Source organism: Microtus oregoni, unplaced genomic scaffold, assembly GCF_018167655.1.
Source record: "Microtus oregoni isolate MIOR12 unplaced genomic scaffold, Mior012 000001F_ref0000356, whole genome shotgun sequence".
Taxonomy (NCBI): Eukaryota; Metazoa; Chordata; class Mammalia; order Rodentia; family Cricetidae; genus Microtus; species Microtus oregoni.
Genome location: NW_024543060.1, coordinates 59,599,902 through 59,744,080, shown reverse-complemented (window position 1 = coordinate 59,744,080; position 144,179 = coordinate 59,599,902). Strand labels below are relative to the sequence as shown.

At 38.0% G+C, this 144,179-nt stretch overlaps 1 protein-coding gene and 1 long non-coding RNA gene across 5 annotated transcripts; one reads left to right on the top strand and one right to left on the bottom strand.

Annotated features, from left to right (window-relative positions):
* Positions 1 to 23,020: 23,020 nt before the first annotated feature.
* On the bottom strand, positions 23,021 to 26,173 carry LOC121464520. Its single transcript, XR_005976522.1, has 4 exons — positions 26,054 to 26,173; positions 25,627 to 25,679; positions 24,229 to 24,459; positions 23,021 to 23,277 (listed from the first exon to the last, which is right to left on the bottom strand). It is a non-coding gene; the product is annotated as an uncharacterized LOC121464520 (long non-coding RNA).
* Usp15 (ubiquitin specific peptidase 15) lies at positions 26,095 to 128,440 on the top strand. Of its 4 annotated transcripts, XM_041677531.1 has the most exons (22): positions 26,095 to 26,237; positions 41,104 to 41,231; positions 47,519 to 47,649; positions 53,576 to 53,702; positions 57,710 to 57,855; positions 63,000 to 63,061; positions 74,323 to 74,409; positions 80,904 to 81,048; positions 100,692 to 100,865; positions 104,240 to 104,398; positions 104,533 to 104,757; positions 107,054 to 107,137; positions 107,228 to 107,322; positions 107,416 to 107,607; positions 109,524 to 109,639; positions 109,811 to 110,083; positions 110,470 to 110,540; positions 110,844 to 110,959; positions 111,404 to 111,553; positions 112,279 to 112,382; positions 114,425 to 114,513; positions 119,649 to 128,440. In XM_041677531.1, exons 1-22 carry the CDS (start codon positions 26,149 to 26,151, stop codon positions 119,829 to 119,831), a joined length of 2,946 nt encoding a protein of 981 aa, XP_041533465.1. In that variant the 5' UTR covers positions 26,095 to 26,148; the 3' UTR covers positions 119,832 to 128,440. The 4 variants fall into 4 exon arrangements, 3 of the variants coding, with proteins under 3 accessions (XP_041533465.1, XP_041533472.1, XP_041533477.1); XM_041677538.1 differs by lacking the exon at positions 74,323 to 74,409; XM_041677543.1 differs by lacking the exons at positions 26,095 to 26,237; positions 41,104 to 41,231; positions 47,519 to 47,649; positions 63,000 to 63,061; positions 74,323 to 74,409 and having other exon boundaries at positions 53,577 to 53,702.
* The last annotated feature ends 15,739 nt before the right edge of the window (positions 128,441 to 144,179 follow it).

Here is a 144,179-nt window from a genome sequence, read left to right as displayed (position 1 = left end):
GCTAGAGCTAATGGGCCAAGCAGTGATTTAATTGATATAGTATCTGTGTGATTATTTTGGGAGGTTGGGTGGCCAGGAAACAAACAAGCAGCCTCCTTACAACAGGTCAGGAAGTAGAATATTAGGGTTTGAATGAGAATTACCCCCCATAGACTTATATATTTGCATGTTTAGTCCCCAATTGATAGAACTCTTGAAAAGATTTAGGTGTGGCCTTGTTAAAGGAGGTGTGTCCTTAGGGATTGATGGGCTTTTAGATTTCAAAAGCCCACACCGTTACCGGTGTTCTGCCTTGTGATTGTTGTCTTTATATGTAAGCACTCCAGCAGCATGCCTGCTTCCATGCTTTTCACCATGGCTGTCATGGGCACTGATCCTCCAAAACTGTAAGCAAGTCCCAAACTAAATACTTCTATGAGTTGCCTTGGTCATGGCGTTTCTTCATAGAAACAGAAGAGTAACTGAGATATAGTATCAGTATTTCCATGAGTAAAAAAACAAAAAACAGAACAAATTATCTTAGGGTTTAGTCCTAAAAATGAATTGTATTAAGTTGTATTTAATGAAAGTTTGGGAAACAGGATATAATTTTAACCAATGTTTAAAATAGCATAATGAATAAAAATTTAAGACTAAACAATTATTGACTTAAAATTAATAAGTAAGAAATAAAATCATCTATATACTGTGTAACTCATTATTTCCACTTCTAGATACAAACTAGAGGAACTACCATAATATATGAGACAGGTGGGTTGCTAGATTCAGTATTGTTTGTAGACGCAAAATATTTGCCAAAACAGAAGTGTCCATTAAAATGAGAGTAAATAAATACATTTTGATACATTTAAGTGTTAAAATATTATGTAGCAGGTAAAGATAATGCACTAGTAATATATCCATATTACTCTATTTATATACATAAATGTAAAAGCAATTGTTGTAGGCCAAAGGGGCAGATATGGGATTACTTGGGCAGACTGAATGAACATAGTGAGTCATAGTAATGAAACAATTCATTCTTTTCTTATTTCTTACTCAGTGTTTTTAATTTTACTCAATGGCCAATGAGTGTTGAAAGGGAGCACATGCTCTAAAGGCCAAACAAGCCTAGGGTCTGGGCTGAGTTATGAGGACTCATAGTGTACAGATTGATACCAAGCTCATCGTGGGAAGGAGAGGAGATTTCTAGGGATCCAGATGTCAGCTCCCTTCTTCCATACTCTGGGCATGTTTAGATCTGCTTTGATACAGGTGCTGGGGTGAGTTTGTGTCTTTTTATCCTCTTAATAAGATTACAGTGAGTCTAAGACTGTCTAGAATGTGGACATGATGTCCAGACCAGATGAACCCAGTCTGGTGCTCCACCCCCTTTTTCCTCCTACAAATGGAGTTGTGATAACATGATAACCCGAGGGTAGCAGCAGTGAGCACATGCTTATCAGCACCCAACCTTCTGCAAGTAATCAGCAGAGCTGCCAGGACAAGAAGCTATCAGCAATTCGGGGTTTCAGTCTGGTGACAATGATACTATTAGGTTCTTTGGATATGTTTATGTATACAAAAAAATAAATTTTGAATGGAAGCTGGAAGGAAACACATTAAATTTATAAGGGGGAATGGAAGGAAATGGGAAAATGGGTTTGAGTAAATCCTTATGATTTTATCTTCCATATTACAAAAAGATAAATATAAGCAAGTTGTAACTGTCAAGGATTCTGATGGTTATTTTATAGGTGTGTTTTATAACTCCATACAATTTCTTGTTCTTAAAATATATTTTCAGAGTTTGCTTTAATTGCACCCAATTTTGCACATCTAGTCTTTGACTATACCCATGATGTATTTGGGGAAGTGAAGCTTCCTAGACTGCGAATATTTTGGATTTTGTAGTACAATTATTATAGATTAAGCTGTATGTACTGATGCAAATATAGTCTATAATTAACAGGAACTAGTCAATTTATAAGACTGTCATTCGAAACTCTTTTAAGGATCTGGGTAGATGGCTCAGCAGTTAAGCCCCCGTTGCACAAGCAAAAGTATTGGAGTTCAGATCCCTGTGACCAATGTAAATGCCAGGTGGGTGTAAACAGAGACTGCTCGTTTGTTTCCCAACTGCTCAGACCCAAATAATCACACAGAAACTATATTAATTACAACACTCTTTGGCCAACAACTTAGGCATCTTTCTAGTAAGTTCATATCTTAAATCAACCCATTTCTATTCATCTATTTATCATCATAAAGACTGTGGCCTAAGCCGGGCGGTGGTGGCGCACGCCTTTAATCCCAGCACTCGGGAGGCAGAGGCAGGCGGATCTCTGTGAGTTCGAGACCAGCCTGGTCTACAAGAGCTAGTTCCAGGAGAGGCTCCAAAACCACAGAGAAACCCTGTCTCGAAAAACCAAAAAAAAAAAAAAAAAAAAAAAAAAAAAAAAAAAAAAAAAAAAAAGACTGTGGCCTACAGGTTCCTGTCTTCTCCAAAAGCTACATGGCATCTCTCTGACTCCGCCTTCTTTGTCCCTGCATTTGGTTTAGTTTTCCCACCTAGCTCTATTCTGCCTTGCCATAGGCCCAAAGCAGGTTCTTTATGAACCAATGGTAATAAAGCATATTCACAGCATAGAGGAATCCCACATCAGGTGGGCATGGTGGCCCACCAATAATTCCAGCCTCAGAAAGTGGAGGAAGAGGATCCTTACAAGTAGATGACTAGTGAGACTTGGTTTGACTGCGAGACTTTGCCTCAAAAGAGAAACTGAGGAAGATTTCCAACATCACCTGAGGCTCTGCACACATGCTTTTACACACTCGTGAACACACATGCACACCACATGCATACACATGAAAAGAAGAATAAGAACTGTAACAAAACATCACTTTTGTCCTCAAAATCCATATCCATGTAAGTCCTATAAATGAGAAGTAAATAACAGTGCCTGATGCAGTCATGTTGAAATTGTAGGATAAATAGGACAGACTTAAGCTCTGTGTGAGGCCTTTTAAGTTCTAGCAAATGAAAGATAGTGATGAAACTTCCTTTAATTCTGGATATAAGATTTTCATAGTGCCAGGCAGGCGTGGTGCATGCCATTAGTACAGGAGGCAGAGACAGGCGGATCTCTGTGAGTTTGAGGCCAACCTGGTCTACAGAGTGAGTTCAAGGACAGGATCCAAAGCTACAGAGAAACCCTGTATTAAAAAACAAAAAAAAAAAAGAAAAATATTTTCATAGCAATGAAAGCATCAGGATTTCAGTTTTCTTCTGTGTGTTTTCATATACGGTCCATGTTTGAATGTCAAGATGAACCATTTAGTGACCTCCTCACTGCTAGAAAAATATGGCAAAAAAATGCTGTCATGTGATGTTGGATCCAAAATATAGCATTTTCTGACTTTAAAAGTTTACTAAGTACATATTTATAAATACACACTGTGTATCTTGTAGGCTGGAATGAAGCCCTATAGCCATTTTAGTTTATTAGATAAATGAACTAATTTTAAAAAAACATTATGAAGTTAATTAAACCAAGCAGCAATATATACTCACGGTTATTGTAAAGGGTACCTACTTACAGGCTAATTTTTGTTTTATTGTGTGCTTAAATGCTAGGGACTTAAACCAGAAAAAAAAACAAACCACATTGCATAAACATAGAATTCTAAGATGATAGCCCTGAAGAAACCATCTCTAATTATTACAGCTATTATTTAGCAATCATTACACAGAGGCAGCTTTTTAATCCCTTCCCAGTGGATTTACACAGTTAGCATGAAAAGTAAGATATTAACACCACTGAACCATTAGAATATCTGCTTTTTATTACCCTCTCAATTTCACCAACATTCTTTTTGTTGGCATTTCCCTCCTGGTAGGAATGTTCTTTAGGAAAACTAACAAAAGCTAAGGAAACCCTAGAAAGAAAAAAATTATCAATGTATATTACTCAAACTCAACTCCTCTAAAATTCTCCCAACCCCATGATTAAGTTATATTTGGGAATGGAGATAAAGATACAGACAAATGTGTAACCGTGATCTATAATCTCTACATACCTATGTATACACACATATATTGATCATGATTACACATCTATCTGTATGTGTATGTATATTTACGTGTATAGTGTGTGTGTGTGTGTGTGTGTGTGTGTGTGTGTGTGTGTGTGTGTATTCTGAGTATTTTCTATTCAAATTGTTTGTTACTGGAACAAAGCCAAAGGTTTAGCTCTGGAGGTGCCCACAGACTAGGTCAGGTCATCTGTCCCAAATGTCTGTGTTAGTGAAGGTAGGAAAAGAAGTTTAAAGGGCACAGGCAGATTGCTTATAGTAATAGAGAACTTTTACCATACTGATTCTGTGATTCTAAGAACGTGGAGTCTCTTTATCTTCTAGAGTACCCTTCAATAACAATATATAATTTTAGGTCTAGGTTCCATAGATGAGCAGACACAGTATTTATCTTTGGAATCTGACTGTTTGTTTAACATAATGGCATTCCAGTTCTACCCATTTACCTGCAAATGTCATTATTTATTTTTCTTTATGTCTGCACAAAATTCCACTGTGTGTATGACGTTTTCTTTATTTATTTACCTACTGATGGATGGGATGGTTCTGTTTCCTAGCTATTGTGAATAGTGCAGCAAAAACCACTGATGTACAAGTATCTCTGGGGTTTCTTGACTCAGAATCTTTTAGGTAAATACCCAAAAGGGATAGAGCTATGTCTGTTTCCATCTTTTGAGGTCCCCTGTCCTGATTTCCACAGTGACTACACAAGTTTACCTTCTGATCAGCAGTGAATAAGTGTTCCCCATTCCACATATCCTCCCAAATTCATTAACAGCTGTCTTTGTGTTCTTTGTTTTAGTTTAATGACAGCCATGCTGACTGGGGTGAGAGAGAATCTCAAAGCAGTTGTATTTTGCGTCCCCTTGATGACTAAAACTGTAAATACTCTTTAAAGTATTTACTAGTATTTGTACTTCTTCTTTTGAGAACTGTTATTCGGTTCGTTGACCCATTTATTGAGTGAACACTTTGGAGGAGTTTGTATTCAATCTCTCTGAAGTGTTAATCTTCTGTCAGATGAGTAGTTGGCAAAGATGGTTTTCTAATGGTGTAAGCTGTCTCTCCACTAATGTAATGATTTCTGTCGCCTTGTCAAAGCTTAACTTCACATCGTCTCCATAGTCGATTCTTGCAATTATTTGCTGTACTATTGGAATGCATTCAAAAATCTTTGCCTATATGTATACATTAAAGCCTTTTATATTTCCTTTCACAATTTAAAAGTTTGGGGTTTTACCTTAAGGTATTTTGATATGTTCTGAGTTTTTTTTCAGGGTCAGATATATGGATCTAGTTTCATCTCTCTAAATGTAGAAATCCAACTTTTTCAGTAACATTTGTTAAAGATGCTATTGTTTCTCAAATTGTGCATGATTTTCACAACTTTGTCAAAAATTAAGCTACAGTAACTGTGTGGGTTTTTTTTCTGGGTCTCTATTATTCTCCATTGGTCTATGTTTCTGTTTTTGTGCCAATAACATGCTTTTTGTTGTTGCTAAAGCACTGTAAACTCTAAGAACAGATATTATGATAAATTCAGGATTTTTCTTTTTGTTCATGATTGATTACCTGGCTACTGGGTGTCTTTTCTGCTTCCATATGAAATGTAGGATCATTTTTTTTTCTTTCTATTTCCAAAGACTGTCACTGGATTTTGAAGGGGACTGCATTGCATAGGTAGATTACTTTTGGTAATGCAGTCATTTTTACCATATCGATTCTGCCAGTCTATGAGCATGGAGTCTTTCTATTGTCTATTGTCCTTCAATATCTTTCTTTAATGTCTTAAATATAATTGTATAGGCCTTCCAACTCCTTGGTTAGGCTTATTTCTAGGTTAATCTGTTGGTCCATCTTTATGGTAGATGTTGCTTATATTTTACGAAGAATTTTGATATAGTCATGTCATAGGCATAGAGGGTTAAGTTAATTATCACCGGCAACTTTTCTCCAAATTGTGCTGTGCTTGTATAGGCCTAAAAGAAACTACTCAAGGTCAGTTCTCAAAGTGTGAACCAACACCAGCCACTAAGCCCTATTAAACTGAACTGCCTTCTTATCTGTTCTGGAGCTACCTTCTTATCCCTTGTGGTACCACCTTCTTATCTCTGGATTCTGCTGACAGTGGTGGTCTCAGAAACACCTGCTCTCCAGTGCATGAATCCTACATCCATGACACACACCTGGCTTTCTAACATGAATAATACGGATCAAAATCAGGTCCCCATCACTATACAGCATGAATTTGACCAAATGAGCCATCTTTCCAGCCTCTCCCTTTCTATTTTATGAACACTTGGATGCAAATTTATGTTGGCCCTTTTTCAAAGTTTTGGTAGAATGTGGTCCTTAATTTTTTTTTTAAACCTTAGTTGTTTTGGAAGCTGTAAAGCTCACAGATGTGCTTTTATACAATTTAGAATTAGTTTTCTCAACCATTGTTTCTCTCACAACAGAAGCCTTTTTGTGTGGTGCTGTAAAGACATAATATCCAAATCAAACTGAGTAAACACTATAATCCAGTGACAGCACTGTGCATAACCCAGCTTCTCTTCAATTCCACCCAAGAGCTATGATTGTAGAAGAAAATTCCAAACTACAGAGATCAACATTTGCCTCTGTTATGTCTCATAGAAAATCTCATTGATTCTCCTACATTATTTTGCAATGTATCATGTCTAAAATACAAAGTCACAATTTTTTTACTTTGGAGATAAAATAAACAGGAGATTTTCAATAGTACCTTTGACTATATAATTTTAAAGATATTTATAACATAATCTTTATGTGGGGTGTGACTCCACACTAACATTATCAAATCAATATACAATTAGACTTATGGAAGAATACATAAAACCTATGACTTCTAAGAACCAACGTAACATTTTGGATGTATTCCCAAAGACTCTGATCAAGCACAGGACATATTCATTTCTAAGTCTGACACTCAACAATGTACCATGTTGGCATGTCTCTTTCATGACTTTTTTGTAAGCTAAATTTTGAGTGCTAAGGATGACAACAGCATCTTACAAAATAAAATGATTGCCTTTTCAGTGTTTTCCAAATTGTAACCAACTTTCAGCAGTGGTGTTTCCTATCATTGTAGTCCTGAAGTGCAAAATGATCATTAATACTGATTGTCAAGGTGACACAGTCTAGAATCAGCTTTGAAAGAAACTGCTAGAAACAGTTGTGAGGAGTTGTCTAGACTGAGGTTGATTACGGTGATAAGAGCCACTTTAAATGTGAACAACATCATTCCATAAAAGGGAGAAAACTAGCGAAGCATCAGGATTCCTTCTTCTACTTCCTGACTGTGGAAACCATGTGACCAGCTGTTTCCTGCTCCTGCCACCCTGAACTCCCTGCCATGATGGTCTGTACCCCTGCACTGTGACACGAAATGAAGCCTAGCTCCCTTCCTACAGTTGCTTTTATACAGTATTTTCCGTGACCTAAGTGTAAAGTAGCTCGATCGAGGTTGTTTTTTATTGAAAATTTGACACAATGTAGAGCTGCTTGGGAAGAGTAACTGCCTAGATCAAATTGGCCTGTGGTCTTGTCTATGATGGGTTTTCTTGATTTATGATTGATGTGAGAGGGTCCGGCCCACTGTGGACAGTATCATCCCTGGACAATTGGGCATGGGGTGGATAAAGAAACTAGTTAGATGAGCCTGAGGGAGATCCAGCAAACAGTATTCCTCCATGGGTTCTGTATTGAGTTCCTGCCTTGGCTTCTTTTGGTGATGAATTGTGACCAGAAAGTAAAAGTAAAATAAATCCTTTATTTCTCATCTTGCTTTAGGTCAGGATGCTTTATCATAGCAACAGAAAGGAACTAGAATAGTAAAAAAGACCACAATGCTAAAAACTTTAGTACTAAGAAGATTTTGCTATAGAAAACACAATCTATGACTTATTCACATTATAAAGAAATGAATGTAGATGCTATGTAAGTATTTTGTTCTTTTTATTAAAATATTCTTTTTTCAAGATTTATTTATTTTTATTGGTGTTTTGACTGTATGTATATCTACATGAAGGTATTGGGTCCTGGAGTTACAGACACTTGTGAGTGGCCATGTGGATGCTGAGAATCGAACATGAGTCCTCTGGCTCTTAACTGCCAAGCCATCTCTCCAGCCCTTAAGTATTTTATTCTTTCCATTTAAAAATTGTCCATCTTTATAAATGCCTATGCATTTCATCTTGCATGATTACAGGGACTGATCTAATTGGAACAATTAGGGCATGAAGAAAGGACAGACACATCGACACAGAAACCCTGGGTTTTGGTGAATTGTGTTCTCTCAAAAGCAAGCTGCACATCCAGGGAGATCAGTATGTTTACTGTTGAACAGGTTACTGCACACAGCTGAACAAGGAGACAGAGTTGTTGTGTACAGCTGAACAAGGAGGTAGGCTTAGCCAATCACGGTGGAGCAATCTCTGTGGAGGGCCAGTCTTCAGGCTGTAAACATCTGGAGGGAGAAAATGATAATGGACATTTTCTGCACACACTGCCAATACTCATGCTCAGATCAGACGTTTTGCCATCTCAGAGACTTACCTGAGAAAGGCTTTGCCACTTTCATGGGGCCGTGGTGTCAGGGTCCTTGACATTGCTGTGTCCACACAAGACACATTCACTCGGGATGTCACTTGCTCCCTATACTTGTGTGCTGTACATAATTTATTGCACATTTCTGTGTTATTTGTATTTGATCTTTGTTATTAGTAGCAAGCTTTAAATTAGATCTCTTTATATAAGAAACACATTCCTTTCAACAAATATTGCTTTTCCTGGGAATACCATCACACGATTCTTAGCGATTTTTTGTGTCTAACTCAAATAAGATTTAGCCACTGGTGCTGATGAGGTGAGGTGGCTCATTGGTAAAGTGGCTGCTGGGGAAAGATGAAGACCTGGGTTTGGAGCCCGAGGACTCACATAAAGGCCAAGTGTGGCAATGGGTAGCTGTAACCCTAGCACTGGAAGCAGACAAAGACTGATCCCCAGAGCTTCATGACAAAGCAGTCCAGCCAATCAGAATTCCAGTTTCAGTGAGAGATTCAGTCTCACAAAACAAGATTGGTGAGCAATAAAGACACTCAACATCTGGCCTCTTCACCTAAGCATACATGCCACACACACACACATAAACACACACACACACACACACACATGAGAGAGAGAATTACTAAAAAAAAAAAAAGGTAGTCTAAAGGGCTGTTTAACATGAATTTGTTATTCCTCCAGACATAACTATCCAATTGCCTTCTTGGATTAGATACAACCGTAGCCTGATCATAATGATAGTTAGGTATATAAAAATGTAATGCAACATGGGGTAGAGAGAGTTCAGTGATTAATAGTGCGTGCAGCTCTTGCAGAGGACCCAAGTTCAGTTCTCAAAACCCATGTAGGATATCACACAGACACCTGTAATTCCAGCTTCCGGGGATCCCAGTTTCTTCTGACCTCTATGGACTTCTAAACTTATGTGTGCACACACATACACGCATGTGCGCATGCATAATTAAAATAAAATAAATCACGTTTAAGGTAATGGAGATGTTAACACTCCCTAGAGACAGGGTTGACCTAGGAGGAGAGTCACTGGACCATCACTTGGAATTCCAGCTCTTACTTCATCCTTCCATACCTAGCTGCCAGCTGCAAACGATTTGGGGCTATGTTGAGCAGACAGGAAATGGAAGGTTATCTGCAAGCTGGACTCTGTGATTGTAGCTTCTATGATGTCATCATCCATCATGGGACAGGACTTTGTAATCATGCAGCTGTTTCTGAGGGATTACATAATACGGACTGAGCAGGTTGTATTTATATATTTAGAAATATAAAATTTAGCCATGAATTTGAGAAAGAGCAAGGGAGTATACATGAGAGAGGCTGAAGGGAAGAAAGGAGGGATGTGTAATTATTTTATAAACTAAAAAATTAAAAATATAAGAAGAATAATTGTTTCACTTCAGAGGTGCCTTCCTTTCTGACCAAAGAGTTTTTGTTTTTCTTTTAAGGGGCTCCTTAGTTTGTATATTCTTAAATAGAGAACACCATTTCTATAACCTTTAAAGGAAACATCTGCAGTCACTTGCTTGACTTCATATAAATTTCCTTCTTTTTTAATTCATTTTTATTGAGCTCTACATTTTTCTCTGTTCCCCTTCCTGCCTCTCTCCTCCCCTTCAGTACTCTCCCATAGTCCCCAAGCTCCCAGTTTACTCAGGAGATCTTGATTTTTTTCTACTTCCCATGTAGATTAGATCCATGTACCTCTCTCTTGGTGTCCTCGTTGTTTTCTAGGTTCTCTGGGATTGTGATTTGTAGGCTAGTTTTCTTTGTATTATGTTTAAAAACACGTATGAGTGAGTACATATGATAATTGTCTTTCTGGGTCTGGGTTACCTCTCTCAAAATGATGTTTTCTAGCTCCATCCATTTGCCTGCAAATTTCAAGATGTTATTTTTTTTTCTGCTGTGTAGTACTCTATTGTGTGAATGTACCACATTTTCCTTATCCATTCTTCAGCTGAGGGACATTTAGGTTGTTTCCAAGTTCTGGCTATGACAAACAATGCTGCTATGATCATAGTTGAGCACATGTCCTTGTGGCAAGGTTGAACATCCTTTGGATATATACCCAAAAGTGGTATTGCTGAGTCTTGAGGAAGGTTGTTTCCTAATTTTCTGAGAAATCGCCATACTGACATCCAAAGAGGCTATACCAGCTTGTACTCCCGCCAGCAATGCAGGAGTGTTCCCTTCACCCCACAACCTCTCCAGCATAAGTTGTTATCAGTGTTTTGATCTTGGCCATTCTTACGGGTGTTGGATGGAATCTCAGAGTTGTTTTGATTTGCATTTCTCCAATGACTAAGGATGTTGAGCATTTCCTTAAGTGTCTTTCAGCTGTTTTAGATTCCTCTGTTGAAAGTTCTCTGTTTAGATCTGTACTCCATTTTTTTATTGGATTATCTGTTCTTTGGAGGACCAATTTCTTGAGTTCTTTGTATATTTTGGGGATCAGACCTCTGTCTGATGTGGGGTTAGTGAAGATCTTTTCCCATTCTGTAGGCTGTCATTTTGTCTTGGTGACCATGTTGTTTGCTTTACAGAAGCTTTTCAGTTTCAGGAGGTCCGATTTATTGTTTCTCTCAGTGTCTGTGCTACTGGGGTTCTATTTAGGAAGTGGTCTCCTGTGCCAATGTGTTCAAGTGTACTTCCCACTTTCTCTTCTAAGAGGTTCAGTGTGACTGGCTTTATGTTGAGGTCTTTGACCCTTTTGGACTTGAGTTTTGTGCATGGTGATAGATATGGATCTATTTTCACTCTTCTACATATTGATATCCAGTTATGCCAGCATAATTTGTTAAATATGCTTTCTTCTTTCCATTTGCTACTTTTTGCTTCTTTGCCAAAAATCAGTTGTTTGAAGGTGTGCGGATTAATGTCCCGGTCTTCGATTTGATTCCATTGGTCCTCCTGTCCGTTCTTATGCCAGTACCAGGCTGTTTTCAGTACTGTAGCTCTGTAGTAGAGTTTGAAGTCAGGGATTGTGATGCCTCCAGAAGTTCTTTTATTGTACAAGATTGTTTTGGCTATCCTGGGTTTTTTTTCTTCTCCATGTGAAGCTGAGTACCATTCTTTCAAGATCTGTGAAGAATTGTGCTGGGATTTTGATGGGCATTGTATTGAATTTGTAGATTGCTTTTGATAAGATTTCCATTTTTACTATGTTAATTCCACCTACCCAAGAATGTGAGAGATTTTTCTACTTTCTGGTGTCCTCTTCAATTTCTTTCTTCAAAGATTTAAAGTTTTTGTCATACAAGTCTTCACTTGTTTGGTTAGAATTACTCTGAGATATTTTATGCTATTTGTGGCTATTATGAAGGGTGATGTTTCTCTGATTTCTTTCTCAGCCCATTTATCATCTGTGTACAGGAGTGCTACTGATTTTTTGAGTTAATCTTGTATCCTGCTACATTACTGAAAGTGTTTATAAGTTGTAGAAGTTCCTTGGTAGAATTTTTGGGGTTGCTTATGTAAACTATCATATCATCAACAAACAGTGAGAGTTTGAATTCTCCTTTTCTGATTTGTATCCCCTTGATCTCCTTTTGTTGTCTTATTGCTCTAGCTAGAACCTCAAGAACTATATTGAATAGATATGGAGAGAGTGGAAAACCTTATCTTGTTCCTGATTTCAGTGGAATCGCTGGGAGTTTCTTCTCTTCATTTAGTTTGATACTGGCTGTTGGCTTGCTGTATATTGCCTTTATTATGTTTAGGTATGTTCCTTGTATCCCTGCTCTCTCCAAGACCTTCATCATGAAGGGATGTTGTATTTTGTTGAAAGCTTCTTCAGTATCTAATGAGATGATCATGTGGGGTTTTTTTTATCAGTTTGTTTATATGGTATGTTACATTAACAGATTTTCGTATGTTGAACCATCCCTGTATTTCTGGAATGAAGCTCACTTGATCATGGTGGATGATGGTTCTGATGTGTTCTTGGATTTGTTTTGCCAGTATTTTATTTAGTATTTTTGCATTAATGTTCATGAGTGAGATTGGTCTGTTATTCTCTTTCTTAGTAATGTCTGTATGTGGTTTGGGTATCAGGGTAATTGTAGCCTCATAAAAAGAGTTTGTCAATGTTCCTTCTGTTTCTATTATGTGAAACAATTTGAGTAGTATTGGTATTAGTTCTTCTTTGAAAATCTTGTAGATTTCTGAACTGAAACCATCTGGTCCTGGGCTTTTTTTTTGGTTGGGAGACTTTTGATGACTGTTTCTATTTCTTCAGCAGACTGTTTAATTTGCTTATCTGGTCTTGTTTTAATTTTGGTAAGTGATATTTATCCAGAAAGTTGTCCATTTCCTTTAGTTTTCCAATTTTGTGGAGTATAAGTTTTTGAAATATGACCTGATGATTCTCTGGATAAATTCCCTTCTATAACACAATAATAAGTACATAATAAAATCATGTTAATGAAGGTTTCCTTTCTTTAAAACTGACCCTTAAATAAACCTTTCTGTACTTTAAGCTTATATACTTTAACAGAATGTTGCTGCTCTGTACATAATAGCCAGAAATTGAAAACAACCTTGATTCCCTCAATAGAAGAATGGATAAAGAAAAAGAAAACATGGTACATTTGCACAATGGAGTATTACTCAGCCATTAAAAGATTACATCTTGAAATCCACAACTAAATGAATGGAACAAGAAAAAAAAAGTCATCCTGAATGAGGTACCCTAAAAAGATAATTATGGTATGTATTTGCTTATATATAAACATTAGCTGTTAACTCAATGATAAGCAAGCTACAATCCATAGAACCATAGATATTAAGTATAGAGTAAGGAGCTGAGGTGGGGAAAATAGATTTCATTAGGAAAGTGAAATAGAAAAGATAGTTATGGATGGATGGGGTGGAACAGAGGGTCAAATAGAGAGGTGGAGGGGGAAGGGGGACAAGAGAGGGAATATAGGGAGAGACAGCTAAAATTAAGGGCCATTTGAGGGGCAATATGGAAACCTAATGTAATAAAAATTTCCTAAAATATATACACATAAAGGTAATCTAATTTAAATTGTCAAATAATGAGAGAAACAGAGCCTCAACTGGCCATCTCCTGTCACCAAATGACGCATCCAGTTTTGACAGGGGGTTATAGCCAATTGAGTTGTTAGCAATTGGGTTCCAATGGGAATACCCAAACAAACCTGGCTGTTGTCCAGACTATAGGTTGCTCTCCACAAACTGAAAGTAAGACTCAATTACTTAAAACAATATCCACACAACTCATTGGACACGGAGTCAAGCTGGTACTTACATAGCGCCTTCTGCCATACGTTCCAGTGTCTTTGGTAAGGAAGGTAATTAGGCAAACTACCAAAAGAGAAACACACCCAGCCAGCCCCAAACCTTTGGATCAACAATGGTGTCCTGCCTGAAAGGTATGCTTGTGCAGTGGTGGTCCAAAGCTTGTGGGAGTAGCCAGTTGGTGTCTGAGTTGACTTTGGGCCCACTCCATGAGATGGGACCCATACCTGAAGCTGCTTGAGAGACCAAGAGCCTGAAACAAGATAGCCCAGGGACCAAGGCAGACCAGGGTAAATCCAAACTTTTTTAAAAATAAAAACAAACAAAAAAAAGAGCAATAAAATGACTCTTAATGACTTTCTGCATACTTATACATCAGTACCTAGTTCATCAGTGAAGCTTCCTCCTGCATCAAATGGTAGCAAAAATAAGACTCACAGCCAGAAAATATGCAGAGAATGAGAGGCTCTGGAACACTCAGCCAGAAACCAATTTCTTATCAAATCCCTTCCCTCAGGGCACAGGGAAGGTTGTGGAAAGACTGCAAGAGCCTGAGGGGATGGAGGCCACCAAGAAAACAAGGCCCTCTCAATCAACAGGCTCAAAGCTGAAGTGAAGTCACAGAGCCTGAGGCAGCATTGCTCAGGGCCTGCTCACGGCCTGCTCAGGTCTGCACCAGGTCCTTTTTGTGTAAAGATTATGGCTTCCATTTAGTATTTTTTTGAGGGATTCCTGAGTGTGAGAATGAGTGGGTCTGTTTCTTATGCCTTCTCTTAGGCTCTTTTCCTTCTGTTTCCTTGTCTTGCTGAATTCCAATGTGTTGATTTTTCTTGTAATATAATCAATTATATTATATTGTTATAGTCCCCAAGAAGCTTATCTGTTTTCTAAAGGGACACAGAGAATGGATGTGGATAGGAAGTTAGGTGGGGGAGGATCTGGGAGAAGAGGAAAGGGAAACCATAATCAGGATATATGATGTCAGAAAAAAAAACTATTTTCAATAAAAAAGAGTGTTAAACTTCTTTCAAAACCTGAAAGAAACTGTACTCCTATGTATTTAACTTCTGTCTGTGTCTGCACCCTGCCCATAGGAGCCCTGCCCCACACTTTTCTGAAAAGGAAGACACAACAGAGAACTCATGCAGACTCCCATCCTCACCTCCACCCCCACCCCGGGACTCTCCCAAGGGTGCAGGCAGGGGAAAATTCTTCACACCACAGCCTCCAAACAGCAGTGCAAACAAGCAAGACTGTTCAGCAACTACATCTAGCCTCTGAGACTTGCTGCTTCAGAGACCTTTCAGAAAAGGGAAACCTGAGCCGGGCTGTGGTGGCGCACGCCTTTAATCCCAGCACTCGGGAGGCAGAGGCAGGCGGATCTCTGTGAGTTCGAGACCAGCCTGGTCTACAAGAGCTAGTTCCAGGACAGGCTCCAAAGCTACAGAGAAACCCTGTCTCGAAAAACTACAAAAAAAAAAAAGAAAAAGAAAAGGGAAACCTGCTGCTCCTGCACTCTTTTCAGAAGCCTGCCTTCTGCAAACTTCCTCTGCAAGCAAGGGCTCTCAGTTGGCACCCAAGGCCCTGCCTGGAGAGCCTTCAAACTGTAACCCCTACTACTGACCTCTTCGCTGGCACCCCAAAGCCTGCCGAGAACACAGAGCTGTGATGCTCACAGCCTCTGTAGGTTGGCATGGTACTACCACATTTTTTTACTCTCTTGAAGCACTGTTGGCCCATTGTGTTTCTGTTTCTGAAAGAAGAGCGAGAGAACCCCTAGGTGGGAACAAGGCATTTCAAAACAGCCCCTTGCTGGCTGGCCTGGAATTCACTCTGAAGCCTAAACTGGCTTCACACTTGCGGTCGTCCAGCATAGCCTCCTCTGTGCTGGGATTGCAAACCACCAAGTTCAGTTCCTATTTCTTCTCAAAATTATTTATACAGCGTGAAATTAGTGTTTGCAAACACAAAGCATATTAACAGTAGAAAATTAGGGGAGGTATTTATTTATTTTGAGAGCCTGACAGTTCTTAACTGTCTTAATTTTGCAGCTAGACTGTCTTCTCATGAATAAGTTTGACATTCTATTTTTCTCTGCAAAAAATTTCGAGAAATTCGTTGTACAGCATCATTTAGATGAGACAGTCAAAAGCAGTGTTGGCACTGTAGTCTAAAGTAGTGGTTCTCAACCCTCCTAACCTTTAATACAGTTCCTCATGCTGTGGTGACCCCACCATAAAATTATTCTTATTTTTACTTCATAACTGTACTTTTGGTACTGTTATGAATTGCAGTGTAAATGTCTGTGTTTTCTGATGGTCATAGAGAAGCCCCGTGAAAGCATAATTCTAACCCCAAAGGGTCAGCGCCCCGCGGGTTGAGAACCACTGATCTAGAGGGCATTTATTACTCAACCTTTGCTCCGGTAAAAGCACAGGGATTTGGGTGTGACTTTTTTTTTACTTGGTGTAGCAACTTCCTCCAAACTGAAACACTGCATCCTAGAGGAAGCTCATTAAAACTCAGGAAGTTCTTTAAGATTCAGGAAGTAAACAAGTCTCAAGAAGTCTGAAAACTGAATTTAGCACATGTGCCAAAGTTTTATAAAGAGTAAGGGCTGCTGAGGAGAGCACACTGCCCAGCTTGGAGAGCTACCTGCAAGACGGTAGAAGCTCTAGGCTTTCGTCTGTGACTGGGCCTTTGCTGATGCAACTGCCTTTGTATCATCCGTGTTCCTGGAAGCAACCCCTCACCTCTACTCCTGTAAGTACTCCAATAGGTCATTTCTTCACACAGTTGGTCTCTGGTGGTACTGTAACTTCAGTTTGTGTCAGTGTCCTGTCTAGAGACGACATTTGCTCATGCCTCTGCGCCAGTGTCAGAAACACTTGGATCCACTTCCACCTTCCACTAACTGCAGTAGACGTAGTTTCCTTTTGCTTTGAATTTCCCTGAAAAACCATTCACTCAATAAGTACTTTCCAAGGGACCACGGTCCATATAAAATTGTATCAAATGCTTTTGGAGATAGGATTAAAGGGAGGCAAGGAGGAACAGAGGAGAGAGGAAGGAAAGAGAAAATGAGACTGAAGTATGTTCTTCGCTTTCTAGCCGCGTTTTGCTGAGAGTGGTATAACATCCTGGTCTGTGTGTATTTATGGATCTGCCTCTCGTAAGTCACCGGACTCAGTTTTCCCTGACTGTAATACATGACCGTGATCATCAGTTTAAGCGGTATTTGACTGCGCTGTGGATGCCTGTGTGGTTACCAGAATCTTGTTTCTGTGTCTGTGAAGATGCTACCAGAATAGATTAGCATTTGAATCTATAGACTGAGTTAAAATTACATTCACCAATGAAGGTGGACGTCATCCAAAACTTTAATGGACAGACAAGAACAAGAAGTGGAAGAGGTGCTAAGTCTCTGCCTGAGATAGGCTGTCCATCTTCTGTTGTCTCCAAGTCTTTAAGCAAAAACTTCAGGGCTGCAAGTCTGAATAGAACTATACCACATTTTCCAGTTTAGAGACAGTAGAAATGGGTATCTTAGTCCCCAGTCCTTCATAATAAACATCTTTCTCTATATCCAAATAGGCCATGTCTATAACCTATTGATTCTTTTGACCGGGTGAACCCTGCTATAATGAGATTCACTGGGTAACTATCCTAACTCCCTTCAGCTGCTTCCGAGATTCTACCGCAGGTCCTTAGACTTTCTTCTGCATGGTGGATCCGTTTCTGCTGAAACCTGTCTAGAAATGGCATAGTTACCAACGGTCACTTCTCCTCAGCTTCTGTGGGCATGGCTGAAATACATGACTTATAAACTCTAGGTGTCACTGTGAATGGGCATTTAGTAAAATTTGATGTTAGGAATTGGATGATATTGCCTCTGAAAATTAAAATAATCTCAATCACCAAAGACTTCCATGTACCTGTAACTTTTCACATTGTTGTTTCCGGAGCTCAATGCTAAAGAGATAAACCTTTTGTATTTTTCCAACTTGTGAGCCCAGAGAACATCAATCAGATTTCTTATTATTACCATCACAGATAATAATAAGATATCGGTGTGTGTTCTGTACCATGGAAGGGGGTACAATGACTAATCTCCAGCCTGAATAGACTTTGTTTTGACCCGTTCCGTAGTCTGTCCTACTGTTTGTCTTAGTTTTCTACTGCTGCCATGATAAATTACCAGGCACCTGTGACCAGAGCCAGCAAAGTGTTTGTCACATGGGTTAGGCTTCTGACATGACTCCTGTGAAGCTAAAATCACGGTGAAGCTGCGTCCCTCGCTGGTGGCTTCAGAAGGGAATTCATATTTCATTGCCCTTTCCAGCTTCTCAAAGGCACCCACATAACTCACCCGTAGCTCTGTATCCCTTCTTCTAGGCAATTTCCCCATGGTCCTCTCACCCTGTGATTAGCCTGGACTCGCTTAGATGGTTAGATAATGCAGGATAACTGCAATTCAAGGTCTTTAACCCTAACCACACCTACAAAGTCCCTTTAGCCATGAAGACAGAATAATCACTGCTTCTGAGATTAGAACATGGAGAGTCAGTGTTCTGTCCTCCCCGTCATAAATTCATAGGCAAAACAACTCCAAATCATAACTTTCAGCTGTCATTCTTATGGCTTCAAGATTATTCATAAACGTATAAAGCATGCTTTATCATTTATTCTAGTACAGCTTCTAAGTACACTGTTTCATCCCTAAGCATTTTTCGTTCAGAGCTGGTGTTGTAACACAGGTTTACAATCCCAGCTCTCAAGAAGTGGAGGCACAGGGATCATAGGGTCTTGGCTATCTGGTGCATTCCAGCCACGCTAACTTTATAGCTAGAATCTTTCTCCAAAAAAAAAAACAAAAACAAAGGCAAACAAAAAGAAGTCTTCATGGAAAACACTATGAGTAAAGTCAGACTTACTACCCTTCTTAACCCTTCAGGAGCTGGGTACCTTTGATCGGTAACCCAGTTTTAACTAAACTGCTTGCTGTTACGTAACAGTTTTGTCATCTTAATGAATATGAATTTAACATTCACATTTAGTAGCAGTCCAAAACAGTGTATATTGACACTTCAAATAGCTTCACATTTATTGAATTCACGGTTTGAAGAAACATGAAATTATCTTTATTTCAAAAGCAGTTAAACTAAATCTTCCAGTATTACAGAACTCGTACTTACACATGTTCCCCTCTTGCATGATTAAGGAAGTTGGATTACCTATAGAAGCATACAATGATGTCTTGCCCTTCCCATGAATCCCTTCTGTTGTAGAAATGCTGTCCGGTATTTATGTAGCAGTCTTGGACCATTACAAAATTATAAAACATAATTAACATAATCCAAAAGGGCCTAAACAGCAGCATACTGGCTACCAAAACAAAGTGATGAGGAGTATTTTTATGATATCATCAAGCATGCCTTTCTCCATCAGTGTTTTCTGACTTTCCCCAAGCCTACTACATAGTCAGTAGTGTTTTGCTGTGGAGCCACGACAGGAAGGCAGCATTCTGAAGAGTGCCTTGTCACTGTTCCACCAGGACTGGAGCACAGATAGGCTTTAATAATTACTGTTAGAGTCTTCTAAAGCTCTTTGTAAGCAGTTTAGATCTTTTTTGCTCCTCCGGCCAAATGAAGAGGAGCACAGTCCAAAGAGAAAACCTGAATAATTCACTTCTCTCCTGGGAAGAGCCAATGTTAATCTCTCTGGACAAAACCTGGGCGTCACGACTTTCTCTACTTCACTTTGGTTGCACAGGTTTCGCAGTTTCACCAGCATAAAAATGGTTTCAGACCTTTGAGTGACACGAGAAAAAGTACAAATGATGAAATACATAATGCCAAGATCATTGTTTTGTTCAAGACCTGCATCTTCTAAATCACTTAGCTCTCTGCGCCCTGTCTGCTGGGAGGCTCGGGAAGGGAGAAAGGACCCAGAGGCTGCTACTTAAACATTTCTAGTTTGGTTTTTTTTTTTTTTATTCCATGGTTCTGTAACAACCTTCAAGTCTGTCCATAAAGATAAATAACAAATAAAACATATATAAAACAGGGTTTGGAACGAAGGTGCAGTGGTTAAGAGCCTTTGTTGCACTTACAGAGGGCCCAAGTCCAGTCAGGCACTCATATGGTAACTCACACATCCATTTGTTGTTCCAGTTCCGAAGGATACAACATTCTCTTTTGACCCTCCCAGGCACAGGCGTGCATATAGAGAACAAACATACATACATGCAGACCAAACACTCACACATAAATGAAAATAAATGCATTTTAAAAAACATAAAAATTATTTTTCCTTAATACTAGCTTTGGTTTGGTTTATATCACTCTTGGTTGGGTAGTGTAAGTTATTTCTCTTTGGGAAATGTTTCCTGCCATACACAAATACTTCACTGAAGAAAGATCAAGAACCCAGAGACTATACTTACTCTTTATCAAAGGTCTTTTGTGATGGATTCTAGACCTATTAGACTATGTCTAACTTGTCGATTGAAATCAGGCTAATTTTCTCATTATATAGCGAGATGTACAGGGGAGTCTATTCCATGCTTCTGGTACAGTACAACCTTTCAAAGCATCCTGTCTGTGTGTGCTTCTGAGGAGAAGGGTACAAATAGCAGCCTACATTAATCCACAGCCCTCATGCTCATGTCCAAGTTAAACTCTCCTGATCCTAGAGAGCAGGAGATAAAATTTCATTTGCTCTGGTTCCTTTCATTTTAATGCCTTTAGCTGGGGTGTACAGAGCTCAGTGGAGCCCCCCAAATTCCATATTATCCCAATGCAGATTTGCTTCGCCCTTTTACTTTAGGCATATCGGAGCGCTGCAAACACTTGTGTTTTAGCCAATACTGTTTAATCACCTTATGATACTACGAGAAGGCGATTGCTCACGGAGATTAAACAACTTGGCAAAAGTATTTTGTTAGTTAGTGGCACCAAGCCAGACTCAAAATCCAAGTAGTCTGGCTTCCTGGAAGACGTACTGTATTCATTTCACTACGTTTTCATTCTTTTTATCAGAAGCTAACATTTGTCTGGGGCGCTGGTGTGTTTCTTAAGCTTTAAAAGCTGCATCACGGGGCTTAAAACTTTTCTCCACGCTCCAAGTTTCAAAACACCATTAAGAGATTCAGCGTTTTACTACGTGCTATTTTGGTGTTTGGGCTACTCCTCCGCCTTCTCGCTGCCTTCGAGCTGTTCAGGGAGCTGATGGGGAGAGGGGAAATAACAATATTACATAACAGGAAAAAGAACCTGAAAGATGAATAAGAATGGGTGGGTGATGGGGTTACAAGAGGGGACAACTCATAGAGGAACAGAGAAGGGACACCTGGGACATTAGGTGGATTCTCCCTGAGGTTCATCCCGCCAATGCTACAGAACCATAAAGTTGCCAAAAGTAATCTTAGAGCTGGCTCCTGCTTCCATTCAATCTTATTAATAAACACAGCATTTATATTCTCTCTGTGTTCACCCCAGACTGAAAATAACTCACCAGACACCATAGGTTTGGATTTTTTTTTCCTTTTTAAACTCTGACAATTTCACAGGGGTACAAAAACCCAAATGAGTGGATAACACTTCTACTAGAAGCCAACGATTATGAAATAAAAATTCCAGGACCATGTATAGGATACCTCCTTATAAGTCTTGGTCAGGTAACCCCAGAGGCCACCATTATAGGCTAATGCTAGGGCCCTTGGTTTGCAAAGTTCTGTTGCTTCAAAACAACACATACTTGGGTTGCAGGATACTGAGAAGTGATACCGATCAGGGCTGGGAGTTTCTCAGTGCCTGCAGGCTAGCTATCACAGTGCTGGGGAAAGCAATACAGGCAACTGGGGGGTAGGGGTAGTCATCACTGTTCCTATCCAGCTAGAGACCCCAGGAGCCACAATAGTTACTTATCTGACAAGATATACCCATTGGTGCAACAGTAGCATGCTAATTATGGGAGTAAGGAAGCACTCTCTGATTAGATTTAATAGGTCAAAAAGTCCTCCCTAGAATAGCTCCAATTTCAAAACCGGCACATTTTACGTACGATCTGCTTCACTTATACTAAGTCTTATTTCTAAAGTGCCCTTTCCCTACTCGTACCTGTAGGTTTCTTAATGATCAAGAACAGTACAACAAGTCTAAGAAAGGAACAAGATGGTGTTCTTGCTGTTCAATGATGAGGGCCAGAGTGCAATCAACAGGCACACACCTGTAATGCCAGCATGCCTGCTCCAAGAGGGGCAAAACAGGATTACTGTGACTCCAGTCTACCCAAGTACATTCGAGTTTCAAATTCAGGGAGAGACCCTGCCTCAAACAAATGGGTGGGGAGTGATAGAAGACACTGACACCCTCTTCTTTCTGTTTACACACACACACACACACACACACACACACACACTAGCAATGCACACTAAAGAAATAAAAAATATCAATCACCAACCAAAGATTACAATTGGAGGAAGTCAACTCAAAGAAGCAACAGTGAAGACAATAATTCTATATAAACAGTGGCAATCCCTCATTTATAGTAAAAATTTCTGTGACTTAACACAATGCAGTTGTTCCTTTATCTACTATACAGGAAGGATGTTAATAGAAGCCATTTTAATTCCTAGAAACTGATCTCTGGCACTTGCTGGCTGCTAATCCAGTTGAAATAAGGCAAACCCTAGATTCAAAGAGACACCCCATCTCAGAGGAATACGCGTGTTTATTAAATAAACATTATAACCGCTTTATTGACTGGTGCCAACTTGTTAGGTCTCTGAGATGATCTCCTAAGCCTGGTGTATAGTGTGAATGGGCGCATCTTTATCAAGGGCCCACTCCCTTGGGCACAGTGTAGGTGAAGGTTGTTGGAGATTTTGTTTGATTTTTGTTTTTTTTTTTTCTGCATGACTATAGGTCTCAACAGTTCTGTTTGAAGGGAAACTAGAAGAAAGGGTGTAAATAATGCATTACGTATTGTTTCTAATATGCTTATAAAATAGCAGACACACAGCTCTGTCCTTAAAGTCCCGAACACTTTATTGAGATATGATACACAAGCTATACAGTTCATCCTGCCATCAGTACAATTCTTTCCACTAACATTTATTGATTTGCTATTAACTTCCAAGCAACAAACACACATTGTTTCATTTAACCTTCACTTAAAAAAAAAATCCTTAACAGGGGCCAGAGGTGGAACTCAGCTGGTAGAGTGCTTATATGGCAAGCATGAAGTCCTGGGCTTGGACCTCAGCACAGATAAACATCCCAGCACTGGGGAGATGGAAGCTGGAGGTCAGTCATCCTCCGGTACACGGCTAACCTGAAATACATGATATCCCCTTTGTTTCAGAAACTCTAGGCTGGCAATTTGGCTTAGCAGGTATAATCATGATTACCCGAGTTTGATCCCCTGGTGTGGTGATATTTTGTTTGTGCTTTAGCGAATACAGATTGCCTGATGATCAGAGTGTGGATCTAGCCACTAGTTAGCCATAGAGGACAGGCAGTGGTGGCACACACCTTTAATCCAGTAAGTACTAGGGAGAAGGAGGCAGACAGATCTCTGGGAGTTCAAGGCCACTCTGGGCTACACTAGATTGACCCAGTCTCAAAGAGAAACAGAGCCAGGTGGTGGTGCCTCATACCTTTATCCCAGTACTCAGGAGTCCCATGCCTTTATCCCCAGCCCCAGGGAGATGGAGACAGGGCACAGTGAGGAATATAAGGTCGAAGGAGACAGGCCCTCATGGGATTCAGCCTGAGAATTTGTAGAGATAGGATACCCCATTCAGCCTGAGGATTTTGTAGAGGTAAAAACTAGTGGCTGACTTCTTTGCTTCTCTGATCTTTTGGCTTTCACTCCTTAATATCTAACTCTGGGTTTTTATTATTAAGAGCTATTAGAAATCGAGCTAAACTCTGGAACCACATAGTGGAGAGAACTGATTCCTGCAAGTTGACCTGTGATCTCCATGGCAGGCTGCTGCATGGACACACTCAACTCATATACAGAAAATAAATATAATACAAATTTTAAATATCCTTTAAGATAGATATTATACAACTTAAATCTGCAAAGTGAAGTCGTGTGTTTGTGGATACAGTATATTCTTTTCATATCACGTTGCCTCTCTTTGGAAATGTACTTTGTTCTATTTCGTAGAGTGGAGGTGGTGGTTGGGGGTGTCCTTGAGAATGTCCATAGTTAGAAAAATTTAGTTTTATCAGAAGTGGTCAAATAACCTAAGAAATGGCAGTAAATGGAAATTACTTTTAGACTCTCAATGAGGTTGAAGTAATGCAAAAAAGAACCGTGCAGAAGCAAGCAGTCATAATACTGGCACCCACAAAGCAAAACATCAATATACACTCGGCTTAGTTTGCTTTCTCTTGCTGGGATGAAATCTTGTGACCAGAAGCAACTTGGGAAGGAAAAGTGTGGGTGGCTCACACTGGAGGAGGTCAAACTGGGAACCCAAGGCCAGAACCTAGAAGACAGAAACTGAGCAGAAACCACGGATTAATGCTGCTTACTGGCTTGCTTTGATGGCTTTGTTCAGCTTGTTTTATTTTACAACTCTGTCCCACCTGCCCACAGGGAGCTTCTCACTTCCATCATTAAACAAGAAAATGTCCCTGCTTTAAGGGGCGCAGAGGCGAGCAGATTGGATCTCTGTGAGTTCAAGGCCAGCCTGGTCTACAGCATGAGTTCCAGGACAGTCAGAGCTACACAGAGAACCCTGTCTCTAAAAACCAAAACCGAACCAACAAACAAAATCAAACCCTCCCCCAAAATATAAAAATGCCCCATTGACTCGCCCATATGCTGTTGTGATGGAGGCAATTCCTTAAGGTTTCCCTCCTCCAAGTGACTTTAGTTTCTGTCAACAGCACAACCCTACTTTTCCTGGAAGGATTCAAAACTTTCTGCTAATGCAGCCACGCCCATCTTTACAGCATTCCCACCAACTAGGAGACATTAAAAGTGGAGGGACCATTGCCTATCTTTTAACTTCTCACATACCGCTATACTGGGGTGGCTAGCTTCATTCTTGGAAACAGAAGTTTTGTCACAATTAATTTTGAAACGTTTGTGTCTTTATATTTGGAGAATGGTAATACACCCAAATACAGAATTTAAAACCCACATACATACACACAAAAAAATTGTTAAAAAATATTTAAGCCTTTACGGAGTTTATATCTTAATTCAGTCTTTCATAGAGGTGTTTGGAACCTGGGCAATAACCTTGCATTCCCAGTTGTCATGTGACCTTGGCATGTGATTTTTAAGAAATTCAATTTCCTCATTTGTAATTTTTGGCTTCAAATGCAGCTTATATTATCTAGTCTTAACTTCAGGAATATACACCATGAAAATTATACGAAGGAAATGCGAATTTAACTGATGAGGCTTTTCCCACTTTTTAAAAAAAAAATCCCCTTCAATACCTGGCCTTATTTAATACATCTTCCACTGCCTTTTCACCTAGAAAGTGGGACATGTTTTGCACTGCAGCTACGGGGTGTGGGTGTGTGTGTTTGCGCGCGCCACACACAGGAGGAGTCACAAAGAGCCTATGGAAGGTATTAAAAGGTATGCAAGATCCCCACGGGCTGCAAGAAAGGGAGAACTGGGAGGAACCTAGGAAGAGCACTGCGTCCAAACCTTGGTTTCAGAGCGTTCTTTGTGCCAATATTCGGTGTGCTTGGGCTCTGCGGCTGGAAAGGAAAAGCCCCAAGTCACGGAACTGCGCGCTCTCTGCCCTGTCTCAGCCGGCCCCGCCCTCCGGCGGCAGTGAACCCGCAAAAATGGGTCTGGAGGCGGGCTGCCTCCCGAGAGTGGCCAGCCGGATTACGAGGGCCTGGCCATGGCTCGGCCAGGGAGAGAAAGCGCGGTGCCCGGCGAGAACCGTGCAAATGCAGAGCTCCGGGGCGGCGGCAACCACCGCTGCGGCCACACCAGGAGATGCGGGGCGCGCCAGGGAAACCGAAGCGGAGAGCAGCGCGCAGGCGCGCCCAGCCCGCGCTCCCCGCGCCTGGGCGCCGGGCCACGCCCCCCGCCCCCCCGCCCTCGCGTCCCATTTGGTACGGACCTGCCGGCGGGGCGGGGCCGCGGACGCCATTCCCACAATGCTCCGGGGCGTGCCGCCGCCGTCGCTGCCGCCTCCGCTACCGCTAGTGGAAGAAGATGGCGGAAGGCGGAGCGGCGGACCTAGACACCCAGCGATCTGACATCGCGACGCTGCTCAAAACCTCGCTCCGGAAAGGGGACACCTGGTAAGGGAACGGGGTCGCGGTGGCCGCGGTGGCCCGAGGCTGGCGGAGAGCTGGGCGGGAGCCGCGGGGCTGGTGTCTCCCGGCTGGGTGACAGGTGCGGACAGGTCCGGCGGCGGCCGCCCGGGCAGCAGATTTTTGGGGGCAAAGGTTGGAGCAGCGAGGAGGGCCGGGGCTCGCGGTGGGCGGTGCGCGCCCGGAGCTGTGCGGAAGCGGCGACTGAGGCTCGTGCGCCTCCCGGTCCTCCTCCCTCCGGCAGAGCCGCTCCCACCTCGGGCCTTCCTTCCCAGAGATGGGTGCAGTCGGTCCGGCGTGAGTCCGCCAGTTTTTTTTTTGACAGATCTCGGTCCCGCTGCTCCACCTCTCCGGCCGCGCTTCTCCAGTCGTCCCTTTGCCGGCATCGTCGGCACCCCAAGTTCCCCATTATTCTGATCCTTGTCTTCCGGGACTCGGGCTTTCAGGATGTTTGCGGCGGGTACCACACAGGTGGTCCGTGTCAGAGGGCCACTGGGAAAGGAAACCCCTGATTTCCACTTCCTTGTCAAAAGGAGGGAGCGATGTAGGGACCTTGGGTTTCTGAGAGACACCACGTGGTCCTGTGCTTTGCCCCTGGTTTGATAGAAGCTCCGGCCGCGGTTCGGTTGAGAAGTGCAGCCCTTCGCCCGGGGTTGAGGGATAGCGCAGGCCTGCAAAAAGTAGATAAGTCCTCTTGAAGCTTAAGAAGCTTGCTATATTCAAACTTGTAAAATACCGAAAGACGTCCTGTGCTTACACAGTAGAGGAAGCTTGTGGAAGTGTTAATACTTGTCAGCCAAAGCACTTGGCTTACAGAATTATTTAAATACTTGGATATGTCATATGAAGGGAAAGTACTGTTTTAGGGGGAAGGGCAGTAGTGTGCCTGTTTGTTATTTTTGAAAAGTTACTTTCCCTTCCTTCTGTCGCCATCCCAGTGGTTTATAGCTTCCCCAAGTGTGTGTTCGGGCACTCCAGTGTGGCTTAGTGGAAGGAGTCTTAGACCTGACTGACTTCACAGTTCCACCTTTTACTTCGCAGGGTAACTTTGAGTCAAATTCGTTTAAGCCATTGCCCCTCTGTACCCATCTGTTAAATGGGCAAGAACAATTTTATTGTATTCGTTCTCTATTGCTTGAGTTAAATATTCTGAAATATCTGATACGAAATCCTACGGTTTAGTAATCTTTTCGTTTCTGCCAGTCATTCCTAACAAGTGCTGTGGGAATGGAAGCATTTCCAAGTAAACTAGTAGGTGACCCGAATTTACATATTGATCGAAGTTTGTAAGGCTGCATAGAGTTTCTAATAATTAAGACCCTTAATGATTTAAAACACTTGTTGCATTACAGCAAACGGTATGATCTTTCAGTGGGTTAAACCATTATTGCTTATATTCTAGTGTTTCTATCATGTTTATTATTGAGTAGGAATTGGGTATTCCCAGAAACATCAGTGTTTTACTTGGGCTGTGGAGTCTTAAAGATAAATTCAAGCTTGTTCTCGTGTATATTGAAGAACATTTTCTAGAAAACAGATTTACTCGTTTATTGCTCCATACAAATACATATGTGACTATCCATAAAATAAAATTATGTTTAAAGTGTGGGTATTTTTCTCGTTAATGTTTTTGTGTGCTGAGTAATACCCCATATAATTGGTGTTGATGTTGCAGTATGGTTTAAGAAATAAGTGTACTGTGTACATTAATTTTATAAAATTGGGTACCTTTTAAGCAAGTATTTTTACTGTAAGCTGTGTTAAAACATAGAAGTTAAGTTCATATTGAGCTATTATAGTGCTTTGCTTTCATTTTGAAAAGGAAACTGAAGGCCAGTTTTTGGACAGCAGCTGAATGTGGAAGTTTTACCTTCCTGTTAATTTTCTCTTTTGTGTAAATCAGTAGTTCTCAAACTTCTTAATGCGTTGACCCTGAATATAGTTCCTCATGTTGTGGTGACACCCAGCCATGCAATTATTTTTGCTGCTACTTCATAACTAATTTTACTTCTGTTATGAATTAAATGTAAATATGTTTTCCTATGGTCTTAGATGACTGACCTCTTTAAAAGGGTCAGTCTGCCCTGGGGGTCACGACCCCCAGTTTGAGAACTATTGTTGTAAATGAAGAGAGTAAAGGCAGGCACAACATATTAGGAATTTGCAGAAACCATTCTGATGGTTCATCAAATCAGTTCATGTGTAAATCCGGAGGTGAACCGCTCCCCCTCCCCAAGAAAATGGAATAGGTTCAGAATCTTAGGAAGAGTAATTTATTTATTAATTTATTTTAAAGATTTATTTATTTATTATGTATACAGTATTGTCAGTATCCTGTTTGAATGTGTGCCTGCAGGCCAGAAGAGGGCACCAGATCTCCTTGCGGATGGTTGTGAGCCACCATGTGGTTGCTGGGAATTGAACTCAGGACCTTTGGAAGAGCAGGCAGTGCTCTTAACCACTGAGCCATTTCTCCAGCCCCCAGGGAGAGTAATTTAGAAAGTATAATTTGATAATAAACTTATGAATTTTAAGTTGGTAGGAACATTTATTGATAATTAGTTGTTGAACTTGTTTGAAATGTAATAGTTTTCTTTTAAATACTTAAAAAACAACCCTTCAGATTGGTGATTACCTTTTATGGATTATTTAGGCAAATCCTGTCATTTTATAGCTGGCCATAGGCAAATAGGACATTGTTTTGGCGTGTGCGTATGAGCGTCTCTGAAAAAGAAAAGAAAGAAAAAAAGAGATAATTCATAATCTTGAATTTAGTACAGATTCTTGACATTGTGATCAGTTGTGTTAAACTTCACCAGTTAGCTCTTGGGCACTTTGAAAATGGGAGGGTTTTTTTTTTTTTTTCGAGACAGGGTTTCTCTGTGGCTTTGGATCCTGTCTGGAACTAGCTCTGTAGACCAGGCTGGTCGCGAACTCACAAAGATGAGTTCTGCCTCTGCCTCTGCCTCTGCCTCTGCCTCCCGAGTGCTGGGATTAAAGGCGTGCGCCACCATCACCCGGCTGAAAATGGGAGTTTCTTATAATAGTAACTAACTCAAATACCTAGGCAAATAAAACCATTTGATTCTGCTTGAATTTTGGTTTATGTTTATTTGTAAAGTGAATGATTTTTTTTACCGCATGGAGTACACAAGTCTGAGAGGAAGAGAAAAAATTCTTTATAATTGGTACTAGATCTGTAATAAGTTCATTAACATTGATTCAAGAATTATACCTATAAAAAGTGAAGCAAAGGAAGTTTGCTTCATAAGGAATAAAACAAACATCTCATAATATTTGTTAATCTCTGTTTCAGTTCTGACCAGACATTCTGAAAGCCATAAACAAAGTTGAATTAGAATTTAGGAATTACAGAAAAGAGTTGGAAAACTAAAGTTTAGTTTAGGATGAATTAAAGACAACTTTACCCGTGGGAAAACTAAAGTTTAGTTTAGGATGGATTAAAGACAACTTTACCCGTGGTGGCTGATTTCCTGGTAAAACAAAAGACAAGGGCTTAATTTTCTTGATTAATCACCTGTGGCTCTTTAGGAACCTAAGGAATGGTAGTGGAATGAAGTACAAGGAAAGTTATGGGTTGTAAAATTTTCCTTTTTGAGATTTTTCTCACATGAACCCATTATGAATAGAAGTGAAAAGTTTTTCTAAACTATCTGCCAATCATTTTCAGTATTTTTGTGTTGTATTTATTAGTAATGTGTAGTTAACCACATTAGCTGTGTTGGTTGGTCTTTATATAATTCCTAGTAAATCTAGTAGGTTTAAGATAACTTTGGAGAGTAACCTTACTTTGTACTTATTTAGCATGCTCATATTTTTGTTTCAATACATTTTCAAAGCATCTGATCAGTTAGGTTTGGACAGGAGACATTGGTTTCCATGTTTAGAGCTTCCCTTATTCCCTTGCCCCCTCCCTCCCTGCCGTCTCACCTAGGAACCTTTGAGGCTTTCTTTTATTGTTTAGGCTTATGGAACTTTGACTCCAACAAGATAACCTGACAGTCACTAAAAGAAATGTGCTCAGTTACCAAAGGACACCATTGACATAAATTCCAAAGTCTATACTCACAAAACAAGCATGGTGTTTGCCTCCAAGTAGGGTATATATTGTATCACTTACAGGAAATGAAAATAGAAAGCAAGACCTTTGAAATAGTGGCATATTAGTAAAAATTAAATAGAAAGTAGTCACATTAAAGCATATTCTTACTTTAGATGCTAAGGTAGTAGAGAAGCAAGTTCACTTAGTTTAACCCTTCCTTATGAGCTTGCTAGTGAGTCAAGGGTTAATAAGTTCTTTTTGACTAAGATCTAGAGGTATTCACTGATTGATTTCATGACAGACTTTTTGTTCCCTCCAAATTATGCAGTCTCTCCATTAATATGTTTAAAACATGGTATTTTTACAAAGTGGTTTTGTGACAGTTATTATTCTTGCTTGTATAAGAAAATATCAGCTCGTGAAAACGTAACCTACCGTTTTACATTTCAAAACGTGAAATGCCCAGGTGCTATATGTTGACTTAACTGTTCATTGCTAAAATTGAAAGAACTGCTGCTGCTGTTCACATTTGACAAAACAGAAAAGCCTAAACTCAGAGAACTTCATACCGCAGCTGGAATTTGACCATAAGTAGTTTGGATCTTAGGTTCATGACCTTAGATCACTGTACTAGACTGCCTCTTTTAAAGACTCATTTAAAATAGTTCTACTTGATGGAGAAAAAAAGACTTCTTTTCCTCTTTAGAGCGAGGCCATTTTATATTTAGCAGCAATTCTAGCATTTATCCCACACTTGTCTCTTGCGTTTATATGTGGTGGAATATGTAGGAAGTCTTAGCGGCTTGCTTCTGGAAGGTAAATCCTGCTTAAAGACCAGTAGGCAAATAACTGGATATATGGAGTACCTGTCATTTTGATTGAAAACTCTTAAGATTAACTATGATCATTACTGATACAGAATTTAATTATCAGTAATCATAAATTTATATTAGAGATGACAAGGCCCATTCTCATTGCTTCACAGAAACACTACAACAAACATGATAATAAGGTCTTGTATAGGGTATTTTATTTTAGTATTCTATCCATATTTTAAAAGCATTTGTTTATTGTCGCACATGCACATGAAGTTCTTATGAACAACCTAGCATTTTAAAAACATAGTTTATAATCCATGTTTGCCAACTGAAAATTTTTTGGAGGTACTGTTTTAATGAATTTGTAAAGTCAAAAAACATTTTTAAGAGAATGGAATCATAACCATGTTGACACCTCACGGGTGTTGTAAAAATCTGTCAGACCTTATGGAGCCACAGTTACTAAACAGTCAGTTGTGCTGTCTCCATCATTGCTTACATTTGTTTCCTTATGAATTTACAACGGTTCTTTTCTCACCTGGAGAACCACCTTACTACTACCATATCTGTCATGTTATTGGAAGGTAAGTCTAAACTCTTGGGTATTTGGGTAGAGAAGTGAGAGCTTCATAAAAACAACTAATAAAGGCTGAATGTGAACGTCTGAATTGATCCTAAAAGAAAGTTCTAGAAAATGTATTTGTTTCTCTCCTATAGGTGAGGAATTTGAGAGGAATTATTTGGCTTGCCAGTGGTTCATGATAACGCCGCTGCACATGAACATTATTGACTTGCTCAGTCTGTGCCAGCCTCTGTTGGGAATGCCTTCACATGCGTGCCCTCAAAGTGCATGTCCTTAACTCTATTGGATTTCTGAGCTTGCTTAGATACCTCATTATAATTCTAAAATCATAGGTAGGATTAATAATTTGATGCTGTTACTGCTTGGCTGTGACTCAGACAGTGGCTAGTGTACTTTCTTCTTAGTTCTCATATAGACATTTTCAAAGTGCTAGGGTGTTTTATTTTTTGTTTTCCCTGAGTAGTGTCATTCCATGTTGTCCCCTTACTTTCATTCTCTGGGCTATCATTTAGTTCACAATCTATGTCTTATTTATTCCCGTGAAGTTATTCTTTAGACTTTATCTTATCTAGTCTTTAGAAGGGAAGATGACTACATCTTTAAATTTGAATTTCTTTAAATTTTTTCATCTAGTTCAATGCCCCCCCCCAAATTACTACTAAACAAGGCTCAAATAAGTTTCTAGTAAAACTAGTAATTGGCCTCAGCTTTTAATACACACTTTAGTATGTAGGGAAGGCATCGACAATTTCAGATCTTAGTACACATTATAGTATGTAAGAAAGGCATTGAGAATCTCGATTCTTAGTACACATTACAGTATGTAAGGAAGGCATCGAGAATCTCAGTTCTTAGTACACATTACAGTATGTAAGGAAGGCATTGAGAATTGCTCTTTAGTAAATTCACATTGTGAAGTAAGGTAGAAAACCCTTTTAGGAGTAATTTGTATTTGATCACTGTTTGTAATCACTAAGGTTCCACATGGACGTGTTTATTTTTTAATCAGGAGAGTGGATGCAGGCATGTGCATGCCCTGAGTGCCTGTGAGTTCAGAGAACAACCTTGGCAACTGGTCCCCATTTCTGTGTGTTGTTCATCCCTGTATGCCATGCTGGCTAGCCTGTGAGCCTGCAGGGATTCCTGTCTGCCTGCTATCTCCAGTAGGGTTCCAGGGACTTAGTGCAGTTCCTCATGCCCAAGTGAGTTATCCCCCAGCCTCCTAGAGGGTTCCTTATCACTTTGCAAACAGAAGGAGAGTGCTGGAAGTTCTCCCACAAAAGAACTGAAAATACCAACTGCCCCTTCCACCTGGGTGGACTCTGTGACTTACAGACCCAGGCTCTGGGGAGTTAAAGATAATTGTTTAGCAGAAGTACCACAAAAAAGGCTTACTTTGTGGGGGAAAAAAATCCCAAAGGCACTCACAGACACCCCAAGAGTGTCTTTGAGGCCAGACTGTTCTTAGTTGTAGGCATGGTTCAGTCAAAGCCTGAGGATATTCAAGACATAATACATTGCTTGCATGAAAAAGAGCATCAGGGTCCTTTATTTTGGCAGAGATAATTTATTTGATACTTTGATTATTTTCTGTTACTGTCAAGCTATGTTTTTACAGCTTGGCAAAGTAACAAATTAGTCAAGAAATTTACCTTTGATAAAGATAGAAAAATCAAATTCATATTGGATAAATGCTGAGCCTTCTGATTCTAAGAGGATATATAAATCTGTGGCAATTGTTTATAAAAACATTGCTTATGTATTAAGAACTTTCTTATATGTTTGAAATAGTAAGCATTATTTTATAGAGTGTCTACAGGCGTATAGTGGATAAACAGAGGGGTGATTCTAACCCAGGCAGTCTAGCCCCTAGAAGACTCTAGCTATACCTTCCTATGAGTGACCAAGCTGTACTCATGAACTCTTAAAAGTAGATACTTAACAGTATTAAAATCAAGAGGCGCCAGCATTGTCATGCTAGGGAAAGACCATTTTCAACTGTTGTCCATTCAGGGGAACCTTTTGAATTTTCTGTCCTCATTCTATGCCTTATACCCATGGACATGATTCACATGGGTTTGGCATTTCTTTTAAGTTATTTACTATTTCCTGTATTCTCGGACTTCAAGTTACACTTCATTTCAAATACATCTTCCTGATTCTTTTCTTAAATGCCATCAAATTTACTGTGTAAGTGTGTTTGGGCACGTGTGGCAGGGTACAAATAGAGAGAGTGGAGATCAGAGGACAACTTGCCGGAGTCTACTCATGTTGGTCCAGGAATCAAACTCAGGTCATCAGGTTTGGCAGCAAGTGGCTGTAACTGTTGGGCCATCTTGCCCCTTTCCTTGATTATTGATATTTACTTATTTCAAGAACTCAAAATTGATCCCTGTAAAGGCTTTTGTAAATATAGATGTATAATCCCTTCACACATTGTTTTATAAAAACAAATACAACAGCTTTATTTTGATATAATTTATGTACTACACAATATTCCCACTAAGCGGGGGCAATTCTCTGGGTATAGGTATCATAATACACTTTAGAATAGTTCCATCATCCAAAAAGAAACTCCAAATAATTAGCAGTCACCTCCCGATTTTGCCCAGACTCCTTCAGCAACTTTGTTTTGTTTTGTCCTTCCTACTTAAGTGTGATACATTGAAATGATAGTTTAAGTATATGTCAGTATTTCTGTACACCTTATTGTTGTTAATATCTGTTTGCAGGTTTCCTCCCACCCTGAATTTCTTAGAGACGTGAGACAGTATTCACACAGTGAATATTGTATGTCTTTTTACCCTGAGATCTCTCCTGAATTTTAACCTTGTATACCTAAAGGTACAAACACTATTTACTGTGTAAGGAACCTATAAGTAAGAACCCATATAAGGGCCAGGAAGATGACTGAACAGGTAAGGGGGCTTGCAGCCGACCCTAGTAACCTAAGTTTGAGTCTCAGGATTCACAGGGAGGAAAGAGAGCCAGCTCCTGCAAGTTTTCCTCCTACCACCGCATTAGGCATGAGTACACCAACCATATGGGACCATGAAGAATGCAAAGGTAGATGCTCGGATGGGTGGATGCGCTGACTATCAAAAAGACACTTTCATTATTTTTATCTAATAAGGTCGAACAAACACTACAACACTCTCAGCAACTGGAAACTGAGTGATGTCCTGAAAGGGTGCTTAAGCCACACTACTTCTCTGGTGAAAAAGCAGTTATCCACAATTAAAGTTCGCAAACATTCAAGAATGTATATTTGGTTTGGAAATACCATTATGTTAAAAAATAAACATTTATGGAATAATAAATGCTAAATTCAGGGCAAGAGTATGCAAAGAGTTATCCTCAAGATTATAATGTGTGCCTGCATATGATGTCACTTTCTAAGAGAGGCTGGTTGTAAGGACTTTCTGTTTATGGGCTGTCCTAATACTTCTTAGTGCTCTTTTCTTTATTCCTTTCCTTTCCTCCATACTTCCCTCTTTCCTTAGTTCTCCTTCCGATAGAAAAAAGTTATTATACAAAGTTAGATCAGAGAATTTATATACTAAAGGTCAAACATTACTAATTACTGTTTCTCGTGTCAGGTAGAGTTGTGGGTTCCTTTTAATTGTGGCCTCTGTGTTTGAGGTGTCAGTGAGTGTATACTTAACTTTCTGGACGAACAGAACAACAATCATACTTGGCCTCCTTCTTGAATTCCTTATTTGTCTTAGCTTAGGTTTAAAAATGGGTCATAAAAATTAGTTCTTTCTCACTAATGGAGTTAAGATGCATAGCAGAAAATAGGTTAGAAATGCCTGAAATCTGAAAGATATAAAGAAGCAGTAAACTGGGCCATTGGTTTACTTTAAAACTGCGTCATAGTTGTCTTTAGTTTTTACTAAAACACTGGAAGTCTGAGTTCTAGAAACAAAATACTTGATTTAATAAAGGACCAGATACTCTGCATGCACACTTGGTCACACGCCCACAGAGCTTGTTGGCTGTGTCAGATACATCTGAAATGCTCCATTAGTTAAAAAAAACAAGTTTTGCTATTAAGAGTATTAAAAATGACCTAAATTTGACACTCAGGACTCCTGCTTGTAGTCATCTGACTGCCATACACACAAGTTCTATGTTGCTAAATATTTTGCCAGCCCCAAGAAAGTATCGTGTTGTGGTCTGGACAGTAATTTTCAGTGACTCTGGAGTGTAGTCAGTTTTAATTACAATGATGTTATAGTAACAACAACAATAACAACAAAACCCTCAGGTTTGTTTTTGTGGGAGTATGAAGAGGTAAAACTGGAGAATTCCATTTTTAAGCATTTTTTATACATATTCAGAAGCAAATTTTAAAAAGCTTTATAGGGCCCAATAAGTGATTTAGCAGTAGTCCCAGGTATAACACAGGTAAACAGAGATACGGGAATGCCCCAGGAGGAAGATTAGGAAACTAGAGCAGTGGACGATGTTTATTTAGTATTTTTGATTTGTATATATTTATGGTAACAACTTTCAGGTAAAGATTCTTGCTGAATTACTTAAAAGTATAATCTTATTTTTAAAAATCCTGTTTCTCTTCACATACAGTCATTCTATAACAAGTAAATATATAATAATAAGCTATTATAAAATTACTATAAAATAATAATAAACAAAAATTATAACCTAATTCAGTGAAGCCTAGTTAACCCTAGAAAATGTTTAATTTCCCTTTCAGTTATATGAAAAGAAGAAAAAAAACTGTAAAGACACTGTATGTGAAGCTTTGTAATTCCCTTCATACTTTACTCCATATCCATGAATCTGTATAACAGGATCTGTAGCATGTCTTAAATTTTCTTATGATTATACTGTGTGTGCATATATACATTGCCTTATATGTCATAGAGAAAGTATCCTTTTGTGCCCTTTTTCATATAACATTGTAATATTGAGATTTATTCATCTTATTACATGTACTTGTAGTTTTGTTTAGATTTTTGTGTAATATTTCCATATGAATGGTATATATCTTGATTTTCCCCAATTTTCATCATGTTAAATTGCCATTAATATTCTTCTTAGTTTATTCTTGTAGATACGAGCCAAGAGTCTTTGTAGGGTAGAATTTAACAGTCTCCCTGTATAATTGTATGATACATCTTCATCTTTAATAGATATTGTCAAGTTATTTTTGAAGTTAGGGTTATTGCTTATTCCTGCATGCTCCTTCTAGCAGCATAAAAATTCTTAATTTACTATACATGGTCTTCATGTTTAATATTGGCATCTGTATATATTTGCTCGTTTGTTCAGTTTCAGTGAAATGATCAAGAGTTTCTTTGTGATGTTAATTCCCCTCTTACCATGTTGAGTATCTGTCTTATGGAGTGTAGAGACCATTTCAATTTCCTGTTCTAGATACTACCTATTTTTCTTTCCCTTTTTTCACTTAGTCTTTTTTAATATAACCTGAACTTTTGTTGGCTAAATGCAGTATAAATATCTTCCCTGGTCTATAGCTGATCCCTTTATTTGGTGGTGTCTTTGTTAAACAAAAAGTTCCAGGCCTGCAAGATGGCTTAGCATATAAAAGCACTTGCTTCTCAAGCTTGATGTCCTGAGTTCCATTCCTGTATCCCATAGGAAAGGGGGGAAATCAACCCCTGAAAGTTGTTCTCTGACCTTAACGCGCTCCACGTGTCCATTGGTACGTGTGTCTCTTTCTCCCCTGCTTGTATTTGTGTGTGTGTGTGTGTGTGTGTGTGTGTGTGCCCGCGCGCGCGCACAATGGTAAACTCAAAGACTTACCAGGCAGGGATTCTAAGACTTAGTTGTATTCCCAGACCCTCACATTTATTCTTCAACCATCTATAATTTTTATACCAGCTCTGCTGTAACACAGATTGTGTTTGTATAAACCACATTGCTATGCAAAAGATCCCAGTTAAAATGACCAGGGATGGGGCTGGAGAAATGATGCCGCAGTTCAGAGCACCAGCTGCTCTTCCAGAGGACTCAGGTTTGATTCCCAGGAACCACATAGCATCTCACAAACATGTGTAACTCAGTTCCAGTAGATCTGGTATCCTCCTTAGGCCCTGCATGCGTGTGTTACACAGACATGAATGAAGGCAAACTACCCATACACATTAAATAATAAAAAAATTTAAATTATAAGACATATACAACACTCAAAACTCTGTTAGTGATACTTATAAGCCTTGTAAAAGTGGTACCACAATTTTAATGTTAAGTAAATATATAAATGCCAAAATAAGTATGAAATTTTATTGTGAAAGATGAGATTTGCTTATGGTGGAATTGAGAAGTATTACAACTTGTGGGTTACTATAAATTGGTGCTAGGTGGATTTCCCAGAATGTACCAGGAGATTTTAATAGCAGGTGAGAAGTATATGGTTTATAACACATAGTAAATTAAGATAGATGTTTGAACCGTGTGTACTTGTACATTTCTGTAGACTAAGTACAGGCAAGTAGTTTTCTCTGTTTACATGTCTCTTACCTCTAGAACACCAGATTTAAGAGCCACTCATTTTCCAGGTCCAAAGGTATTTCCCTTGCCTCACCCTCATTCTGCCTGGTTTTATATAAAATACTACTTAAGTGTACAATGCAGTTTGTATTGTATTCAATTTAATTTTATATGGTGATAAGGACTTTTTAAGATGCATATGTTGCATTCATATTCACTTGGAGTAGCATGTGGGCATCCCCACAGCACTCATGTTCCACTTCCGTCAGAGGACAGCTTCTCTTCTTACACCGTGTGTGTGTGTTAGGAGTGGAACTCAGGCGGTCAGGCGTGGCAGTGTATGTCTCCCACTTAATTATCTCATGCTAAGAGCACACAACTCTGAACTCAGCCCTCCTGCATAACTGAGACTGGATAGGTACGACATCTATATCTGCTCCCTTTACTGTGAGTATTTTACACACCTCATGTCAGTTGAAACTGGTTTTTTTTCATCTAGCTCAGCCCTCCTGGTTTGTGTTAGTACATATAGCAGGAATTCCTTCCCATTGGAAGCTGAATAGTGTTTTGTGTGTATGTTCCACATTTTCTATATCAGCTCGTCTGTCTGTGGACATTTAACTTGTTTTCTATGTCTTAAACTAATGCTGCAGTGAACATGGAAATGCATATGTGTTTTCAACATCTTGATATTATATATGTCAGGAAGGGGTGGCTGAATCATATATAGTTACTCTATTTTTTTTATTATTTTGTTTCCCACAATAACACTATTTTGCATTCCTATCGAAAACTCAAGAGTTGCACTTTCTCTGCATCCTCCTAGTCTTTGAGTGACAACCGTCCTAGTAGGCAGGAGACCTAGTCTTCCTGCTTGAGTCTCCTGGATGCTGGGAGTGGAAACATGAGCCACCGTGCCTGGCAGAGAAGTAAAATGTTTGTAGAGAAACTGAAATCCCTGTGACTGAGTTTTTCCAGGTTTTGCTTCATTGACAGGGGTTTTCTTGAATTTGTATCATTTGAATTTTTTTAATAAAGTGCTTCAGGGATTATTTTATTTTTTTAATATCAGTACATGACCTTAAGTAGTAACTACTTATTTAATAATGAAAATGTTTTGTTAACATTTATTTAAAAGATATTAAATAGTACCTGAGTAATTGAGAAAAATTCTATCCCTGTGAATCATAATTTAAAGCCACAGTTCCCCCAAATTATTCTATTAAGTTCAGTGCAATTCCAATCATAATCTTCATTTTTTTTGTGAAACCTGATAAGATTATTTAAAATTCTTTTGAAAACACAAATGACCACATGCAATTGAAACAGTTAGAACAATAAGCTGAAGGATATGTTCTAAACAGTCTCACAATTGAAGTAATTAAAACACTATTGAATTGGGACAATGATAAATGCATAAATGAGTGAAATAGGGAAAATGTCTCTTAGTGTGACATGTATCTACAGAGAAAGCAAGTCACATGTTTTAGAATCTTAAATTGCAAAGGAGGAGAAGTCCAAAATTCACTGAGTGACTTTTTTGTGTATTTATTGGCTTTTAAAAATGAATTTAGGTGGGGAGGATCATATTTTCTTTTTTTTTTTTTTTGGTTTTTCGAGACAGAGGATCATATTTTCAATGGAAAAATGTGGCCAAAATATATTTTATGGTTTTTAATCAAGGAAAATGGGTTTACTTAAGAATTACTACCTCAAAACCTTGTGCAGTGTGAGAGCTTTGCGTTGCATAACCGGCAGTGGGATTGGGGCACTGCAGGATTCTTTAGATCCCCTTAGGAAGGAAAGTGCTCATGAATATTCTCTAAGAATTAGAAGCATTTGTTAGGTTGGTGCCTTTGCGTTAGCTATTTTCAGACAGAACTGTGGGTTTTTATTTCTCTGGTGATGTATGTGGTAAGCTCAAAAATGTTAGGATGGTGATCCCTGAAAGTGTGCATTATACACAGTAATTACCCTGTGTCTCCGGAGCCGCTGTGGTTAGAGTGATGTCCCAGAGACTTTAGAACACTGTTGTGTGAAGTCGTGCCAAGTGTAGTGTTGAAAACGTTGGCAATAAACTCCTGTTATCAACTTTTAAACCCTTAATAATAGACTGTCCTTTCTTTCAAAAAACATTAAAGAATATAAGATATAAACAAATTTGTAGGTTTCTAGTAGAACCATTTATATACTTCTTTCTTACCACAGTGTACCTTAAATTTTTATATTTTTTTATTTTTATTATTTATTTTTTAGTTTTGTTTGACTAACTAGGGTTTTCTTGAGTTTTTCTCATTTGAATGCTTTTGTAAATTGCTGCGGGGATTGTTTTCCTATTTTTATGTCAGTACTTGTCTCAAGTAATAACTTCTTATTTAACAATGAAAATCTTTTTTACAAATGAACTCTTTTCTTCCAGGTGACAGTGTGGCTGTAATTTCAAACTGTTCTTGTTCTCAGTGATCCTTTGGAGACATTCTTTTTTTTTTTAAATATTTATTATGTATACAATATTCTGTCTGTGTGTATGTCTGCAGGCCAGAAGAGGGCACCAGACCTCATTTCTTGTGGTTGCTGGGAATTGAACTCAGAACCTTTGGAAGAGCAGGCAATGCTCTTAACCACTGAGCCATCTCTCCAGCCCCCTGGAGACATTCTTAATACAAAATGAAATAACAGCCAGGCAGTGGTGGCGCACGCCTTTAATCCCAGCACTCGGGAGGCAGAGGCAGGCGAATCTCTGTGAGTTCGAGGCCAGCCTGGTCTACAAGAGCTAGTTTCAGGACAGGCTCCAAAGCTACAGAGAAACCCTGTCTCGGGGGAAAAAAATGAAATAACAAAAGTAGAGTGATCTGTTCCTATTCTTATGTTTCCAGGTGTTTTAATTAACCATTTTCTTTCTCTTTGTAGGTACTTAGTAGATAGTCGCTGGTTCAAACAGTGGAAGAAATATGTTGGCTTTGACAGTTGGGATAAATACCAGATGGGAGATCAAAATGTCTATCCTGGACCCATTGATAACTCTGGACTACTCAAAGGTATTATTTTCTTCAGTCAAGTTGTAAATGTGTTAAACTTAATGAATGGGTATCTGTGGGTGTAACATGGGAAATGTTAATGTAATACATGGACAGATAGACATTCATTGCAAGTGTGGTTGGTGGGCAGCACACCTCTCTAGCCCTGAACAGCTGGCGAGAGCAGGAGAATCACCATGTTAAGTCTGCCTTGGATACATAAGGAGATTCTGTCATAAAAGCAAAAGGAAAAGATGCTTGTTGCAGATCATTCTGTAATTATTTGTTACGTATAGGACATATTTTTCTTTTGTCATTTATAATGTGCTCGTGATTTAGGATTTAAAGGTTGAAATGAAGAATGTAAATTATAAAGCACTATTTTACGGTTTGGGGAACTGCTGTAGCACATTGTTTCCTAACGGTCGTGGGATATATTTTCAAAATTAGTTATTACCAGTATTTGTTTACGTTCTTGACTTTCTGCACTGCCCTACAACCCTGACTACTTGCCAGCGCTTCTCTACCTCAAAATAATTTGTAAGTGCCAGCGCTCCCACCTAAGATGGGGTCAGAGGGACTAGATTCATAGACTCGAAATAACTAAACCCTGACAAGGACTTAGTGCATCGTTTCTAGTTTGATCCAAGAACCCACATAAAAGTAGAAAGAGATAATCGACTCCACAGTGTTAGTCTCAAAACTTTATACATGATCCACACTGTATTTACACATGACGACAACCACAATAATATATGTTTAAATTATTTTTCAGAAAGATTATATAACCATGAAATGTCTCCATTTAAGCAAAAGACAATAAAGAGAGTGTATTTAAGTTCCCAGGTTTCAGTGTGGTTATTAACACCACACATGGCCAAGTTGCCGGTGTTTTACTTCACATGAAGCCCTGAATGGAACACACTAGTTCTGATGTCTGGGACCTGTTAATAGGAAAATACATGTTGACTGCTTTAATAAAACTGCTTTGTGAGATTAAGAGTAGTAAAAATCTGAGACTTTTCTGCCAGAAAGGCTGGTGAGGAGTGAGGCAGCTCCCAGCCTAGCATCCTGACTTGTTGGCAACAGCTGGAGGACTGGGCTTTCTCGGCTCCTATGTGTCTGAACCGGCATGCTTTGGGTGCCTAGAAGTGAAGAAGGAAGGAAAATGAGTAAGGACCTTGATTTAGTTGTGACAGCTCTGCAGTATTAGGCGGTACTGCTGAACTGGATGGTTGTTCCCACAGTAGAGGAGCAGAGGAAGCCCATTTCCATGTGCCTGTGTGAAGGGCGGGTTTCTACCGTATCTCACTGGGGTATTCCCAGGGCCAGCGTAGTTGGATAGGGAATTTGAAATAAAAGAGGCTGTGACTTGCTGCACCTGTATGTGAAGAAAGGCTTAGACCATGGTGTTTTCCGCAGAAGGAACAGGTGGAGTGTAGCCTGCCTCCAGGTTTCTGACGTGTGGTGTGTAAATTAGAAATTAGAGGAAGAATTGATAGATCCTGCACAAAACAAAAACAGGAATAAAATGAGTCCTTGCAGTTGATGATCTACATGTGAGGGACAGAAAAGCCACAATCATAGAAAACATTTGAAAGACTCATAATCTCTAGTCAGGCTGATGGGTGTATATGGACGACATTTACCTGAATGGACCATATTCTGGGTCATAAAACCTGTCTCAAATCATAAAAGGTTTTTTTTCTTTTACCACAGAAGAGTAAAACCTATCTTTAAGAAAACATTAAGCCCAGTGAAAAAGTAGGTAAAACAATTTTGAATAAATCTTTGCTTTACTAAAAGAGGGGTTAGGGAAGTACCACAATAAAGTTCTTACTGCACAGGAATGAACATATAAACAGCAAGACTTGGTGTTGTACTCTCGTAATTCCTGCACTGGGAACTACAGACCTCGGCCTGCTGGCCAGCCAGTCTAGTCTGCGAGGTAAGTCTCAAGACTAGTGGGACACCCTCTCTGAAAATCAGCTCCCAAGGAAGAACACCCAGTCAACACCCTCCTACCTACATGCACATGTAACTACCTACACATAAATATGCCCATATAGTTGTTCACGTGCATACTACTATACCAAAGAAGAAAATAGTTTTGCAAAGGAATGGCTGTAAATGTTCAGCTTTATTAGTATGAAAGAAATGAAGAGGTAGAGGCTAGAGAGATGGCTCAGCACTTGAAAGGTTGTGCTTCCCCTGCAAAAGACCCAGGTTCAGCTGTCAGCACCAGCACTGTCAGATCACAACATGACTTCAGCTTCATGAGCATTGGGTGCCTCATGGCACAGACACACATACTTACATAATTAAAAGGCCCCCAAAAAATGAAAACGAAAATCACAGTGACAGTTGATCAGGGATGTGGCATAGTGGTAAAGCATCTATATACATGCAATCCGGAGTTTGATGTGCAGAACCATAATCTGGTGCCATTATGTATGCACAACTTTATTAAAATATAAAAAAACACTCTTGACACCTGCTAACAAGGATGGAGAGCAAAGAGATTTAAAGTTGAACATCTATTAGCCGTAATACCCAATCACAGTATGCTAGGTATTTACTTAGGAGAAATTAAAACATTTACCCATAAGAAAAGTTCTACATTAATATTCACATAGTGTTATTTGTAAGAAAAAACTTGCCAGCAACCCAAATACCTGTCAACATCTGAATGAATAAGCAATGATAGTATATTCATATAAATGAAACCATACTTAGCACTTAAAAAAACAAATAAGTTGCTGATCGATAAAATATCTATAAATCAAGACTAGTACAATTAAAACCAAACAGAAAGAGGGCATATTATTTTATGTACATTTATAGAAAATGTAATTTGTTACAGTAACAAAAAGCAGGTAATATTTTTATAAAATTCTAGGAAATGCAAATTAATTGTAAAACATAAGTGATAATTATCATAACAGTAGAATCCAGTCAGGCAGAGAGATTACATGTAGAGAGCCACAGGGGAACTTTTAGGGTGATAGATGGATTATCATTTTGGTAATAGTGATAGTTTCATAGTTAGTAGATAGGAGAGAACTTACCCACCTCTCTTTGCCCATATAGCTCATGGCATGGGACACAGCTTTCTTTGCGACAGCACCAGCACCTGAGGACTCTGAAAGCCCCCACAACAGAAGAGAACCAGGAGCTGGAGAGGAAAATAACAGAATGGAAGATTTAGTGAACTGAAAGGAAAAACAAGATAGTCTTGACAATAGTCCTAGCAGCTAGAACAGAGACTGTGTTTGTTATATTTGTATTGAACAAGGAGGATCATACTAGGAAATTATCTCCTACACAATAATGAAGAACCTAAAAGTGGAATTTTCTGGTTCTATTACTACCTATCCTTAGAACGAAATTAATTTGTACATTCAGACCAGAGATGCTCTTTGGACTGTTCAGCTATTTTTCCTGTTCAGCCATTTTTGAAAGGCCTGAAAGAGCGAGCTCATGATTGTTATCTAGTCCATGCTTGACAAATGTGAGGCCAGCATACAGACTAAACATCAAAGGGCAAATAGAAACGAATCTACATTCTAGTTCATCATGCAAGGTGCAAGAGGGACTGTCTTCATAAATATGCACAACCGAGACTTAGAATCTGTGACTACAGCATGTTCTGTCCTATAAAAGGATGTGATTTTAGCTGTTAGCCCATTACAGCTGTTGGAATCCCTGCAAGTGTACTGGCCTAATAAATTTCCTCTTCTGTTTAAAAACTTACCAGTTTGTTTGATTTAAGTAGGTACAGTTTATTGTTTAGAAGTTACATCATTAGATACAGAAGTGACAAATCAAAACCAAATCCCTTCTCTTTAATTTGAAGGTGTTCTCCACACACAAAGATAAACTTATTTTATTGTAAATTATATTATAATATTATTTACAATAATATTATAAATATTTATAATATTATGTGAGTTCTGTCACATAATCAGACTATATAAGCTCCATTATTGTAAAAAATAACATGTATGCCTTGATTATAAATTTTTCCCAAGTGTTCTTCTGGCTAGATTGCACTATATGGCAAAGCACAGGGAGTTAGAATAAACATATTCATGTTTGAATTCAGTCTTTGCAGATTTTTGTATATGGAACCTTGAGCAAGTTATCATCTCTGTCTATTTACTAATGAAAATGGAGCTACCTACTTCTTAATGTTACTCGGGAAAAAAAACCTAGAATAAAATACCAAGGATTTTATTTCTCCCTCTCTGCTTCCTGCCCAGCTCAGATTGCCCTTTGAACAGAACACACTGTAGCTGATGGCCTTCATTTCCACCTTCCCAGTGTTGGGGTTAAAGGTGTGCACCACTACCATACCCAACTAATAACGTGGTTTTCTTAAAAAAAGAAAAAAAAAGAAAAAAGTTTTTATTGCCCTTAATTTTATGTGATTACCTGGGGCAAGTTACTCACTATCTCTGAATACATATATTTTAAGAATTATTTTATGTCTGAGTGCTCAATCTGCATGTACACCTTTATACCAGCAGAGGGCATCAGATCCCACTATTCATGGTTGTGAACCACCATGTGGTTGTTGGGAATTGAACTCAAGACCTCTGGAAGAGCAGTCAGTGGTCTTAACAGCTGAGCCATCTCTCCAGCCCTTCTGTTATATTCTTATAATAAAGACACTAGTTGGCTAGAGAACTTAACAGTAGTGTGTTTGCCATAGTTATCTGCTGTGTGATAGCCCACAGTATATTTTGCTTACTTAGTATATATAATTGTCTTGATCTTTGTAGTTTCTGAAAACAATTTACACTTTACAACCAGTCTAAAAACCTGTGTTTAAAGTTAATATTAGGGCTGGTAAGATGGCCCAGCTGGTAAAGGTAATTGTCACCTTTGTTATCCTTCCTCTATAGGTGTACCCTGACACATGTGTGAATATTCCATGCATATACAATAAGTGTAGTAATTTTTCGCTACATGTAGTACTCGTTTTACTTCTTCTATTGAAGATCAGGTAAAATTCAAACTTTCCAATTTTGTTTCTATATAAAACATTACTTTCTCAAAGTTCAGACATTCACAGGTGAATTCTAAAAGAATAATTCTGTTACCTTCTTGAGCCTCTTTCCTGCAGGAATAGAATAGTACATTCTCATAGAAATACCACAGAGAACAGTGTTCCTTCCTTTGATGATTGACATCAACTCAGGTCATGAAAACCTCCTTCAGGTTAGCTGTAAGTCATGGAGCTAGTTCTCTTTCAAGCACTTTGGGAACTCAAGGGACCAAGTAATAAACGAGTCTCAGAATGGGACAGTGACATTGCCCTGACTCAGGAAATTATTCCTAGGCCTCTGCCCTGGATTAAACTGAAGTTCTGAGTTTAGCTTGGGCATTTTTAAAGTACATCAGAATTCAAATTACTTCTATAAAACCACCATTTCAGATTTGGGGCTGAATCCCAATTGTAGGTCTTCCAGAATAAAATAGATGCTTTACAAAATAAAAAAATAAAAATAAAAATAAATACTTTTCCGTAGGTTTCAAGCTTATGTACATTTGAGTCATTTGATGTGTTGTTGGTTTAGTGCTGTAACAGATTGATATTTGACCAGCTTGTAACATGCCTGTACTAACACTTGGGAGACTAAGACAGAAGGTTTGCAAATTCTAGGCCAGCCTGGGCCTCATCATGAGACCCTGTCGCAAAAAAGAAAAGAACTATCGATTTGTTCATGAATTTTCTACTTAGTCTTTGATCCCCCCACTCTTGTGTAAGGGATCACTGACACTTAGAATATTTAAAGATTCTCTTCTGAGGGGGGCTGGAGAGATGGCTCAGCCATTACGAGCACTGTCTGTTCTTCCAGAGGACCTGGGTTCAATTCCCAACACCCACATGGCAGCTAACAACTGTCTGTAACTCCAGTTTCTGGGAATCTGATATCTTCACACCAATCCACATAAAATAAAGTTAAATAAATTATAAAAAAATTATTAAAAAAAAGATCCTCTTCTGATAGTGTTTTAGCTAATATTAATGTATTAATATTTTAGGAACCTAAGAAAAATAATGTCATTTTAACACTACTGGTTGACTAATAGCACTTTGAAGATTTTTCAGGCAGTGGCTTATTTTGAAGAATATTGATTTGAACCTTTTTGGCATTTTTTTTTTCCCACCCAGAATTCATTATTGCAAATACTTCAGATCACCTTCATGAGTTTCATTAGTTTGTAGTGTATGTAACAGTGTATATTTAGAGATGTGTGCTGTTTCCTATTCTGTACTGAGTTTATTTTTTCCTTTGTAGATGGCGATGCCCAGTCACTTAAAGAGCACCTTATTGATGAGTTGGATTACATACTGCTGCCAACCGAGGGCTGGAATAAACTTGTCAGCTGGTACACATTGATGGAGGGCCAAGAGCCAATAGCAAGAAAGGTATATTTGAGAATAACGGAATATAAATATATTTTGTTAAGTAGCTCATGTTGGTAATTCAATGTATTCGGAAGCCTTCTTAACTTACCGTAGGAGAAAAGTGAGGAAAACATTCCTGTGCACTAGGTACTAACAGCTGATAGCGTAGTATAGAAACTTAGCTTCATTCTCATCTCCTAAGGACAGTACTCATGATTGACTGGTTAACACAGAATTAGTATCTTTATTTAACAGTTGAGGACATGAGGACAAAAAGAGGGAGGGACCACTTTTCTATATGGTGCACTGCTTCTTTCCAATTTAAAAACTAAACTAAAAGTTGAAGAAATGTTTTAACAACATAAAATACTTTAAAAATGAAAATGTAATTTTTTTCAGTCTTTTAAAGTTCTACAGTTACACTTTAGAAATATTAAAAATGAACTTTTTTGGAACTCAAGTGGGTGTTACTCTGGTAGAATATCAGATTTAAGGTAAATAAACTGACCTCATATATCTATTGAATGATTGATTCTGATTTGTGTAATGTTAATATAGGTCATTGGTTTTGTCATTCTTGGAGAATTGAGTGCTCTGATTTGCTGAAGGATAGCCTTTTAAATATGAAATGGCACTGAAAGAGAAACCTCATTGTTTTAAAAACAGTTTTTCCTTTAAAATATTTTTATAATTTTATATGAATGAATATATAGTGTATTGTTACCCTCTCTTATATCCCAAAACTCACTTTTTTAAATTGTTTTTTATTGCACTATATTTTTTTCTCCACTCCCTTCCCTTCTTCTCCTCTCTCCTACCCTCCTCAGTGACCCCCATGCTCTCAATTTACTCAGGAGATCTTGTCTTTTTCACCTTCCTATGTAGATTCATGTATGTCTCTCTTAGGGTCCTCTCTGATATCTATGTTGTCTGAGGTTGTGGCCTGTAGGCTGTTTTTTTTGTTTGTTTGTTTGTTTTGCTTTATGTCTAAAAATCACTGTGAATAAATATATATTTGTCTTTCTGGGTCTGGATTACCTCATTCAATATAGTTTTTTCTAGATCCATCCGTTTGCCTGCAAATTTCAAGATGTCATTGTTTTTACCACTAGTAGTACTCCATCATGTAAATGTACCACATTTTCTTTATCCATTCTTCGGTTGAGGGGGATATAGGCTGTTTCCAGGTTCTGGCTATTACAAATAATGTTGCTATAAACATAGTTGAGCACATGTCTTTGTGGTATGATTGAGCGAGCGTCTTTTGGGTATCAACCCAAAAGTGGTTTTGTTAGGTCTTGAGGTAAGTTGTTTCCTAATATTCCATACTGATCAGTATGAAAATTGCCATATTGATTTTTAAAAGCAGCTGTACCAGCTTGCATTCCCACCAGCAATGCAGAAGTGTATCCTTTTCCCCACAACCTCTCCAGCATAAGTTGTCATCAGTGGTTTTGATTTTGGCCATTCTTACAGGTGTAAGATAGAATCTCAGAGTTGTTTTGATTTGCATTTCTCTGATGACTAAGGATGTTGAACACTTCCTTAAGTGTCTTTCAGCCCTTTGAGACATTCTCCTTTCATCTGTGGAGAGTTCTCTGTTTAGGTTTGTACCCCATTTTTTTAGTGGATTATTTGCTCTTTAGATGACCAGTTTCTTGAGTTCTTTGTATATTTTGGAGATGAGTCCTCTTTTCGATGTTGGGTTGGTGAAGATCTTTTTCCATTCTGTAGGCTGCTGTTTTGTCTTGTTGACCATGTCCTTTGCTTTACAGAAGCTTCTCAGTTTCAGGAGGTCCCATTTATTGTTTCTCTCAGTGTCCGTGCTACTGGGGTTCTATTTAGGAAGTGGTCTCCTGTGCCAATGTGTTCAAGTGTACTTCCCACTTTCTCTTCTGTGAGGTTCTGTGTGGTTGGTTTTATATCGAAGTCTTTTTTTGATCCATTTGGCCTTGACAAAACTCACTTCTTTTTTTTTTTAAATATTTATTTATTATGTATACAATATTCTGTCTGTGTATGCCTACAGGCCAGAAGAGGGCACCAGACCTTATTACAGATGGTTGTGAGCCACCATGTGGTTGCTGGGAATTGAACTCAGGATCTTTGGAAGAGCAGGCAATGCTCTTAACCACTGAGCCATCTCTCCAGCCCAAAACTCACTTCTTAAAGAAAAGTGTATATGTGTATTAAATTCTTTTCCTTATGCCTGGAGTACATTGTACACTACAAGTTTCAGTATTGGTACTAGATCTATCAACTAATGCATTGCCTTTTTAAAATTCTTAGTCTTTTTTAAAGGACTTATTGAAGTTTGGTTTTTGAAAACTAAGGAAATGAAAGTGAAAAGAAAGAATCATGGAAAGTTCACACAAAGAAAAGTTTGGAAAGTCTGTTAGAAGTTTGTACATTTGTTCTTAATAAGGTGAATTCAAATCTTTCAACATGTACTTTTTAAACTTTAATATACATAAAATTGTCTGGAATTCTTATAGAAATTTATCTTCCCAGTGTTGGCACACACCTTTCATCCCAGCACTTGGCAGGAGGATCTCTGTGAGTTCGATGCCAGCCTGGTCTAGAAGAGCTAGTTCTAGGACAGCTAGGATTGTTACACAGAGAAACCCTATCTCAAAAAAACAAAAAACAAACAAACAAACAAACAGAGCAATGCATTTTCCCTCCAAATTGATTCAGTAGGTCTAAGAAGTTGCATTTTACTCTACCCTGAGATAGAGAGAAAGAAGCACAGTAACTGTTCTTGTAGAGTCTGGTGTCCAGCTCTGAATTGTATTAATCTCTGGTTACATTAAAGAATCTATGATACATAAACAAAAGTAACTATGTTTTGGGGACTAAGTTTTTAAACTTTTCAACTAAAGTTAGTGTCAGGCACTCTGCCTTAAAATCAAGCTAACCAGAAAACAAGGAAATAAGCAAGAGATGCAATAAGTGAGCCAAACTGGAAAAGCGACAGTAGACATAGACTGTAGGGACAGTTCATGGTGACAGTAGACATAGACTGTAGGGACAGTTCATGGTGACAGTAGACATAGACTGTAGGGACAGTTCATGGTGACAGTAGACATAGACTGTAGGGACAGTTCATGGTGACAGTAGACTTAGTAAGCTCAAAAAATAAATAACTGGGAAGTAGCACAAAACTATTAAATAAGATCCCGACACTTCTGAAACTATAATATAAACAATATACTTTTGAGTGTAGTGGTAAAGAGAGCTGAAAAGTGAATTTTTAGAAAATATGCATTATAGAAATTATACCAAGGAACAGAATATCTTTAAAAAGTGAAGTTGTACTTGGTATAGTGACTAAGTTTAGTCACTATAAGTACCTATCATTGGAATCTTAGGGCAGGTAGGGCTAATACCTGAAGAGGAAATAGCTGAAGTAGTTCCCAAACTGAGAAAGTACCAAATTACAGAGTCAGAAAACACTTTCTCAGACTGAAATATATAAACACCTAATCAAAAGTTAACAGGACAAAATGATATTCCTCAATATTGTTAGACAAAAGGATACATTGTCCTACAAAAGAGTAAGTCAAAGAAATGATTTCCTAGCAAACAGTGGAAGACAGGAAGCAGTGCACTATTTTTAGCACTACAAGAATAATTGGCAGTCAAGGATTCTATGTCCAAGGGAAGGATTTTTCAAAACGGAGTAGTTCTTTATCTTCCTGTGTATTTTCTGACGCTGATCCCCTAGTTGGGGAATACTGGTGTCTTCTACGCCTGGTGTGACATATTTTAAGATTAAGATGGGAGATCATACAGTGTTTATCCCAGGTGTCTGTTAAGGACATTTGTGTATTCCAGGAAGCCGCCCCCCGCCCCCAGCCAGTAAAATGAGTTCTAATTGAGTCTTATGAAGCCATAACCTAAAACTCGACAGAAACTTCTTGAGAAATCTTAACTCAGATTGCCTGGCTAAACTGCCCACAGATTTTTGGCCCTCAGAAATGATCTAAGATTTTTGCGGTTAGTGAAGCCTTAAGATAATTCCTCATGTGTCAGTAGGCTGTTCAAACTAGTTTAGGAACCTGGAGTATTAACAAACAGGGACTATGGTGGCTTTGGCTGTTCAGTGATCAGAAAATATGAGTATCAAAAAAAAAAAAAAGCCTAAAAGGCCTTGAGCAGACTGAGAATTTGCCGTTTGAGGAGGGTATCAATGAAGACTTAGAGGAAGAGTAGGAAGACCTTGGAGACTATGAGGAATATGATCTTTCTTGCAAATCTCTCTACTACAAACTGAAAGATTTTAAAAAAAAAAGTATAATGAATTTAGTGATTTGCCAAAGTGGTGCCTAATATCCACTTGTACTGCTTATTGTCTGTATATAAAGATAATGAGCAATTGATCAGATCCTGGGTCATCAGACAAACTCCTGAAATGACAAATGAGAGAAGGTATCCTGTGTGTTTCCAGTTCCTAGTGGAATTAAGCTAGAAATTAGTAACAAAGAGATCTTGTTCCCCCAGCTATCTACAACAGTACCATTTGAAACCATCAAAATTTAAACTAAATGACAATCAAATACAACTTAAACAAGTGGTTAAGACACATGGTTCCTGCTGGTGTGCACGCATGATCTCACTATTCAGTGTTTTGGGGTGGAGCTGCTTAGGTCACATAGTGAAACTGTTGGCATTTCTGCATAGGAGGACCTTTACAACTAAATGCAAAAAGTGGGAGAAATGAAACCGAAAATCAGTTTCTCAGGTCAAGAAAAGGAAATTTCATTTTAGTGGAGAAATACTGTAATGTGGACTTTAGTGAAGCTAAACAAAGTTACAGTCTATAGTATTTTAGGATTTTACTCAGATATGAGTCTCAGTCCCAAGGTTTCTGTTGGTAAGAATATTTGATTCCTAGTTTTTTTAAATTATCAAATTGCTATGAGAAAATCTTAGAGAAACTCAGTAAATTGTTACATTCTTAAACAGTGCGACTCTGTAAGAGGGCTAAATCATCTTGGTTAGAACTTAAAAGTTTTGCGCTGGGAGTTAAGTTATTAAAATGTGAGACATATGGTCTATAAAACTGTTGTAAAGATTTGCAACGAACATGATGAAGAGAACATATCTGAAAAAGCAAAGTTATGTTGGATTATCTAAGAAACTCAAGATAAACTATTTAAAAACCCTGAGTTGAAACAGTTTTTCGTGAAAGTGAAAGAGGAGTTTTGTGGTTCCCATGTTGACTTTGATGTGAGTCTGCTGGTTCATGTGCGTCTTTGCGCCTCCCTTTTGCCGTATGTGTCTAATGTATCACATATCAGGCCAGTTACTATTTTCAGAAACAGTGTTCATGACGGGAATCCTACAGTTAACCTTTAGAAGAGCAAAAGGAAATATACTTATTTCAAAGGTGAACCTAATAGAAAATACTTTATTGTCTTATATTTTATTTCTTGCATGCTTGACAGCTTTTCTTTGTTTGTGTGCTCCATAGACTTATTAAGTACCCATTTAGAGATCAGACTAAGTCATTTTAGAGAGTGAAACAAATATATCTATTACAGGGACAGAGTGGTCATTTTAAAAGACATGTTTTAACATAAATAGTAATAACAGACCTTGTAGATACTATTACATAAAGCTTTGTAAGTTTTCCGTGTCAGAACACTGTTAAAAAGGTAGACATCTGCCTGTATCTTTATTCGTAGCTATATGTGAAAATCATGTATAGGAAATTGGTTTACAGTCATTTTGATTTAACTTAGGTAAATTTATTGTTTATGGCATACCAAAATCTTAACAAATTAGTAGAATGCCTTTCTAGACTGTTAATGTTTTAAATTGTTTATAATAGCTTATTATATTTGATTGAATATCTAGTTTTTCTGAGGCTCTGTTAAAGATATGTATTACTATGAGAACTACATTGAGAGAATGCATGCTAACTTGTTTTTGTTTTTTTTAGGTGGTAGAACAGGGTATGTTTGTAAAGCACTGCAAAGTGGAAGTGTATCTCACAGAACTGAAGCTCTGTGAGAATGGGAACATGAACAATGTTGTCACTCGGCGATTTAGCAAAGCTGACACAATAGGTAATGCACGTCACTGTTTTTAGAGATGTAGTCGTGGTTCTTGGTTGTAGTCTGCTGTGGTACTAATCTGCTTACAGGTAGATTCATAAACACTGTACAGTCTCAGCTTCCATGCATATCTCCTAGCTTATAGTGGACTAGCTTGTTTTTACTTTTTTATTAAATGAGTTGAATGTTTGATCATTTTTAATTTAAGAGAATCAAATTTTAAAATTAGCATTTGAACATTGCATGCCTTGTTTGTAACAACAAAATATAAATTTAAGTAGAACTTTATACCATGTTCCAATAAAATTGGCCAAGAATGGGGAATAAAAAGTCAATTGGTATTATTTTTATTCCAGGTAAGTAGCCAAGATGGCAGGCTTGATGTTAACTACAGCATATTGAGGGATTTTTGTTAATGAGTAAGCTTGAAAAATGTAGTCTCGGGACTGAGGGTGGTGGTGGTGCTCACCTTTAATCCCAGCACTCGGGAGGCAGAGGCAGGCAGATCTCTGTGTGTTTGAGGCCCGCCTGGTCTACAAAGCAAGTTCAAGTTCCAGAACAGCTAGGACTGTTACTCAGAGAAACCCTGTCTCAAAAAAAAAAAAAAACTTTAAAAAAAGAAAGAGAGAAATAAAAAGAAAAACATAGTTTCAACTATCAGTGGACCTAGTTCTCTATATAGCTTTGTATAAAAATTGACATTGAATTGAGCACATTAAGAATTTTAATTATACATATTATACATGTTAATAGCTTTAATTATGAAATGTTCATACATGTGTGTGATAGAATGACATTCACCCCCATTAGCCTCTCTTCTGATACCTTTATAATGCGCAGTGCTAACAAATATGAACACATTTATCTTCAAATCAAATATTTATTTAAAAGATAAGTGATCCGGGGGCTGGAGAGATGGCTCAGAGATTAAGAGCATTTCCTGCTCTTCTAAAGGTCCTGAGTTCAATTCCCAGCAACCACATGGTGGCTCACAACCCTCTGTAATGGGGTCTGGTGCCGTCTTCTAGATTGCAGGCATACACACAGACAGAATATTGTATACATAATAAATAAATATTAAAAAAAAAGATAAGTGATCTTATTGGAAAATACAATGACATGCAGAACTCAGCATGCCAGAGAAATTAGTGTACTGTGAAGTTGGGCACTGTCACTAAGAAATTAGTGTATTGTGAAGTTGGGCACTGTCACTAAGAAATTAGTGTACTGTGAAGCTGGGCACTGTCACTAAGAAATTAGTGTACTGTGAAGTTGGACACTGTCACTAAGAACACTGAAAGAAAATGAGGGGTGATAGCTGTGCTGTATCCATGGTTTTATAGAAGGCCGCTGGACCAGTTTAGCAAAATAGTAAATCATCATGTATGGTCTGTGACCTCTCCTTCCACAGGCTCTTTGCCAGGTTTACAGCACCAAGCATGACTTTGCTCAACTCTAACAGTCCTTAAATCAAGTGGGATGGCTGTTGGTCACCTGGAACTGCAAGAGTTCTTATGCTATTGCTCTCAAGGGCTTACCATTCTCCCTCAGCAACCTACATATCACCTTGTGGATCTTTAAAAACCAACTGGAATATAAATAACTACATGCTAGTATAATTAGTAATCATCAGATCTCTAGCAAGTTATAAATTTTGATTTTAGCAGAAATGTTATAGAAAATCTGAATCCATCAGATACCTTTTTTTTTAATTATTTGACTTAAAAAACTCATGAAATCAGCAATTGATTTTAATTTCTGCACTGAAAACAACCATTAGGAAGTTTTTGCATTAAGTACTAAACAAAAATTTATAGAAGATAAATGTAATTTATACAGAATATCTGTTCAAAAAGTTTGATCTTACATAGATTTTTTTTATCCATATACTTTAGATATTCTAATACTTTTTAAGGCTACAGGCATGGAATATATGTCTTAATATTATAAATGAACTGAATTTTTGGTAACTTGAAATTTCTTACTGTCAAATGGATGTTTTTCAAACTGCTTGGAATTAGGATAATAAGCAAAAGATTGTGTGTGTGTGTGTGTGTGTCTGTGTGTGTGTGGTTTCCCTTTGGTCTTTAAAAACCTTAATTGAAACTAATTTTTTATAAGTCTGTTGTCTACCTAGAATTAGGAAATTAAATTCCAATTTTGTGTTTCTAAGTTAATAAAATAGTCTATTTCCTACCCACATGATAGTAAAATGATAGCAGTAGACAGTTTGAAATAGTTTAGACTGTTAGGGCTGAAATACTTGCCTTTGACTCTTTTACTCTCTAAATTGCTCTAATTGGGCGCTGAGTGTCCAATTAAATTCAACTTCATATGTTTCAGGGCTAACCACTAAGGATACAGTTTGTTCTAAAGCTACTAAAAACTGCTTTTTAAATAAAAATTAATAAAATTGGTTGAATTCATAAGTAAATATTCCTACAAGAAATGTTCTTCACAATTTTCTGTTTTGTGTATTTTAAAAAAATGTTCGTTGACTTCATGAGTAATAGGGTCAGAGTGATATGTAGAAAACACATGTTTAGTCCCTCAGTTCATCTCCAGTGTTTGACACACACACAGTCCCAGCCCCTAACTCCCTGTTGTCTTTCGCTGTCATTGTTTTTACTATTAATTTATTTAGAAATCGGTTGCTGCAGATAGGCAGGGCAGCAGGCTAAGAAGCATCAAGAGCAATGCCTGCTGTCATCTTTAGCTGTACCTGCCCCCTCGGTTAGCACGTGTTGTTTGCAGCCTCTATTTGTTCATTCTCGGGCACACTGCAGCAGGGCTAACTCTCTTTTTACTCTTTCTCTCGTGGTCTCTGGTGAGTTCCTCACTGCCAAGTTGAGTGATGATTTAAAAGTCTCCCATTTTCTTAACCAACCAGCAAAACTGAACATCATACACTACTTGTCTAGAAACACACCAGTTCCTTAATTGGAAAGTATTGGTTCGCCATACTTGGCCTCCTCTCCCTTGGTCCATCTCTGTTTTGTTTTTTTAATTAACTTCATCTGATTTCCTGGCATAAAATATTAATGTCCAAATGAACACTGTTGATTTCAGTTTCAGCCACCTTGTATCTTCATTTATGTATGTTAAGAGTTATGGTTATAAGCTGGGCGGTGGTGGCACACGCCTTTAATCCCCGCTCTTGGGAGGCAGAGGCAGGCGGATCTCTGTGAGTTCGAGGCCAACCTGGTCTACAGAGTGAGTTCCAGGACAGGAACCAAAAGCTATGGAGAAACCCTGTCTCGAAAAAAAAAAAAAAAAAAAAGAGTTATAGTTATACATGAAGTTAGACTCTTCCCTAGCCCGCATCCCTCTACTTCACATTTTTCCCATCTTGGTAATCAGTTGCCACCTCTTGCAGTTTCTCAGGTAAAAAGTATGGTTGTATCAGGCCAACAATATGGCTCATCAGCTATAGTTGTACCTGCAGCTACGCCTGACAATCTCATAATTCCGTCCCTGGAGCTCACGTGGTGGAAAGAGAGAACCAGCTCATTCAAATTATCCTCTGATGACGACACCCATGCATGCACATGCTTCCTCACATACCAATAAAGATGCACACACACTAGATATATGTAACAATCATCTTTATTGAAAAAGAAATCTATAAGAAAAATGGAATGTTTGGATTGTTTCTGCAATCCTACACATAATCTCATAGCATATTTTGGGAATATATTCTCATTCTTTGATGTAAGATACTCGTTAAATTGATTGCATTATGAATATGAATATATTCTAATTTTGGTCTTTTAATCATTCTTTTGTTTCTGCTTTCTTTTGCAGTCTAATTCCTCAAATAATCATCTATCAGTATGAAAATTACCATTTCCCTTTAAAAACACATAGCTGGTCTATGTATTTGCTTATCTGATTTTGCTATTTTATCCTTATTTTATAAATTCATAATGTTTAGACTGGTAAGCATTTACCTCTTTGTAATTAATATACCTATTTTTTTAATATATTGTATTTACATATCTTCCCTTCTTAAATCTTAGATACAATTGAAAAGGAAATAAGAAAAATCTTCAATATTCCAGATGAGAAGGAGACTAGATTGTGGAACAAGTATATGAGTAATACATTTGAGCCGCTGAATAAACCAGATAGCACCATTCAGGATGCTGGCTTATATCAAGGACAGGTATTTTTGGCAATAATTTTTTAAGATTTATTTCTTTATATTTTATTTGTATGTGTGAGTGCCTGCGAGTATGTCTGAACCATGTATATGTCTGGTGCTCATGGAGACCAGAAGAGAGCACTGGATCCCTTAGAATTGGAACTGGAGTTACAGGGGTTGTAAGCTGCCTAATTTGGGTGCTGGGAACTGAACGTAGGTCCTCCGCAAGAGCAACAAATGTTCTAACTGCTGAGCCATTTCTCCAGCCCAACAGGAATGCTTATTTTAAATGCAGCTTTTAAATAATTTGTGCCTTTAAAAACTTTGTAAATACTGTGTGATACATGATGAGTCTGTCTCTGGCTACCTCTTTCTAACTCTTCTCTGTCCTCACTGGTCAATAATTGTAATTTCTAGTTTCCTTGTTGAGCTTGGAAACACTCTACTTCTTAGGAATGTTTTCACTGAAAATAGCTAATTTTGTAAGATAGATCAGCGGACTACATAAGGATCAAATAGTCTTTTGTCTCTACTGGCCATATGTCAGTCTCTGTTGCAGCTGTGACTCTCCCATGGTAACGGTATAAAATCAGCCATAGGTGTTGCACAAAGAAGCAGAGACAGCTGTATCACAAATAAACTGGTTTAACAGAGCTGTAGGCTTAGGAAACTGTAGCTTGTCTAAAGCTGTTGGGCCTATCAGCTCCCAATTCGATCTTCCCTTTTGGTATAGTCTAAAATAATTAAATATAGTGAGAAGTTATGTATACATATATAGTGTTTCATCACAATTAGCAACAGAATCTACCTTGTAGCTATTTCTTCAACTAATTTCTATTTCTTTCCCAGCCCTTGTCTTTCATAGTCAACGTGCCTTGTTACCTCCAGTTTCTTACATATTCGTGTAGTCTTACTTCACTAGAATATTCATTCTAAGATGTAAATCTGACTCTTTGCCTCTCATAAACTTTTCCTTGCTCCGTAAAGGTTATGAAGTCCAGACTCCTTAACCAATGTACAGGTCATAGTTTAGCCCTTTGTCTAGTTGTCTATCTTTAGACTATCCTTGTCTTTTGGTTGCCATAGTATTCCTATAGTGAGCTTTTGAATGCATTGTTCATGTACCTGGTGTACCATTCTTCCCATTTCCCTGTATCTATCCCGTAAAAAATTATTTTAACCGTCAGGTTGCATCAATTTATCCTTCAAGTTTCAGCCCTAAAACACAGCTCTTTACCTGTCCTTATTTTTATCAGTATCCATTTATCTTCATTTAAGAAAAATTTCTCCCCTACTTTCTGTATTGATTTATTAGTATCTTTTAAAAATATACTAAGGTTCATATTTTGATTAGAGTTTGTTGTTTTAATTACTAGTACCGCCGGGCGCTGGTGGCGCACGCCTTTAATCCCAGCACTCGGGAGGCAGAGGCAGGCGGATCTCTGTGAGTTCGAGACCTGCCTGGTCTACAGAGCTAGTTCCAGGACAGGCTCCAAAGCCACAGAGAAACCCTGTCTCGAAAAAAAAAAAATTACTAGTACCTAATATAATGACTGGTGATTCAATGTGTAGATAACTTTTTTCTGTCAGTTTATTTGAAAATTACTATTAACATCAATAATATAGTTATTTTTAAAAACTCAGAGAAACTGAGATGAATTGTTAGTAAATATCTGCTATATATCAAGTATTATACTAGACTATCAAAGACAGTTTGGTTAGCTGGGGAACTAGTCAGGTGTTCCAAGTCTTACTACGCAAACCTAAGGACCTGAGTTTGATCCCCAGCTGGGGAACTAGTCCATTGTGCTGAGTGCTTGCTACGCTAGCGATGGAGACAAGCAAATCCTGGGGTTCCTCGTTGAAGCAGCCTCATGTAATGGGCAAACCTAGGTTTCAGTGAGACCCCGTCCTCAGGAGCAGGTGACTTAGCTATGGTGACTCAGTGATACCTGACGCTGACCTTGGCTGCACAGGCTTGTGCCCACACACATGCTCACCTGTACACATTCATTAAAATCTTCTAAAGAAAGAAAGAAATGGTGTGACATTAGCCATATAATCCCCTCCAGAATCTCAAAAACATTAAAGTAATGATTTTCAAACTTATTTTAGCCATTCTTAAGTGAAACTGAAGTTCATTATTCGCAGTAGGAGAGTTGCCTGATTGAAGATCATATAAGACATAATCTCCTTGACAGCTAATGAGTTCACTTCCACTGGACACGAACCTCTGCCCAGGTTACCATCTGTTGGTACTTGCAGTAGGAACATAATTTGACATTGTGTAGAGTTAATTCAGTCAATATTTTAGGGGCCTTACAAAATTGACATTATTTTCCCCGCACATAGAAAAATGTAATCTTATAAAGTTAAAGAATTTGATATTCTTGATGATACACATTTGTCCAATTGAAGATTAGACTTGGATGAGAGAATTAAGCTAGTTTAATAAGATTAAATATTTGTGAGGACTTGTTCATTTGGGAGGAGGTACATTTCCAATAATATAAATTAAGATTTAAAAATAAAGAAAACTGTGTGTGTTCTATGTGTACAGAGACCAGAGGAGAATATCAGTGTCAGCTTCTCAGTATATACCTTCTTTCTTTGATAGGACTCTCACTGAACCCAAAGCTCGCTGTTTCAAGTTCCCAACAGCCCACCCCACCCAGTGCTCAGTTATAAGGCATATGTACCATGGCCAGCTTTTGTGTGTGCATACCAAGCACGCACAGCAGGCACTCTTGGCTACTGAGCCATCTCCCAAACCCAAGAAACACTCTCCTGCCCTCTCCACCTTTACTGTATGTTAAGTACCCTAATTAGAAAGTGAGCATGGAATTGGAGAGATGGCTCAGTGCTTAATAGCGTGTGTTGCTCTTGAAGAGGACCTGAGTTTGGTTCTCAGCAGCTCTGTGGGTGACTTGCAGTCACCTGTACCTCCAGTTCCAGAGGGTTCAATGCCTTGTCTGGCCTCTGTAGGTTCCTGGACTTGTGTGCATGTCCCAGTACATACACAAAACTGTACATTACCCAAAAATAAACAGTTTAAAAAATTTTAAGAGAGAAATACAGTACAAAAGCATTTACCTCCCCATACTGGTGTATTTTTTCCTGTCTCTCTTTGATGTGTGTATAATTTAAATTTGGAACTTTTCTTAAATTTTAACAATAAGCAAAACATTATTTAGAAAATGATCTGAATACAGAAAATTATTTAAATAAAGGAGTGAATTTTATTCTTGTGGTTTATTACTATCTGTAGCTATAAAATGTTGAATTTTAAGTAAAAATGCTATTAAATATTAAAATGTTATTGCTAAATGATAATGCAAAACTTTGGGAGTTTTTATAGCTGAAATTCCTTGTTTGAAATTTCTCCAGAAGTACCTAATATTTATGAATATGTGGATATGGTTTATGTATGTCACTATAGTTGCAAGTTGTAGTAAAGAAAATCTTTTAAGCTAAGAATCACTCAATAAATTCTACTTAATAAATCTTTAAAAATATATACTTTCTATTAAGATGATAATTAGAAAATTGAGATAATGGATAAACTGGTAGGTAAGGAGAAGAACATCAAAGGGGTCAGGATGGTAGGTGCTTGGTGCAACACACATTGAGTGTATGAAATCCATTAGTCAAAGGCAACTTGAGTATTTATTCAATGAATGCTGTCTCAACAAGTTACGTGAATTTTTTGAATGAGTATTTCAATGTCAATTACATTTCACACTTTATATTTTATCTATTGCATTCTTTGTGATTATGGTCAAAAGCCAATTTATAAATGGTCTGGAAACACATAGTCCTCCAGGGAGAGTTGCTGTGAGGATTTAGGACAGCATGCAAAATTGCAGCTATTCATTTGTGGTGTACTGTATTTCAGTTCATGTTCTCTTGCATTGTAGGGTTACCGTGAAAATTTAGATTTTTAATTTCTCCTTAGTAATATCACAAATTAATAAATATTTTTAAATTAAGATTTTCTTCCTTACATGATTCATCCCTAACAAAAAAATAGAAGAAAGGGCCTCTTTTTTAACCTGGATCATAAAAGAGAAAGGCATTAGGGATGTTTTGAGAAAATAAAAAAAGTATAGTCTGGTGTGCAGGCATACAGGCAGGCAGAACACTGTAGATGTAATAAATCTTTTTTTTAAAAAGTATAGCTTTATCTTGGCAGGGATCTTTTATTGACCTAGATGATTTTTGTCTATCTGAGACAAGCTGTAGCAGGGTACTTGAGTTACTGTAATTTGATTATGGATTCTTATCAGTGTGACTATCAGTTATGTACTAAAAGTTTTCATAATTTAAGGCTGGCAAGATGGATCAGTGGGTAAAGGCACTTGTTGCTAAGTCTGACTGAGGCCCATGCACACTGAAGGAAAAGAAATGACTCCCACAAGTTGTCCTCGCATCTCCATGTGTGATCAAGGCACATACATGCCCATAGAGCTTGGGTGCCTGCACATATAGGCAGCCATACATACTATACACAAACACGTAAAGGTAACAAAATTATTTCTAATAAAGATTTCAGGAGCTGGAGAGATGGCTCAGAGGTTAAGAGCATTGCCTGCTCTTCCAAAGGTCCTGAGTTCAATTCCCAGCAACCACATTACGGCTCACAACCATCTGTAATGAGGTCTGGTGCCCTCTTCTGGCCTGCAGGCATACACACAGACAGAATATTGTATACATAATAAATAAATATTTTTAAAAAAAATTTCAGAATTCACAAAAATAATGTAAATGAATACTAACTTTAAATTATAAGTAATCTATAGTTTGGAATTTTTGCTACTGTTTATCAATAATATTTGCATAATAATAATAATTAAATCATGATAGCGCCACTGATAGAACATCTGTATCCTATGTTACAAGTGTAGATACAATTTGAAAGCATACATGTTCAACACATTTACAACTTATGACCAGTTTATTATTTGACTTACTTACACTTTCTTGAAGTTACAGAAACTGATTTTTTTTCTTTTTTTCTTTCCTATCAACACTGGCTTTTATTTCAGACCATTTTGTCTGTTGCATCCTTAAATAATCAGTTACTTTAGTTCCTTATCAGCTTATCTCCTGAAACTGTCTGACTTCATAGCTGTGCACAAACACCCTTTATTGTGTCATGTTTGCAGGTGTTAGTGATAGAACAAAAAAATGAAGATGGAACGTGGCCAAGGGGTCCTTCTGCTCCTAAGTAAGTGCTTCTCTTGGGGTTTGTTGCATGATGTTGAAATGTGGATTCAGACACTGAAGTCCAAAATGAGAGCAAAGCCTAATGAATGTTGCAATACATATCCTTTATCTTTTATACTTTATTCTTGGAGAATGTTTCTAAGTTTACACTTAGATTAATATGGTACAAATTTAAAACCTTCAAGGTAAAATCACTTTTAGAATAAATGATAGTGTAATAAATGTTGTGTATAATATAGTCAGATCCTTAAGTATTTTGTTTTGTTCTCTTGAAGTATTTTTGTGATGTTGAAGTACACCTGTTAGTGAAATGCTTCTTTTATGAAAGACAGCCTGGAATGAGAGTAGTATTTCCATTATACAAATGTCTTAGAATTTAAGTGTCTAGGGCTGGAGAGATGGCTCAGTGGTTAAGAGCATTGCCTGCTCTTCCAAAGGTCCTGAGTTCAATTCCCAGCAACCACATGGTGGCTCACAACCATCTGTAATGAGGTCTGGTGCCCTCTTCTGGCCTGCAGGCATAGACACAGAACATTGTACACATAATAAATAAATATTAAAAAAATTTAAAAAAAAAAAGAATTTAAGTGTCTAAGTAGACAGTGTCTGGAGTATGGAGTAGCTTTTGATGGTAAATGAAGGAAGAGTTGAGAATCTTTTCCAAATTGTAAGATGTATACTGTATTATCAAAGACACTTAAACCTATTTATATTACAATACATAAACTTCAAATCTCTGAGAAGTAATACATGTGTCTATAGTTGTTCTATTTCTGTAGCCTACAGAGACCCTTTTTATCACACCAGGTTCGCTCTGCAAATACTGTGCTAAGTGAGATAAATGAGAACTACAGATAGCTTCATACTTACTCACATTTGCTTGATGCCAAATAAGTTCAAGGAAAATTTAATTTTCTATAACTCAGAATTTCAGGTTCTCTGAGGGATTGTAGATCTGAGTTTTGAAGAATTTCAAAAATAATGATGTAATTAAATTACTAATATATTAGGTGCAGACATAGCAAATTTGTAATAGCAAACAGCCTTGCCACTTGACTACAGATTTTCTTTCCAAGGAAATGCACCTTCAGTAAGAATGTGCAGTTTTCATCTTCTGTGCAGTGTTTATTGGTGTTGTTATTGTTCTGATTGTTTATGAGTTGTTGCCTAAATAAATTATGTAAAGGTGTGTATTGCTCAATGCCCTGCTTAGTTGAATATAAGGGTAGACTTTTGAGTAAAACCAAACTTTTTATAGGAAAAAGTGAAAGCGTGTGAATTGAATCATGGATTTCTTAACAGGTAGAGATGTGGAAATTATGGACTTTTGAGAATATTCACTTAAGTGTTTAATCAAAACCACTGTTTTTGTTTTTCTCACTTATGTTTAGATTGCTATATACATTTGCTGAATCTTGAAACAGTTTTTGAAACATAAAATTGATTGAGTTACATACTCAAATATCAAGAGTTCTAAAGTTTGAGAAACCTTTTCTGTATAGAATTGATGGCTTCACCTGGCTCTCTCCTTTTTCCATTCCTACTTTTGTTATTAAAAAACAACAACAAGGTATTGCCTGTTGCCTAGACTGACCTTGAACTCTGGAGCTCTGGTGACGCTCTTGTCTCAATTCCCTAAAGTTAGGACTATATGCTATAGACCAAGTCTATTTTCAGTCCAAATCGATTTTCCCCATTTTAGTTTGTTCAGATAGCTGAAATACTGCTATTATGTCAGAGTAAAAAACAATTCTCAATGCCTAGTACACCATACTGATGTGTATATTGGTGAATGCAAGTGTAGTACTGGAGTTGCGTGAAGTACAGCTACCAGGTTAGTAAGAGTACTCGCAAAAGAAGGCTAAGTATCATTTCATCTAAAACAGAAACACACAATAATGTATCTCTGTTGTCACATCATGATTTACCAGAATATTTTCACTTGTGTATGAAAAGATTCCTAGAAAGCTAAAGAAAATTCTCCTAGTTTAAGAAAGCCTATGTAGCAAAATTCAGTAGCAGTAAACATTGTTGTCCATTGTGAAATTTAAACACCCTTCAATTAAGACAGAAGATAGATAAATTCACTATCGACACATAATACAAAAGGACCTTAACACTAATGATCAAATAATCTACTTGAAAATCTAGATGGGAAGAGCAAACCAAATGGTTGTTCAGTGCCAAATGATCTGCCAGGAAAACATACATCTAAGTGACATATCTAATGTATGTATATACGTATATAGTAACAATTAATGAAAGATGAGGCCATAAATTTAAAGGAAAAGAGGGGACAGCATATGAGAGGGTTTGAAGTGAGGAAAGAGAAGGGGAAAATGTTGTAATTACATGATAATCTCAAAAAAGTCTACATCAGCAAACTGCTGAAAGCTGTGAGAACTGAGCCAATGGCAGCAGGCCTTTTTTTCTTGCCAGGGGCCAGTGATCTTTTCTCAGTAGGATAACTGGTGGAGACCTTCAGTGTTGTGGGTCGTGTGAGCTGAGGCTCTGCTGATGTGGCACACTGCCTTAGTCTTGTTAGCACAGAGATGTGATTGTATTGAGGGAGTTTTATTTATATGGAAGCGAAAAGCTTGTATTTCTTTTACGAGCCATACATCTGTGAACTCTGGTGTATATTAGTACTGAACTGTGTAGAAAATTAAACAACATAAATGTGAATAAGGATACACAAATGTATTTGGTAGACTACTGAGAATTAGTACAATGCTAAGTAAAGGGCCCCTGATGTCACACTAGCAGAAACAAAAAAGCGCAAATGAGTGAGCTGAGAAAGACATGTCCAGTTCAGGATGTGACCCATAGTAGTGTGTTACCTACCCCCTGGCAGTTAGGTTGTTCAAACATTTGGATGTGTTCTCTGGAGAATAATCTGCAATATAATACTTTGGATGCAGAATGAATGCATTTATTAGACCTGTAGTGGGCAAGAGTAAAAGAACAAACAGCAGGTAAGTAACATGAAATTGGACACAATGACATCCAGCAAAAATGAGTAGGGAAGCCAACTGTTATGAAACAGTCTACTGGAGTTCGCTATAGAGAGGTTTTCAGACAGGGCATCTCTGTGCATGAGCTTCCAGGTTCTCATTCCCACCACAGGCATCTTTGCAGAGATTGCAATCGTAATCCCTGTAGGAAATGTTTTCACTCCCTCTAGCTGTTTGCCTTTCTCCCCTTTCACGGTTACAGAGGCAGAGGGCCAGCCTGACCCATGATGAGGAGTTTTGGGGGACACTTGAAACAGACATTCTATTTAAGACAAGGAGGTCTCCTTATTCCTAAAGATTGTTCTCAACAAACTCATATGAGAGTGTGCAAGTTTAGTTTATAATACATATGAGCAGTCAGGTTTGCTTTGCTTTGGTTTTACAGGTTTTGTTTGGGGTTTTTTAGAGATGTCTTAGGGTTTTTATTGGTCTGATAAAACACTGTGACCAAAAGCAACTTGAGGAGGAACTCAAAAAAGGAACCAGGAGGCAGGAAGTGGAGCAGAAGCCATGCAGAGGGGCTGTTCACTGATGTGTCCTGCAAGGCTTGTTCAGCTTTCGTTCATGCTGTCTGTGACCACCCCCAGTAAACAGAGCCTGCATACATCAGTCATGAATGCAATACAGATTTGACTGCCGTCAAGTTTTATCAGGCCCATTTTGATCTTATTGAAATCATTAACATTTATGTTAAACCTTAAATTTTAGGGGCCACTTGAAGAAATGTTAAATACTATAAATATTAATAGTAAATTTAATTTTACTTAAAACATCTAAATATATTTTAATTAACAGGGAAAGCAACCTAAAATCTGTTAAAAAAAACCACTCAAAAGCCAGGTAGTAGTGATACACGCCTTTAGTCCCAGCCCTTGGAAGGCAAAAGCAGGTGGATCTCAGTGAAATCGAGGCCAACCTGGTCTACAAACTGAGTTCCAGGACAACCAGGAGTGTTACACAGAGAAACCCTGTCTCAAAAAACCAAAAAGAAAAAAAGCCAAACCACTAAAAAGCTATTTTAATTAATTTCCTGCTAAATATCAGCATACGATTTGATGTTCTTACTTGTGTGCACGTGCGCACACACATGCACAGATAATATTCCAAATGTTCTGTGCTTACTAGTTGCTTTATTGCATGTATAATCCAGTTTTGAGTATCCAGTTTCTTACACCTCACAAAACAGTATTTTCTAGTTTTACCTTTAAAAAGGTTTTTTCTCTTTTAAAAGAAAAATTGGTACTTTTGTCTGCTTTGCAAAGGCAGGAGTGTTAGGGACTGATCCTAATTGATCTAAATGATTGGAAATGCATGGTTGTCTATGTTACCTTAACATAAGACATTTTAAGGTAAAATAATTGTGGAAGCCTTGGGGTTCCTAAAAAGAAGAGAAAACTATATCAATAAGTTAATGCTTACTTAACAAAAAGGAAGAAAGAAGGGAGGGAGGGAGGGAGGGAGGGAGGGAGGGAAGGAAATGGAAGTTAGTGCTTTATTCCTGAGCTGTGGCTCTGGAATGTGAGCGCCCTAGATTTTGACTATGTTGTACTATTGTATCTTTTTCTCTGTTGCTTCATTTAGGTGTAATAATTTAAAGCATTTTGAAATAATTGCAGTTATATAACAAGAAAGCTAAATTGGTTTTCTGGAATAATAAAAATTCCTTTTTGTGAAGATAACATTCGAATTCAGTTCATTCATTTCCATTATTACTTAATAATGCTGATAAAAGAACATGTGAGAAGATAGTGGAAAGAGGCTCAAAGCCATTGATAGTTCTGTGTTTCTATGGACAAGTAAATATCAGGAATTTATCATTAACCAGTTAAAGCATGTGTGACTGAAGATAACCATGCCAGTAATTTGTTTTGTGACTGATTTGCTTGCATGTTCATGTATGCATTACGTGTTTGCCTGGTGCCTGCAGAGGTCAAAAGAGGGCATTGGATCCCCTTGGCATGGAAGTAAGGCATGGTAGTGAGCCCTGATGTAGGTGTTAGTAGGAGCCTGTGTCCTGTACGACTAACAGGTGCTTGTAACTTCTGAGCCATCATTCCAGCAATTCTTACTCTTGCACTTTCCTGCTCTTGGGATGCTCTGACTAACAGAAATCTAAATTGACAGCTAAAACTATAAAGCATAAACTTAATCCAGTGTTAGGATATTTTTACAGAGTTCTGCTAGAAAAGAAGAAACATTCTGAGTTATAAAATTGTCACTTCTTGGAAGAATCTATATTAAGCATATAGGTGACTGGTGGTTGTTTTTCTATACCAACTGTATCAAGATCTTCTTTGAAGATTATTAGAGAATAAATCCATTGTATAGCTAGAAGGATAAATAAAGAACTAGTGCATAGACTTAACTGGGTTAAAATTAAGGACCCATTAGGAAACATACCACACAGCGTATCCATTTTATTTTAACAAATTGTATTGAGATCCTAAGGTTCATTGCACTTTCCTTATTCTTCATATAATTTTCATAAAAAATCAGCTGTGGGATGGCTTTTGCTCAGACTTCTAATGTGTAAGATAAGGAGAAAACCAAACCAAAAATGTTGTGGATATAATTTCATAAAAGGAGCCAGAGTGTGAGCATGATGAGAACTGTGGATTTGTATAGTAAATTATCTTGGCTAACAGGAGACACACAGCAGAATTGTTTCTGAATGGGAGCAATCACAAAGTAAAAGTATTTAGTATTTGAAGAGTTGCAAGTTTTCCTTTAAGAACTTGTTTTAGAATAATTGAGAGAAACGTAGTTTATGGTTGGTCTTGTTTTAGTTTTGCTAACTTTGCCATTAGATTTTATAAAGTTAGATGACTGTTTTGCTTTGTCAATCTTAGCTGCCTTTTAGCTGCTCAATATTTTGGTGTTAGATTTTAATGTATATTAAATATTTAGTTTATTTAACAACAAGTTTAGAAACTATATTTTCATTTTGAAGGAAGACATTCAGGTGTACTAAATTGCATACATTTAATTGAAACATCACATTGAACATAAAATTCAGACACTACAAATGTTGGAATGTTGAATAAGGTGTATTCAAACCACTTCAGCTAAATTGACAATTTACCTTTTTGATTTTTCAAAGAGAAGAATATACTGCCTTATATTGCACCTAGCCTGCCCTGATCAAAATTATTTTTCAGCAAGGTAAATAGCTTGCTCTCTAGTCAATCAATATGTAGAGCTTTAGACATTTCCTTTCTCTTCCGTAGAAAGCCATTAGAAAATGAAGAGTGTGATTTTCAAATTGAGAACAAAGTGTCGCTGCTCACCTTCAGTGAACTAGTTGACTTATAAATAATGTGGCATTAACTCTAAATTTTAGCTAGAATGAGGTGTGTGAAATATGGTTCAGAAGTCTAAATCAGAAACCAGGAAATGTATTCATTTCATCAGTAATTCTTTATCTCTAGCCTACTTATCTCTAGCCTATCTCTATCCATCACTCTTGTTCTAATTTCCTTGGTATTTAAGGAAAACATTTACCTGTGTTTTTGTATCAATGCACCCTAGACTTTTCATTGCTGTTCCTTCTGTTAATTCCTCTTTCTTATGCATATAGTAGGCACTAATTTATTTGTTTCCTTTCTAATGTCATTATCTCATGAACATCAGAAAATTCACCACATTAGGAAACAAACCATCAATATTCTCCTTTGCCTCTTTAAGTTTTTTTCATTTTTTTGTTTTCTTGTTTTGGTGTACTACCATCACCCCCTGCCTGCCCTCTAGACATCTACCTTTTTCCCGAAAACTGTCCTTAGTACCATTCCCAATTTAATCAAGTTCTTATTTCTCTGGGAGAATTATTCACATGTAATGTATGAGGTTCTCCCTGACTTCACTGAGTATGTGCAGCGCCTCTGCTTATGTCTTAACTGCACTAGTACTCTTCTGTCGTCCATAGTAGACACCCAAAGTCAGGAAACAGTTCAAAGGTGCTGTGGTTATGCCAACTTTCCCTTAACACAAGCAGATATTAATAAGTCATCTGTATTAAGATTTCTAGCTTCATCTAAATTCCTGTTCTTCTTGAATATCATGCATGACACCACATCAGTTTGAACCAGATATTTGTTCTTTGTTTTGTATACATAAATATATACATTTTTCTGTATTGGTTTTACCAGGTGCCATTCAAGCTTCCCAATCCCTCAATCACTTTTCTCATCTAACTAGCACGTCTCAGAGGTAGCACCGTGAAATGGTGTTTCCTAAGCAGTGTCCTAGTTTCCTGCTACAGTCTTCAGAGTCTCTATAGCCACCTAGAGGACTTCTTTTCACCCCCTCCCTTTGAGGCAAGGTTTCTTTGTGGAGCCCTGGCTGTCCTGGAACTTGTACTGTAAATCAGGCTGGCCTCGAACACTGCCTGGTTCAGAGAACTTCTTTTTGTGCGGATTTTATCAGTGTATCCTAATACATTAATATGTAAAATATTTAAGAGTAACAATATTGAACAATTATATTTTGACATCAGTAACATGTTTATAAAGTTAACTGTTTTAAAAAGGAAGACATTCAGAAAGTAGCATTAAAACACTTTTGCCAGGCAAACACACATAAGACCACAAAAACAGTTAAAATGGAAACCGTAATATACAAGCAAAAGGTCAACAAGACAGAAAAAAGTGTTAAAACAGAGCAAAATGAGACAAAAAAAAAAGTCTACAAGATACCATTACGTTCATTTTCTGTTGGTCATCTACTGCTGGGCATGGCGCCTGCCCTGAAGTGTGCTTGATGTACTCAATGAGAAAATCTGGTTAAGTAGAGACAGCTAAACTCCTACACTTCTTCATGTAGTTTACTAGATACACTGGATGAAGTGCATGGAAGAATTCAACTATGTATAGACATGTAGTAGATGGAACTTTCAGATGAATCAAAACTTGACACGGGGTCTATGTTTCAAATGAGTGACTATAAAATGGGAATCTGAAGTATATCCGTGACTTACAGCCTTACACTAACATCTGCAATGGTCACTTGACACATAAGTATATCCGTGACTTACAGCCTTACACTAACATCTGCAGTGGTCACTTGACACAGTCTCTAAGTTCTTCAGACCTTCAGAGCACTGGTATGTTTCATAATGCAACTTTCTTGCAAACTCACATTTTAAAAAATGAATTTTATGAGAAAAGTTTGAACTTAACATGGTTGGAAAGTCGAAATTCACAGAATTTGCTTGAAAGTTGAGATTTTGTCACTGTCATTTCAGTTCTCAGTTGTCAGACTTTACCTGATTGTAAGCGTCTCCAGGTGTCCACAAGTCACACGACATAGAAAGAGAGGTGCTGAGTGAAGTTAAGCTTGCAGTTCAGATCTGTGTTCACATTAGCATGGAGCTTATGCAGGCTTCCGTTTCGCAGACAGTATTTAAAGGAAGTGTAGTAGGCTGGAGAGATGGTGGCAGACTGGAGCTATAATGCTTCCAGATACCAAATCTGGTTCCCAGCACCCACTGAAGTCTTCCCCCAGCTGCTTGTAACTCCAGTTTCAAGGGATTCGACACCTCTGCCTTCTGCTTCTACAGGCGCCTGCAGTCTCATGCACACATCCACACACCTATACCTTATTAAAAATAAATATAGAAGTTTTTTCAGAGTCAAGATTTAATAAAAGTTCTTACTGAAATTGTTCTTCACTCTTAGATTGTGCTGTGGCTACTGCTTTTCCATTCATGCGTGTGGGCCAGTAGTTTGACCTGCCATTGACTTTGAATATCCATCCAGCAAAAGCTACCAAATGACATTTTAATAAGGTCTCAGTATTATGAAAATCATTTTAACCTCATAGATGTCTTGAAAGGGTCTTGATACAAATGTGTTGCCCTGTTCACTCTACTTTTTTTTTCTGTTTTGTTTTGTTTTGTTTTTTGAGACAGGGTTTCTCTGTAGCTTTGGAGCCTGTCCTGGAACTAGCTCTTGTAGACCAGGCTGGTCTCAAATTCACAGACATCTGCCTGCCTCTGCCTCCCGAGTGCTGGGATTAAAGGCGTGCACCAACACCGCTTGGCTCACTCTTGCTTTCTTAATTTCACCCTTTATCGAATTCCCCCTTTGTTGTCTTGATAGTTCCCTAATCTATATTTCTCTCCCCCAGTCAGTAGTCATACTGGAATATAAATCTGATTATGCTGCTGCTCCTTATTAAATTTGCATTATGTTCCATCAGTTGTGTAAAATTCTGATTTCTTCGTAGGACACTAAAGGCCGTCTGCCTTCCCTTGTCCCGTCATCACTGTGTACCTCCTTTTCAGCCAGGGTCACTTGACTGTTGACTCTGCAATCCATACAACTACATGTACCATTCTTTCTACTTAGTTCCTACATAAACCTCTAACTGTATATCATTTTTTCAAGTTGCTTCATGTCACACATCGCAGAATTTTATATTAAAAGTTGTTAAGCCCTTAGTGCTTTACATCTGTTTTGCTTATGGCATTTCTCCCCACCTGATTGCAAACCTGTTGGAGTCCAGGAACTGGGTTGTCTCATACTGTTAGATACACTGAAAATGGAGCACATAGTAATCACTTGATTAGTGAACTTCATAGGAATTACTACCAAGTACAAATGCACTCCATGATATTTTATTCCTTTTTAGTATAACCTGTAAGTCCAGTTACTCCTCAATAATAAAAGTTTTGGACAGGCAGGAAATGTATATGTAAACATGTCTCTGCTTTATTAAATGAAATGCTTTATTTAATATTTACTTTTGACTGAAAATAAAATAGAAGGCATTTCTGAAAAAAATATGCTGAATGAAGTTTTGAAAAATTAACATCCATTTTATTGCTGCAACTCAAATTCTAATCCTGTTAGATTGTTTTCCCCTACTTAAAAGCTCTTATAATGGCCGGCATAGCGGTGTGCACCTTCAACCCAAAACTCAGGAAGAGAAACAGGTGGACCTCTGAGCTTGAGGCCAGCCTGGTGGAGGCACCATGTTGAGACTATTTCAAAAACAAACAAAAGAACCTCAATTATCAAAAGGCGAAGAGTTCTTTCTACTAGTGTTTGACAGTACTAGGTATTATATTAGCAGCATTCAAGCTTTCAAGTGTGTCCTCCACTGGATGTGCTCTTACAACTTAGCTGACTGTATTTTCTATTTTAGCTTAGTATAGTAGAATGCTTCCCTGTGAAGAGGCTCTTTTGGGAAGGCACCTAATTCAAGGACCCCGTCAATGTGCAGTGTTCAGTAGCAGAAACAACTTTCTTCACAAACAAAGGTGTTTTTACTAGGATTTTTGAATTTGAAGTTGAATTTTTCTTATATTTAAGAAATTTCATTGTCCAGCATTTATTTCATGTAGCATGTATGTCTGTATATAAAGAATAAATGCAAATTAAGTCATTTTGTAGATTAGATTGTCCGGCCTGTTGACCAATCACTGTGTATTAGCACCCATGTGGAGGAGATTAGTTTTTAGAAGCATGTCCGTCACTTAGAATCTACTGTGACTGAGCTAAGATGGCATGGCTTTCACATCCCAGCTAGATAGTCCATAGGCAATGTAATGTTTATACAACTCATGAGATTTGAATCTTCCAGACACCTTTATGTACTTTAATTATTTCTTCACAATAGATTTATTGATTTTTCTATCTGCCTTTAGCATATGTTTACTATCTAAAAGTCAGTCCTCATGGAGATCCCCCCCGCCCCAAAAGATGCTGAATTAATGAAGTGTGTATCATAGTCATATATGAATTCTTCAGTTTTTCCAGAGATACTTTTGGCCAGATACTGTTTCGTAGAATTATGTTTGGAATTTTCTTTTGTTCTTTCCCCGCACTGACTTCAAGATTTATGAATGGTTAACATTCACTGAGCCCTGTGTCAGTACTGTGTATAATTGCGATGCCCTGATACCTACTAAGGAAGAAAAGTAGCCTCATCACATTAAACATACAGAAAGTGATTGTAAAATGTTAGTAATTGTTACCCTCAGAAATGGATATATTGAGTTACAGATTTATAAGAATAATAGCAAATTTTATAATTTTATAAATTTTATTTGAAAAAGTTCCCTTTTGTATCAATTGTACTTCAAAGGAAATATATATTGAAAATTAAAAACCAAGTGATATATAATTATTTTGACCATAAAATCTGTTTTCCAGCATTCATTTACTACAAACATTGTCATGTTTCTTTTCTTTATTTCATAATTTTGTAATTCATTTTTATCTAATTTGACATTTTCATATTTTTAAAGGTCCCCAGGTGCATCCAATTTTTCAGCTTTACCAAAGATCTCTCCTTCATCTCTATCAAATAATTATAACAACATCAACAACAGAAAGTAAGCACTGAATCTTAAAAACTCTTTCTTTAATTGGTTAGCCCTATTATGATTGCAAAAAGATCTCTTTTATCTAAAATTTAGGATAAAAGTCTTCATGAATCAAAATTTGTTTTCTCTTAAATTAATGGTCAGTTCTTTCACAAGTCACTTCACAAGAAATAAAACACATTTTAAAAACTACCTGACTTAATACAAAATAGTCTGTAATAGTTAGCTGAAAAATAAAAAGAACTTTGAGCATTTTTTATTCTAATATTCAGATTCTATTTATTGAAATTTTTTATAGGACTTGGTTGCAACACAATCTCATAGGACTATAAATCTCACATGTCATCTTAGTCTGACCCATAATAAAGCATGTGTCAGTGATTCTTAGTTGGAGAGGAGATACTATAGAAAAAGCAATTTTTCTTAATAGTTTCTTTTCCCCATAATACATGGTATTTAAAATTATGTAGTTTGTGAAATGTGCTTGATTGCTTTTTTCAAAAGGCTAAACGTCACTAGGACCTTCCTTTAACATCTGACGGTGTATTTGCCACCTTAAAAATTGCAATTTTGTTTAGTCAGTCTACCCCTCCCACCTTAAATGGGTTTCAGAGATTGAAATCAGGTCACAGGCTCACCTGCCAAGTAATCTACCTGCTGAGCCATCTCACTAGCAAATCATGCCATTTTCATCTTGGTGGAGAAAAGAAAAAGAAATCCATTTTAATTATAATTTGCTCAGCCACTGTATGAGAACCTTTATCCCAATGGATTGTCCATCTTTATTAATGGGTATGATCTGTGTGCACTGTGGTTATGTGTTACTTCCACAGTTCAGATCGCTGACACGTTAGTGCACTTCACAGATGGCTGCTAATTTATAAACTCATAAACTTAAGCACTAAAGCAGTTTGGGAAATAATCATAAATCTAGCTGTAGTTACATTTATGAGTTTAATTTCCCTATTAAAATCCTCATGTTTTGTAGGAACATGGTAAAGTGATTCTGATATGTCTGGATTTTAAGTATACAATAATAGCTAAGAAAATGTTAAAGGAGAAAAATCATGAGAAAGGTTAGTTCTTTAGCATAGTACAAAAATACGCAATGTAAACAGCACATTTTCATCTAAGAAGACACATACGGTTAAGTGGAATCAGACAACCCAAAACATCTTTCCATGTAAGAATTTGATGCCATCGCAAAGCTTTCTAAACAATGAAAAAATATTACAGTTATCCAAGAAATACCATCCAAAAGATTGGGTAGCTTTTCTAGATGTTTTTTTCTTTAGAACTTTCAATCCAAGATTATTATTAAGCACTTAAAAGAAAGTAAAGAAATGGTGGTGGTGGGGGGGAAACACTTTAAAATCAAGTTCATAAAGGTTAGAGATTTCCTGAAACAGAAAACTAAATAATACAACCAGGTAATAAAAAGAATTAACTATAAATATTTGCATGTCAGGTTCTCATTAATTGCTTTTGTAAATTACAACCATAAAAAATTAAACTATGATATCTATTCTTGTAAGGCTTTCTTCTGAGTAGCTGTAATAGTGGCACTTTTAGTAAAAAGTTTCCCAGTTCAGATCCAACAAACTTAAAACATATCTTCTTTTCATAATTCATTAAAAGTAAACACACCGTGTATTAGTACTACAGTGTAGTGTAGTAGTACAGCGTGGAAGGTGTGAATATCCAGGTGCTATGTTTCTTTCTCTTCTACATAAAAGTGCATACCATCAGGAAGAGCTTCTTGAGAATAAATATTTTTTAGCCCAGTTTATATTTTATGTTTTTTAATTCATCAAAATTGCTTTTTGTAGGCGATAATGTTATGTTTGTAATGTTGCTAATGGCTCCCACATCTACAATAAAATAAGTAAATATGCCCTTGTGCTCATTTTTAAAGCAATTTTAACATTATGCCTAAGTGGTATTGACTAGAAACTGTATTTTGACTGGGGTCATTGTGTTGGTATATGTGGTTTCTTGTTTTTCTGTCTTTGTCTTGTGTTTTTCCTTTATATAATAAAAATATCAAAGTGCACTCTAGTCTCAGAGAACCTCTGGAAAGAGAAACTCCTGAGGGAAAGGGAAGTTGTTTAGGGAACTGTGACAGGAACTACCTCCTAAGGAACTCCACCGTGGTCATTTGTGAGCTTGGAAGTAAGTTGTGTGTATGACTTATCTTTCTGAGTAATGAACAGACTTTAGGAATTTTGTTTTGTGTTGCCTTAATTTTTAATATATGAATTTAATGTATTTAAGCAACTATTTTATGTAAGGTTTTTTTTTTTAATTTGACTTGTAGAAATAAGTAGTAGCCAAATACTTGAGGTGAAAATAGTGTAGTTTCAATAAAAGTAGGTCAACAAGTTAGTGACCTTTCTAGGTAACATAGTTTTAAACTTCATGTATGTGGAAGTAGTCTCCAGAATTAAATTGTATATTAAAATCTATAGTTATACTGTAGACTTAATTATATAGTAAGAAGAGTAGATACACAAGATTATCTGAAACATAATTACAAGTCCAAGACTTGAATTATTATATCCTAAGAAGTAAAATTTCACTTTCAGAAATAATTGTAACTGATAATGTACATTTACAATTATTCAATTTAAGTTAATAAAATTTGAAACATTGTGAAAAGTCTACTTTTAGAATACATTTTATTTATCCTTTCCAGTAATGTTACTTCTCAGGTCATAAAATATTTTTGCCTCAATTATAATTTATGAGTACTTTTTAAATATGCCAATTTTTTAACTATTAATGTTTTCGTTACCTTTATTTTTCTGCCTTATGTATTTCATAATATTACTAACATTGCTATTAAAGCTATTTTAATGATCTGTTGTCTGGATTTTAATTTCATATCAAAGTAGGTGTTTTTTTTTTAATTTGTCTCAGTCTCTTGAAATGAAAATGATGCCCTGTATGAGAGTAAGTCATATCAGTAGCTATAGACTTTGTGGTCGTCTAGAACTTGCCATCTGTTTTTGTTAAATAACCTAGGTGAAAACATTTCGTTAACTGCAAAGTTAGCATGATTAAATATGTGTTTATGATGTCAGATATCAACACTAAATGAAAAGTCAATCAGAAAGCTAAATAAAAGGCGTATAAAATGTTCCATTTTTACATAATCACCATTAAAGAAGATTTACAAACAGTATTAACACAGTACAGTATTACAATGCCTACTAACACTTGTGTAAATTTTATCTTTCAAAATCATTAGCAAAAAAGAGAAGCAGATGCTTCGTGGGCCTTAGGAAAGCTTTTCAGGCTTCCATGTGCTCTGTTGAGTGTACAGATAGCTGATAGCTCCTGTCCTTGCCAGGAAGAGCTTTCCTGTGCAGTTAAAATACGTAACAGGGAATATGAGTGGCCAGGAGAGCTGGATCATTGGTTTTTAATTCATTGTCTTCAGTATCATCATTGTACTTGTAGACTGTCTTAATCTTTGGGTGAGCATTATACTCATCCCATCATTTAAACCAAAGTATAGACACATCTTAAAAGATTCAGATTTTCTTAAACAACCAGAAAACTGCTTTGCACATTGGTTTTCCCATTTCAGGGTAAATAAAAAGTCTAGAACATCAAAACAGTGTTTTACTTTGAGCATGATTCTCATTCATGTTTGTACTAATGAATTATAAGCATTTCAGTATCTATTTCTGTTTAATGTAAGTGTGCCTTCACTGGTTTGATATATGTGTGTGCGTGTGTGCATGTGTGTGGACACCCATGCACATGCATACACGGGGCACGCATGAGTGTGTAGTTAGGGTACTTTGCTCTTTTGCTTTAGCTACTTAAATTTCACAGTCAAGCTATATCTTTTTTTTCTCCTCTGTCAGACCTTTTTAAACACTGTATAGGAGAACTTGATTTTAATTACATTCTGAGTGATGATACATTAAAGTCTAACAGGTTCTTAGTAAGTTTTTACTTACTAGGACTATAAAACAGAATAAGATATATTATACCGCTAGTAATTTAAAAGAGAAAAAACTTGAGTTCTGTTTGTCTTTTTTATAATTAAGTTTATGACAAAAGCCGTAAGTCCAACAGTTGTTACATTTCTCTGGGCCTTGATATTTTCATTCAATCTTAGAGTGGATTCTTTTTGGAAAATCAGGGAGTTGGTATTTTTGTTGTTGTTGAGAAGGGAATGAATTTTTTAAGCACTAAAAATATTTATAGTCTTATTAAAAACACTTAGGAGAAATATGAAGAGGAGTTTTATGGGATCATATTAGAGTGGAAGAGAAAATCAAGGCTGAAAGTCTCAGCTTCAGCTGGGGAATGTAACTGGGGCAGGGAAGAGAGAAAGCCTTGCTTTTCTGAGTTGGAGGTAAGCTTGCAAATGAGCAGCAAGAGGTATGGAGTCCTTCCAGAAAGAATGAGGCGGCCCTGTGGGTGTGCAGGGGTGGGAGGGGTGCAGTGACAGGTCAGGAAAACGGACAGGCTTGACAGTGAAGAACGGTAAGGAAATGCATCAAAGCTGGGCTTCTGGAGTCTATAGGACTGTCTAATTAGAGAAGCGTTTCAGCATGTGTTCCTGACTCTGGAGGAAAGGGGCAGCGATGCTTTGTAATCCTGTAACCCCTATGCAGTGGCTCTCACCTTCCATCACATGCGACCCCGCTGATGCCAGCCATACAGTTATTTTGGTTGCTACTTTATAACTGTGATTTTGCTACTGTTATGAATTGTAATGTAAATATTTTTGGAGATAGAGGTTTGTCAAAGGGGTAGCAACCCACGGGTTGAGAACCACTACCTTTAGGGAAATTTAGAATATTGTATCTCCACTCAGGGCCAGAGATAAAACTCATATCACAATCTGTTGACGAATTTCACTAACAAAGTAGATTGCAAAGTGAGTAAAGAAAAATTTTTAAATAAAAACATAAAAATAGCTATGGTTTACAAGGAGGAAGTAGCTGTCCTAGAATGTGCCTCAGCCGAGCTCTGAGGTGTTTCTAATCCTAAAGACAAGAATTGGGATATTGTCCTTTCTTAAAAATTAGTATATGGCCTCCAAGCAGTAGTGCTTCCCAGCACTTGGGAGTCAGAGGCAGGCAGATCTCTGCGTTCTAGGCCAGCCAGCCTGGTCTACAAAAGCTAGTTCCAGGGCAGGCTCCAAAGCTACAGAGAAACCTTGTCTCGAAAAACAAACAAACAAACAAACAAAAAAACTATATTGCCATGAAAGTTCTCCAAAGGCTGACCCGTGAGTTAAAGGGTCTGACCATGACCTCTTGCCTGTTGATTGTCTGACAAGCCACCTAACAGCTGTGTTTAATCTTGGGTTTACTGTTTTCTGTTGTCTGTTTGGTATGGTGTACATATGTTTACTAAAATCTTTTTTAGAATAAGCAATACTGTAATTCATATAAACCATTGTAATCTAGTGAGAGTATAATGTCTAGAGTAACAAAAAATATTTGAAACCATGAGAAAATTAAATATCAGGAATAAATTATAGCCAGGAAGTATTAGTGGAGTTACTAACTTATTGTGTTTATTTGTAAAACTACATTTTATTTGTATCATCATTTACTTCTATTGTATGACGTTGAATTGCATCCAGCTTCATCCTAATGAATAAAAAGGGCGAAAAATATGATTTTGAACTGTTTGCAGAGTATCTCTTAGATAGTCTCATAAAAAGCTATCATAAAAATTAAGAATTCCTCCTTTTCATAAAATTATCTTATATAAAAATAAGAGATTTAACTTATTGACCTAAATAATTCTAAAATTATGCTGATTTCCTAAATTTTAGATTATAGAGTTTTTCAACATTTATTATACTGATAGAGGTTTTTTTGTTTATAAAGTTAAAGTGAGTATTGCAGAAAATAGGAGCAAAGGTGAGTGAGTGGTCCTGCCTGGATCTGCTTGTATGCAATCCTTTCTGCATTGCTGATCAGAGGCTGCTCTCTGCACTTCCGTGCTAGAGTTTGCTAGTCCAGCTTAGAAGCTATAAATAGAATCTTCCCTGCATCTCAACGTGATGTCACAGTGGCCTTGGGCCTCTTGGTGTTCATCTGTAGCTGAAGCCCAACTCTTGCCGTTCCTGCACTTGTCGTCTTACCACAGCAGACTGACTCAAAGCGGACTTTAATGAGATGATTAATTGCTGCGGATGGTGTTTAAAATCTGAGTGTTTTCATTTTGATGGAGCAATGCAGAATGGAGCAAGCCACGATGCTGCTCCTGTTAACCCAGGGTAGAATGATATAATAGTGGGTTCTGTTGAGTGATGTGGCTTCTGATGTGGTGCTTTGTTGCTTGGATAAAAAACACCTTAATTAAGGAGGTTACTTTGAAAATGGTGTCTCAAGATGTTCCACTTGAGTGTTTAGCAAAATATCCTTAATGATTAACCAGATATTCCCTGCATATGCTTAAAGTACTCTTTATTGTAACCATATTGTGATGCAACTGGCTACATTTTTATAATTTTTTTCTTCCAGTGTGAAAAACTCAAATTACTGTCTCCCATCATATACTGCTTATAAGAACTATGATTATTCAGAACCTGGAAGAAACAATGAACAGCCAGGCCTCTGTGGCTTAAGTAATTTGGGAAATACATGTTTCATGAACTCAGCCATTCAGGTAGGTCTTTCCAAACAGAGTGAAAATTGTGCTTCATGAATTCATTACTGCAAAAAGGATGGCGTTGTTCTGTATTTTTTTCATGTTGAAGAACTTTATGTTTTGACAATTTGTAATTCGTGGGATATTTAGGCATGTACATGTAGTTCATGCTGCTGGTAGTAGGATTTCGACCTGCTTCCCAGTTAGGTAGCATGGTCTATTGCTATATTCAGACTAAATTTCCTCATGCGAAATATATAATTCTAAGCAGGAAACTTAAATTCCCAAAGGAGAAGCAGACAGTCCAACTCTCCTTTATGCAGTAGAGGTCTGTTGCTTTAAAAAAATAAATTCTTAAAGCTTTAATAAGGGCTTGACATTTAAAAATAGAGAAATTCATCTCTCCTTTCCCCGCCACGCTTTAACTACTTTCTCTTCTAGAGCTTATGGATGTGCAAAAAAGAGCTGGTTACTGCTCCTTGCCCATTCTTTCCATGTGACTTTTCTTTTTCTTGCATTCTATTCATTCTTCATAGTTGTTAAATATCTATCTATGCCTTTAATATGAAGCAATGAAGGAAGTATATATTGAAGTAACTGTCATATCTATAAATTAGAGCAGATTGCTTCATCCTCGTTTTGTTTATTTTCTGAGACAAGCTTTCACTGTGTATTCATGGGTGTCCTAGAACTCACTCTGTAGACCAGGATGGTCTCAATCTCATAGAGGCCCATCTACCTCTGCCTCCCCAGTGCTGGGGTTAAAGGCGTGCGCTACCACTGCTTGACACCTAATCTCTTTTTATAAATAAAATTTCTGTGTTTTTAAAAGCCCAAAGTAGGGTAGACTATTCTTGATATTTTAACTTAGTAACTTTTTTGTCTTTTCTGTGAATTATTAATTTTAAGTCTAATATTTTTGTTCATATTTTAAAATTCAGTCTCCTCTACACAGGAGGTAACCTCCAAAGATAACAGAGTATGAATTGCTGAAAATACCCACAAATCTTTTAGACTAAGGATAAGTATTTATAAAGTACCTTGTCATTGATCCAGCTGACTAATAAATTGACCCTCTTTTTATAACTTCTTGCACAGTTAAAGTTTAGCTGAACTATCTAGACCAAGAGTTGGCAATAGTTTTAGAACTAGAGGGTTCAGGGAACATAGTCAATTTCTGACTTAGTGGGGCCATTTCAGAAGTTGCCTATCTGTCAAGCAGAGGCTGACTAGCTTAGTGAACTCTTCCTGGGTCCTCTGCATGAGCATTGGGTTGACAGGCAAGCCATTGCACCTGCTAAGTCAATCTAAGTGAGACTGCCCTGTTCAGCTAAAATTGGGGTTAGTTAATTTTTGTTTTCTTCTTCTGATTGCAATTAATTGGTAGCTCCTGGTCGTGTCTTTTAACATAGTTCAGTCTGACCATGAGGATGCTGGTTTGTAAACTTTTGAGCGTTCACCAAACACTCCAGCAGCGACTGTGTGAAGTAGTGGATATTATTTCATATTTGTGTCTTATTGTAGCTGAAAACTATACTTTCTCTAAAACAAAGTTCTCTAAAATAAGCTGGAAAAGGGGAAAAACCATGGTTTTTTTTCTTTCTTTATTCTTATGAGTATTGGTGTTTTGCCTGCTTGTATGTCTGTGCACCATGTTTCTGCCTGGTGCCCACTAGAAAAGGGCATTGAGTCCCATGGGACCAGAAGAGCAGCCAGTGTGCTTCACTGAGCCGTGTCCCCAGCCCCAATTATTGGATTTATTTTTTAATATAAATGCAGAATCTCAAAGGTAGGGCTTTACTTTGTTCTTTTCAAGGTTTACTCAGGTATTTTTTTCCTTTGTAACTTTAAAATCGAAGCCCACTCATGAGCTTCCAAACATTGAAAAATTTCTGCTGCTGCTGCTGATTTTTAATATAACGCCTTCCAGTAATTCAGTAATCTAAAAAACAGTGATCATTATATAAAATGTTGTAACTGTTAATAACCAACAGAAGTCTGTGAAAATTAGACTTTCTTATGAGAATGAGTTATGCTTGGCAGTGAGTGACATACTTGATCACCAATGCCTAAAACCAATCTTCCAAATTACTCAGTGCAGTTACTCGGTCCTTCTACAGACCTGGAAGCAACTATTAACAGAAGCCCCTGTGATCGCGACTAAGCACGCAGAGAGCCTGTTTGCATCAGAGGCACACACCTTGCAGACACTGGATAGGATTGTTTTTCATGCTTTCCTCCTTTCTATTTGGGCAAAGGAGATGATGTGTCTCTTCTTGTAGAGACAGGACAGTGAGGAAGGAGAACCTGTGGTCCCAGACAGGTGATTTTAGGAAACACTGTATCTGTAGTATACTTGTGAGAATTTAATATTTACAGCTGGAGGAGGAATATATCTCTAAAAGAATGTCCTACAGTGTGTGGCTTCACTAACAGGGATTTTTTTGTCATGAAAACATGTCTTCATCTCAGCTGAGGAGAAAGTGTGTAACTTGTCTCTTCTTCAGTCTCTGATAATGAGGAAATTTCTCTATAACCAGTGTTCTTATTAACTGATGCAGACTTAAATGTCTTGTCTGTTAACTCATGTCATAATAGAAGGATGATACATGGTTATAGATCATAGGGACATTGTTTTAAGGATCATAAATTAGTGCATCAGATTCTAAAATACAGACCTACTTGTGTATTACAGGGGCTAACACCAGCACTGATTTCCAGGTACAGTCAGCTTTCCTTACCCATGGGTTCTGCATCCAGTCAGCCTACTGCATATGTATTTAGCATGTATTTTTTTGTCATTATTCCTGAAACAGTGCAGTGTAAAGGAGCTGAACAGCATTTGCATTGTATTGCTGTGTATAAGTAATATGAGCATAGAAAATTACAAAGTATGCCAGAGAATACATAGTTACATGCAAAATCTCATTTTATATAAAAATTTTATATAAAAGATCTGAGCCTCCACAGGTTTTAGTATCCATGGATATTTAAGAACTACTATATACTTCCTTACTTACTGAGTGCTACCATAATGGTTCCGTCTCTATTAACAGCAGTTAACAGTAGAATTAAACTGCAGTATCTTGATTTTTTTTTTAGTTACTTTAATGTAAGAAAAGTTTGTCTCTAAATATTTTTCCACTTTAACTTGTGTGTGTGTACACATGTATGTTAGAGAACATCAGAATCCGTTCTCTCCTTCTACCATGTGGATTCCAGGGATCAAGCTGAACTGTCAGGCTTGGCGGCAGGAGCTCTCACTTGCTGGGCCATCTCACCAGCCCCTAGTCTATAATTTATATTGGGAACTAGAGAATCTGTACCTATAAAAATAAAATTACCAAAACTGGCTCCAGCATTCCTCTGTTAATATAACTTATTTGCTTAATATAAAAAGGTTTAAGCTGAATTCCTTTACCAACGCATTCCAACATCAGTCAGCATGGTTTTCAGGAAGATTTAAGTTCCAAATTTAGATTCTCTTTTTTTCTGAAAGTAAATTATGGTTACAACATTTCTTCTCTTTCCTCCTCCCAGTCCTTCTTATGTGCAACCCCCACTCCCTCTTTGTTTCTTTGTTGCTGTTAGTGAATTATGTGTGGATGTAAACCAGTATAAAAATACAACCCGCTCAGTCCATTCAGTGTTACTTGTTTGTGTATGATTTCAGCGCTAACAGGCTGAGGGCTCATCCTTGACTGAGACTGTTTCCCCACTCTCAGCATTCCTTACTTGTCTGCGGCTCTTTAGCTAGGAGTGGGGCCCCATGAAATTCACCCTGCCATGCTAGCTTGTCTATTGGTCATTGTCCAAGTCATATTTAGGCAGCCATGTTGTTAAGGTGTCATGGATAAAGCTTCCTTGTTATTTCTGAGAGACACATTCTCAGCAGATTCCGAGGTCCTCTGCTCTCAGAATCTTTCTGTCTCCTCTTCCATAATCAGCCCTATATTCTAAATTGCATGTTGGTATTATCAGATAATAAAAATGTTATAGATTTGGGTTGGCAAATTCTCGAGAGAGTGAAAACCTTAATACTTTGTCTTTTGCCAATTTCTTTTAACTGGATACATTTAAATTTAAATTCTAGTTCAGGCTATGCTTGTTGATAATTTTTTCTCTTTTAATCCCTGGCTGTCTCCTCCTCTCCCTCTCCATCCCTCCCTTTGTTCTTGAGACCTTTTTTGTTTACAACAAGAAATAGTTTGTGATTATGCTTTTACATGTAATCAATTGAGTTCAGTATTTATGTATAGTTTATGTAGAAACCATTTACAAAATAATATCACTATTTTACAGTGACCTATAAACTGTAAATTTGGAGCAGGAAAAAGGCTAATGAATTGATTACTAGAATCCCTGTTCAGTGAATCATATCTACAAATGAGTTACTAGCTCTCAAATAAACCCATAGTAAGACAATCTGAGGTTGAATTAGGTCTTCGAATAATAGTAACAAGTTTTATCTGTGTGCTCCAGGTTATTTTTATACCATTTTTATTTTCTTAACTTCTCCCTAGAAGTCAATAAGGTATACCTAAGTATCTCTTTGGTAGATGGATAAGTAAAGTTGAGCTGAGTTCTTATTCAGAACATTCTGTGAAAATCTGTTTTGTTTTGGGGTGTTTTTGTTTTGTTTTTTTTTTTAAGTGTGCTCTAATCAGAAACTGAAGAAATGCCTAAACAGTTAAATGTACTGTAGAGGTCTAAGTCCTCCAGAAGGAGGTGCCCAGGACCTACGTGGATCCTTTACTCTAGTTCAGGGAACCTGGCACCTACTTATTGTCCTCCATGAACATGAGACCTTCCCGGTACACATGTATACTTGTAGGCAAAGTACTCATGTGGATAAAATAAAAGTAATTTGTTAAAATTATGCTAATCAGACGACAGGAAATTCTGTTAGCACCTTCCATTTTGTTACAGTAAATTACATGTAACAAACTTGACCTTTTTAAGAATGAAGTGTAAAGCTCAGTGGCGTTAAGGGTCTTCACACAATTGTGTAATCATATTGCACACATGTCTGTGACGCTTGAAATTGTAAAATTCACAGGGGTTCCCTGAAATAGCACTCTCGTTTTAAGTCACCATAGCAGTTGCCTTGAAAGTTATATCTACACATAATCATTTGATCAGAAGCATGGTCAGTTAACAAGCTCAGTAGTTATTTCAGGTAAGCTGCACTTGTGATGTCATTTACTAATACTCTGCAAATATTTAAGTCCTGTTGAGTATGCTTTACTCTGGTAGGTACTAATTATACCGTGACAAACAAAACGGTTTGTTCTGTCGGGTGATAGTCTAGTAGGGGGAGATGAGTACTAAAGTCCATCATAAGTTATAACGTGCATCGTGAGGAGGAGAAATGAAATGTTATTGTAACTCTGATAGCTCTGATAGAGTCCTGATAGCTCTTAATTTATCCTGAGAGTCATGCTTCTCAGGCATTCACATTTGAGCTGTGGCCAAAGAGTAGGTGTGACACAGGCAGGTGTGGATTGAAGTTAGAGGGAATAGAGCCATGTATAAAGTCCCTAAGATGCACCATGTTTGAGAAACCAAAAGAGTGCTGTGAGGTAGTAATAGGTGAAGTGTGGACAGATGTACATATAAAAAAGACCAAGCCAGATGAAGGAGAATTATCTGTGAACAAGTTACAAAGATACTAACAGTTTCAGGCTTCCAAGTCTCATTTCTTAGCTTTTTCTTTGTTTCTACCCTCAATCCTGCCTATGAAGTTTCCTTAAACCTAAGGAAACTCTTTCCTGTTCCTCTGACTGTTAACACTACCTTTTCATTTGACTTCACCCTGAGCACAGGGAAGGTGGCTCCTTGAGTAAACTGTTTGCCATGCAGGCTTGAGGGCTTGAGTTGGTATTCCCTAGCACCTAAGTGAGATGCTGGACGTGTAATCCCATTGCTGGGAAGCAGGGAGATGAGGATCCCGAAGGTGAGCTCCAAGTTCAGTGAGAGTCTCTGTCTAAAAAGATAAGATGGAAAGCAACTGGGGAGATATCCATGGTGACCTTGGGCCTCTACTGATATGTTTGTGGCTGGTTGTGCACATATATACAGACACACACACAACATAGTTTGTCCTTAAAACCATGCAGAGTCCTATATCATGTAGGCCTGATGAATTATATCCTACCATTTTTCATCAAGTTTACTTTATCTGTAATGATTTACTGGACCAAACATGCTTCTGCTTTATGTCTGTGATAATCTTCCTTTAAGTGTCTGCGTCTTTCCCCTCTGACTTCGCTAGGTCTCTAACAGCCAGGAAGAAGGCCCTTGCCCAAGCACCCTATAGAAAACGGTAACTACTTTCCTCATATTGAGTGCAGCTCAGGACCAGCTGCATGCTATTTGTATTTAAGGGGCTTTTGTTCAGCTCTCTTCTCTTATTCCTAGCTCACCCACCTATACACATGTACATATGGCAGGTACTGTTAGTTACCACTAATCCCTAGACCTGGAATAGCATCTCAGATATAGAGAACACCAAAATTAAGGAAGGATAAAAGAAGTTCTAAGTACCTCTAGTTTCTGTCTCTTACATTAAAGTAATGAATATTAACACTGACAAAATTATAGTAGTGGAAAAGAGGTAAATATAGGGCTACATTTGGGTAGAGAGAAGATTATGAATTAATTTTAGATGTTTGTTTCATTTTGCTTTATGAAAACTACAAGCAAATAACCATAAGTAGCCAAATATTCTTGTTTGAGAGTGTAAGTCAGAAGTCTAAAATGGAAGAAGGAAATATGGTGCAGATGGTAGTTAAAATCATAAAAGCTATTGCATCTAAAGAGGACATCTTTAGAAGCCCTACTGTATTTTTATTGAGGAAAGGCACTTAGGTTTGGTAGGAGAAAAAAAGAATTGTGAATACAAATATTTTCTAGATTTTTGTAATGAATTATTTTATCTCCAAAAAATAGCATCATTCTCAGAGGATTAGAAGGGTGTAATTGGGGGCTTATTTGGGATCATGCGGCACTAATTTAGAATGACATTAATTTGTTAACTTGAGTTTTTTCCAAGCAGTGTTTACTTATGTGGTACATGAAACAAATTTACTAAATTCATCTAGAGAAAAATGAGCAAAGTTCAACTGAGAAGAGGGCAAAGCAACCAAGAAAATAAACTAATTGTTTTACTAGTTACTTTATCAGCTGAGAAAAAATAGCCATTAAGTGTCTATTATAGACATGACTCATACAAACAAAGACAATACCTGCTTCTGGACGTTCATATTACTAAGTGTAATAGACTAAGGAATACCAAAGGTATATCAGAATACATGATCTGCATAATATTTTGAGTATAAAAAGCCATCAGAAAATAAGTGGTGCTTTACTAAGAAGTGGATATTTTATTTTACTGCTTTTAGTGCTGTTGATCAAACTCAGTGCCATGCACATGTTAGGCAGGTCTCTACCACACTTCAGCAGATAGCACCTTTTGAGTTAGCTTTTTAATTTATTTTGTAGAGAACGTTACTGTTCATCTTGTTTCAGGTTATCTATGCCTGCGATACCATAGCAGGATATTACCAGAGCTACAAACATTACCTCATGTCTTATTCCTGTTTTATTTCTTTCATAAAAATCAAATCTACTTTACCACAGCCAAAGCACGCCATTCATGTACTCAGTGTGTGTTAGAATCCCGTCCATCCTATTGATACTTCTTCACATGTTGAAATGCTTTAAAAAAAAAAGTCACATGAAATATTTAGCATAATATACACTGGTTATTTATAGTATCTCTGTTATATACCTGATTTTGTGTTTACTAGATTTGACTGCCTCAGTTTTGCTGACATTGATGTAATAGAAGGGTTATGAGTAATTGCTAAGAGTTTTTCTAAATAATACATATTTTGTCAGAATTATTTCAGTGTTTGTTTTTCAAAGAAAACATTATTACTTCATAGGAAAAGCCTTCTGAGAGAAATAAAATGTAATTCCAGATTCCTTTTATTCTTAACTGTATTATCATTGAATGCCGTACTAAAAATAGTAATGCATGTGTCGTAATTACCCTGCCCCCCTCCTGGAGTCTGCACACTTTCCCAGCCTATGTCTCCATTGTCCTTTACTTAAACTTTCTTTCTTCACTATTTTTTTAAGCTTTATATACAGGTTTTTAAATGGAGGATAGGACTAGGAGGACCCATGACCTTGAAAAGAATAGTCTGCTCCTTCCACTTTGTCATTGCTATTTTGGAGTTCTCATTGTACTGTGAGCTGTCAGCTAAGTGGCGTGGGTAAACACGTGGTTTTTTAAACCATACTGCCAGGATTCAAACTGTAGCTCTGCCCCTTTATAATTGTATCACCCTGGATCCCTGGATAAAGAAATTTCATAGTGCCTGGCAGTAGTGGCGCACGCCTTTAATCCCAGCACTCGGGAGGCAGAGGCAGGCGGATCTCTGTGAGTTCGAGGCCAGCCTGGTCTACAAGAGATAGTTCCAGGACAGGAACCAAAAGCTACAGAGAAACCCTGTCTCGAAAAATCCAAAAAAAAAAAAAAAAAGAAAAGAAAAGAAAGAAATTTCATAGTTTTCTTCATCTGAGAGAAAGAGCTTAAGACAAGACATACTTGACACATGAATAGTCTGTGTCAGCTGATAGTAGTCGGATACTCCTTCACAGAAATTACCTTTTGTTCTTTATTGCCCCTTTACCTTTGAAATTTTAATATCTATTTATATACTGACAAGTCCCAAATCTGTCCCAAGTATAATTCTCCCTCCTGAGTTTCAACCTTAACATAGAAATGTTCAGTGAATATTTATGCCAAGGTAGCTTACAAATGACTCAGATGCAACATGTCTATTAACTCTGGCCCTGACCCTTTATTGGTTAGTTGATTGTCATGTGACTGACCTAGAACTTTCTGTTTAGACCAAGATGACTTTGAGCTCACAGCAGTCCTGTCTGTCTGCTGGGTGCTGGGATTGTTGGTACATACCAAAACATTGGATTTTCTTACACTTTGTGATAGATAACCATTCATCCACTAACCCAAGACAAACCTGAGACTCCCAGTCCCCAGCCCTGTTGACTGCATCTGACATGCACTTATATTGGTCGTTTCCTCTGCATGTGCACTGTTTGCACTGTTTCAGTACTCAGCTGCTCTTATGATGGAAAACACCAAAGTAGATCGACAGGTCATCTCTCATGTATCATTTATGATCTTCCAGGCCATTCAGTATACTGCTTCAAAATTCATTGTTAATTTTTTTTTTAGATAACCTAAGAATAAAATTTAAATTGTAACCAGCTTATCTCTTTAGCCAGATCAGTGTAAAGGTCTTCGAGTTCTTAGAATTTATGCTGTGTCAGATTTCTTTGTCTACACTCTGAGCGCTCCCCCTCCTTCTGTCCCTTTCTACTGAATGACCTGCAGTGGTCATTGTGAAAGCAGAGGCTGTTGTTAATTTCTTTTATGTCTTCGGTATTTAGCATGGTACCAGATAATAATAATGATAATAATAATAATGCTAGCACAGTGTTTCTCTCAGCTTATATCTTGTCTGTGGTGTCACTGAACTGGTCAGTGATGGAAGAGTTTCAGAAATTATAAGAGATCAAAGTCTTCTGTGTCAATTTGATAGAGTAATTTTATACTTTTGTAATAATCAGACGTGGTTTTTTATATGGTGTTTTTAATTTGTTTGACAAAAGTGCCAATCTTTAGTGATTTAGAAGGGTTTTTTTTTTCAGTTGATCACTCCACAAATTGGTTTGAGAAATATTGCATTAGAAAAAAGTCATTTATTTACCAGACATGTACTTGACTTGTACCTGAGTAGTAGTATTTCTAGAGCTGCAAAAGAACTCCAGAAGAGCTCAGTAATTTAAATAGAACTCTGACATACAATAGTTAACGCCTTGCAGTTGAAAGATGAAAGCATTATAAACAAATATTATGTAAACATTATAGTTTGTGCCCCACAAATGAATATTAGTCCTACCATTACAGTTCTCTTGAAATGCTGGTTTTCAGTGATAAATACTTGTGGAATAATTGCTTAAATTTTTTCTTACAAAAATAATCTAATGCTTCATAATTCATGGTATCACATAATACTTCTGTTTATTGTCAGTGCAGGCGTCTTGTAATGAGTTGAGACATAGAAGTGCATGACTTCATTGTTTCTCTTAACGAATATAATAATGTTTTTTCCCATCCCATGCCGTTGAAAGTTAAAACAGTTAACAAATCACACAATTCTTAATATTTATCTAAAAATGTTTCTATACTGAACATTATGGAAAAGGAATATATACTGAAAAAAATTAAGAAGCCATTATTTTCTTAATTCCTTTTTCTATTCTTAACTCCTTTTTCTATCATGCTTACAAAAAAAACGACATTTAGTGTCTCAGTCTTAATGAGTTAAGAGGTTATTTCACGTTAAAATGAATTTGTCGGCTTTGAAAATAAGTAGAGCTTACACTTTGTTAAAATTATTTGAACCTTATGGTTTTTACTTGTTTTCATAAAATATGTAAATAGAAATCACTAATGAATAGCCTATTGCTAAGAATGGTTTTAATTAGCTAATTGCTGTGGAGGCCTAGTAGTGTTAAAACTTGATTAAAATACTCCATACCTAAAGTCTGTAATAGCCTTATGGCCTTGTTGGTAGTGTAGTTCATCACAGACTTGTACATATGCATTCAGAAGGAATCTTCTATTCAATTTCATGTGCTCTTCAATATGAATATTCAGTTTCTTGTGCTGTTCAAAAGAATTATGACAACTTTTTTAGATAGTGACATCCATAGTTAAAGGATGTGCTTGCTATAAGTAATCTGTAGGGTAAATATATACTTTATAGTAAGGAAGGGGCATACTTACTTAAGTAATATTTTTGGTAAATTTAGGATTATCCTTTCTAAATCTTATAGATGAAAGAAGAGGAAAGGGATTAATATTTCTTTGCTACCCAACAAAATGTATGTTATCAATTGTCATACTTCCAGAACTTTGATGATAATTTTTTATTGGATTTGATACAACATGAAGAAACACCATGAGGAAGGAATAAAGTGAGACATTCAGTGAAGTTTGGTTTCATCCGTATCATAACTAGGAGTCACACTAACAATGATGGTGTAAGAAGAGCATCCTTACCTGACCAGAACACTCCCTTTGAGTATGTGTTCACTAGGCTGGATGTGGTAGCAGGCTCTTGTCATCATGTAGGAGGCTGAAGTAGAGAGACTGATATCCAGGCCACCCTGAATCGTAGCCAGACCCCACCTCAAAAAGATGAAACAGAGTGAAGTAGGGGAGTAGGCAGTGGAGGGGGTTTACTTGATATAAGATCCCAGTGTTTTCAGTAGAGGTAGCTCATACCTTATTGACTACTTGAATGGGGGAGGGATAATTAGAGCAAGAAATAATTGAAGAAAAGTATATCTGCTTTTATTTGCCCAAATTTGTTCTCTTTTGAAAAGTTTGGAAAATATAAATATAAAGCTAAAAGAGCCATAATTCTATTTGCTTCACAAAGTAAGTTTGTAGGGATCCTTAGAATTTATCTCTAGGGTGTTGAGATCTTACTTTTCTAGAAGAAATTAAAAAAAAATAAAAGTATCGTGTTATTAAAAGACTCATTTTTTAATCACCTTGACAAAGCCCCCTATGTGTGCAGCTCATCACATGGATGCTTGCCTTAGACTTCCCAGGGGCTGCTGTCTGGGTGAAGAGCTGCAGGCAGTTATTTTGGTTAGAACAGAGTGCCATTCAAAATGCTCATAATGTTGTCACAGCAGGGAGGACAACAGTTGACACAAAAATCAATTGAAGTAAAAAAGGAGTCTTCAGTCACTGCACTTAAAATTTAGAAAACGTTACCTGAGAATATTCTAAAATGGTTGTAAGCATATATTTCTTTGGGTTTTATTTTAAAATCATAAGAAAATAAAAGCAAGTCCCTTATTGGGATTGGGTTTTTCAGTTTGAAGGAGTAGCTGTTTTTTAAAAAGTATTGAGTGACATTCATTTTGATCAGTTACAGAATAAGTTGCAAAACTCAAAAGCTTTAGGCAATGAAAAATTAAGTCTGTTTTCTTTCCTGTTCTAGTTACCGGTTTACTAAAGTAGTGAGCATACATGAGCACTTGAGAATTGGGCTACTGGAGCACCTGAGCAGAGAGGGAGTGGTTCACACTCAGCTTTACAAAAGACAACTTTCTCTTTTTGAAGGGGATTACTTTGACTATTTTCCAGGTACTGGGGAAATTCCAGATTCATTGCAAGTTATGGGATGGCTATTAATTATTCATATGTTGGTTTCAGACTCGGTTTTGGTTGTATAGTAAGATTTTGAGTTTTTCAGTTTAATCAAAAAATAAATAAAATAGAAGTTTATTAAGACTCAAAATACATCACCTAAAAGTTTTTTCAGAGAATTCAGGAGACATAAGTCTCACTGGCCAGAACATAACTTAGTGACAGATTAAGTCTTTTACTTTCAAATACTAATGTACTTATGAAAGGATATGTGTATACGTATAGCAAGAAATATTAGGTGCAGTACATCCGTCATTTAAGTAACTAAACATTTCACATAGTATTCTAGTTTTTAGAATATTGGGCTAAGTTTTAGATAATTTTTTATAAAATACCTGAAGTGTTCTGTATTTATTTTACTGTTCTTGAGGGTTGCAGTGGATAAAGTTCTATTTACATTGAACCATATAGCAGAGTGCCCAATAGATGAGACATTTGAGTATTTAGAATTCCAGTAGAATTTTTGCTTGGTTCCTGGCTAAAGATTTAGAAAAATAGTTTTAACTTATATAGATGTAGTTTTGTAGATATTGAGGCTTTGACAGTCATCATTTTCTTTCATTCTGAAGCTTACATAATGCCTCTTTAAGCCTTAAGGGGACTTTTTGAGCTGGGCTGTGGTGACACACACCTTTGATCACAGCCGTCAGGAGGCAGAGGCAAGCGGATCTGTGAGATCAAAGGCTAGCCTGACCTACAGAGTAAGTTCCAGGACATCCAGAGCTACACAGAGAAACCCTGTCTCAAAAAAAAAAAAAAACAGGATTTTTTGGAAATATCTAACTTTTGGATAAATATTATTATAAGCAGGTGTAAGTTGTGTCCTTTTGTGTCTCTTCCTCTCCCAGTGTTGTAAGGACCATTTCTGGTCTCTACTCGATACTGTCATTCAGCTAACACTTTCTTGGGCTATTCAGCCAGCGTTGTGCTAGATCTACAGCGGTGACTGACACATTGATGCTGTCAGCAAATTGGAAGTACAAAGTCTCCCTGAGGAAGGATAAATACTAATTACCCCTTGGTAGACTAAGGTGGGGCACTGTGTGTGAGAGAGCTCTCCAAGGAGTGCACGCAAAGGCTCGTTCACTACATTAATAAGGGGTTATAGTAAGACTCCTAATTTAAATTGAATAATAATAAATTTGCAGATTCCAGTATAAAATATTTCATTGTTTGTTGGTTAAACTCATTCAATCCGATTTATGTTGTGCTTATATTTCTGAATGTGTGTCCTGCCACTTGTCAGGGACTCTCTCTTAGAGAAGACTGTCTCTCCTTCCCTAACAGTTATCAGCTGTCACTAGCTCCTTGGCTAGGGGTGACACTTACTGTCCACCTCCATCTCCATGCTGGGATTTGGTGTGCCTTTGCTTGTCTGAGTCTTGTGCGTGTTGTCCTGTGTCCGTCACCTTTCTGACTGTTTCTCCTCGTCAGGAACTTGCTATAATAGCTTTTATACTCAACCTTGAGTTGTCTCCCATCACTCTGTCATGAAAGCTAAATTAGTAAAGGCAAAAAGATTACCATATATACACCAAATATGAAATTTAATTATTCATCCTTAAATTTCTGTTGCTCTTAACAATATGTTACACTGTAAGCTTGCATGGAATCAGTTTTTAAATATTTAAATATAGAAATATTTAACCTGGTTGCTAAGTACCTTACCTATTCATTAACATAAGTTGTTTACTTTTTCCTCTTTTGCATTGAGTTGAAGATACTATTTCTTTTTTTTTTTCTTTTTTTTTTTTTTTTTTTTTTTGATTTTCGAGACAGGGTTTCTCTGTAGCTTTTTAGTTCCTGTCCTGGCACTAGCTCTTGTAGACCAGGCTGGCCTCGAACTCACAGAGATCCGCCTGCCTCTGCCTCCCAAGTGCTGGGATTAAAGGCGTGCGCCACCACCGCCCGGCCGAAGATACTATTAAGAATCTCTTTTGTGCCAGGTGGTGGTGATGCATTTTTAATCCCAGCACTCGGGAAACAGAGGCAGGCAGAGCCCTGTGAGTTCGAGGTCAGCCTGTTCTATAAGAGCTAGTTCCAGGACAGTCTCCAAAGCTACAGAAAAACCCTGTCTCAAAAAAACAATCAAACAAAAAACCCTTTTGTCTAGTTTCTGCTTTATTACTTTATTTTTAATTAGTATAGATATTTGTACATGATAGTAATTTCATAATGGCACTATCAAGCATGGTATTACTTTATCTTTAATATCATCTTCAAAAAATTTCACCTTTGTTTGAGGAACAAACTCTAACCCAATTATAATTAAAACAAAACATGGCTTAAGATTTTTATGATTTTTTTTTCCCCATACTGGGAAAGCTGAGGGAGGCAGATCAGGATTTCATATTCAGTTTGGCTATATAATAGAACCATATCTCAGAAAATATTATATGCATGTGTGTCTTAATATCAAATCATTTTCTCATATTTGGGCCCCATTTTATTATAAATAATGAGAAGATCTAACTTTCTTGATTTTGATGTTTGACAGTGTCAGGTGGCTGAATGTAAGGAAATTAGTGCATTTACTAATACATGCATCTGGTTTTTCTTATAATGTGCTCATATATGCTTTGGTTTTGCTAGCAACTACCATATATGTTAAGAAATTAAAGTTTTACTGAATTGTACAGTCAAGGACGTGTTTAGGTTACATACGATACAAAAGACTGTTAGTCCGTACTCTATTATCTAGTATTCCTAGTATCTTTTAAGTCTAAGAGGGTAATTTCCTCATTTAAATATAGAGAAACATGCACACACACACTAAAAATGAGTTATTCTTTAGAACATTATGTGCAGTGGCAGCCAGTCTAAGCATCCTATTTCAATCATCAAAGGCTTTTCTCATTTTAAGATAAGATCGTATGAAAACACTAAATGATATAATAATTTCACATCCTCAGGACCGCAAGGGGTGCACCCACACACTGAGACAATGGGGATGTTCTATTGGGAACTCACCAAGGCCAGCTGGCCTGGGTCTGAAAAAGCCTGGGATAAAACCGGACTCTCTGAACATAGCGGACAATGAGGACTACTGAGAACTCAAGATCAATGGCAATGGGTTTTTGATCCTACTGCACGTACTCGCTTTGTGGGAGCCTAGGCAGTTTGGATGCTCAACTTACTAGACCTGGATGGAGGTGGGTGGTCCTTGGACTTCCCACAGGGCAGGGAACCCTGATTGCTCTTCGGGCTGAGGAGGGAGGGGGACTTGATTGGGGGAGGGGGAGGGAAATGGGAGGCGGTGGCGGGGAAGAGACAGAAATCTTAAATAAATAAATAAATAAATAAATAGAACTCGTTAGTAAAAAACCTAAGCTATCAAAAAAATAAACAATAATTTCACATCAAACAGCAACACAACCAACCGAGCTTAAGAAACTGGCTGCTGCTTTTCTCCCCAAATGATGGTGTTTTACATGGGTTGAATGGCACCTGTGACACAGAGACACCTGGATGCTTGACCTTAATTCTCTTGAAATTTGTACCCAAAGTTATAGTAACTGGTCCTTACTTTATTTAAATCTTTAAAGAACACAACTTGTAAATGTACCAATACTTGGAAGATTAGAGAAATTTCTGACATCACTTAGAATTTAAGTTAATGTTATTTGTGTAATTAGTAACATGGTTGGCTAGCTGTTGGATCTCTGTATTCATGTGATTTTATAAGTTGTTAGAGAAACAGAACTATGACATCTCTATAAGTAGTCCAGGCCCCTACGTGTTAAGAGTATTTGTATTTCATTCTTTAGTGTGGCGGTACTGTTCAAACTGACTTGTGTCCCTGTGAAAATAAGAACTAGTCTAGAGGATCAGAACAGGTTCACTGCAAAGCCAAGAGAAAACTCAGACATAAAGGTGAAATGGGTTCAATACATATTGTCCTTTTGCTTTCATCCTTGGGTTTTTACGGTGCTTTTGAAGTCATTCATTATAAGCAAATATATACTTACCACATGTGCTAAGATTTTATTAGACAAAAATTGAATACTCTGTGTTAGATAATGAGAGAAAGGAATAAAAACTGAGAGAATAAATTAGTAAATACAGGCAAAACATTTTATTAAACATATGTATTTATTATGTATGACCAATGCCAAGTGCTGAAGATTACAGATATGAAAGTTATAGCCCATGTGACATAAATTAGCAACGATGTTACAAAATATGTAAAACCAGTGCTATAGTGAAAGTGAACTGAGCAGTGTGCAAGCCCAGCAGGAAACTTTGTTGAGGATCTGAAAACACATTCCCGGCAGGACACCCAGATCTCATTTAGATGATGGAGCTAATAAGGCATGAAAATAGGTTTTCAGATAGGTGAAGTTGTGCACGTTACGTATTGAGAGGAAGCATAGAAGTTAAGAGACTGTCAGTGAAGAAAGTAATTAAAGGCATTTGTCAAGGACATAGATGAATAAGAGACTTGTCTAAGAATTGGTGTTCTAGTATGACTATAAGAAGTTACTAAAGGTTTTTTTGTTTGTTTTTTATTTTTCAAGACAGAGTTTCTCTTGGGAAAGAGAGTCTGTCTTGGGACTCACCTTGTAGGCCACACTGGCCTCAAACTCACAGATATTATCCTGCCTCTACCTTCCAAGTGCTGGATTAAGGGTGTGTGCCACTACTGCCGAGCCTTTTTTTTTTAAGATTTACTTTTTATAAGTACTCTATCTACTCATACAACTTTATGTCAGAAGAGGACATCAAATCTCACTATAGATGGTTTTGAACCACCATGTGGTTGCTGGGAATTGAACTCAGGACCTCTAGAAGAACAACAGCCAATGCTCTAAATCACTGAACCCTCTCTCTAACCTGTTAAAGGTTTTATAGCAAGGCAGTAACATAATTAAACATAGTTAAAAGACCACTGGTAGAGAGTTAATTTTTTTTTTTTTGTATTTGAAAGGTCTTATAAGTTAAGAATACACATGAGCCAGGCAGTGGTGGTGCACACCTTTAATCCCAGCACCGAGGAGTCAGAAGTAGGCAAATCTCTTTGAGTTCGAGGGCAGCATGGTCTCTCTACAAGAGCTAGTTCCAGGACAGACTCCAAAGCTACACAGAGAAACCCTGTCTCAAAAAGACAAAACAAAACAAACCATGAATAACTTAGTAAAAATAAAGTTCAGAAATTATTCATAAATTTGTTTTTTTGTATAAGTATAATAATTAATTATCGTAATCCTGACCAAATCAAATAGAAGATTTGGAACTGGTGCTAGTTGTTATATATTGCTGTGACTGCCTCTTAGCCTAATTTTCTGTTTTGTGTTGATCTACTTGTGGTAAATCAAAGGGTGCTGCAAGGTGACCACATCTGTGTCCTGATGTGTTCTCTATTGCCTGGCCCTTCCTCCAGTGCACGGTTTAGAACTGAAAGTGAAAGTGAAACTCAAGTAGAGTATAAGATTTTTGAAGCATAAAAGGACTTGAGAACAAGCAGGCAGTATTCTTTCCCTTCCTTACCATCTACATTATAAACTCCCTATGTATTTCTCTCTTACTACAAAGCCTGTTTCTATACTGTAGGCAAACATAAAGGACTCTAAAGACCTGCAGAGCCCAACCTGAATCATAAAATAATGACTAAACCTAGTAGTGGTCAGTAATCATAGTTGTTCTGGAGACCAAGGCAAGAAACGAGAAGTTCAAGGCTAGCCTGGGCCACTTAAGATCTTATCTCACAACCAGAAGTACAGTGCAATAAGAGCACGGGGGGGGGGGGGGGGGGGGGGGGCCTCAGCCATAGCAGGTGTCATTATTCTCAGACCACTTAGATGAGCTAGGAAGAGGGGAGGATCTGACAGTCAGCTCCAGCCGGGATACTAATACGTTTCCACCTTCATCTTGAGGGGTGGGGCTAGACTACCAATTTAGACTACATTCAGATTTTATAGATAATTATGATTACTTAGCAAACATAAGTTGATTTTTTTAAAAAAAAAAGAGTATCATAATTTACTTGAAAGAACTAAAAGTAGAATATGCCTACCTCGTCTTTTGACCAGACTACGTAATATGCTCTTAATTTGAATTACCTGTATGAACCCAGCAAGCTGAACCTTTCAGAGCTCCAAAGCCGATTTAACTTAGTTGCACACTATTTCTCCAAAGCTTTGATATCCATGAATATTGATTGAGACTCTGAACAAAGTGGTTTTTTTAAAAAGTTACATGCAAGCAGCGGTTTCTTATATAGCACTTTTGTCACTGGACTCCAAGACAAACAGATATATATGGCTGTTTGTACGACTTACATGATTGTATGTGTATGTGACACATTGCATATTCAAACATTCCTTAATAAAGTAACTTGGCTCTTACTGAGGTCAGATTATATATATCATCAGTTTAAAATTATTCCATCATAAGGTAAAATATTGGGGGAGATGTGTTTCTACCATCTTTTAAAAATTTTTTTCTTCAGGAATTAATTCAGATGAAAATAAAAGCTGCAAAAATTCTCCACTCTTAATTTTCATAAAAGAAAATTGGATTATTATTAGAGCTATCAAAAGAACACACCCAGGGTCTTCCTAAAGTTTGTCTTTTTAGGTTACTGGTCAGCACTACCCTTTCTAAAAACTGCTGCCAGCCACACGGCAGGTTTGAAAACTGTTCCTGTATGGTAAGGCACTGGCTGCAGAAGCAGTGAATACAGTTGTCCTGGTATCCATGAGGGATTGATCTGAAAACCCACAGACACACAGAGTGTTTGCTGTTATGTGGCTTATATTGCCACATACCCTGAGTATCTCCTCCTGTACATTTCCAGTCATCTCTGGCTTGCTTATAATGCCTTTACATTGTCCTGACTAAAGAGTGATGACAAGAAACAACTTTGGTCAGTGTGAATGTGGTTTTTTTTTTCCCACAAATGTTTTCCTATTTTTAATTAATTTGAGTCCATGGATACCACGAACCATCTGTACCTCTTTTAAGTGATTTTTTTTTCGCTTGCACACTATCTCAGTTTTTACCTACTCAGGCTAATTTGCAGGTGCCTGGATGATTAGACAATCCATAATTTCTACCAATCAAGTAAAAGAAGGAAAGAAAACTCTGAGCTTCTCTCCCAGTTAACAGGTAGTTTGCTGTGGTTAAAATTAATGCAGATTTTGCAGCAACAAACATTAGTATTTTTATTTACTTTAAGTAAATGATTGAAAGCTTGGAAAATGAATAATATGAGTGCCTCATTTGAGTGTTTGACAGTTACCATTGAATTTTTTCTGTATGTGTTATGGTAAATTGATGTTTTTAATTGTGTATGTGGTTACTTTTACTTTAAAATATATTTTGTTCATTGCAGTGTTTGAGCAACACACCTCCACTTACTGAATATTTCCTCAATGATAAGTACCAAGAAGAACTGAATTTTGACAATCCCTTAGGAATGAGAGGTGAAATAGCTAAATCATATGCTGAACTGATCAAGCAGATGTGGTCTGGAAAATTTAGCTACGTCACTCCTAGAGCATTTAAGGTTAGTATGGCAAACTTATTCTCAGCATGTCTGCTCCTGTCCCTGGGGCGAGGGCAAGTGGGATCCTCAGGTGAAAGGGATGAAGTCCCATATCATCGTCTCCCTGTCTCCACCCATTTGATACAAAACTTCAGGACATAGCACAGGATGGGTGGTTAGGACTTTTTGTTCGGCTTTTGTTTTCTTAATGTCTAGAAATGGGCTGGAGAGGCATGTCTCAGGGGTTAAGAGCACTTCTACTTTTCCAGAGGACCCGAGTTTTTAGCACACGAGTTGCCAACACTAACATCAGGTCATTCAGAAATGTCTGTAACTCAAGCTGGAGAAGATTTGATGCCCTCTTCTGACCTCCACGGGTGTTTGCACTCACATGCAAACTCACACACACTCATAATTAAAATTAAATCTTTATGAATAAGGCTATCAGTAGAGGGAAGGAATAATAAGACAAATAAAGAGACATTATGGTTTAAAAGGGTTCAGACTCTGGAAACCCTACATGAATATTTTATGTGATACAAAGAATTTCCCTCAGGCATGCCTTTAAGTCTCAGTAACCTAGCTTATCCTTATGGTTATTGTAGATTGTTCTAAAAAATCAGAATGAAACTAATCTGCAAATTATATTTTCAATGGTTCTTACACTTGAATGTGTGTATGTATGAGGTGGTTACTTCTTAGATCCCACACTCAGTTATTGTAAGCCATAGTCTTTACAGGTAAGTGGCATTCGTAGACCATCTACTAGAGAATATCTTGTTAATTAGCTATCAGTTCTTAACAAATGAGTCTGAACTGGAGATGACTATGCATTCAAGAACACTGGCCGCTCTTCCAGAGTACCAGGGTTTAGTTCCTAGCACCCACATAGTAGCTACCCACTGTAAATGGAAACTGCATTTGCGTTTCCTGGCTGCCCTGACCCAATCACACAGAAACTATATTATAGTTTGGCTAATGGCTCAGGCGTGTTTCTAACTAGCTCTTACATCTTAAATTAACCCATTTCTATTAGTCTATGTATCACCATGAGGCCATGGCTTACCAGTAAGGCTCTGGCATCTTTCTCCTTTGGCAGCTACATGGCGTCTCTTCGACTCTGCCTATTCTCTCTATCTGTCTCTGTTCAGATTTCCCACCTGGCTTTACTCTGCTAAGCCATTGGCCAAAACAACTCTATTCATTAACCAATAAAAGCAACACATATACAGAAAGACATCCCACATCAACCTACCATCTGTAACTCCATTTCCAGGGTGGTTTCCACAGGCACAATGAAAATGCAAGCAAAATTCCCGTATATAAAATAAGACTTAAAAAATTAAATATATGATTAAGAAAATAAATGAGTCCTTGGAGCACCGTGTGTGTACACAAACAATAAATAAATGTAATTAAGAACAAATTAATATAAAAATATGGAGCAGTTAATAAATCGGACTGTTTCTGCATTTATTCTTTCACATTCTAAACTTTGGGCAGACTTCTGTAGACAAACCAACCCTCAACAGTTTCATTTTGCTAGATTTTTTTTCTCTTTAAATTTTATGTACATGTACACCTATTAATTATCAGACCTTATTCATTCTATGATTCAGATTATATTCCTTTTAAGTCTTATTTAAAAATTCTCATACTATGGCCGGGCGATGGTGGCGCACGCCTTTAATCCCAGCACTCGGGAGGCAGAGGTAGGCGGATCTCTGTGAGTTCGAGACCAGCCTGGTCTACAGAGCTAGTTCCAGGACAGGCTCCAAAGCCACAGAGAAACCCTGTCTCGAAAAAAAAAAAAAAAATTCTCATACTATAAAGACTAAAGAAACTTGTAGATGAAATGTAATGTGCCTTTTGACCATCAGACTTGTTCTCTTTTTCATTTGTTTGGTAGGGTTTTTTTGTTTGTTTATTTGTTTTTGGGTTTTTGGGTTTTCCAGATAGGGTTTTTCAGTAGCTGTAGAGCCAGTCTTGGAACTTACTCTATAGACCAAGTTGGCTTCAAACTCCCAGAGATCCACCAGCCTGTGCCTTCTGACTGCTGGGATTAAAGGCTTGTGCCACCACCGCCCAACTGTCCTTTTTTAAAAATGACCAAATGAGAAATTTATAGTTTTTCTTTAGTGACTTAGTAAAAGGTTACTAGCTTTTAAGTCTCCAGTGTTTCACAATGTCTTATATAAAATTTCACCATATTTTCATTATGTTTCTCAAGTCAATGTTTTCTGAAACTTAGTTGTTTCAGAATGCTTTTAGAGAGGAGATATATTTCTATGTATATAATGTTTACACTATTAATATAGCTAGGATGAAAACCTGTCCCTTGTTATCTGTCTGCCAGTCATCACAGGAAGATCTATATAAATGATGCCAAATTCCGTAGATAAACAGTGAAGTGCTGATTAATAACAAGTCAATGATCAATATATTTAGAGAGAGTTCTTTTATGTATGTATTTTTTTTCATGGGATTTTTTTGTTTTACAATGGATTCTTGCTATATTTCCCAGGCTGGTCTTAAATTTCTGGACTCCAGCATCCTCTGTGTTAGCCTCCTAAGTTTTGGGACCACAGGCTTGTTACCATGTCCAGCTCTATTTTTAGAAAGCCCATGTGTTGGTCTGATTTGTCCCAGATAAAGACTTATCACATGTTTACTGGAAATACAAAAACAAATAAACTGTGTTTGTGTGTCTGTGGAGAGTGGGTATATTTGTCTTTATTCTTATTCTATATAAATACAATCATTTTTCATTCTTCACAAAAGTTATTTTTCATAATGTTAAATTAACAAATACAAAACCACATTCCTAGGGAAAATGCAGGATTTGATTCCATCAAGCCTTTGGTCACATTTTCATTAATCAATGCATTCTTCATCTTCTATCTGTATCTGTGTGAAAAGTCCCTCTTTTGTACGGTTGACACATTAGCACTGTTTTCATAACCGACACTATAACTCATTGCTTAACAAAATTCATCTAATTGTGTTTTCCCATAAAGTACACTACCACTCACTGTGTTTATGAACTCTAGCCAACACCTTAGCATTCCCCTTGGGGAACGTTTTATACACTAGTAGCCTACCTGGAAAGCACAAAGTATAAAGAATAAAACATAATTATAAGACAAAAATTACAAAACGATGCTGAAACTAAAAGGTAGTATAGCTTCTCCCCGCCAGAGGGGGTTGCATACGTCAGGTAACTGATTTTTAAATGGAACATATCTTCAGATGATTAAAATGTGTCACAAATTTGACTGAAGGCATATAAGTAATAAATAGGTAATTTCTCATGTGTAAACATGTGAATGATGAGAATAACTGTGCTTTTTAAGGAATCCTGTCTATCTGATTTTGTGGTTTTGTTTGTCTTTCAGACACAGGTAGGACGATTTGCACCTCAGTTCTCTGGATATCAGCAGCAAGACTGCCAAGAACTATTAGCTTTCCTATTAGATGGATTACATGAGGATTTGAATAGAATTAGGAAAAAACCATATATACAGTTAAAAGATGCTGATGGCAGGCCGGATAAGGTAAGTGAACTCCATGCTATTGATGTCGCCATTGTGAGTTTTCTCAGACTTTAGTGAACTTCTTGCTATTGTCGTCGTCATTGTTACAAACTTTTCTCACACCTCTTAGTGACTTGTGTTCCTTTTCCTTGTAGGTGGTTGCTGAAGAAGCCTGGGAAAACCATTTGAAAAGAAATGATTCTATCATAGTAGATATATTTCATGGCCTTTTCAAATCTACTTTAGTGTGTCCTGAGTGTGCTAAGATCTCAGTAACCTTTGACCCTTTTTGCTACTTGACACTTCCATTGCCCATGAAAAAAGAACGTAGCTTGGAAGTTTATTTAGTTAGAATGGATCCACTCATTAAACCTATGCAAGTAAGTAATGACCTTTTTATTTGTTAATTTTACTTAACTAGTGATATGACTAAAACCTGTTGGTTTCTCCAGCACAATCCAATAATAAAGTTTATTGTGTAATAGATTTTATAAGCCAAATCCTCTGGAAGTTATACTAAAAAGGTCATGGAAAGTTGAAGGATGTCATAGAAAAAATAAACGTTCAAATTTCTTTCTCACATAAAAGACAACCAAGATGTTTGTTTTATAATTTGAGGTATTTGCTTAAAAGATTAATAACAGTATTACTATCTCTATTTTTCTATCAATTTTTAAATTTATGTATGTAGGTATTTTGCTTGCATATATGTCTGTATACCACATGTGTTCTTGGTACTGGTGAGGCCTAAAGAGGACATTGGCTCCCCTAGCCTAGAGTTACAGATTGTTTGTCAGCTACCATGTGGGTGCCTAGAATGAAACCTGCCTTTGTCCCTAAACAGAGCAGATTTGGTTCCTGCTTTCCTATATTGTTTGCTATAAATTCCTAAGTTAGGGTTCTAGCCAGATATCTCAAACTTGTTGGTACATAATAGAAATAGAACTGTATGAAAGGTGTCCTTTGAACAGAGTTCTCTTACCATTGATGCTTGAAGTGTTGGAGTTTATTTTACTCTTAGTAAGAATAGTGTCTACGCAGTGTTCTTAAAACTACCAGCTCCTTCATTCGAAGTGATGGAAGGATTGAGGCACACCTGCACTTGTGTTCAGAGTTGCACTGTTTGGGGCACGTGAGGAAAATCTAGATGGAGATACTCAGTATTCATTAAACTTACATTCTTAAACTGAAGTGAAACCGCTTGAGTTTTCAGTGACACAGGGAGCTCTAGGAAATGGGGAATTGGTAGGGAAAGACAGTAAAGGACTATTTTGGTTTAGGGATTTGTTAATTTTTTAAGACTTGTGTATATTTCGGTACTCACATGAAGTTAAGGTAAATGGAGAAGGAGTTTAGGTGTCAAAAAAGAAAAAGATAGCATTCTTAGGTGTTAGGGTCAGGTGTGCATGGGAAGAAAGATCTCTGTCTTCTCGTAGTCTCAGAGACAGGACCAAAACAACCTCTGGACTTGAGGTTTGTAAAGGACAGGAAGCCAGACTTTCCTACTTAAAGAGGCTTCAGTTTTCTAGGTGAAGTGTTCTTCAGGGAGTGAAAGGAGAAAGGAAATAGTAGAATGCTAAGAAATGGGGCAGATACAAATAGCTACTGCATGCTGGACAAGGGAGTGACCACAGAAGTGCTCCTGGACAAGGGAGTGGCCACAGAAGTGCTCCTAGACAAGGGAGTGACCACAGAAGTGCTCCTAGACAAGGGAGTGACCACAGAAGTGCTCCTGGACAAGGGAGTGGCCACAGAAGTGCTCCTGGACAAGGGAGTGACCACAGAAGTGCTCCTGGACAAGGGAGTGGCCACAGAAGTGCTCCTGGACAAGGGAGTGGCCACAGAAGTGCTCCTGGACAAGGGAGTGACCCACAGAAGTGCTACTGGCAGTGGTGAACTCAACTCTGATTTGTAGCCCGCCAGTGCTGAGGTTTGAGAAGTTCTCTCAGCATATACAAACTCTGTGAGAAAGTTAATATCTCTCTGTTGCTGTGGAGACACCGTGGCCACGGCAACTCTTTAAAGGAAACAGTCCATTGACACTGGCTTACAGTCCAGAGGTTTATTTAGTCCATTGTCATCATGGCGGAAAGCATGGCAGCATGCAGGCAGACATGGTGCTGGAGAAGGAGCTGAGAGCCCTACATCCAGATCCATAGGCAGCAGGAAGAGAAGCACAATGGGACTGGCTTGGACTTTTGAAATCCATCCCCAGTGACACAACTCCTAATCCTTTCAAATAACATCATTCTCTCATGACTAAGCATTCAAACATATAAGCATATGGGAGTCATTCTTAATTCAAGTCACAGTTCAACAAAAATAGAACTGAGCGTGAAAACATAAAGATTTTGTTGCAGGGTGGTTAAAATAATAAGAGGGTGGAATCTAGGTGAATGACATCATGGCAGTAGAGAGAAAAGCATCCTAAGGACTAGAAATCTGTACAATAACCAAAAAGAGGTAAGAAGTAACCTATTGAGTGTAAGACCCCAGAAACAGCTTCGTGGTGACAGGTCCAGGAGGTGGGCTAAGGTAGGTCTTTGATTCAGTGAACCAGCGTACAGTACAGCTAGGAGGTCCTTGTGATGGACATTATCACCCAGGAGTTGACACTTGAATGTTGAGTGTTTTCCCAGTGCCATAGATTCATTACAATTTCTGTTTGTTTTTTAGTACAAAGTTATTGTGCCCAAAATTGGAAATATACTAGATCTTTGTACAGCGTTGTCTGCTTTGTCAGGAGTGCCTGCAGATAAGGTGAGATGTTTCTGAGATTGAAGTATGGAAATTGGGGTTTGGTTTCTCAGTATTGTAAAACCGGCTTAATAGACATTTATTTCCTTCTAGATGATAGTCACTGACATATACAATCATAGATTTCACAGGATATTTGCCATGGATGAGAACCTCAGTAGTATTATGGAGCGGGATGACATTTATGTGTAAGTATAATATCCGTTTAGAGTCTGTTGTTGGGGGGGGGTAAAAAATTTAAAGAACTAACGTAAAACTTATGGTCATTCCCGCCCTTGTAGGTTTGAAATTAATATCAACAGGACAGAAGACACAGAACATGTGGTTATTCCTGTTTGCCTAAGAGAAAAATTCAGACACTCAAGTTATACCCACCATACTGGCTCTTCACTGTTTGGTCAGCCTTTTCTTATGGCTGTACCACGAAACAATACTGAAGATAAACTCTATAATCTTCTACTCTTGAGAATGTGGTAAGTGCCAAATAAGCTGAACTATGCAAAATAAACATGAGAATAAAATATAAAATAGCTAATGAATGTCATTGTTCAAGTACTACCAGAGTGTTATACACATCTCTAACCAAACTGATAGAAAGTTGATGGCAGCCAGGTATGGCAGTGATGAACACCTGTGATCTCAGTCCAGCATGAGACCCCGCAGCATGGACTAGGGTTGGGATGTGTACTTATAATTTCAGCACTTGATGTGGAGGCCGGAAAATCAAGAATTCTAATCCTGTTTCTTTTATATTGTATATCTGAGGCCATTCTGGACTACATCAAAGAGTGCCTCAACTCTCACCCCCCAATAATGAAGTAAAAATAAAATGACAATTTAGTCCCTTGACTTGCTCATATAAAATACACAACTGAGATTATTTCAAATCCAGAAACATGAATTCTTAGCTGTTTTACACCAAAAGTTTACTGTTGGAAGTTTTAGTTGGCAGATAAATGTAATATAAGAACAAACTAGAAATCATAATAAATGTCAAATGGTCCTTTTTTTTTTTTGTTTTTTTGTTTTGTTTTGTTTTGTTTTTCGAGACAGGGTTTCTCTGTGGTTTTGGAGCCTGTCCTGGAACTAGCTCTTGTAGACCAGGCTGGTCTCGAACTCACAGAGATCCGCCTGCCTCTGCCTCCCGAGTGCTGGGATTAAAGGCGTGCGCCACCACCGCCCGGCTAAAATAATTTCTTTTATTTATTTATTTATTTTTTTTGGTTTTTTTTCGAGACAGGGTTTCTCTGTGGCTTTGGATCCTGTCCTGGAACTAGCTCTGTAGACCAGGCTGGTCTCGAACTCACAGAGATGCGCCTGTCTCTGCCTCCCGAGTGCTGGGATTAAAGGCGTGCGCCACCATCGCCCTTTTTTTTAATGCATGTGGATTTAAAAGAATAAGCTTTTGTGGCAGATGGTGAGATAGTGTACCACACTTTGATTTTTTTTTTTTATGGATTTTGGGGGGGGGGGGCGTTGAGACAGGGTTTCTCTGTAGCTTTAGAGCCTGTCCTGGAATTAGCTCTTGTAGACCAGGCTGGCCTCAAACTCACAGAGATCCGCCTACCTGTGCCTCCTGAGTGCTGGGAGGCATGCGCCACCACCGCCCAGCTGATTTCTTTTTTATAGTCTTCAAGTAAATAAGGTATGACAAATACAATTAAAGAACTTTATTTTACCCTTATGGCTGACATTCTTTTTATTTTCTATAAACCAAATCATTATAAATTCATGATCCATTTATGAAAATCACATTGCACAAATATAAAAGTGTTCCTAGCAACAATATACAGCATGGTAATGAGCATCATTTATAAAATTCTTACTTTTAAGTTCAGAAATGATCTACTCTGCTGTACTTTTAACATATAGAACTTGGAAAAGCCAGAACTGATGAGATGATTCAGTAGGTAAGGATGCTTGCCACCATGCCCAAAAACCTGAATTCAATCCCTGAAGCCGATGAGGTAGAAGGAAAGAGCCAGAAGCTACAAGTTTGTCCTCTAATCTATATCTGCACACAGATAAACAAAAATATAATTAAATTTTAAAAAATTGAAAAGAACATGCTACCAGGTGTAGTGGCACATTCCTTTAATTCCAGAACTGAGAGGAAGAGACAGGAGAACTAGTTCAGGGCCAGCCTGGTCTACATAGAGAGTTCCAAGCCGACTGCAGGTACACAGTGATACTCTTTCTCAAAAACAGTAGCAGTAAAAAGCAAAAATTCTAGAAGTAAATCACTTTGTTATATTAAAAGCAACCCAGGTATAAATTGTTATCCAGCTTTACTATATGAGTGCTAGGTTGGAGTTTGAATTAAAATTGTTTATTAAGTAAAATGGAAAGTTAATTTTACAAGCTTATTGGCTGCCTGATTTTACTGCAGCCGGTATGTCAAGATGTCTACTGAAACTGAGGAAACTGATGGACCCCTGCGTTGCTGTGAGGACCAGAATATTAATGGGAACGGCCCAAATGGCATACATGAAGAAGGCTCACCAAGTAAGACTTTCTTGTCATATTCTAAACACTTCTGACGTAGACAATATTGCCCCAAAGAAAAGGTTGAGATCTGAATTAATAAGCTAAAACACAAGAGTCGATATGGAAAAGTAATACCTACTTTGAAATGTAATGTATGGCTAATGTAAAAATTCTTATTTAAATGCCAAGGTGAGATGGAGACAGATGAACCAGATGATGAGTCCAGCCAGGATCAAGAACTTCCCTCAGAGAATGACAACAGTCAGTCTGAAGATTCGGTTGGAGGAGACAACGATTCTGAAAATGGATTGTGTACTGAAGAAACTTGCAAAGGTCAACTCACAGGACACAAAAAGCGATTGTTTACATTCCAGTTCATCAATTTAGGCAACACTGATATCAACTACATCAAAGATGACACCAGGCATATAAGATTTGATGATAGGCAGCTTCGGCTAGATGGTGAGTGTCTGTGAGAAATAGTTTGAACACTGAACTTAAGCATAACAAAGTATTTTTAGGTGTAGACCATGAAATTTAGACCTGCCATGAAAATAAATACTTGTCTATAAGGAATAAAAGCCTTAATGTCTTCATATAATAAGTGATACTAAAATGAGGTTAGTGTATGTATGCTTTAGCTTTGTATTATTTTTTAATGCTTAGATTATTCAGTGACTTGGAAATAGCTGTTAGTGTTTGCCCTGATCACCTAGTACAAGTAGAAAATAGTGCTTTAAAGAAATTGCTCTTTCTTTTCTGTAGTATATATGTTGGCATTAAGATATTGTTTATTTTAAAACTAAAGCTTACTGCATTTTTCATGAAAAAATATTTTTCCACCTTAGAAAGATCTTTTCTGGCTTTGGACTGGGATCCTGATTTGAAAAAGAGATACTTTGATGAGAATGCTGCCGAGGTGAGCCCTCACTCCTTCTGGGCCGTCTTTGCCTTTTTCACATGACTGTTGAGAGCTGGCCCTTACTCCTCTCTTCTCCCTTGCTTCTACATATATGTTTATGTTTCACCATAAAAAAAAAAAAAGAAAGAAAATCATGAACCTGTTTACTTTTTAAGGCAAAAGGTTGGTTTTGAACATGCTTTCTGTGTCCTTATTCGTTCATAAGCTGGTATATTTTCAGTATTCTTAGTAAGATAAGTCACTAAGATGCTTGAGTTCTGTTTCGTTTGTTCTCTGAACTCAAGAAATGCTTCTCTTTAGGATTTTGAAAAACATGAAAGTGTGGAATATAAACCTCCAAAAAAACCCTTCGTGAAATTGAAAGACTGCATTGAGCTCTTTACAACAAAAGAAAAACTCGGTGCTGAAGACCCCTGGTGAGAAAAGACGTTAGATGGTTGTGTCTAGTTCCTTTTCTTTAAAGATTTACTCTGGTAATGTTAGCACAATATTAACTAAGCTTCCTTAAATTTTTAGTAAGATCATTAGATAGTAAGTTCTAGTCTAAAGAGGGGTGCTGACACCCTTTTTAAAGGATTACAATGGTTACCTTTACTCTCATGACTGCCTTTTCTTTAATAACCACTTCCATCATTTCTTTGAATATTTATCTATATATTTATAATGATTAAGCTTATCTGAAAAATGTATGAGATAAAAATAACGAGGAATTGTTTTCATGTTCACATATATTAAGTGTACAGTAATTACTGATAAAATGTAAAACTTAGTAAACATTGATTTTTGATGTGTAGTTTTCATTAATACAAATCTTTTGTTTGTGCCTCTGTCAAGCTGTATGACTTTTTTCTTCTCTATAGGTATTGTCCAAATTGTAAAGAACACCAGCAAGCCACAAAGAAGTTGGATTTATGGTCCCTGCCTCCAGTGCTTGTGGTGCATCTCAAACGATTTTCCTATAGTCGCTACATGAGGGACAAGTTAGATACACTAGTCGATTTTCCCATCAGGTAAGTTTAAACTGTATTCAGTAAGCATTGGATCTTCTTTTTTCAAACTGATGTGATGATATTCCTGTTTTATCATAGTAAATGTCAGATATATTCGGACCAGTTTAAGCCTTGAAGCTTCGACTAGTTCTAATAATTTGTCAGGATCACTATTTCACAATTTGTTGTGACTATATTCATTGGAAACAAGCACTCCCACAGACCTTCTGTCTCTACATATTGACCAGTTTCGACTGAAAGTGATCTCCTTCTGCAGCAAAAGGTGCTTCTTTGTTGAGGGTGGGAGCCACACCCATCTTTGTGGAGAACACAGAGAGTGTACTTGCTGGGAAAAGTGGCAGCAGTGGGTTCTCCAAGCTTTTAACTCTTGAATGTTCATAAAGAAGTTGCTTTTCACTTTTCATCTTGAAAAAATGCTGGCACACTATAAATTAAATGTGTTAGCATGAAGACATTAATCAGAATAGCATTTATTGTCAAGTTATCACTTGAGACAAGGATTTCCAAACACTCAAATCTCAGTATATAATTTGTTTGGTAGGTTATCTCTAGGTAATTTCTTGTATGAGGGGTGCCTGTGTGTGTGAGATATTGTATTAATGATTGTGTATGTGCATATGTGAGAGTCAGTACTAACAGAAGACACTGGAATTTATTATTTTAAAAGAAAAAGATTTTCATTAGTTCTAACGAAAGCATAACTTAACTGAATTCTTTTTTAACAGTGACTTGGATATGTCAGAATTCCTGATTAATCCAAACGCAGGCCCTTGCCGCTATAATTTGATTGCTGTTTCCAACCACTATGGAGGGATGGGAGGTGGACATTGTAAGTTGTTTTACCATTTTTCCCATCTGTAGTTTTTCCTGTAAGATAGTTCATGCTTTTTAAAGTAAATAAACTGTCAGGTGTATCTTGCATGTAATCATTGTTCAATACCTTGTAAATGAATGAATCAGCTTTATTTTAAAACCCGGTTCTAAAGGGATTAGTTAATCCTCCTCAACTGAAGGCCTGGGTCTGTTCAGGTGCTTCCCTCCCCATTCTTCATTCTCTTCCTGCTAACATGTCTGTGTTGTGTTCTTGTAGACTATGCACATGTGTTAACGTAAGCAATGATTTTAATAACTTTCTAATGATTTTAGTAACTTTCCTAAGACTTTAGACTTAATCTTGTCGGTTCATGCCTGTTTAATCTGTTGCTTTCACCACTGGTGACTTAAATTGATTGCACTGTATCTTGCCACTTAAATCACATTTAACTCCTTACTACTCTAAGACTGTGAAATGTCACTGTTGATGATGTTAGCTGAGGGTTCCTTTGAACTACCCAGAAGGGGCATTCTTGACGAAACTGAGTGCCAGATCGTCCGAGGTTGACTGTGGCAGATTTCCATTCTTGAATTTGTCTTTTTGTCATTTTTAATGCAAAGTTGACTCATAAGGACTGTTACAATTTCATTCATGAGTCTTTTATTATTATTATTATTTCATTTTGATCGAACTTATGGTTATAAAGAAGCTAGATTGGATTTTTTTATTTCCTGCAATCATCAGAACAATATGGGGAATAATTATCCATCAGGCATACTGGAATTCTCTGTCAAACTATGGACTTTACCCCATAAAATTTTCTACTTATGTCATTGTTGGACTATTATGATATTATTGGGCAGTTTTCTTTTTCTTATTTGTATATTTGAACATTTTTCCATTTCTCTAAAAGTATATTCATTTCACCCAAATTCCAATTTATTTTAGACTATTTATAGTTACTGTCAGGCTATTTTTTTTATTGTTTTCTCACTATGACTTTTTAATAATCTTCCCCAAAGACTTATCTTGCTACTATTTTCAAAGACTTTATTTATTATTTATTTAATCTGAGATTATATATTTTCTTTAAGACTGAGAATATGTTTTTTTCTGTAAGTGCATCGTCTATACTGCAATTCTCTTGAGTTCAGGTAGCAAACTCACCACACACAGTAGGCTTCCCTCAGATGAGTTCAGCAGGTTTAAGAAAGTAGACAGAATAAAAACATAATACTGTTGAGTTGGTGGATCCTCAAAAGAGTTCCGAACGAGGACCTGCACAGCTCTTCAGTAGTGAATCCTCGTGGATGGAAGGAGGAGCAAAAGAAAGGTTTGAGGGATGCACGAAGGAAGCTGCTTTTCAGTTCCTCATTAAAGCCAGCGCAAGTGAATGACCGTGTTGGGAAGTGCTCTGTTAGCACGCAGGAGTTTTAAGTAGATGGTCTGTACAGAGCATGGATAATGAAGTCTCTGTATTTTTTATCTTTCTCTTGTTCTGTCGTTAAAGACAGAAGAAATTCTAATGTGTAAAAAGTACAGATTAAGTAGAGTTGTTAGAAAAGAAAATATAGAAAATTTAAATAAATAAGTTAAATTAATAGAAATTCTCGATGCAGAAGCAGTCTCCGTTTTAAGTCCTAGCTCTGCTGCATATCAGCTACAGTGCCTTAACAAAGTCTGCTTCTGGAAGCCTTGGTCTCTATATTTACAGTGTGAAGAGTAATGGGGACACCTTAGTGTGGGCACAGTACATAGCACTGCTCCTGGTCACATAATCACTGTTCATTAAAAAAATAATAATAATAATGCTATTTTTCCTCTTCTGAAAAAAATCACGTTTCATCTTAGGAAAAAAGTATGTCTTAAGCCTTTCAATTGCTAGAAACTATTCTAAAAGCCTTTGTCAAATCAAGTGAATATATATTATGCCTGATATAGATGATTATCATGTCATTTAGTAGATATTTCTTATGTAGGTGATTATAGAGTTTTGAGACTCCCCCCCCAAAGCCATAGATACTCCAGTCATAGAAGTAATTATATTTTTTCATTAGATACTGCTTTTGCAAAAAATAAAGATGATGGAAAGTGGTACTATTTTGATGACAGTAGTGTCTCCACGGCGTCTGAAGACCAAATTGTGGTAAGTATGCCTTCACTTTCTGAGCTCATGGGCCAGCAGCTTACAGGGTAATACAAATTTAACAGATGCCAGCCTGCTCTACAGAGTTCCAGGACAACCAGGGCTACGCAGAGAAACCCTGTCTCAAAAACAGAAAATAAAAAGGGCCCTTTGGAACACTAGTCCACACTTCAGCAGCTGCTCTGGCTAAAGGCTCGTGTTCTGATTTCAGTATGTAGAAGATGGTTGGTTGGAAATTTATCTTCAGAATTTTCTCTTTATCAGAACTATAAATTGTAGTGTGAAAATTTGTCTTGTCATTTTCAGATGAAGCAAGTTTCTGATGGGAACTTGTTTTCCTCTGGAGAAGTCGGCGCAGCTCTGGGCTACTCAGACACTGGCTGTTGATGGTCAGGCTGTTAGACACATGAGGATGTACAGGGTTTATAGATTTTTAAAAGGCCAGCCTGCTGCCGGTGTCACTCTGCATCTTCTCGTTAGTAGAAGAGTCAGGAGGTTCTCTCTGCACACTAGTGTTTGTTTTGGTTCACAACAGAGTACATTTTTATTTCCAAATATTAATTGATGGAAGAAGATTATAGTGTGTGTGTTTTTTTTTTAAAAAAAAAAAAGAACAAAACTGAGTCGTTCCATAGAAGCTTGTTTTTCTCTAAGCTGCACTTATTAGTTACAGTATTAAGAGTAAGAGATCTAAGGGAGCTGGAGAGAGGACTCAGAAGTCTCTCTGCTCTGACTCTCTTCCAGAGGATGCAGGTTCTATTCCCAGCAGCCGACACAACCATAACTCCTGTTGCAGGAGATCTGTTGCCCTCTTGGCCTCTACAACACCAGACCTGCACATGCTACACAGACATATATCCAGACAGAACACCTAGACACATAAAATTTTAGAAGTTTGGTTTTTTGTTTGTTTGTTTGTTTTTGGTTAAAAAGAGAAGTAGCAGTATTTTCTTGTGGTGTTTTCTATATAGGTCTCAGTTAATGTTCGAAACACTGACTCCTTTGTTCCCAGATTAAATACTACTTAGAATAGACATTAGGTTTTAGTTTATGTTTTTTTATTGTTGTTCATTTGTTTGTTTCAAGAGTTCAGCTTCTTAGAGCAAGTTAGTAAACTTCTGAGCCCATTTATTGGTGTAGATGTAATCTGTCATTTTATAAATAGGTCCAAAATAACTTTTTGTATCTTTTCCTTTCTCTCCCATCCCCATGTGTGTTTATGTGTATGCTATGCAGTCTTATAGTTTGTATGTGTTCTGAGAACGTGTTCATAAGCAGTGTTGCTATTGTACCAATACCAAAGAATGTTCTTACACAAACCTCTATGGTATATCTTTCTTCATACCTAGGCAATATTATATATAGCTTATGAGATGACATCTGTAACAAAAACATGCTTGAATCCTATATTATTTTTAAAAATAGTTATATGAGTCTATTTTTTCTAATCTTTCAGCCCAAACATCCTAAAATGAACTGCCCTAATACTGCCTTCAAATAAAAATTTATCTTGCTTATAAAACAGTTTGGGAACTGATAACATAGCTCATAGATAGAGGCCGTGAGTTTGATTCCACACACAATCCTGTATTCCCAGAACCCAGACAGTGGAGGCAAGAACATCAGGATCTCAGGGACATTCTTTGTGATATAATGAGTTTGAAACAAGCCTAACCTATGTTGAGACTAATCCCCAAAAATAAAAGGTGGATTTGATGCTGCTATATATTTTAACCGAGATTCTTCATTTAGTCAACTAGTATCTGAATACCTTTGTGTACATGTCCGGGATGGCATAGTGAGAACTCCATTCTAAACAGCTGTGTGTATTTTGCTGTCTCTATCCCTGACCAGCCGAGAACGGAAGATTAACATCATAACATGACAATTACTTTTAAGTATGTCTCTGAGAAACAGAAAGGGGACTGCTATGCTTGAGCAAACAAGAGTATAGAAAGCCCGTGTCGCCAAGGTGGCGTGTGACCTGACTCTGCTAGTATAGATAAGTGTAAATTACATAGGCGCATCACAGGTGTTCTAGACGAGGAGTGGCAAAGTGTGGCATTTTGACAGAATAGAAAATCATTTGACATGACTGAAAAGGAAAGTTTATATAGGGTTTTTGGGAAGAAATCAGGTAGTGAAATGAGACAAAATCAGATTAGTGCTCAGGTAAAGAAAACTGACATCCTAGATGTTAAACTCTGGGCAGCTAGGTAATGGATTATTGGTAAGTCACCCGACAGCACTGTGTATGTGTGCACTTCTCTCAGAGAACAGTAAACAAGGGAGATTGAAGGAACCGAGTAAAAGAGCAGAAAGGCTATCCAGTAGGCTGACGGGTCATTTCAGCACTTAAAATAATCTGGACATGAAGAAGATGAGCTTGTGAAATAGTTACTAGATGGAATTGGTAAAACCTGACTGGAGTTGCCTATGAAGATAAGAAATGCAAGATTTACCAAAACTGGAAGAAAGTTTGCCAGTGACATTTGGAGTGCATGATACCTAGTTGCGGGAATGTTCTTGTAGTGGGACGCTTATGCTTAACTCAAGTTCAGGGTGAGAAGTAGATTCTCTCCTGAGCCGGGGTCTCACTGTGTAGTCCAGGCTGGCCTCGGCCTCGTGATAGTCCTACTGTCTGGGTGCTAGGATGCCTAATGAGGGAATCAAATTGAGAATGATGGGTTCTGAGGGCAGAACATGTGTTTTAAAGGACTTAGTGAGGGAACTGGCAGAGAGTGGGCTCAAGGAGAAGTGGTGTCACTGAAGATGAAGGTTACTGGACAGAAGACATGGTGAGATGTTAATGCTCCTGAGAGATGGACCAGTCAGTATTCCTTTAAAAGACCACTAGTTGACAGAGTCACCACGCAGCAAGCCATTCCATTAGGGTGCTTAGGACTATTGGTGAGATGGTGGCCACTCTACCAGCCCAAGGAGAGGAAGAGAAGGATTGTGGGGAATGGAGAATGGAAGTTCTCTTGGGAGTGGTTTTTGATGCAGAAAAACTTAAGTATTGATTAAGCTGGAGAGAGATGTCTGGCATAGTACATAAGGAATCAGAGTGATTGACCAGCTCTGGTGGCACATGTCTGTGATCTTAGTATTTCAGAGACTCAGGCAGGGGATCACAAGTTCAGAGCATCTTGCACTATGTTGCAAGTTCCAGCTCAGCCTGGACTATCTTTTGTTTTTGTTAGCTTACAGAATATTAGGTTTCATTATGACATTTCATGCACATTTTTTTGTTGATTTCTTTTCCTCCCCTTTTCTCTTGTCCCTTGCGCCCATCAACCCCCACAGCCACTTGTGTGTCACGTGTTCTCTCACGCATTCCTTTTCCCAGAACCTCTTGTTCCTTTCTCGTGGTTTGCTATATGATTTCATTGCCTGTACCCACTCTCAAAACCACTTAAATACACACATATGTTAAATACGTGTGTGCATACATACATAAGAATACATGTGTGCATAAAATATTAAATACATACATGCATAAAACATTGAAAAGTTGGAATTTGCTTATGAGAAAATAGGATTTTTATATTTTTTGAGCTCAAGTCATCCCACTAGATCATTTATTTTCCTGAAAATGTATTATTTCATTTTTCTTGACTGTTAAATACAATCCCATTGTGTATGTGTTATATATATATATACACATATATACACATATATACATATATATACATATATATACACACACACATACATCTTATTTTCAGCATCCAGTCATCTGTTAATGAATATATATATAGACTGGTTGTGATTCACTGTTGTGTGAATGTAGCAGCAATATAACGGGCTGTCTGGACTAGTTCCCACTCCCACCAGCAGTTAATGAAGGTCCGCTTTCCCTACATCCCCAACAGCACCTATCCTTTGTTTCTTGCTCTTAGCCACGCTGACTGCAGTGAGATGGACACTCTGAATTTGCATTTTCTTATGGCTAAACGTGATTAATATTTTTAAAACTATTGGCTATTTGAGTTTAAGAAATGTATATTTCATTGGCCCATTTATTGATTGACATTTTTGATTGGGAGGGTGTTTAATTTTTTTTAGTTCTTTATATATTTAATGTAGATTTAAATGGCTGAGATGTAGCTAGCAAAGATTTTTCTGTCATTATGTGGACTGTCAGTTTACTTTGCTGATTGTTTCCTTTGCTCGGCAGAAATATTTTAATTTTCTGTAGATTCATATATTCAGCCTGACTTTTTTTTTCTTTAATGATACAAGAGCAAGAAAGATGGCTCAGTGGTTAAGAGCCTGATTTTGATTCCCAGCACCCACATGGAAGTTCACAACTGTCTCTAACTCTGGTTCCATGGGATCCAGTGTTCTCTTCTGACTTCTTCACGCATTGAGTTTCTAAGTGATGCTCAGACGTACATGCAGACAAAACTAATATAAATGTTTAAAAATTAACAAATTTTAAAATCTGTAGTTATGGTTGATGGAAAATATTCTTTTAGAATAATTTTTTCAAGCTGTGAGTTATGGCTGCACACCTTTAGTCCCAGCTCTCAGGAGGCAGAGGCAGGTGGATCTCTGGGTTCTGCAGAGCTACTAGGTCTACAGAATGAGTTCCAGGACAGCCAGGGCTACACAAGGAAAATATATCTCTCAAAAAGGAAAAACTTTTATTCTCTTATCTTTCTTCCTCTCTTCCCCTTTTCAATTCCTTAGTCATCTTCTTGTGCTTTCATGTCTTTTTTAAAAATTAGTATTTTCCTGATAAATACTGGGGACAATGTTCAACATTTTTATCCATCAGGGAAGTGTTAATACAGTAAGAGGACATTGCGCTGGAGATCGAGGCTGAGCTGAAACCTGTAGTCTTGGCTAGAAAGACACGTTAAAAGAAAGCAAAACAATTGTATTTCATATTATAGTAAATAAGTTCATTGTGTTTCAACTGTATATATTTCTTAGTCCAATTTATATTGAATGAAAATACTTATTTTTAAGTATAGAAATAATTACATTTAGCCAATTTTATAAACTTCCATTTGGTCATGTGTAGTTTTTCTATTTTATTTTTTGTCACTAAAATTGGTTGTTAGCTAAAAATCCATACTGTATCAAATAAGATCTTTGTGTGTTGACATCCTCTGCTTGTTTGACAGTCCAAAGCAGCATACGTACTCTTCTACCAGAGACAAGACACTTTCAGCGGAACTGGCTTCTTCCCTCTTGACCGAGAAACTAAAGGTGCTTCAGCTGCCACAGGTATCCCCCTGGAAAGTGACGAAGACAGCAATGATAATGACAATGACATAGAAAATGAAAACTGTATGCACACTAATTAATGAAAGTCGGAGAAGCCATAAAGAGAGACTTTCCTGCTGGTGGTGTCTATGGAAATGAAGTGATCCACCACATTAAAACAGAGTCTGAGATGAGGCGTTTCAGATAACCGAATGTAAATCCTTTATCAGATTTTAACTTGTGCAGTACTTGAAGTGAAACACAATGAAAACTTTAACAGAAATTGTCTCTGAATACATCTACGGTCTTGTATTTACAAGCTAAATATATATAGGAAATCACAAATAAATCCCTTTTAAGTTTGCTGCTGTTTTGACGAATTATGTTTTCTTTAATTTTTTTGGATGTGACTTAATTGATGACAAATGTTAAATTTGTGGATGTTGGTCATTAATTTTGCTCTAATAATACTGCAAGAAAACTATGGCTGAACTTAGTTCTTGGGTAATGTAGTTGGTGTGTGTTAGGCTGCTGTCTGCACCACTCCGGTGTTCCGCAGCAGTGTCCGTGCGGCACACATACGGCAGTGTGTCTTTGGAAAGCCAGATTTTCAAATCTGTCCCTGGTAATCAATGTGGGTCTGTTTAAAAAAAAAAAAATCGTACCATGAGAAATAATCTTGGCATAATTTCCTTTTGTTGCATCATTAAAACACAAAGCACTGCATCTACCGCACTGTGGGAGCAGGCTCTAGATTTCACAGTCCGCCACAAGTCATTTTTCAGCCACGTGTAAGTATCCCTCACTGCCATTGGAATCTGTTCTTCAAAATCTCAGATTTGTTTTGGCTTTAAATGCTTATCTCTCATCCACTGTTGGTCCAAATTCAGTTTTTTGGCTCTCTGTTGTTCTCTGCCCCGTTTTTGGTGATTTAGCCCAACTCTTTAGCTCTCCCGGTTACCATGACGTAAGGACAGACTGAGTAGTATTCTGTATCTGAAGTGAAAGTGGCATTAGTCTTAGGTGAGGGAACTTTGTCCATGTGCTAGCCTTTGACTCCTGATAACTTGGCTCTAGAGGTAGGTCTGTTCACTTTCTCTGTGCGTTCCTGATGGAAATCACCATAGCCTTACAGCTTTCTCAGAAGGGCACGTGTATAAGAGAGAGGGCGTTTGCATGTTCCCAGAGTCAGACCTGTGCAGCAGCATAGGAAGCTACAAACCTTGGGTTTTCTTTCAGTTTCTTACATTCAAGGATCCAGGATGCCAAATACATGTGAGCATTTGAAACGTTTTCATTTGCTGCTTTCTTTCCCTATGATCCAGTTGAAAGAATGTATCATTGATTGGCATACAATACTGCCTTTAATAGGAGACTAAATGCTGGGGCACACTTCACATATGACTACCTGAGAAACCGCTTCGTGTCCCACTGTTATTAAAGCAAAAAGTATAATGTTCTTCACTTGAACTAATCAAATACAATAGATTATAAATTGTGTATTGTAAATAAAAGTTCACTCTGTGAGTGCACATTTTGGTAAATTATTTATTTATGTTAGCATTTTAAAAGAAAAGGGAGAAAAGTGCATTTGACCAGGATAAGTAAGGTATGTTGATCATGGCTTTGCTTTATATCTTGATATTAAAGCGGGTTTTTCATCCTGGTCTTTTAAAGGCTGCTTTGGGTGTTTATTTTTTCTTTTCTTTCTTTTTTTGTTTTTTTTCTTTTCTTTGTTCTTTTTTATGTAAACTAACCTCCTGCATGACAGAGGTTAATATTTTGTCAGCACTTGGGTTCACTTGAGTTTACATTTGAAATGTGCATGTTTATTTATACAGATTTCAATAAAGCTGTTGAAGGCCTTATTTAGTCTTTTATTTCTTACCCTGGAACCGTTAAAGTCAATTCCCTGTTCTCTGCATAGATGTCTTTACAGTACATTACAGTTAGTACAAGGTACAGAGTGAGTCACGTCCTACCAGGATGTTTTAGACTTGGGCTGCTTTTGTCTGTTTTAATGCACATATTCAATGAGCAAGCTGCATAGCCTTCTGCCTGCTTTTGAGCATACATTCATTCTGCCCATGAGCTATTTCTTTCTTTTTGTTCTTTTTCCTTTTTTTCTCTCCCTCTCTCTTTTTCTCTCGTTTTTTTGTAAGTAATAGAAGTCATTGTTAACCTCTTACATACCTAGATATAGTCTCCATCCTGATTTTCCAAAGAGACTAGTTTCTTTTGTTTATTTACTTGGTGATTCGTTTGTTTAGTTTTTGAGTGGATCTGAGGCTGGCCTATATCCCAGGCCAGGCTCCAAGTCTTTGATCTTCCTGCCTAGGCCTCTCAAGTACTGGGATTACAGATGGGCAGCACTATCCCCCTGACTAAGACCACATCCTTTTAATGCCTGCCATTAATTTCCTTCCTACTGAAAAGAAAAATTTTAAATCAAGTGCTGTCAGTGCCGTTGAATCTGAAATGATAGCTTCATTTACAAAAATAAGCTTTGTAGCATAAAAAGAATTAAAAGGAGATATCCATATGGTAATACAGGGTAGTAGGAATATATTTAGATTAGAATTATATTTCTAACTTTGCCTGTTAGTAATCATGACTTTGAGCTTAATCTTTTTAGTCTGTTTCTTCACCTATACAATAATAATGACAATAATAGTCTTTGTTTATTGAGAGGCTTACTCTAGACCAGCCAATGTATTCAAGCGTTTATGTGCATCATCACATTGCGTCCCACAAAAGCTGTGTGGTAGGAGCGGTCATCATCCTCACCTCCCATACATACGTTGTAAACAAAGTCCTCATTTCACAGTTCCTATGTCAGCATTCAGCCCTCAAAGCATGCCACCTCTTGTGTCACAGTGACGCGCGCCAGCTCGCTGTGTCACCGTGGTACATACCCGCCTCGCTGTATCACAGTGACGTGCACCAGCTCGCTGTGTCACGGTGATGCGCGCCAGCTCGCTGTGTCACCGTGGTACATACCCGTCTCGCTGTGTCACGGTGAAGCGCGCCAGCTCGCTGTGTCACGGTGGCGCGCACAGCCTCACTGGGTCACAGTGCCTTTCTCACCAGAGAACTCCAATGAGATCATCTTGTCTTCCATCAGGAAGAGTTTCATGAGCAATGTGGTACTTGTTACTGATCTCTCTATCTGCATGGGAAGTGGCACTAGATAATTTTGCCTCCCAAAATACCTTCTTCTCCTCTAGTTAGAAGAGTATCATCTGGTATACTTAGCTTTTCTTTCCAAAATGAACTTTATCAACTTATTTACATTATTCGCTATTTTGATTAAATGTTAACTAGTCTGTGATATAGAACGTAAACCATTCCACCAAATCCAACCCTGAATTCTTCTATTATGTCTCATTTGGGAAGGAGAGTGCTTGTGCATGTGTCATGGCGCATGTGTGGAGGTCAGAGGACTGTTTGGGCGGGACTACGTTCTCTTCTCTACCGTGTGGCTCCCCACGATGATGGAAGTGCCTTTACCTGCTGAGCCGCCTCACCTTAGTGTGTTTTCCTAGTTGGCTGAAGGGCACCGTGTACCATGGTGAGCGAGCACAGGGTAGCCAGCAGATAGCGGGATCATTTCTCTCCCCCCAGAGGTCCAGCTGTGTCTTCAGGGATTCACAGAAAGTCCCTTTACCCACCGAGCTAGCTCACTGGCCCGTATATTTATATTGAAATGATCTCCATGAAGAAACTGCAGCCTGGTGCTTTATGTGATTCTGGCTTTTGCTTACAATCTGATTTTAGTGATTCTGTGTTTATCCTTGCTTTCCAGACAACCAGGTATTAAGAACCACACAAAACATTGATCTCAGCATAAAGAAAATCAGCTACGACCAAAATTCCAGCATAAAGTCAGCTAACACCAAAATAGGTATTACGTGAGGACAGTGCTTTTCTTACGAGCTGAGGTGAGGCTGTCTAAGAAGAAAGAAGCCAGACTTAGAGACAGTGAGGAAGTGGCTGCCTGAGGAGGGATTTGTGGTCACCACTGGTACTGTGTTAGTATTGGTACGCGGCTGGCTTTTAGGCCATTTCCCTGCTTTCCAGCCTTCTCCGGGCTGTAGTGTGATGGCTGCCTGCCTACTTGTTCTGGCACACAGGTGCAGATGAAATGGGCATCCTCTTGCCAGTTTAGGTAAGGTAGTCCTGTAAGGAGATCCTGTGTCCCATTCAAGGAGTCAGATCCTCCGGAAGGTCAGGAAAGTGGTCAAATGAAAACTTAGTTCTGAAGCCAAAGAACAGGGCAGTCTTTATATTTTTTACTTTATAGCAAAATTTATTTTTTTTTCTCATTGAATAATTTGTCCTGTCAGAAGTTTGAAATAGTTTCTCTTGAAAATCTCCTGATGCTCTCAGGTAATTCTCTTAAGTACTCCTTGACCAGAAGATAGAGAATAAATGGGCCCTTGGTTCTGCAGCTGCAGATGGGTGTTATATATTGTGTCATGGCCAGATTTTTCCTAAAGGGAAAACTATTTTTCTTAAGCTTTCTAGATTTGGGACACTTTAATTCAGTATGTGTATGTTTTGTGTTTAATTCATGTCTACTATAAATTAGAGGAGAAATTGCTATATAGTTTAGATGACATGATCGTATAAAGCTGGATATATTGTTTTTATCTTTAAAGAAAGGCTAATAAACGCAATCCAAGTGTTATTTTTGGTAATTATAAGCATTGAAAAACATAACCTCTATCGTACCATGATCTAATTATTTCTCAGCTCTGCTTCAGCATTTCAGCTAGGCAGAGTCGTTGAAACATCCTATAGTGTGGGAATTAAAAGTAGAATAAACTACTCAAAAATTGAGTTATAATATTTTGGACAATAGTTTTGAAGGTAGAGAGGAAAGTCAGTCAGGTGGGGTTTAGCGTTGGCTTGTTGAGGTTTAGTCCTCTTGCCAAAAGTTTAGTTAATGTCATTCTGCAAAGGTGCTAAAAATAGAACTGTCTCTTCGGAAATGATATTTTAAATAGTATAACACTAGAAGATTAGACTGCATTTTTAAATAATTTTTATCTTCGTGTATGTGAGAGTGTATGCCATATGCGAGGGTGCCCTTGGATACGAGAAGAGGCGTGTGGTGCCCTGGAGCTAGAGCTGTAGATGCTTGGGATCTGCCTGGCATGAGTCCTGGGAACGAATGAGTTGGTCTTTGGGAAGAGCAGGAGGTGCTCTGTTAACTGCTGAGCCAGCTCTCCAGCCCCAAGACTGCACTTTTAATATGCACAAAATCAAATATTCTAACTGTTTACATTGTTTGAGCCGTTGACTGTTCTGCATTAAAAAAGTATTTATTTTGCTGAATTCTCCCCCCACCCCCACCATACCATAGAACTTCATCTATATAATCTGGTGGAAAACATCGTGAATTTCATCTGTTATGACCTTCATTCAGATTGGTTGCTAGCTACAGTTATGTCCACATACATTAAAGTGAAACAGTAAATTTGGGAACAGGACAACAATCTTTTCTAAAATGTACATATCCTAACCTTATCTCGGTGATGGCAACTTCCTCTGTATTCATCTCAAGTGTGATCATTTTTAATAAAGACTCCTCCTATGGCGAAGAGAGTAGGGAACAGACCATCTGGTGTCCCTTTTTATAAAGTCCTAACCTTATCATTAACGCTTCACCACTGTAGCGTAACCATTCCTGAATGGCAGTCTCTAATATAAACTCCATTTTTGGAAAGGTCTGCTCACTAGAATGGTATGGCTCGGCCCAATCCCTACCACTTCAGTGTAATCTCTATTCTTAACAGTCGTAAGAATACTAATTCGCCCCGTATTAGTCTCCAGAGAAGCCAAGCCAATAGGATGTACATGTAGAAAGTCATAAGGAGTTGCCTCGTGTGAAGGAAGCTTAGAATTTCTAAAAGACCCACAATCATCAAGCTAGACTCAAGAATGGTGGCAGTTCCAGTCACTATCCAAAAGCATGACAACCAGGAAAACCAGCCTAAAAGCCAGCACACTTGAGATCCAGAAGATTCTGTTTCCATTTGTATCCAGAGGCAAGCGAAAGCCAGGGAGACAGCTCAGGGCAACCAAGCAGGAGTTCTTCAGATGAAACAGGAAGGGTTAACATCTTTGTTCCATTCTGGCCTTCAGTTGGAGTGAGGCTCAACAGTGGGGTGCAGCGGAGGGGGGTAGTTGCTCACTGCATGTTTTACTGTTCATCCCCAAAAACATACCCAGAAGCAGCCAAAAATAATGAGGTGCTCGGCAGCTCAGTCTATTAGATACAAACTTGATCATTAAACCTCTTCATGTTTAAATGTGGTTTAGATGGGGTTAGATTGCCAGAGTTCTGGGCCTATCACTTCGTGTGATTCTCACCTCTATCATTTTTTGATTTGTAAAGTAGGCAAGTCCAGAATGTCCATCAAAGAATACTTAGACTGAGAAGTTAATTAGGAGACAGTTTACTTAGCCAGTCAATGATTTCTCATAGGGTGGACAGTTCGGTTGTTGAAGATTGGTGTGGAATCCACATCCCCCATGCTCCTAAGTCCCCTAAGAATGATAACAAGATTTAGATTGTCTTAAGCTTTGTGAAGAGTGCAAGTGTTTCCATTACTAAGGAAACAGCAAAGACATGGGATGATCATTGCTGGAGCCATGTCATCTGCTAAAATGGTGCTTGAGGGAAAAGGTAAGCATCGCCCCCATCTCATTTCTTACCTTCTCTCGAATGCATTCCACAGTTTTACCATCTAGGGCTTGTCCCATGCATTCTCTTTGCATGGTCTGCTTTATCTGCTACCAGGTGAACTTTCACACTTCTTCCTTAAGACATAGCTACCCCAAACTTCATCTGTTGAATCATTTGCCACTCTGGTTATATATCATGAGTCTGTCTTCCCCCACTACACCTGATAGGATATAGTGCTATAGGGTATAGAGTTTCTGTACAAAACTGTTACAAGGAGACATTTTCTCAAGGCAAGCCTGTACTCCCATCTCAGGAAGCCGAGGCAGGGGCAAAAGGGTCATACAGATTGAATTCAAGCCCAGACTGAGCACTTTGGAAAGAACCTGTCTCAGAACAGAAAAAGCAGCCTGGGGATGTCGCTCAGTGGTAGAGCACTTGGCCTAAGTCCCCAGCACACACAGTTTCTCAAGCATCAGTGTCCTTCTGATCTTATTTTTGGTACTACTGAGTACATGTTTTAAGTTTTAAAAGTAGTTACCCTTTTGAGTGTGCATTCAAAAATAGTATATGGTTAGGAATGTCTTGTGTCCCCTGTGTGTGTGTCGGGAGGGGAGGAAGGCTTAAATGCTAGATGCAGCAACATTTTAAACTCAGAACGTTTATGAAACATGGATGTTGATTTTCACTTGCATTAACTTTTCTAGAGTCAGAAGCCCTGTGTCTGTAATCTTTTCACATAATAACACTTAGGCTTTCATTTGTATTTTTATAGATTTGCAGCTCTGTGACTCCTGAGTTCTTATAAAATGCTATCTGTATTGTATGTTTTTCAGGAAGGGGTATGTTGAACTCTCAGTAAAATAGAGCATATAGTCAGTGGTTATTAAATGGTTCTTACTTCGTGTGGATTGTCTAGGAATTTTTACTGTAAGGAATTCTTTGTTCCAATAAATACGACATTGCTGTTACCTTTTGTTTCTATCAGAGAGCAACCTGAATTTCCGTTTGTGTGCTGGCCCTCGTTTCTAGGAATAATAGACACCCCTGGCTGTAAATAGCCATGAATAGCCCTTTAATCTGAGGGAGGGATACCCCAAACATTTCTTTGCTTAGAATAGCTACCTAAAGAGGAGAAAGTGGCTTACTTGATTGTGGTTTCTGGTTTCAGTTTTGGAGACTTTATTGTGGCCTGTTTGCCCCAGTCATCTTGATGTAACCTTAGAAAACTTTTAGATGACAGAGGAAAATTGTCATCTAGGACTGGTGAGATGGCGAGTGAGTAAGGCTAGGGGCCTGATGACCTAAATTCCATCCTTGGGCCCACATGGTGGATGGAGGGAAACTTCTGTCAAGCTGTATTGCAAGTTCTTTGTAAGTTGCAATATTCATGCCGGTGTTTCGCATATAGACTCATGACCTATGCCTGGAGCCAGTGTCCAGACAAGCAGTTAGCTGGCGTACTTTGAGGAAAAAAACCTTTGTTTCTTAGAAAATGAAGAGTCCTTCTTTTAACAAAAGTTCTGTTCATTTTTCTCCCAAAATTCCAAAGCGGCATCTTGAAACTGGGATGAGAATGGAAGGCGTGTGACATTAACCTTGATCATTCTCTCATTCTTTGTGAGCAATGTCAAAGATCATGCTCCTTGGAGCCAAGAATAACCCTTCCATCCCCAAAGCCACAAGCTTTGTCTCATGAAGTTTAAACTTGAAAAGCAACAACAATAAAAAAAAAATAGAAATTTTAACTTGAGCACATAGCTCTTGTTCATGAAATTCATGATTTGGGGACCTTCTCTTTTCAGGTGCTATGACTCTTCTCCAGGGCCTCACACACGGTAGGCAAGCTCTCACCCGCTCAGCTGCACCCTCCGTCTCTTGACACTTATCATTTCAGTGACATGGTTCACAGTATAGATGAATGTATAGTGTATAAACAGATACTGCATTTACAATGTATGATGCCATTTGTAATATCAATAAATGTAATAAAACATGTTTTGGTCAATTTAATCTCTATATCTGTACAGTTAATTTTCTTGCCACCTTTCCAAGCGGTGCATCATCCCTATACTTTCCAGTTCTCATCCTCAGCTATTTTATGAAGGAAGATATGGACCATACATGTAGCATAGTAATGATGTGGAAATCCATTGTTTTTATTTGCTAATTTAAAAGAACAAAGGTATGGTAGTACGGTGACACTGGCCTTTCCCTTTAATCTAGGCACTTGGGAGGCAGCTGCAGGCAGATCTCTGTGAGTTTAATGTCAGCCTGGTCTACGTAGCGAAGTTTCAGGCCAGCTGGAACAATGCAGTGAAACCCCGTCTTTTAAAAAGTTTAATTTATATTTTAAGTAAATAAATTTGTCAAGTACAATGAGTGGTGCCTGTAATCCCAATTGGGATGGAGACAGAAGGATCAGAAGTTCATGGTGCTGCTTGCTATAGACTGAGTTTGAGACTGGCCTCAGCTGCATGAAACCCTGTCTCAAAAAAAGTAAAACGGAAAAAAGAAAAACTCACTGTAAAACCTCTCAAAACCACTGTAACAGTATCTAGGTATAAAATAGAAACAACTGGAGGCACTCAGATCTTTAGTTGTGGTCATAATAATCTCCATGTTAAGAGGGTTTGCGTGGAGGTGCTGGTTCATGATAAGGAGTCTCATAGTCTAGGAAAGGCCGAGTAGCTAATTACCAAGGGAGGGAATTTTAAAAATGATAGTTTCATAGTAAGTAGCCACAAAATCTACCTTCAAATTCCAAGGTCTTGGCTTACTCTTAAACTCTACACAGAGCAGGAACTATGGGGAAAATAACTGTTACGCTTCAAGTATTTTCAGCAGCAGCTCAGCACAAAGGAGACAGTTTCAAGTTCATCTGACCAAACAGGAAGTTGACAAAGAACTCAGCTTTCCACCGAAACTCCTAAATGCCTGGGCATTAGGAACAGAAACCATCAACAGGGCCTGTGCCTACATCTTAAGAAAAACAGCCTTAATAAAGATTAAGGAACTAGTTAGTAACTAACCTGCCCACTAAGAAGAATTAATGTTATTTAGGGAAAGAAATCAAGGTTTGAAGAGAGTTGAGAGCACTTGCCTCTGTTATTGCTAGGAGACAATCTCACAGCATACTGCTGATGGGCAATCATGCACTGGCACAGATGCATGTGCCAAAGTGGGTGGAGCAAAGCCCATGAGGACTCAACCCTACACAAAGAACTATAGGCAACTGAGGGAAGCTGGGAGGAGGAGAGGTGGTCCCCAGAGAAGAGCATACCAACTGCTTTTTCAGTGCCAATGGCCAGTCCTGAGAACATAAAAATAACAACATATGGACTAAATGGGTTATATTGCTATTATTACATGTATGCAATAACAATGGGAAACAAGCCGTGAATTTGAAGGAGCGTGAGGAAGGATATATGGTAAGGTTTGGGGAAGGAAAAGAAAAGAAATGTAATTCAATTAAAATCTTCAAAAATCCTTGCTATTCCAGAGGACCCAGGAGTAATTCCGAGGACCCTCGCAGTGCCTCACGGTAGTCTATAACTCCAGCTAGGATCCAATCCCCTATTATAATCTCCTCGTGCACCAGGCACACAAGTGGTGCACAGTCAATCACACATGGAAGCAAAACATCCCCACGTTGATTGGCATGTTGTTTATGAGCCACCTTTCCTGGATAAGTGTAGCTACCAACTGTCAACAAAAAAGTCTCCCCACAGCAAATGAAAACTATCACAGAAAACCACAAGTGGACACGATACAGAAGTAATAGATCATGGGAAGCCCAGCACCAATGGATATATCTACATCACAGCTCTTGCATCTATGGTTCAGAGAAAATCATTGAAGAGGAGACAATTCTGCTGTGAAGTATCTCCTAGAAATGGGTACATAAACAGACTGGAACAATGTCAATATTGATGACACATTAATGGGGAAGGAGGAAATTCTGTGGGGTTCCACTCTAGACAAAGAACTACAGGCAACCAATGACTGTAATGATTCCTGCAAGTAGGAAAATTAGCCTCCCCCAGAGATGAGCCTCCTGTTTGTTGTCCAGTGCAAAGTAGTGGTCAGCCCTGTATTGACCAGCAATGGACTCAGCAGCAATATAAATATATGTAAATACACATACATAAATATAATTTGTAATGATCAATTTGAGGTGAGCATGAGAAGGGTGCAGGGGAAGGCAGATAGGAGTAGCTAAAGGAAAAAGGGAGGAGGGAAAGTGATATAATTCTATTTTAACTAAAAACATTATAATAACTACAACTAGTAGGAATATAGAGTAGAAATCATAATGTATGGTCAGTAGGAAACAAAACATGCTAGCATTGAACAAGAAAGACGTTCAAATTAAAAATATACATTAAAATAATCTAGAGGAAAAGATAATGAGTAAAACAAAATTCAAGAAGGATATGAACTAAAATAGCAAAGCTAAAGAGTATAATAGCTGGAGTCAAATGTATTGGTGGAGTCAATAGCAAGGAAAAGAGGAGTGGAGAAATGGCTCATATGTTAATATGTTTGTCTCACAAGGATGAGGACCTGAATTCAACAAGGAAACAGAGACTGGAGGAGCCCTGGGACTTGTTGGCCATCTGGTCAACCCCAGTATTCGCTGTTTCTCAAAAGTAAAATGGAGGACAATTAAAAAAGACACCAACATCAACCTGTGGTCTCTGCATGTACACACATACACATGCACACACACACACACACACACACACACACACTAAATCACATATTCAAAACCAAACACAATAGTGATTTTGTTTTTATAGTTTTGGAGATGAAACCACTGAACTACATCTTCATCATTTGCTTTGCTTTTAACAATAAGGGATCCCTATTAGCTCACATGGCTCTTGAACTTTCTGTGCAGCCCAGGATTGACTCAGACTCTAAATACACATCTATCAAGCCTGAGTTCCTGAATTACAAGGAGGTGTGACCATAACCAACTTTTTCTTTCTGAATGGATAGGACCTTGAAGACTTACTTATAAAACATAGCCAAACACATAGAGAAAGGAATACCAAAATATATTTAAGAAAATATAGGTGTTGCAATTTATAACAAAATAGTCACACAGTAGCTCAGAATGGAGTATAATAAGGGTTTATTTATTTAGGGGTAGACTCACAGAAAAAGCACTGATCAGCAGTCCTTGACATGAGCAAGGAGGTGGAACTGAATCCAGCCGCCAAGAGGCCTGCATACACTTTATGTCTGCATTTATAGTACATGAGATCATGCCCAAAGTAGGCTGGTGTCTTCAAGGCTATTGGCTGAAGGAGTTCCCAAAGCATCTCTCCCTTTTATCTAAATAAGAGAGTTCCAAACCCAATACAAACTGCATACAATAAGAACAAATATCAAGTATAAAAATTAGAATTACAACCAGAATAAACAATATCAAGCAAGAAACATGTGCTAAATGTCTCAATAGTTATCCTGTCCTAGGGAGTCTAAGTCTTACATTAGAAATGGCTTGGCTAAGTCATGAAAGGAAAGTAATTATGACTATCTAGTCTTCAACTCCATCTAATTTTCTGTAAACCTATTTTATAACCTAGGTACTTCTTTAGAATTTTTCAGGAACAATTTGTAATCCCCATTTAGGCAAAAGTTTTTTTGCTTCTTCAAACATTCTTTCTAAAGTATCTACATTTGAAGCAGATAGAAAAATTCATCTATATAATGGTAAATTATAGTTTTAGGAAATTGTTTATGTATTATTTCCAATGGCTGACTTACAAAATGTTGGTCTGAAGAAGGCTGCAGACCTTCTGGACAGATCTCGGTAGTGGAGTGAACTTGGGTTCCACGTGAGTGCCAATCTGTTGCAATTTATAATAAAATAGTCCCACACTAGCCCAGAATGGAGTATAATAAAGTTTTGTTTATTCAGGGTAGACTCACAGAAAAAGCACTGATCAGCAGTCTTCTGTGTGAGTGGGGAACAGCCAACAAGAGGCCTACTCAAGCTTTATGTCTGCATCTATAGTACATGAGACCATACCCAAAGTGGGCTGGTATCTTAAAGGCTATTGGCTGAAGGAGTTCCAACAGCATATAGGTGAAGTTTTTCTATTCTTTTTTTGTTTGTTTGTTTCGTTTTGTTTTTCAAGACAGGGTTTCTTTGTGTAACAGCCCTGGCCATTCTGGAACTCTCTCTGTAGACCAGATTGACCCCGAACTCACAGAGATACATCTGTCTCTGCTCTCTGAGTGCTGGGATTAGAGGCACACACCACCATCAGCCCTAATTTGATTTCTTTTTTTTTTTAAATAATCAACTGATGGAGAAAGTCAACAAACCCTAAGTAAAATAAACAGAAAGAAAAACACAGACATAATTAGAACAAAATCTGCACCATGAAAAAGAAGGCTGAAAAAGAGACATGGGGAGGGGGGTGGGGGAATCTCATTATAAGGAAAGTCTTGTGACCACTGACCTCTCATTAAAAATGAGGATGGTCACAAGAAAATAAATGCCGGGGCTGGAGTGATGGCTCAATGGTTAAGAGCATTGACTGTTCTTCCAGAGGACCTGAGTTCAATTCCCAGCAACCACATGGTGGCTCACAACCATCTGTAATGAGATCTGGCACCCTCTTCTGGCCTGTAGGCATACATGGAGGCAGAATGTTGTATACATAATAAATAAATAAATAAAATCTTTAATAAAAAAAAGAAAGAAAGAAAATGAAGGCCACAGCCCTTGAGGCTCTAAAATCTAGATAGTTAGATAGGAAGGAAAGCGGGATTCTATATGCAAAAAAAAAAAATAGCTTCAAGATTAAAAGGAAATTCAAAATAATTTCACATTTTAAAAAAACCAGAATTAAAGCTGGGCAGTTTGCACACTTGGTAGGCAGAAGAAGGTAGATCTCTGTGAGTTTGAGACCAGCGTGGTCTACAGAGTGAGTTCCAAGACAGCTAAGGCTGTTACACAGAGAAACCTTTCTCAAGAAACAAAACAAAACGATATCAGAATTTATCCACTTTAACCTATGGTACAGGAATTCTGGGGGAAATGCCAGAAGAGTTTACATTTGGGGAATTCGTAACTATAGAAAAGTGAGGACTACAGGACCTGTGAATACATATCTTGGTAAGGCAAGTTTTATTTCTGAAAAATAAAGTGACTACCCAAAAGATTAGAATAGTTCCTTTTTTAGCCAGTTTTTACATTTACATTTTTTACCAAAGACATTGCACATAATAAAAAGAGTATGTTCAGCACTGGCCTTATCCCATAGCCACATTGATGAATATCTTGCATATCACCATAGAACCTTCATCTGGCGATGGATGGAGCTAGAGACAGAGACCCACATTGGAGCACTGGACTGAGCTCCCAAGGTCCAAATGAGGAGCAGAAGGAGGGAGGACATGAGCAAAGAAGTCAGGACTGCAAGGGGTGCGTCCACCCACTGAGATGGGGCTGATCTAATGGGAGCTCACCAAGGCCAGCTGGACTGGGACTGAACGAGCATGTGATCAAACCGGACTCTCTGAATGTGGCTGACAATGAGGGCTGACTGAGAAGCCAAGGACAATGGCACTGGGTTTTGATTCTACTGCATGGACTGGCTTTGTGGGAGCCTAGTCTGTTTGTGTGCTCACCTTCCTAGACCTGGATGGAGGGGAGAGGACCTTGGACTTCCCACAGGGCAGGGCACCCTGACTGCTCTTCGGCCTGGAGAGGGAGGGGGAGGGGAAGGAAACACTCAAAGGTTTTTCACTCAACACTGTTGTCTGCCAGAAACTGGGTATGATGGGAAAATATTTCCTGGCATTACTTCTCCTACACATTGTACTGAGGTCCCAGACGGACACAGAAAGGTGTCTGGTTTGCAATAGGAACTGTAAAGACAGTAACATTGCATCGTGTTGGCTTTGAAGTTGAGCATGATCTACTTTGGTGTGTTTTCTGCAGTATTTCCGCTCTTCACCTGTGGGTTTATCATTAACTTCATGGAGTTTAGAGAACTTTTGGTCTTTATTTCTTTTATTTTATCCACATTTTTCTTTTTTTCTGTGCAAGAATCGACTTCCAAACAACCCTAGTGGCTGACTTGAAGTTCATTGAGGGTGCTTTCATGTTTCCAAAGCATCCTTCTGAGTAATTTCTCCAACACTGTGTTAAAGCTCCCGGATTCTTCCTCCGCTTTATAATCTAGTGCTAATCTCACATACTGCACTTTAAAATCTTGTGTCTTATAGTTTTCTTGCCCTCGGATATCTCGCATCCTCTGTGTCTCTAATCTTGGGATATCTAGGATATGGTTCTATTATTTTAATGTGTTTTTTTTCTGATAATTGTAATGTCTATCTTATATCAGTTCAAAATTGGTTTTGATAGTGTGACCATTCTCTCCTACTTCGGATCTTGTTCTCTGCAACTGTATATGTTTGATACTTATTCAGTCCTTTTTGGATGCCAGACTGGTGAACTTTAGCCTGTTGAGTCATGGATATTTTTCTGTATTTCTATACAGGTCCTGGAGCTTCGTTCTGGGATGAGGTTAAATTACTTGGAAACCGTTTCAGATCATTTTATGATTTGCTTGGCAGGTTCAGAACAGTTTCCAGCCTAGTGCCTCCAGGCTGATTATCACCCTCCGCGAAGCAGTTTCCCACAAACATTCTTCCCAGTGTCGTATGCTTGCGTTTTGCCCATAGCTGATGTGACCAAGCCTTCCCCCAACTCTGTGTGAACTCGTCATTGTTATTGCTACTTTTTCTTTATGATCCCCCAAATACTACTATTCTAAACAAACAAAAAGGGTAGCGATAAAATAACACCCAATGGCATTCTGCTGTGCTCATAGGTCAGTGTCTTGTCCAGCTATGACAGAGAATCTTAAGCAGTCACAATGCAAACTTAGTTTCCCGTAAGGGAATCTCACTGGGTAAACAAACTATTCTTAAGGATTCCTTGTGTATATATTTTGGCATCCAGTATAATGTTTTTATGAGATTCCAACGCATAGAAACAAGTGGGTCTCTTTTCTTTCCACTTGTTTTGCTCAATCCTGATGTATTAGTTTTTCTTTTATCCATATTATATTATTATCATCCCCTAGAAGCCTGTTTGTTTTCTAATGAGAGACAGAAAAGGTGTGGATCTGAATGGGAGGGAAGGAAAGGTGAGGAGGGACTGGGCGGAGCAGAATAAGGAGGAATCAAAATCAGGATACACTGTATAGAAAAAAATCTATTTTCAGTAAAAGAGAAGTATTTGAAGGCATCTCTAAGTCTGATCCTGAGAGTCCTCTGCGACAATCTGTAACTGGGAGTTTGAAGGCTACCATGCTTTCCACACCACTGCTTTTTCTTCAGTATATCTGGAGGTTTGGGCAGCTTTTTTTGTTTGTTTGTTTATTTTTTTTGTTTTTCGAGACAGGGTTTCTCTGTAGCTTTGGTGCCTGTCCTGGAACTAGCTCTTGTAGACCAGGCTGGCCTCGAACTCACAGAGATCCGCCTGCCTCTGCCTCCCGAGTGCTGGGATTAAAGGCGTGCGCCACCACCGCCCGGCCTGGGCAGCTTTTGTATTGAAGGTTAAACAAAGAAAAGATTGTATTTGTGCTTCTTCCACACTGGGATGAGCACCATGACAGAGCCACAAGACGTATGCCCTGCAGATCAATTTAATTCAGTGGTATTTTTGAATATTCTATAGCAAAACAACGGGGTGGATGGACAGAGAATGGGTTGTTAAGCTGTAAGAGCAAACTACTAAGGCCTATGTCTCTGAAAAACACCCACTTATGCTTTACCCCTTCCATAGTTCTTTTGTCTGAGAGTGTGAAGTAAGTGGATGAAGTTGGGTCGCTGTCATAGTGACATCATCTGTGATATGCTAATGCTCCAGCCGGCCAGGCAACTTTCATGGATAAACGTGTACAGTGCTTTTACTATAGTTTATCCCATCTCTGCGCTCCTGGTCTTTATAACCTGTGGAGAGAGAGTGTGTGCTCCCAACTGTGGAGCCAAACTCTGAGTTCAACTCCCAGCACAACCACTTAGGGTTTTAACATTGAGGGAACTTGACTGAGTCTCTTCCAGTTTGAATCTCCTCATGTAGAAAAGACATGTGACCTTATTAGGTCCTTTGTAGTAAAAGGAGCAGCGGGCTGTGTCCTGCCGACTGGCTTACACCCGTGCTGGTAGGTTGTTTGTCATCCCAGCCACCCAGCTAGCTCATGCCCAAAATAATCACACGGAAATCTGTATTAATTAAATTGCTGCCTGGCCCATTAGCTCCAGCCTCTTATTGGCTAACTCTCACATCTTGATTCAACCCATTTCTAATAATCTGTATGTCACCACGAGGCTGTGGCTTACCAGGAAAGATTTAGCATGTCTGACCTGGCAGCTGGCTCCATTGCAGCTCTCTCTGCCTCTGCCTTCTTCTTCCCAGCATTCAGTTCTGTCTCCCCATCTAAGTTTTGCCCTATCAAAAGGCCAAGGCAGCTTCTTTATTTAACCAATGAAAGCAACACATAGGAAGAAGGACCTCCCACACTAGTCCTTATTAGCATAGGACCGTGCAAGATATCTGTAATGAGGGGTTGGAGACATGATTCAGCAGTTAAGAACACATGATGCTCTTCTAAACGACCTGGGTTCAAGTCCCAGCATACACATAGCAACTCACAGTCATCTGTAACTCCAGCCCCAGGTGATCTGATACCCTCTTCTAGCTTCTATGAGCATTGCATGCAAGTTGTACACAGAGATGTATGCTGGCAAAACACCCATACGCATAAAATAAAAATTAAGGTAAAAAAATCTTATAAGAATATGAGTCTTAATTGACTTTATGAAAGCAATAGAGTCCCTTAAACAACATGTGAAAAATGCCCTTATAGAAATGGATGAGAAGTATAACAAAAAATTTGAAGAAATGAGTAAATACGTACATAATACCCTGGGAAACCAAGAAAGAACGATCAAACAGGTAATGGAAACAGTTCAAGAATTGAAAACTGAAATGGAAGCAAGGAAGAAAACACAAAATGAGGACCAGCTGGATATGGAAAATCTAGGTCAACGAGCAGAGCCTACAGAAACAAGCATAATCAATAGAATACAAGAAATAGAAGAAAGAATCTCAGATTCTGAGGACACCATAGAGAAAATAAATGCACTGATCAAAGAAAACTGCAAAGCCAACAAATTCGCATCACAAAACATTCAGGAATTATGGGACACAATAAAAAGACCAAACCAAAGAATAATAGGAATAGAAAAAGGAGAAGAGTCACAGCTCAAAGGCCCAGAAAATATTTTTAACAAAATTATGGAAGAAAACTTTCCCAACATAAAGAAAGATATTCCTTTGAATATTCAAGAAGCATACAGAACACCAAACAGACTGGATCAAAGAAAAACATCCCCTCACGATATAATAATCAAAACACAAAATAATACAGGTTAAAGAAAGAATATTAAGAGCTGCAAAGGAAAAAGGCCAAGTAACTTATAAAGGTAAACCGATCAGACTTACATCTGACTTCTCTATGGAAACAATGAAAGCCAGAGGTCCTGGGTAGAAGTACTGCAGAAGCTAAGAGACCATGGATGCAAGCCCAGACTATTATACCCAGCCAAGCTTTCGTTCACTATAAATGGAGAAAACAAGACATTCCAGGATAAGAACAAATTTAAACAATACGTAGCCACGAATCCAGCCCTACAGAAAGTAATAGAAGGAAAATCGCAACCCAAGGAATCCAACATTGCCAACACTGCCTACAATAACTGAGGCATCTAGCGACCCTTCACTAGCACAACTCAAAGAAGGGAGACACACAAATTCTACTTCCAAAAACAATAAGAATATCTGGAGTAAACAACCACTGGTCATTAATATCACTTAATATTAATGGTCTCAATTCACCTATAAAAAGGCACAGGCTAAGAGATTGGATACGAAAACAGGATCCAACATTCTGCTGTTTGCAAGAAACACATCTCAACCACAAAGACAGGCATCTACTCAGAGTAAAGGGTTGGGAAAAGGTCTTTCAAGCAAATGGTTCTAAGAAAAAAGCAGGTGTGGCCATATTAATTTCTAACAAAACTGACTTCAAACTAAAATCAATCAGAAGAGATCAAGATGGACACTTTATACTCATAACAGGAACAATTTGTCAGGATGAAGTCTCAATCCTGAATATCTATGCCCCTAATATAAAAGCACCCACTTATGTAAAAGAAATATTACTAAAACTCAAGGCAGACATCAAATCACACACACTAGTAGTAGGAGACTTCAATACACCTCTCTCAGCAATGGACAGGTCAATCAGACAGAAACCTAATAGAGAATTAAGAGAACTACTGGAAGTAATGAAACAAATGGACTTAACAGACATCTATAGAACATTCCACCCAAATAGGAAAGAATATACCTTCTTCTCTGCAGCTCATGGAACCTTCTCGAAAATTGACCACATACTTGGAAACAAAGGAAACCTCCACATATAAAAAAAATATCAGTGTCCACCTGTGTCTTATCAGATCACCATGGATTAAAGTTAGAAGGCAACAACCACGCTACCCCCAGAAAACCGACAAACTCATGGAAACTGAACAGTCAACTACTGAACCACACCTGGGTCAAGGAAGAAATCAAGAAAGAAATTAAAGTCTTCCTTGAATTTAATCATTATAAAGGGACAACATACTCAAACCTATGGGACACTATGAAAGCAGTGCTAAGAGGAAAGTTCATAGCACTAAGTGCCCACTTAAAGAAAACAGAGAAAGCATACATCAGAGACTTAACAGCACACCTGAAAGCTTTAGAAAAAAAAGAAGCAGACGCGCCCAGGAGGAGTAGAAGACTGGAAATAATCAAACTGAGGGCAGAAATCAACAAAATAGAAACACAGAAAACAGTCCAAAGAATCAATGAAACAAAAAGTTGGTTCTTGGAGAAAATCAACAAGATCGACAAACCCCTATCCAAACTAATTAAATGACAGAGAGAGAACACGCAAATAAATAAGATCAGAAATGAAAAGGGGGACATAACCACAGACACAGAGGAAATTCAGAGACTCATTAGATTTTACTACAAAAGCCTGTATGCCACAAAACTAGAAAATGCAAAAGAAATGGACATTTTTTTAGATAAGTACCATATACCAAAGCTAAACCAAGACCAGGTGAACGATCTAAATAGACCTGTTAGTCACGAAGAACTAGAAACTGTTATCAAAAATCTCCCTTCCAAAAAAAGCCCAGGACCAGATGGTTTCAATGCAGAATTCTACCAGAACTTCCAAGAAGAGCTAATATCTATACTCCTTAATGTATCTCACAATATAGAAACAGAAGAGTCATTGCCAAATTCCTTTTATGAAGCTACAGTTACCCTGATACCAAAACCACACAAAGACCCAACCAAGAAAGAGAATTACAGGCCTATCTCACTCATGAATATCGACGCAAAAATTCTCAATAAAATACTGGCAAACCGAATCCAAGAACACATTAGAAAAATTATCCATCATGAACAATTAGGCTTCATCCCAGACATGCAGGGCTGGTTCAACATACGCAAATCTATCAGTGTAATCCACCATATAAATAAACTGAAAGAAAAAAACAATATGATCATTTCATTAGATGCTGAAAAAGCATTTGACAAAATCCAACACCCCTTTATGATAAAAGTCTTGGAGAGATTAGGGATACAAGGGTCATACCTAAATATAATAAAAGCTATTTACAGCAAGCCGACAGCTAACATTAAATTAAACGGAGAAAAACTCAAAGCCATCCCACTAAAATCAGGAACACGACAAGGATGTCCACTCTCTCCATACCTCTTCAATATAGTGCTTGAAGTTCTAGCAATAGCAATAAGACAACATAAGGGGATCAAGGGGATTCGTATCAGAAAAGAAGAAGTTAAGCTCTCATTATTTGCAGATGATATGATAGTATACATAAGCGACCCCAAAAACTCTACCAAAGAACTCCTACAGCTGATAAACACCTTTAGTAATGTGGCAGGATACAAGATCAACTCCAAAAAATCAGTGGCCTTCCTATACACTAAGGATAAGGAAACAGAGAGGGAAATTAGAGAAGCATCACCTTTCACGATAGCCACAAATAGCATAAAATATCTTGGGGTAACTCTGACCAAGGATGTGAAAGATCTATTTGACAAGAACTTTAAGTCTTTGAAGAAAGAAATTGAAGAGGACACCAGAAAATGGAAGGATCTCCCTTGCTCCTGGATTGGGAGGATCAACATAGTAAAAATGGCAATTCTACCAAAAGCAATCTATAGATTCAATGCAATCCCCATCAAAATCCCATCAAAATTCTTCACAGATCTGGAGAAGACAATAATCAACTTTATATGGAAAAACAAAAAAACCAGGATAGCCAAAACAATCTTATACAACAAAGGAGCGTCTGGAGGCATTACCATCCCTGACTTCAAACTCTACTACAGAGCTACAGTATTGAAAACAGCTTGGTATTGGCATAAAAACAGAGAAGTCGACCAATGGAATCGAATAGAAGACCCTGACATTAACCCACAAACCTATGAACACCTGATTTTCGATAAAGGAGCTAAAAGTATACAATAGAAAAAAGAGAGCATCTTCAACAAATTGTGCTGGCAAAACTGGATGTCAACCTGTAGAAGAATGAAAATAGATCCATATCTATCACCATGCACATAACTCAAGTCCAAATGGATTAAAGACCTCAATATCAGTCCGAACACACTGAACCTGATAGAAGAGAAAGTGGGAAGTACTCTACAACACATGGGCATAGGAGACCTCTTCCTACGTATAACCCCAGCAGCACAGACATTAAGGACCTCATTGAATAAATGAGACCTCCTGAGACTGAGAAGCTTCTGTAAAGCAAAGGACACTGTCGCTAAGACACAAAGGCAACCTACTGACTGGGAGAAGATCTTCACCATCCCTGCAACTGACAAAGGTCTGATCTCCAAAATATATAAAGATCTCAAGAAACTAGATTGTAAAAGGCTAATCATCAACCCCATTATAAAATGGGGCACTGAGCTGAACAGAGAATTCTCAACAGAAGAAGTTCAAATGGCCAAAAGACACTTAAGGTCATGCTCAACTTCCTTAGCGATCAGGGAAATGCAAATCAAGACAACTTTAAGATACCATCTTACACCTGTCAGAATGGCTAAAATCAAAAACACCAATGATAGCCTTTGCTGGAGAGGTTGTGGAGAAAGGGGTACACTCATCCATTGCTGGTGGGAATGCAAACTTGTGCAAACACTTTGGAAAGTAGTGTGGCGGTTTCTCAGGAAATTCGGGATCAACTTACTCCTGGACCCAGCAATACCACTCTTGGGAATATACCCAAGAGAGGCCTTATCATACAACAAAAGTATATGCTCTACGATGTTCTTAGCAGCATTGTTTGTAATATCCAGAACCTGGAAACAACCTAGATGCCCTTAAATGGAAGAATGGATGAAGAAAGTATGGAATATATACATATTAGAGTACTACTCAGCAGTAAAAAACAAGGGCTTCTTGAATTTTGCATGCAAATGGATGGAAATAGAAAACACTATCCTGAGTGAGGTAAGCCAGACCCAAAAAGAGGAGCATGGGATGTACTCACTCATATTTGGTTTCTAGCCATAAATAAAGGACATTGAGCTTATAATTCATGTTCCTAGAGAAGCTAAATAAGGTGAATCCAAAGACAAACACATAGGCATCCTCAGGAATATTAACCTTCATCAGGCGATGAAAGGAGACAGAGACCCACATTGGAGCACCGGACATAATTCTCAAGGTCCAAATCAGGAGCAGAAGGAGAGAGAGCACGAGCAAGGAACTCAGGACCGCGAGGGGTGCACCCACACACTGAGACAATGGGGATGTTCTATTGGGAACTCACCAAGGCCAGCTGGCCTGGGTCTGAAAAAGCCTGGGATAAAACCGGACTCGCTGAACATAATGGACAATGAGGACTACTGAGAACTCAAGAACAATGGCAATGGGTTTCTGATCCTACTGTACATACTGGCTTTGTAGGAGCCTAGGCAGTTTGGATACTCAACTTACTAGACCTGGATGGAGGTGGGGGTTCCTTGGACTTCCCACAGGGCAGGGAACCCTGATTGCTCTTCGGGCTGAGGAGGGGGGGGACTTGATTGGGGAAGGGGGAGGGAAATGGGAGGCGGTGGCGGAGAAGAGAGAGAAATCTTTAATAAATAAATAAATAAATAAATAAATATGAGTCTTAAGGTTTCTATTGTGGTGGCGAAACACTATGACCAAAAAGCAAGTTGGAGACAAAAGTGTTTACTTGACTTTTCTTCCACTTCAACATTGCTGTTTATCACTGAAGGAAGTCAGGATGGGAGCTCAAACAGGGTGCGCTGTTAGCTGGCTTGCTCCACATGGCTTGCTCAGCCTGCTTTCTTATAGAACCCAGGACCATCAGCTCAGGGATGGCATCACCCACCTTGGGCTGGGCCCTCCCCCATTGATCACTAAATGAGAAAATGCCTTACAGCTGGATCTCACTCAGCTGAGGCTCCTTCCTCGGATGGCTCTGGTTTGTGTCAAGTTGACGCACAAAACCAGCCTGTGCAATCTGTAAAGTCCTTAAGACAAGGCCAGCTTGTGTGGACTTGGTTGCCTATTTACTCTGCCTGGCACCTCATCTCCCGAGCAGAAGAGGGAAGTTTAGCTTCTCTTTCTGCTTCCTCCTGACTCCTCGCAGCTGTCTCTGTCTGCCTGCCTTCCAGTGGCTTAACAAACATTTCCTCGGTGCCGCCTGTGTACAGGACACTAATTTAGGCTGATTCTATTTGAAATGTAAAAGTCCTGACCTTCTATTCTTCCCATATAATGAAATGAATCAATACTTAAGCAGTCTGCTGCAAGAGATAAGCTAAGAGAGAGGAAGGCAGAAAAGCAAGGTATCCCGTTAGTCTGTTCTCTCTCCCTCCTGCTCTTATCTGCCTACTGAAGAAAATATAATAAGAAATGATTAGTGGGGCTACTGGAGGATATAGCTTTTTTTTTTTTAAGTTGTGAAAGTTTAATAATGGTTGTCATTATATATGATTATCTGGCTGTCATCAGCTCTGACCAGTAGGGGGCAGTAATGTCCCGCTATAGAAACATTCACTGTTAATGGCCCCTTGAAAGAGTGCACAGAGTGGAGTGAGACATATTTCTTGTTTATTTATTTGCCTTAAATTAATTTAGGGGGCATGCTGCAGGGGTGTGGGGCAGGTATGGGCGGGCTGGGACGTGAACAGTATTGTGGTGCATGATGTGAACTTTGCATAGTCAATAAAGAATTAGGTAATAATAATAGCAATAATAATAACAAGAGAGTATACAGAAGAACTTACTTTTAACTTGATTATTGTAGGATCTTCAGATTCTTAAACTGTGCTGTTCTGTGCATGGAAGAAGAAGAAAAGAGACTACTGGTATTGTCCTGTTAAAACTGGGAACTGCGGTAAGTTTCTAACGAGGCTGGTGTTACCAACGAAGGTCTTCCACCTTGCCTCAGATTCATTAAGAAACTAAAGGAGAAGCTAAAAAATTGTCGTGTTTGTTCATTTGTTTGGGGAGCAGAGAAAGGGTAACATTCTCTTAAGGAAGGTGGTGAACACCAGCTGGACCATCTGACTTCTACTTAACTCTGCTGCCTAAGAAGTTTGCAGAAC

Coding starts and splice junctions, on each gene's coding strand:
- Usp15 (XM_041677531.1), top strand. CDS start 26,149: ATGGCGGAAGGCGGAGCGGCGGACCTAGACACCCAGCGATCTGACATC. Junction 57,856..62,999: donor CTGGCTTATATCAAGGACAG/GTATTTTTGGCA, acceptor TCATGTTTGCAG/GTGTTAGTGATAGAACAAAA. Junction 74,410..80,903: donor AACAACATCAACAACAGAAA/GTAAGCACTGAA, acceptor TTTTTCTTCCAG/TGTGAAAAACTCAAATTACT.